Source organism: Lampris incognitus, chromosome 2 (assembly GCF_029633865.1).
Source record: "Lampris incognitus isolate fLamInc1 chromosome 2, fLamInc1.hap2, whole genome shotgun sequence".
In the NCBI taxonomy this organism is placed as follows: Eukaryota; Metazoa; Chordata; class Actinopteri; order Lampriformes; family Lampridae; genus Lampris; species Lampris incognitus.
The window spans coordinates 93912622-94055890 of NC_079212.1; the positions used below are offsets into that span (position 1 = coordinate 93912622).

General features: G+C 47.1%; 4 protein-coding genes and 1 long non-coding RNA gene across 6 annotated transcripts; 4 read left to right on the forward strand and 1 right to left on the reverse strand.

The window, feature by feature from the left end:
* The first annotated feature begins 13756 nt into the window (after window positions 1-13756).
* grm2b (glutamate receptor, metabotropic 2b) lies at window positions 13757-79762 on the forward strand. Its single transcript, XM_056275352.1, has 6 exons — window positions 13757-13788; window positions 29490-30116; window positions 67963-68800; window positions 70697-71760; window positions 78225-78417; window positions 79189-79762. The coding sequence occupies exons 2-6, from the start codon at window positions 29607-29609 to the stop codon at window positions 79260-79262; spliced, it is 2679 nt and encodes an 892-aa protein (XP_056131327.1). The 5' UTR covers window positions 13757-13788; window positions 29490-29606; the 3' UTR covers window positions 79263-79762.
* Window positions 79763-81041: 1279 nt separating this feature from the next.
* On the reverse strand, window positions 81042-100638 carry rrp9 (ribosomal RNA processing 9, U3 small nucleolar RNA binding protein). Of its 2 annotated transcripts, none has more exons than XM_056273593.1 (15): window positions 100461-100638; window positions 100132-100223; window positions 99904-100016; window positions 99712-99779; window positions 99339-99380; window positions 99110-99236; window positions 98832-98956; window positions 98562-98654; window positions 98338-98438; window positions 98113-98247; window positions 91642-91704; window positions 91380-91525; window positions 89568-89647; window positions 84341-84414; window positions 81042-81191 (listed from the first exon to the last, which is right to left on the reverse strand). In XM_056273593.1, exons 1-15 carry the CDS (start codon window positions 100542-100544, stop codon window positions 81089-81091), a joined length of 1446 nt encoding a protein of 481 aa, XP_056129568.1. In that variant the 5' UTR covers window positions 100545-100638; the 3' UTR covers window positions 81042-81088. The 2 variants fall into 2 exon arrangements, with proteins under 2 accessions (XP_056129568.1, XP_056129567.1); XM_056273592.1 differs by having other exon boundaries at window positions 91368-91525.
* On the forward strand, window positions 88824-98331 carry LOC130107153 (uncharacterized). Its single transcript, XR_008809800.1, has 3 exons — window positions 88824-89060; window positions 89533-89715; window positions 98059-98331. It is a non-coding gene; the product is annotated as an uncharacterized LOC130107153 (long non-coding RNA).
* A 278-nt stretch (window positions 100639-100916) lies between the features above and the next one.
* Window positions 100917-104349, forward strand: LOC130108065 (uncharacterized). The gene is made up of 6 exons (XM_056274905.1): window positions 100917-101183; window positions 101499-101684; window positions 101790-101946; window positions 102207-102373; window positions 103255-103483; window positions 103575-104349. Exons 2-6 carry the CDS (start codon window positions 101529-101531, stop codon window positions 103730-103732), a joined length of 867 nt encoding a protein of 288 aa, XP_056130880.1. The 5' UTR covers window positions 100917-101183; window positions 101499-101528; the 3' UTR covers window positions 103733-104349.
* Window positions 104350-107894: 3545 nt separating this feature from the next.
* Window positions 107895-109175, forward strand: si:ch211-213o11.11 (probable G-protein coupled receptor). Its single transcript, XM_056275294.1, has one exon. It carries the CDS (start codon window positions 107895-107897, stop codon window positions 109173-109175), a length of 1281 nt encoding a protein of 426 aa, XP_056131269.1.
* Window positions 109176-143269: the final 34094 nt, after the last annotated feature.

Genomic DNA, 143269 nt, shown 5'->3' on the forward strand with positions numbered 1-143269 from the left:
TTTCTTCTATAGCTTGGTCAACAGGGATTTGGCCAAAGGGATTGGCGGAGCCCAGTTGGACTGAGAAGCCTCCTTCCATGAATTCTGTGTACACATCTGGGTGTGTGATGGGCAGCTCAGACATCTGGGCGTAGTAGTAGGGGAGGTAGCGTGCATAATTCATCCTGTCATAAGCAAAGCACCATGGGATCATTGCTCGAATGCTAGCCAAGTGTAGTCTCCCTCTCTGGATGCTCGGATGAGCCCCAACAAGATTTCAACCATGTCCAAATAGGACATCCAGAAGTTCGAGAGGGTGCCGTTTCCACCTCTAAGGAACTCACGGTAGACTTCAAATAGATCCATGATGCGTGTACAAGAGCTGTTCTCGAGGACCTCCTTCAAAGCATGTTGTGAGACTTCTTTCCCAAGGCTGTCAATGGTCTTCAGTGTCTCATTCAGGTGAACCATGTCATTCCTGTGAGTTTCTTCCAACCAGGACAGGAAACCATTCAAGGTCAGTCGCATGAGAGCCTCATACAGGAGCTTGTGTAGTCGCACTGCCCTGTTGTACTTGCGGCCATCCATAACACCAGCAATTGAGCCTTCTGCAATCATGCCAGACTCAATGCAGAGGTCTTTGAGTCCAGCATCTTGGAAACGCTTTCCTATTATTGCCAGCAGTGTGCAGATGGTGTGGAATACCCCAAGCCTAACGATGATATCATGGAACTTGTCATGGTGTTTCCATGTGATCTCGACAGCCTTCGCATACAGGGCTTGGTCAAAGACACAGACAATCTTCCTCAGGCCTAAGCACTGCATGATGCTCAGTGACTGGTTAAGCACCTCGTTGACAGTAGACATTTGTGTCGCTGGAGCATTGATGGTAGGCAGATAGCCTATATTGTCGGGGATGACCGTCATCTCTCCTCGAGTCAGGATGTTGAAGCCTGTCCAGCTGCTGACTGACTGTTCTTCTTGTTGTGACATGCGTGCTAGGACCCAAAGAAGGTTTTTCTCTCTGGCAAGCTTAGTATTGGCTGCAGTATCGGCATCTGACTTTTTGCTTTGTGGTGGCCCTACCCGTTGTCCAGCATTGTAAGTTGGTAACATTGGTGGGGGTCCATCAATGCTTCTCTTCTTTGTTTTGGGAACAGTGGGCATGGGTTGGACAGGAAGCGGGTTGACTGGCTTTGCTTGCACAGCAATCCCATTGACTCTGTGAGATGTTCCCTCACCACTGTCAGTTTCTTCAAGACGGTCGATATTGTCCCAGGCTAAAGTTGTGAATATGCCAGGATGGATGTTAGCTGGAAGGGCAATGCCACTTCCAGATGATGAGAGTTTCTGGAGACACAGGGCAGTGTTGATCTCTTCCATCTGTGAATAGGACACACTGTGACCAAGTCGGTTGAGGATGTTTATCAACTCTACATTTCCTGTCAACGATTTGACACTGAATGGCAGAACAATGTGCTTGGAAGGCTTGGTATTTCCACATGTCACTGCATATACTATGTCATGGCCAAATGACTGCAGAAGGCACTGCACTCTCGGGGATGCATGATCAGGATCATTTGAGCCTGTGAGTAGAGAGTACAGGAAGATAATGAGCGACTCTGGAATGGTAGGACATTCTGCTTCTGGTTTGACTTCAGGCGGCCAGGTTTGAGGAACATCTTGACTTTTAATGTCTGCTCTCAATTTGATGGCTGCTTTGGCTATAACATCTTGTGCACTGACACTTTTCAGGGTCTGCAGCTCCCTTTTGAGAGACTGATTTTCTTTGGCAAGTTCCCTCATGGACAAGTTATCGGGATAGAGGAGGAATTTTCCTTTCTCATCAGGGAATATCTGCAAGGCTCCAGCAAACTCACTCTCCAGGTTTCGCCTTATGTGCTTCTTGGTTGATTCCTTGACTAGGGCAATGCCTTGGGAGTTCATTGAAGCTACCAGTCTAGAAGAGAGTCATTGTCATCTCTTGTGGATTGCCAAAAAGCTCCATCCTGATGAAGAGGAACAGCTCATTGTATGCCTTATTCACAGCAGCTTGATACTGGGCTGCAGCATCATCATCTTCATTGCTGGCAACCTCTCCTTTGGAAACCTCTTCTTTGGTGTAAAGTCTATAGCATGACCTGTGGTAGTGCCCTTCAGCTGCTACAAGGTCTCTACTCACAATGGCAAGGATTCTGCTGTCCCTTTTCTTTGTGGCTGCACTCCTGATCTTTGCATCAGCTCGCAGTTCTCGACACTGCACCAGTACTTCTCTCGTATTCTGTGTCTTGGAATATTTGCTGTTTTTCTGACAAAATATGCACTCTGCATCATAAGTCCTAGATGTACTTGGAGCATGTCGAGCTACTCTCTTAGATTGTTTCTCTTCAGCAGAGACACAACTTTTCTTTTCTTTTGCAAGGAGGCCATCAAGAATTTGCTTCATAGTGAAGATACTGCGACACTTTCTGTGGTAGTAGATTGCTGGAATCTGTCCCTCAGGAATGTCTTTTGCCAGTTTCAGAACTGGTGCATGATTTCGTATCTGAGCTGCCCTGAGCAGAGTTCTCCATGAGTCGACACTTTGTAGTGAAACCAGCTTATCTGTATCATCAGAACAGTGGATAATGCACTCCACCCGTGGGCGCTTTGGTATTGGGTAAAAACTTGCTTGTTCACCAGTGGCCATATTCAGTCAGTTTTCACCTGCCACATACAAACAAATACATGTAACTTAGGTGTATGAACACTACTAAAACAAAGTTTACTTTGCTTCACCAGCGTCATATTACCATTATTTATCTTACATAGCCACAAATAGATACATTACCTAGTTGCTATGCAGCAGCTGTATTTTGTCCACATGAGGCCACTAAAATCAACACAAGATGAAAGTTCCTCGTAGCCACTTTAACTAATCATATTAACATATACATTAAAAGAACATGCTAACATTATGGTAAATTAGCTTACAATCTTCTCCAGAGTGAGACAAGAAGATAGATACCAGTTTCCTCTATATGTGTTTAGTAGAAAGCTATCTGGCTGCACGTTAGCCTAGTTTAGCACAATGAATGGAAGTACACAGTACTGGTTATCCTTGGTTGTTGGCCAACTAAGAACTGTCCCAGAGTTTAAGCTAGGCTAATCAGTACCAGGGGTGTTGAAATGCTATATTTGTAAAAATCTGGGCAAATACACAATCGTGAGAGGCACAGAAACAGGTTTCCTGAAAGAAAAATGAAATAGCTGCTCATTTGGAAAGGTTATCATGTATTATTTTACTTCTGTTAGTGTACCAAATAACATGGCACCAGTGAAGTTGTGTCACCTTGGGTGATATCGATATCTGGTCTGACCCATGGACTAACTGGCTTTGGTCTAGTTAGTTTCTTAGTAATAATGCCCTTCTAATTTAAGGCTCACAATCACCTCACACAATGAAATAGTATGGGTATATTATACATTTCCTGAATCTTTACAGTCCTGTGAGTATTCCAGTTTTTTGTGTTTTGTGTCCCTGATATTCCTAGATGCCACAGGGCTAAAAGAAAGTATATAGTTTAGGCGAACATTGCAGAAAGATGTGGGTTATTGACGGGTTGAAGAGCTCAAGTGACCTCTATATTTGTGAGAAATATCCACAACAGGGCTTGAATGAAAGCTAAGAAGGTCCCCTTTAAAATGATACCAAAGACAATATTATAGAACATTGAAAAATGTCCTGACCATGAGGCTAAACCAGGATATGCACCAGCGTCTAAAATGCAATTTACTTTAGGGGGTGGTTAACTTCATGAGCTGATAACTGTGATACAGCTGCCACTCAGGAATGGTTATCATACCAAAATATCATCTACAGACATGGATCCTTTCAAAAATTATAAGTAAGTTTTGCCACCTTGAGTGTACCGAAATAGGAAATTTTGGGCTCTGGCCCATGGACTATATACTGTTATGTCTGCACACATCGACAGTGCTGCATTTGATTTGGTGCTGTTCTATTGTGCTGGGATCGATTGGTGATGCCTGCGGGCTCTGGGTTGTTTGATCGGGTCTGCCTTTGATGCTGTGTCAGTCTAAATAAAGAATGCCACGGAGAGGTTGTGTCGAGCGACAGCGCTGTGTCCTGAAGTGATTTAAAAATACAATATTGGCGACGAGGATGGCTGATATCTCTCTCCCACCACCTGCCCCCTTCCTGGCATTACCTGGCGAGCCTCCGGTACCATGGACTCGCTGGCTACATAGTTTTGAAAATTACATCATCGCCTCAGGGCTCGACGACGTGAGCCAGGCTAGGAAGACGGCTTTGTTGCTACACTGCTTGGGAGCAGAGGGTCATCGTGTGCTCGGGACTCTGGGGAACGTCACAAGCTTTGCCGAAGCTGTGGGACTTATGAGCACCCATTTCACTGCTCCACAGAGTGCCCTCCTTCGGCGATTTATATTCCGTCAGCGACACCAACTGCCTGGTGAGTCTGTGCGGCAGTACGTCGCTAATTTGCGAGGGCTAGCTAGCTCATGCAAGTTTGGCGCGCTTCAGGACGAGATGGTTCGCGACCAGCTAATCGAACACACCAACAACGCAAAGGTGCGTGAGACTCTCCTGCTGGAAAAAGACGATCTGCTGCTGTCCAGAGCAATTACCATCGCACTACAGGTTGAGGGAGCAGCTGAGTGTGCTGCTATGCTAAATACACAGTGGCCACCTCCAGTCAAGCTGCCAACGACTCCTCCCTCTACTCACGGCTGCCCCTCGGGACGCAACCCAACCAGAGCGAGGCGGGCGCCGACTCCACTGGGGACGTCTTGCAACTGCAACGACGGCGTTCTCGGCCCCGCCCTCAACAGTCCTGTGGTAACTGTGGGTCTCGGTCTCATGTTTCAAGGGCTCAGAACTGCCCTGCCCGTGGCCAGACATGCCGTAGCTGCGGTAAGCACAATCACTTTGCCAACGTCTGTCGATCTTCCCCGGCTGGGTCAGAGGGCCACACCCCCCAGTCTTCAACCTCCGTCATTCACAAGGTGAGCTCTGGGCCAGTGTCATTCAAATCATGCACAGTCAACATTAATGATGTGTGCATCCCCCTGCTGTTGGACACCGGTGCAAGTGTGTCTCTCCTGAATGTTGATACCTACAGTCAATTTTTCGGTTCACTGCCACTGTCCGCACCCTCAGCTGTCCTCTGTGGGTATGGTGACTCCAAAATCGATCTGGTTGGCTCTCTCCAAGTGACTGTCCGCTATGGAACCAAGCTGGTGCCAAATGCAGTTTTTCATGTGGCACGCCGTGGGGCCAACCTGATGGGCCTGGACCTGTTCTCCGCTCTGGGGTTCTCCCTCTTAGACACAAGGGGGGCAGCAATCCTGACTGTTGCCACACCTTGGCAGCAGAAGTGGCCATCGCTGTTTATGGGGCTGGGCTGCCTCTCCGCCTTCGCCCATCAACCTCTCCTCAACCCTGCTGTGAAATCTGTCATCCAACCACTGCGCCGCATCCCGTTGGCTCTCCGTGATGGGGTCTCCGCCGAGCTGCAACAACTGCTGGAAGCTGGCATCATTGAACCGGTGGACGCATCACCTTGGGTCTCAAACCTCGTGGTGGCTAAGAAAAAGTCGGGAGGCCTGCGTGTCTGCGTCGATCTACGTGCAGTAAATAAGGCAGTGGTCCCTGATAAGTATCCACTGCCCACCTCAGAAGAACTCACTGCTCAGTTCTATGGCTCTGAGGTGTTCTCCAAGCTCGACCTCAGACAGGGGTACTTACAGGTGCCCCTCCACCCCAGCAGCCGAAACCTCACAGCCTTTGTGACACATGCAGGAGTGTTTCGCTACACCAGGATGCCTTTCGGTCTCAGCTCCGCCCCTAGCTGCTTCCAGAAAATCATGGTCTCCGTGCTGGCTGGCATACTGGGCGTGGCCATTTATCTGGACGATATAGTGGTACACGGGCCCACCAGTGAAATCCACGACAAGCGCCTCAACATGGTCTTCGCAGCCCTGTCCAAGCACAAGCTAACTCTCAATGCTGAGAAATGTGTCCTCTCTGTGCCAGCCATTGACTTCGTGGGGTTCCGGCTGTCAGCGAGCGGTGTAACTCCACTACAATCCAACGTGGACGCCATTCAGGCCATCCCTGAGCCCAGCTCGGCCGCCCAGGTCGCCTCCTTCCTGGGTATGACAAGTTACTACCTGAGGTTTCTTCCCCAGTACTCTGCGACCACAGCCCCCCTGCACCAGCTGCTGCGTAAGGACGAGCCATGGGTGTGGTCAAAGGCATGCAGTGACGCTGTGCATGATCTCAAGACTCAACTGACTTCACCACCAGTGTTGGCTCACTTCGACATCTCCAGCTCCACCTTTGTGACCTGTGACGCATCAGCCACAGCGATACGGGCTGTGCTGTCTCAAACCCAGAACGGTGTGGAGAAGCCCATTGCCTTCGCCTCCCGTGCCCTCAACCTGCCCGAGCAGCGGTACTCCGTGGGTGAGCGTGAGGCGTTAGCCTGTATCTGGGCTTGTGAAAGGTGGCACCTCTACCTCTATGGCCGCTCCTTCACCCTCAGGACAGATCACCAGGCCCTGACAGCGCTGCTGTCCACATCTGGGACAGGCCACAAACCCCTGAGGCTGCACCGCTGGTCTGACCGCCTCCGCCAGTACAACTTCAGCCTGCGGTTCACCCCAGGTAGAGACAATGTTGTCGCCGACCTGCTCTCTTGCTCTGTCTCCATCCCAGCTCCACAGACGGACACTGACTGTGTGGAAAAGGACATTGTCCAAATGCTACACACACCCCTCCAGGCCACTGTCTCTCTGCAGGAGCTGAGGGCAGCCTCCGAACAGGACCCTGTCCTCTCCCAGCTCCACACCTACATCCAGAACGGCTGGCCTCACAAGGTCCCAGAGGAGCTGGCTGCGTTCGCCCGAGTCAGACAGGAGCTCTCCTGCTGGAACGACACCTGCGTGGCACGTGGGTTTTGCACAGTGGTCCCAGCTGCTCTCCGTGCACGTGTTTTGAATACGGCGCATGAAGGCCAACTGGGCATTGTGAAACTGAAACAGCGCTGCTGAGACCTGGTGTGGTGGCCGGGGATAGACAGAGATATTGAGGCTCTGGTAAAGGACTGTTCTGCCTGCCTTGTGAGTGGCAAGACTGGTCACCAGGCTCCCCCACCCCTGCAACCTCTCGCCTGGCCCTCTCAGCCCTGGGAACACCTGCAGTTGGACATTTGTGGTGAGATCCATGGAGTTCCCCACCACCAACGCTTCGTGGTGGTCGCCTACGATCTACACTCAAAATGGCCTGAACTCACCACTTCCGGCACTGTGACCTCACAGATCATCATCGACTTCCTGGACTCTCTTTTCTCTCGCTGGGGCCTCCCAAAGACCATCACCACTGACAACGGCCTTCAGCTGGTCTCTGCTGAGTTCACTGCTTATCTCGAAAGCAAGGGCATCCGTCATAAACACACTGCGTACTACCACCCCCAGGCCAATGGTGGCGTTGAACGTTTTCACCAGTCACTGAAGAACGGCCTCAGAGCACACATGGCCCAAGGGTGCTCTTTCACGCAGGCCATCCGTCACACTCTGCTGCACTATCGGGCCACACAGCACTCGACTCCCCAGCCTCTCTCATGCTAGGCCGGGAACTGTGCATGCCCCTTGACAGGCTCCGCCCCTCCACACCTCAGGCACCTCCCTCTGGGGTCAGAGCCTCAGTCACTCGTCAGCAGACGCGGATGAAGCAACGGTTTGACCAGTCAAAACGAACCAGGGTGCCAGACATCAATGTGTCAGACTGGGCCAGGGTCCGCAGGCCCCACAGGGACAATAAAATGGCTTCATACTGGTCCTCTCCTCTCCAAGTCACCCGTCAGCTGGGCCCAGCCACTTACCTCCTCAACGATGGCACTCGGTGGCACTCCAGTTGTCTACGGAAGGTAGAGGAAGGAGGATCACGCTACCCCCAGTTCCCCCTCCTCTCCTGAACAGGCGCCCCGACCGACCAGAGAAGGCGCTAGTGCAGCGACCAGGACACATACCCACATCCGGCTTCCCACCCGCAGATACGGCCAATTGTGTCTGCAGGGACGCCCAAGCCGGAGGTAATACTGGGATTCGAACCGGCGATCCCCCTGTTGGCAAGCAACGGAATAGACCGATACGCTACGCGGACACCCCAAACAAGCACATTTGTTTGCATGTGGATGTTCCGGATTGTAGCGGTGATGATACTGCTGTGGTCCTTTTGTGACCTCATTTGTCAACAGGAAGTACAGATGTGTGAATGGACACTAAAGTGATGTCGTTCACATCAAACACCCGATCAGTTGCTCGTGGGGAAAGTGGGCACGTAAAGTGCGTGATGACAGAAACACGCTAAGCTCGACTGTCTCTCGCGAGGGGTGTCTTCACTTTAGCAATCTACATCGTAGTTGACTTGGAGACCAACAAGTGGCTAAATGCCAGATTTTAATTTAACAGACATTGTGCAAATAAGGTGATCTATAGTGTGTGTTTACTTTTCTTTAATCTAAATGCTAATAATTGCACTGAAGAAATGGATTTTGCCCAGTTGGATGAGAACAAACGAGGTGAATCAACACGAGGTGTGCTGCAGAAGCCTCCAGAGGCTGGTTGCATATTTTCATTCCCTATCGCCACTTTAAGGGCAGCATGTAGGTGTCTGGCTACCCCCAGGCCTCACGAGCACACCCCTTTCCCCCTGCGCACGCACGCACGCACACACGCACGCACGCACGCACGCACGCACACACACACACACACACACACACACACAGTAGTACGACCAAGGCGGCCATTATGACCGTTTTGGATTTTCAAAGTTTAATAACTTTGTGGGGGGGGGGGATACAGCCCTGAATTCTCTTAAAATTGCATATATTTGCATTAAAACGCGTTTTACACCAATTGCACACAAAAAAGTTATGATAAGATCGACCTAAAACGACCATGAGCAGTCAAAATGACTGCTCATAATTTGCACGTGACCGTGCACGTCATGTCGCTGTTTATGACGTGGTTTGGTCGCGTCATTTCCTTCAGGAACTTCACTGCTCTGTCCTACAAACACACTGGCGTCCTCCAGTGCAGAGTAATGGTCTAAACTTGATTTGTGATTACTGTCAACATGTCTGGTTACACACGCCGTTTAGACGCACCATGACCACCACCGAGGCATTGCAGCATTTACATTGTTTACATTGTTTGTAAAATACTGTTAAAGTTGTTAAAATGTTAACTTTTTGTGCCAGTTAGTTTCTTAACAGACATATTAACATATGTCATGTATTAATATCTCAATTGAGTATTTATCTGGACAGAATATAGAGTTTAAAAACCGGCCGTCATTTTGACCGCCCATGGTCGTTATAGGCAGGAGTGAAATTCTGGTCGTTCTATTGGCTTGAGCATTTCATATTTAATTAGTTGCCTAATTACTTACAAGCACACATTCCTTTGTTCTACATTTGCTGTGTGCACGTGTGTGCACGTGTGTGCATGTATGTGCTCATATGTGTGCATATGTGTGCATGTGGGTGCAGTGTTGAAAACGATGGCCCCCATTAGTTCCGTTTCTAAAAGTGCAGAGTCAGCTGATCAGGAAAACGTGCTGGGTTGGTGGAAATCCAATGTCATTCTCCAGGATGCTCGTGCAGGGCAACCACGCCGGCTCTGCGGTGCACTGACCCCGAAACCCTCCACTCAGACCACCGCCTCTCGAACCGTTAACCACCCGCTGACCCTGAAACCCTCCACTCAGACCACCGCCTCTCGAACCGTTAACCACCCGCTGACCCCGAAACCCTCCACTCAGACCACCGCCTCTCGAACCGTTAACCACCCGCTGACCCCGAAACCTTCCACTCAGACCACCGCCTCTCGAACCGTTAACCACCCGCTGACCCCGAATCCCTCCACTCAGACCACCGCCTCTCGAACCGTTAACCACCCGGCTACATGCGCTCGCTCGCCTCAGGTGGGACGGGAGGTGCTGTGATGGATGGTTTGGACACCGACTGGGAAAAGCAAACACCTGTCTGCCACAGGCGGCGCGGCTGAGGCGGGAAGACACAGCTTGCCCTGAACTAGAAGCAGCTGCTGGACCAGTTTTTCAACAGAAACGTGAACCGGTAAGCAGAGCACGTGATCTCCTCCTGATCCAGTACAGAGAGACATTAGCTCCTAAAGTTGTGGTGCCTGTGTTAGATCATTCGTCTCCTAAACTGCTGTTCTCCAAACAGATAAATAAAATAAAATAGAAAAGACAAAGAAAACAGACTGTCAATATCAACAAACAAACAAACAAATAGATTTAAATAAATATTTTTTCGTTTCTTTTGTTTCCTTTCTCGTGTTTATATTTAACCCTCGGTAATGTGATTTCCTTCTGTCCTGGGAAGGGGTCTGTGGGACGGGGTACAGGAGTAGATAGAGGGGAGCAGGATGTGGGTTAATGGGATTTGGGGATGTTAAAATGTAAAAAAAAAAATTATGCTGATATGCTGAAGCGCGGGAAGGAGGGGGGGTAGTGTAACGTGCATGGATAAGTATACACGTTGGTCCTTGACTAACGGGTCGGACCCTTTAGTCGACTGGTTAACGTTGTCGCTTGCGGAGTGGGAGACACGGGTTCGCGCCCCGGCTGTGGCGATATCATAGAGTCTTTCAACTGTAATTGTTCGATTTGTGTTCCTTGATGAAAATAATAATAATACTCTGAGACTCTGACCTCCGGCCGGGGACGCGTTGCTTTGCTCTCCGCCATTGCAGGAGGCATTAATTGACACGTTCCTGCCCTCCGCTATTGCGGCGTTCACTACAACTCTATTTCAGGGCACAAAATTGGTCTCTTTGTGTTACTTGGAGAGAATTATGCAACAAGCAGGGACCTCCAGACAGCTTAATTGGTACTGCACATTTGGAGGGGGGGGGACCCTTTTCCTAACCCCCCCCCAGTCCCCCCCCCCACTGCAAACCAGCCTCTGTTTGTCCGGAGCTTACAACATTTGAAAGTAACGGCAGAGAGAAGAGAAAGTGTGGTGCCGTGTTCGTGTTCGTGCCCGGCTGCGGCGGGTTTGGTTCTGGATGTGAGGATGCGAGATGAAGGGTTGTTTTGTTCTGGTCGCGAGGACGGGGTGGATAACGTTTAGCTCACATTGACTGACATTTGTCTCACGTGTTGTGTGTGTGTGTGTGTGTGTGTGTGTGTGTGTGTGTGTGTGTGTGTGTGTGTGTGTGTGTGTGTGTGTGTGTGTGTGTGTGTGTGTGTGTGTGTGTGTGTCTCCCCCGCAGATTTGTTCTTAAATTGGTTCTGGTCGTTAAGGGTGTTCGAGCCGGAAACAGAAACACAAGTGCGACAGAGGCGGGACGCGGCATTTCTCTACACGCTGCGTGACTAATTACGCAACAGGACTGCCGGTGATGTAAGGCTGTTATCTGGACTTGGGAGTGGGAATGAGGTGGCGTGGAAAAACAACCTCGCTGCAGAGCTCCGAGTGGTGTTTGTTGGTAGAATACATTACCGCAAATCAGCGCACACACACACACACACACACACACACACACACACACACACACACACACACACACACACACAGCTTCAAATTCAGCTTTAATTGCCCCTGACACGAGATGCTGAAAACACGCTGCTGCCCTCCACCAGATGATGGGAGGAATCGGTGCAGTGACAGCTTCTGCGCAGGAGAATGCTCAATGCTGTTCCCTACTTTATCAGCAAGGGTATAATAAGGCTGAGCTCGGATGCTGGATTTGATTCATCTGAAGCGTTTCGGTCTAGTAGGAGAGTCGGCGCATCTTCGTTAGATGTACATTAAGGGAGCTGGACGTACTTGAACTGACGGTTCCGGGTGTCCAGAAGCATCTTGACACGAGATAAGAGGGGGTTTTTCCTTCCATTTGTCACCCACCTGATGGCCCGCGGAGCACTTGATCATGAATCAGTGGCGGCTGGCCAGTACGGGGCGCTGGGGCGCCGCCCCCTTGAAATGCCAACAGATGAAAATCTACTTAAGCATGTTAAATATAATTTAATTGTATAATTATGAAATAAAAGTGTGTTTCAGTCTGTGAGCTCCTGTCAGCAGCCATTAAATATTGGTTCCAAATGGTGTTTGGTTGGTTTCTGTCTGGATACAAATACTTCCTGGGTGAGGGGCGCCGGCCAAACCATACCTTATGTAAGCCCTCAAACTTTTGGGGGCGAGCAGGTGACCTGAGGCTGCTGTCTGATTGGTTTCTTCAGATTTTCCAGGGGGCACAGTTCTGTGCGCCCCAGACACTCCCACTTTTATTGGCAGCCAATATGTATTGTTTTAATGATTTCTGATCTAATGTGATTGGACAGTTCTCGTGGCTGTCAATCATGGTCACACCCACCACGACGCCTCGTCGCGACTGTCAATCATCCACCGTCTACGAACCCTGATAAAGTCTATAGGCCACATTGTCCTTCTTAATAACCGTGTGGACATTAAAGCAGCGCCAAGATAAATTGCGCCCCCCCAAACATTTTTAGCCGCAGCCGCCACTGTAAATGACCCACTACAAATTGCGAAAAAGGAAGATTAAGTCACACAAGGGGCCCAAAGTAGGCTGCTTTATAGAATATCAGCCATGACTGCCTATATCCCCGTTCATTTCCACAGCCAGAACTATTCTTACATGCCCAAAATATCGGTTCTGTTCAACTCAGTGCAATATTTGCTTTATCTGGAGCAGCTCAGGTACAAGTGTCCAGAAGCATGTTGACATGAAATAACAAGGGGGGGGGGCGCTTCTTGTGGAAAATCCTGGCGTTTAACCATCAGTACTGAAATATCACAGCCAAGCAGCCAACAAAACCACGTATATATTTATGCAACGATAATGGATTTTTGGTTAATGCAAATTCCCCTTTTGAGTATCGGGAGGACGCATCCTGGTCGTGCAGCCGTATAGAGACATGTTGGCTCTGCTCAAGTGCATCAGTTGTCTTGTTTTCGGGACTCTCATGACTGGCTCGCATGGGCAATAAGAGGAGTTGCGCGGCGGGTTGTGTGTCAGACCGGAGCGTCGGCTCATTGCACCAGCAGCAGAGCGGCTGCCAGAATCTCGGCACGTAAAACGGCATTTCTCGTCTCCCAGCTCGACCCGAAGAACTTCTGGGAGAGAGAGAGAGAGAGAGAGAGAGAGAGGAGATGTCTGGCAAGGGTTTGGAACTACAGCAGAGCTCCCACTAAGACGTCTCCTGCAGTTCAGCGGAGCTCGGACACTTCGGCAGCTCTGGAGCCGTCTCGATTCGGTGAAATCGACACGCACGTGCTGACCTCGAATCGGATCTATCGTCCAGATAGATATCTGGTGTAGTAGTAGTAGTAGTAGTAGTAGTAGTAGTAGTAGTAGTAGTGGTAGTAGTAGTAGTAGTAGTAGTAGTGGTAGTGGTAGTGGTAGTAGTAGTAGTAGTAGTAGTAGGGCAAAACTCGGAGGGGGGTTGAAGAAGAAGAAAGAGATCCCTGAGAGAGACAAGTTTCGCCAGACGTCTTGCAAATGTGAAGGAGACTTCAGAACCAAGGACAGATCCGGAACCCCTGCGCGGGGTAAACATGGTGAGAGTTGACGACAGGTGGACGTATCTCGTTACATGAGGCTGCTACCCCGCACGATCTGCCCCACGTAAACACGAGCTGCGCCCTCGCAAACATCTCAGTAAACACCCAGCTCTGCGCGCGGAGGGGGAGAAGCCCGGGGAGCCCACGAGACGCACTCTCACGCCAGGTAAGACGCACCGCCGGGAGCACGACGCCGTGCGCAGCTTGGACGGCGGTCGCTACTGCCGTTCAATCTCGCGAGCATGTTGCACGAGCTCCGCCGCACGCACGGGCTCGGCTTTCTGACCCGTGCGCTCTTTGGAACTACTGCCGCGGGTTCTACCGCGAGTCTACCGTCTTTCCCCCCCACAACTGCAACTTCCTCTTATAACCGCTGGTTCTGGACGGACGCGGGTCCGCGGTTCGGGGTGTCTGTAGTAGCAGCGAAGCGCCACACAGAAGTGGTTTTGTGGGTTTGAATGAGAGAGAAACAACACAACATCTCCCGTGTAGACCACGAGAACGCTCACTGGCGCCACAGCGTCCAGCGTTACTGCGCTTTTCGCTTCTGAAGGACTCGGGATGCAGTTCTGCCATACATAAACTATTATTCATACACGAACCATGATTCATACATGAACCAGTATTCATACATGAACCAGTATTCATACATAAACTATTATTCATACATGAACCAGTATTCATTCATAAACCATCATAGCGGCGCGCCTGTCCATCACACTTGATTTATTACCAGACATGTTATTGTCTAATAATAACAACACAGCTACCATGTTGTGTGCAATCACTGACTGAATTTGATTTAGATAGATAGATAGATAGATAGATAGATAGATAGATAGATAGATAGATAGATAGATAGATAGATAGATAGATAGATAGATAGATAGATAGATAGATAGATGGATGGATGGATGGATTGATGATGGATGGATGGATTAATGGCTGATAGATAGATTGATAGACAGATGGATGGATGGATGGATGGATGGATGGATGGATGGATGGAGGATGGATGGATTGATGATGGATGGATTAATGGCTGATAGATAGATAGATAGATAGATAGATAGATAGATAGATAGATAGATAGATAGATAGATAGATAGATAGATAGATAGATAGATAGATAGATAGATAGATAGATAGATAGATAGATAGATAGATAGATAGATAGATAGATAGATAGATGGATGGATGGATGGATGGATGGATGGATAGTTAGATGGATAGATAGATAGATGGATAGATAGATGGATGGATGGATAGATGGATGGATGGATAGACAGTGTTTATTACTTTCTTGAGGAAACGTGCTGCCGCAGTTTACCTCCATGCGTGCTAACATTCATACACATGGCTATGCAGGTCTAATCTGGATCCAGGCTCGGAACCTGTTGTCGCATCTCTGAGCTGGTTTGGTGCTCTGCTGCTCAGCGGACACTCCGCCTTTACACCCCGACTCCGGATGAAAGCAAGTTCAGCTCCACACCTCTCGGGCTGACGGCTTCTAGCAGAGGAACCCCGGCGAGAGCCGAACAGAACCCTTCTTCTTCTTCTTCTTCTTCTTCGTCTTCTTCTTCCTCTTCTTCTTCTTCCTCTTCAGCACGCGGGCTTTCCATCGTTCTGCCTGCATCGTTAATGCAAGGGGTCGAAATCACGTACCTTAATGCAACCGTCTATTGACTTCATACTTTAGCCCCCGTCCGCCATGTTTTTCCGTGCCCGTCTGCATCAGTTGCCATCACCTACGGAGCAACGCTAGATGGAGGTGGGCCGAAGCCACGCAGAACCGCCTGGTCACACCTGCACTACAGAAGTCATGCAGGGCGGTGATACCGATGTGAACGGTTGTGTTGGACCGGCAGTGATGTTCACACCTTCATCCCTTCATTAACTCAGTGGTTGCTTATTGTAGGTCTCTGCAATGAGTGACAGAACTGGTGGAGCCAAACCAGCGAGCTCACGCTAGTAGCTGCTCGTTGAGTCCCTGCTTACACAAAATACTGTCGTTGAATGGGTTGTGGCAGCTTGTGAAGGCTCTGGTGGGTTTTCCTGTTTGGTTAAACCGGTACAGTTAGGGGGGCTTCCGGGTGGCGTGGCGGTCCATTCCGTTGCCTGCCAACACAGGGATCGCCGGTTCGAATCCCCGTGTTGCCTCCGGCTTGCTCGGGCGCCCCTACAGACACAGTTGGCCGTGTCCGCGGGTGGGAAGCCGGATGTGGGTATGTGTCTGGTCGCTGCACTAGCGCCTCCTCTGGTCGGTCGGGGCGCCTGTTCAGTGGAAGAGGGGGAATAGCGTGATCCTCCCTCGCGCCACGTCCCCCTGGCGAACCTCTTCACTGTCAGGTGAAAAGAAGCGGCTGGGGCGCCCGGGTAGCGTAGCGGTCTATTCCGTTGCCTACCAACACGGGGATCGCCGGTTCGAATCCCCGTGTTACCTCCGGCTTGGTCGCGCGTCCCTACAGACACAACTGGCCGCGTGTGCGGGTGGGAAGCCGGATGTGGGTATGTGTCCTGGTCGCTGCACTAGCGCCTCCTCTGGTCGGGGGAGGGGGAACAGGGGGTGAGTATCGTGATCCTACCACGCGCTACGTCCCCCTGGCGAAACTCCTCACTGTCAGGTGAAAAGAAGCGGCTGGCGACTCCACGTGCATCGGAGGAGGCGTGTGGTGGTCTGCACCCCTCACCCCCCGCCATCGGATGGGCAGAGGGGGTAGAGCAGTGACTGGGACATCTCGGAAGAGTGGGGTAATATGGGCGGGTGCAATTGGAGGAGAAAAGTGTGTGGGGGGGGGGAGAAAAAAGCGGTACAGCGAAATGACACAGGGGAGACATTAAGCAGCTTGCAGTCTCGTCTCATCTTTGCTTTCGAGAATGTGCTCGAAGAAATGATGCCCCCCTCCCCCTTCCCCCATGCGATGGTGTGTCTAAACCCTCTGTTGACGGCGTCTGGCCTCCGCAGAGCAGTGCTAATTCCCACATCTGACGAGTCCAGGTGGCGGGATGAAGTGTATCCCGACCAGAAATGGAACCGCAGAATCCATAAACCCGGTCACATTTGTTCTGGCTTTTCTACTTCCGCTTGTATTTCATCTTGTTCACGGCTCCCCCGGCGGGGCTACTCCGAAACGAATCCACGCCACCCGGTGCAGGACCTTGACGCGGTTTAAGAGCAGACTCTGTTGAAGTGTGCAGTAATTGACGTATGTGCGTGGCCATGAGGAGTGGCGTTTTGACGGGACAGCACCCGCACCCTGACACCAAGTCCCCCGCAAAGGGGGGACAACCTACCCCGCCTATGGTAGTTTTGGCTGCTGCGGCATGACGCGCTGATACACGGGCAGCATGTGGGGTAACTTCCCACGTCACCGTCAACATTCCGGTCCCCTTAAGCCATCCCGCCGTGGCCAGACCCCCAGCATAGTGTCGCGATTTTTCTATAGCCCGGATAACTATGGATGGAGGCGGGGACTTTTAGGTGCGACAAACCGGGCTTCACCACCGTTAGCTAGATAGCTGCGCCAATGCTAGGGCTAGCCTGCTAGTTAGCTAGTTAGCCGTGTGCTAATGGGTTAGCAAGCTCACCTTGGGACCAGGGCTGGTGATGGAACAGGGCGGCTGAGCTCTAGGCGGGGCGGGAGATGGATGGCTGCTCTCCGGGGTGCGTGTCTCTCTCTCTCTCTGTACTTTGGCTCCGGTGTGACCGGGTGAATGTCTCTCTCAGTCTCTCTGGGGAAGCTCTCGGGGGTAGTCAGCTAGCTACAGGTACCGAGGCAGTCTGCTGCTAACACTACCACTGCTAGCCACCGTATCTACTGTCTAGCCCAGGATACGCTAGGTTTCCCTGCTCTATCCCACGCTAAGGTGACAGTCTACGATATGGTTACTAAACAGTTCTGGCGCTTTGTCTCTCCCGCGGTGTCTAATATAGTTGCGTCTGTGACAGCGCGAGCTAACCTGTGATTGGTCCTCTAGCTGCACGAGCCCAGTGCAACATTCCAAGTACATCCCCAGGCATTTCCCACTACACTGCCCCCCTCCAGCACTGTTGAGTCCCTTCAACATAAATGAACAACAGACTACAAAGATCAGTCTGATTAATCTAACACGATAAACGGGACAGAACACCCGCGAAATGAACTAGGCCCGGAACAAAGGGCGTCAAACAAATGTGGGTGGTCGCTATCCATACTGGACTCTTGTGACTAGCCTATTAACCCCCAAGTCAACTAGTCACGTCCGTCAAAGTTAGTCTAGGAGCCAGGCGGGCCTCCGGACTGGCCGGCCCCGTCTGGTGGTGTACGGGAGATGGGACTCAGCGGCGTCGGCTTCGTCTCCTTCTGGGTCAGGGGCGTTGGACTGCCAGGCTGCTGTCCCACGACGTTGGGTGATTGTCGACTCGCCTGAAGAGTAGCTGGCAGCAGTGTGTTGGAGCGGCTGGAACCGAGCCGGGGAGCCTGGTGTGCTGGGTCCTCCATCGTCGTTTGCGTGGAACAGGTCCTCCAGCCGGAGATCAAGGTCTTCATCGATCTCCTCCTGCTCTGTCACTCCTTCGTACTCCTCTGTTCTCTGCGCCCCCGGCTCCTCCATGTCAGCAGCGGGAGGACCTCCTTCAGGTGTTTCCTGCGGCCCTATGGCTGGTGCTGGAACAGACAACAGAGCATGGCGCCTCCGCTGATCCTCATCCAACCCTTCACTGGCGGACTCGTACAGGGACGACAGATGGTCGGGCAGACCCATAGTTGGTGACGACTCCATCCGTCGGACTGTGGCTGGTTCATTTTTTCGGCTCATGTCGTCCTCTTGTGGGGCCTGAAGCTCCTCTTCCGCCTCCACTAGCACGCCGAGGCAGGCTCCTTTCTTCAGCCTAACTTCTTTCGGCATCAGGTTACACAGTCGCACAGGGACGTGTGGGGCAACGTTGACCAACACACTGCCAGATGAAACTCCCTCGGTGAGGCCAGCAGGCTCCAGGACGGCGGAGATACCTGCCTTGGGGCTTTCCACCACACCCCAGACGTCCTGCTCGCTCTCCGCTGATAGTGTCAAAGAGTCCTGCAGCAGTACGCGAGAGACGGCGTACTCCCCCACGGACGTACCCACGATAACTGTGGCCACTGGCTCCCCTTCGACGTAGACCTGGCCTCCCCCGGATACAGTGACATGAGCGGCCAACATGAGATCTAGGCCCAGGAGGAAGGGGTCGCGGATGGGCGCGACGAACACATCCCATTCGATGGTCTTGGGGCCCAAGCGGATGGTCACCCTATACTTCGGGGTTTCAGCCATGTCTTTACCCTCTTCAGCGTTACGCAGAATGGCGATTCCGACGCTCGGCTGGTCGGCCAGATTTAATCGTTGGAATGTGTCTCGGGACATCACCGTGGCTTCGGCCCCTGTGTCAACGATGCACTTCAGCTGCAGGCTGTTCACGGTGATGGGAATGACGAGACTGGGTCCATTCCCCGAGCCTCGGCCGAGATTGACTGATGGCTGCTCGCTGACCTTCCTCGGAGCCCTCGGGCTTGGTGACCGTGAGTTACACTCTCGCTTGAAATGGCCCTCCTCTCCACACTGGTAACAGGTCCCTTTGCTGCGGGAACTTGGGCTCGGGGACCGCTGCGCGCGTTGCCCCGTGTGCGCGTAGGTAGCCCGCTCAAGCGTCCTTCCCCGTTCCACTCCTACTTGTTCTTTGGCCATGTACCGCTCGATGTTTAAGAGCACCTTGTTAATGTTGTCGATGCCACTGGCCAGGGTCTTGAGCTCGAGGGTGCTCATGCTGTCTCCTACCGGCGGAGGACTTGGAGAGCTATCGCGACGCCGCTCGTCTTCCCATGCTACTCGCCGGATTCTCCCTTTTCCTTCAACCTCTCGCCCCAGCGTCGCTTTAAAGTCATACTCGCGTGCCTCAACCTTCCTGATTGCTTCAGCTAGTGTTTTGGGTTCTGCCCCCAGGACTTCATACGCGATGTTTTGGTTCTTCAGCCCGCGCAGAAAGGCTTCTGCAGCGTAGGCCTCCTGCAGTGTAACACCAACCTGCGGGTATGCCAGTGTGACAAGTCTCCTCACTTCCTCGCCAAACTCATAGAGGGTCATCTCTCTGGCCTGCTTAACCTCGCTGAGTTTACGGCGCGCAGTTCCCTCAGGCAGCTCTTTACCGTAGCGGCGGCGTAACTGGGTGATGAGCGCGTGGTAGTCATCTTTTATCGGAGCCGGCTGCGCGATGACAAAAGACATGGCGTTGTCCCTCAGTCGGAGATACAAGGCGTCCAAACAGGTCTCGTCGGTCCAGCCCCTCTTTCTCGCCATCCGTTCGAATGGTCCAACGAAACTATCCCAGTCGCCCTTACCATCAAAAGTGGCGAGGAGCTTGATGTCATTTTCGTGTCCTCGGTCGGGACCTTGTGAGCTTCGGTTGCCGCTCCGACTTTGAAGGTCTCCTGTCTGGCTCTGTTGACCTCTAGAGGAACCTGCCTGCCCTCCAACGCTGTCATCCAGCAGGTTTCGGCCGCCGTTGCTGTCCAGGGACATTTGGCCAACCTGCATCCCGTCGGGGGGTGGTACTGCAGTCGCTCCATTTTTTCCACCATGACCGATCGGAGTGCTGGTAAGTGGTGCGGGCTCACTGGGTCCATTTCCTGTATAGCGCAGGGCTGCTGGGGCCGCTTTGCTGCTCGGCCTGGCTGGCGTCTCCTCGTTGCGCCGGTCGCTCAAGTTAGCCACTGCGGCCATAGCTGCTGGCAACAGGTGATCAGCGCCGTCTCGCTGTCTGGCCCCTGGGTTCTCCCGGGCCGGGGTGAACTGCGAGAGTAGGCTCATGTCTTGCACCGTTCTGCTAGTTCGTTCTCCGAGCACAGCCCCTGCCGACCCTACACCACTATCGCTTTGAGGGCTACTAGGAGAAACCCCTTGCTTCACTACTTGAGCGATGGGCGACAAACCGGGAGGCTCACCTTGGATATCTGAACGATGACGGGCCCAATCGGTGCGCTGAATGGGAGGTGTGGGGGGACGAGATCGCTTAGCCACCGCTTCCGCTAGTCCATCGATACGCGCTGTGAGGGCCTCCATCTGCATCTCTATCTGGCGTTGCATCTTAACCTGGGTCTGGCGTTCCATGTTTTCCATCTGGCGTTGCATCTGAACCTGGGTCTGGTTCATGGTTTCCATCTGCGCCAGGAGGAGCTTCATCCAGGCGTGCTCTCCGGGGTCTTCTGTCCCCACACCAGCACCATCCAGACTCAACTCAGACTGTTCTTTTACATTTTCTTTGTCCTGTGACATTTTTATTTTTCCACTGATTTACGTGACTACTGAAGAAATTACAGTGCTTCACAAAATGGCTGACTCACTCAGTTGCTAGCTAGCTATAGCGATGCCGCCAAAAAGCTGCTAAATGCTGCTTTGAAATGCTGCAGAATGTCAATGCTAATTAGCTAGCGCCACTGGACGTCCTTTTGTGCACTTTCAGGGTGAAACTCGGTGAAAAACAATATCCTCACAGTGTGAATGGCGTTGAGAAACTAATGAGTCTTTTTATTCACTTTTTCGTTTGGGTTCCACTTCATAAAGAAGTTTCTTATTCACTTTTTTCGTTGGGGTTCTACTTCACGAAGAAGTACAAAATGGCTTCTTGCTAGCTGGGTTAGCTCACAGTGTGCAGGCTGAATTATGCCGCCATGTGACCGGGGCAGGATCCTCCGGTGTTGAGATTATGGCGAATCCCAACCTTTTATCCCACTTCTGACACCACTTGTCGCGATTTTTCTATAGCCCGGATAACTATGGATGGAGGCGGGGACTTTTAGGTGCGACAAACCGGGCTTCACCGCCGTTAGCTAGATAGCTGCGCCAATGCTAGGGCTAGCCTGCTAGTTAGCTAGTTAGCCGTGTGCTAATGGGTTAGCAAGCTCACCTTGGGACCAGGGCTGGTGATGGAACAGGGCGGCTGAGCTCTAGGCGGGGCGGGAGATGGATGGCTGCTCTCCGGGGTGCGTGTCTCTCTCTCTCTCTGTACTCTGGCTCCGGTGTGACCGGATGAATGTCTCTCTCAGTCTCTCTGGGGAAGCTCTCGGGGGTAGTCAGCTAGCTACAGGTACCGAGGCAGTCTGCTGCTAACACTACCACTGCTAGCCACCGTATCTACTGTCTAGCCCAGGATACGCTAGGTTTCCCTGCTCTATCCCACGCTAAGGTGACAGTCTACGATATGGTTACTAAACAGTTCTGGCGCTTTGTCTCTCCCGCGGTGTCTAATATAGTTGCGTCTGTGACAGCGCGAGCTAACCTGTGATTGGTCCTCTAGCTGCACGAGCCCAGTGCAACATTCCAAGTACATCCCCAGGCATTTCCCACTACAATAGTAATAAAGGTCCACATTTGGGACCGAGACTACTGAATACGGCATTTCGATGAGCCTCGTTCAGTGGATGTGCTGGCTTGTACAAAAGGCTGTGGTGGACTCATTTGTCCCTGACACGAGCACGTGCAGTATTATTAGTATTGTGTGGCCAACAGGATTACACAATTATTTGGCCAACAGGGGTCGCGAGGATGCTGGAGCCTATCCTAGCAGTCATTGGGCGGCAGGCGGGGAGACACCCTGGACCGCCCCCCCACCGCCACCACACACCACACACACATTCATTCCTAGGGACAATTTAGTACGGCCGAGTCACCTGACCTACAGGTCTTTGGACTGTGGGAGGAAACCGGAGCCCCCGGAGGAAACCCACGCAGACACGGGGAGAACATGCAAACTCCACACAGAGGACGACCCGGGACGACCGACCAAGGTTGGACTACCTCGGGGCTCGAAACCCAGGACCTTCTTGCTGTGGGGCGAGCGCGCTAACCGCTGCGCCACCGTGCGGCCCCCACATAAATAATAAAGGTGATAATTAAGGTGATTAAAATATCAAGTCCCACGCTAGAGCTCATCAACCCCACTAACAGGTTGCCTTAAAGGACTTTGTCACGCACACACACACACGCGCGCGCGCGCACACACACACACACACACACACACACACACACACACACACACACACACACACACTATATATATATACTAGCCCATCAGCTGAGCTCCTCTTCTGAAGGAGAGCAGAGTGGCGTCACGTGGTACTTCCTGCACGCAGTAACAACATCCTTTGTTACTTGTCAATCATCTCCACCACTGAAAGCGAGCCTGCATTGAGTCATGCGTTACGCATTGGCCGTGACACGACGAGGAACGCTGTCTTCAAGGCCCATTTATGCTGCCAGTGTTGGAGAAGTCCTCTTCATCCGGCTAGACCAGAGCAGCCGCGGAGGAGCACCGCGGAGGAGGAGGAGCAGGGCGGAGGAGGAGCAGGGTGGAGGAGCAGTCTGTCTGAACGAATGCTGTGCTGTGACCGCTGGAGAGCGTGCGAGTCTCCCGGTGACAGCAGTTTCTACCACGAGATAAGCTTACCGACGTGATGAAGGCCCCATCTCCGGAGCGAGGAGGGTGCATATCAATGGGCGGTGCAGCACTCCTCCCCCTCGCTGCTGTTTCAGAGGGGGGCTACTCACTACAGGGCCCCTGGTAGAAAACATGGCCCTAATGATGTGATATCAACTCCAAGCTCTGCAGCTTTTTTTGCACTATTATTGTCAATATTATTATTATTATTATTGTCATCATTATTATTATTATTATTATTATCGCTGTTGTTGGTGTTAAAGTATTAGATAAAAACAGTATACTAAAACATAATATGATTTGGAAAAAACAAAATATGAAATACATAGGGGACCATTTGATCACTAAAAATCAATAGACCAATATCAAAATCAATAAAAAAAAATAAAAAAATAAAAAAATCAATAGACCAATGGGCACAACACTTTAAAGGACCATAAAACTGATTGAAAGATGATGCAAACACAACTGAGCTCCTTGGGCAGGTTGTTCCAAAGCATTGAGGCCAGTTGACTTTTGACCTTCAACCTTGGCATTGTGTATGTAGGCTTACCTAACTGGCTGTCCCTCATTGCATCATCATTAACTCACACTGTCAGTCAGCCTTTGAGACCAGTGACACTGAGGCTCCATAGCACATCTGGTCCATGAGACAGCTACTACTACTACTACTACTACTACTACTACTACTACTACTACTTTCAGCTGCTCCCGTTAGGGGTCGCCACAGCGGATCATCCGTTTCCATCTCTTCCTGTCCTCTGCATCTTCCTCTGTCACACCAGCCACCTGCATGTCCTCCCTCACCACATCCATAAACCTCCTCTTTGGCCTTCCTCTTCTCCTCTTCCCTGGCAGCTCGATATTCAGCATCCTTCTCCCAATATACCCAGCATCTCTCCCCCACACATGTCCAAGCCATTTCAATCTTGCCTCTCTTGCTTTGTCTCCAAACTGTCTGGTTTGAGCGGTCCCTCTAATGTACTCGTTCCTAATCCTGTCCTTCTTCATCGCTCCCAATGAAAATCTTAGCATCTTCAACTCTGCCACCTCCAGCTCCTCCTCCTGTCTTTTCATCAGTGCCACTGTTTCCAAACCATATAACATAGCTGGTCTCACTACCATCTTGCAAACCTTCCCTTTAACTCTTGCTGGTACTCTTCTGTCGCACATCACTCCTGACACTCTTCTCCACCCACTCCACCCTGCCTGCACTCTCTTCTTCACCTCTCTCCTGCACTCCCCGTTACTTTGGACAGTTGATCCCAAGTATTTAAACTCATACGCCTTCATCACCTCCACTCCTTGTATCCTCGCCATTCCACTGTCCTCTCTCTCATTCATGCATAGGTATTCCGTCTTGCTCCTATTCCTCTTCTCTCCAGTGCATACCTCCACCTCTCCAGGCTCTCCTCAACCTGCTCCCTACTCTCGCTACAGATCACAATGTCATCCGCAAACATCATCGTCCACGGAGACTCCTGCCTGATCTCGTCCCACAACCTGTCCATCACCACTGCAAACAAGAAAGAGCTCAGAGCTGATCCTTGATGTAATCCCACCTCCACCTTGAACCCATCTGTCAGTCCAACCGCACACCTCACCACTGTCACACTTCCCTCATACATATCCTGCACCACTCCTACATACTTCTCTGCAACTCCCGACTTCCTCATACAATACCACACCTCCTCTCTCGGCACCCTGTCATAAGCTTTCTCTAAATCCACAAAGACACAGTGTACTGGGCGACAACGTTAACCAGTCGACTTAAGGGTCCGACCCTTTAGTCGACTGGTTAATGTTGTTGCCCGCGGTGCAGGAGATATGGGTTCGCGTCCCGGCTGTGGCGGTACCTGCGGCTGCCCCCCGACTTCGCTACATTGGTGTCAGAAGTGGGATGGTGCGACCGTGAGGCCATCGGAAGTGCTTGCACCCAGACGCGTGAGGGCACAGGGAGCTGGTCCATGAGACAGCATGGACGAATAACTGGATTCTTCATCGTAAACTCTTCGAGATGATTCCCTGTGGCCACCATATTGCAGACTAAAAGACTTCAGGAACATGTCCTGTGTGGAGACAGGGATGGTGTTGATGATGCAACCCAGATAGCAAAATTGCTGTGGCCCGGACCCGTCCCACACCCGACACTTTCATCCGGCCCACATACCGCGTGGAATGATGGCACTTGGGCGGTCAGCCCCTGTTTGCCAGATCAGAGCCAGAACCAAGCCACATCAATGCCGCATGTGCCACATATTTGCCAAATGTGGACCATATTTGTTTTGTGATATTTGGGCCATATTCACCATTTACCACACGGGCCACTTCAGGGTCACATCCAGATCACATGTTGCCGAGAGCACCGTGTCTTTGCCAAGAAAGGCCCACATGTGATTTGGCATATTTGGGCCATGTTTGCTATTATACATGTGGGCCACTTCAGGCTCACATCCACTTTGTGAGGGCCAGAAGAAGGCCACCAGTGCCACATCATTGCCTGAAGTGGCCCACATCCGGATGCTATCTTGGAAAGGAGAGCAATGACTGACACCTGAACGGACACAAATAAAGCATATATACCCACCTCTGTTATTTATCAGTCTACAGAGTTGTTTGAAAAAGATTTGTTGCTACTTTTTTGACACTTACGAGGAAAACAACAGTTGGGGAAACTCATGCATTCTTGCATTCTTTGACTTTGTGTCTTGTCGTCTTCTTGGAGAGCGGTGAGTTCTGCAGAGCGCCATATGGTCTCCCACCTACAGCTCCATGGGACACGGGTCTGTCGGGAATTCAGTAAACACTACACTTTCTCCCCCTCATCTTCTTTGTTCTTTGTTGCACGCCTTTTTGCAAGGATGTCAAAGAATACGTCTCAAACCCCCGTACTAAAGGAAGCCAGAAAAAATACAAAAAAATGAAAATACATAGACAAGCAGACTCCCCGTGAGCTAACCATGATGCAGCTGTAAGCATTGCTATTTCCAGTGAAGGGTTTTCTGCCCGTGCATACGTAGGAGAGATGTTGCAGGAAGACTGAGTAAGGCCACAGATAAGAGATGCGGTGGTATTGAGACAGGTTAAAATACGATCAGGCCTACTGGCCGAGGTTTGGACGTAAAAGCGTTGCATGGCACAACAGGAAAGCAAGGCTGAATTTGGCGGTTTGCAGCGGTACCGGCTGTCGGATAAAAGTGAGAGATGGCACAGTGACTAGCACAGCTACAACTATGGCCTACACCAATGTGGGTGGACCACAATTAATCTTCTGTGACCCCAGCTCGGCTAAAAGATCAATGACAAACAGAAATTTGCAGAATTTTATAGTATTGGCTTCCAGATAATGGGGCTGATGCAACAGTACAACACTGCTGCTCACATGCCGGGTGGCGTATTAGCTATGAGGCTAATTTATACGGCCCGGCGTGCAGCCCCAAGTAGACAGGCTGCTACGAGTTATTAACAGGCCATAAAGAACGCTTAATGGTTTTGTTTGTTGAACTTTTATCATCACAGCCCCAGAATAACGTGGTGTCCTTCTCCCGGAATAGAAGGCTATATGTTTAAGTGACCCACCTCTCCCCCTCCAGCATCATTAATCATAATGAGCTCAAGCTCAGCGTACTTGTTTCACTGCCCACTTCCTCACAGCACAAACCCCGGTTTCTCTACCGGCCACGTTTCCATGGCAACTCCAGTCGTTGAGGAGACCCTCCGTCTATGTGATATCTCCTTGTTAGCTTGATGCTATATCTCGTCGTGAGCCCCTCTCCTCAGCATTTCATATCCACCCAACATGTTTTTGTTAGGTGGCGGGCACAATGGTCACCCCCCCCCCCTCGTGCCTTCCCCGCCATATTAATGTTTGCACAGCATAGTGTGTTAGGGATGCTATTCAGTATTGATCCAGTGTGTGGGGACACGGCATGTCAAAGTTAGAAGGACCCCCACCCCCACCCCCGTGAAACAGAATATAAATGCTGCAGGTCAACAAAAGCACTTCTTCCTTTTGCATTTGTGATATTCATCTTTTCAGGGTTCAGCCTCCATACATAAAGTGGATGTCACACACGGGACACCTAATCCTGCCTGCTTTCTGTTTCCAGCTTCGATGCTACCGAGACGAAACTCTCACTTAGATATTTTTACTAAATCAAATTATTCCCTTTATACCACTACCCTGATATCAAGTCAACCTAGTCAACATGTGTACCCATGTCCTACTATATGTATGTTTGTGCATGGTATGTGGTAGCCTGGTAGCCCCTGTACTGTGGATATATATATATATATATATATATATATATATATATACAACAGTCTCATAAAGCTTTACTTTAATTACTGGATTATATCCTGCTCTCCAACTCACTACACCCTTGGCCCGCTTGACTACCATGGGGTCTAGAGCCTTCAGTCGTTCTGCCCCCCGCCTATGGATCTCTCTCCCACAAGACATTCACAACACTGACTCTCTTTTACTCTTCAAATCCCATCTCAAAACGTACCTTTTCAAACTGGCATATTCAGTCTGATCCACGCTTCACTGAGTTTTGTGCAGATGATGATTTTATACTTACCTGTTGTGTTAACTTTTTATTGTCTACCCCGCTTTGTTGTGATTTTATGCTGTCTGATACAGTGCTGCTTGTTTTTTATTGTGTTCTGTAAGGTGTCCTTGACGGCTCTGAAAGGCACCTACAAATAAAATGTATTATATATATATATATATATATATATATATATATATATATATATATATATATATACACTACCGTTCAAAAGTTTGGGATCACCCAAACAATTTTGTGTTTTCCATGAAAAGTCACACTTATTCACCACCATATGTTGTGAAATGAATAGAAAATAGAGTCAAGACATTGACAAGGTTAGAAATAATGATTTGTATTTGAAATAAGATTTTTTTTTACATCAAACTTTGCTTTCATCAAAGAATCCTCCATTTGCAGCAATTACAGCATTGCAGACCTTTGGCATTCTAGCTGTTAATTTGTTGAGGTAATCTGGAGAAATTGCACCCCACGCTTCCAGAAGCAGCTCCCACAAGTTGGATTGGTTGGATGGGCACTTCTTTGAGCAGATTGAGTTTCTGGAGCATCACATTTGTGGGGTCAATTAAACGCTCAAAATGGCCAGAAAAAGAGAACTTTCATCTGAAACTCGACAGTCTATTCTTGTTCTTAGAAATGAAGGCTATTCCATGCGAGAAATTGCTAAGAAATTGAAGATTTCCTACACCGGTGTGTACTACTCCCTTCGGAGGACAGCACAAACAGGCTCTAACCAGAGTAGAAAAAGAAGTGGGAGGCCGCGTTGCACAACTGAGCAAGAAGATAAGTACATTAGAGTCTCTAGTTTGAGAAACAGACGCCTCACAGGTCCCCAACTGGCATCTTCATTAAATAGTACCTGTTAGAGCCTGTTTGTGCTGTCCTCTGAAGGGAGTAGTACACACCGGTGTAGGAAATCTTCAATTTCTTAGCAATTTCTCGCATGGAATAGCCTTCATTTCTAAGAACAAGAATAGACTGTCGAGTTTCAGATGAAAGTTCTCTTTTTCTGGCCATTTTGAGCGTTTAATTGACCCCACAAATGTGATGCTCCAGAAACTCAATCTGCTCAAAGAAGTGCCCATCCAACCAATCCAACTTGTGGGAGCTGCTTCTGGAAGCGTGGGGTGCAATTTCTCCAGATTACCTCAACAAATTAACAGCTAGAATGCCAAAGGTCTGCAATGCTGTAATTGCTGCAAATGGAGGATTCTTTGACGAAAGCAAAGTTTGATGTAAAAAAAATCTTATTTCAAATACAAATCATTATTTCTAACCTTGTCAATGTCTTGACTCTATTTTCTATTCATTTCACAACATATGGTGGTGAATAAGTGTGACTTTTCATGGAAAACACAAAATTGTTTGGGTGATCCCAAACTTTTGAACGGTAGTGTATATATGATGTATTAATGTAAGTAAGGATGTAAGGATGAAGGCGAGAGTGTTTTCTGCTGCGGTGAACTTGTGCTCGGGTGTTAACTTAGAGGTTAACTTGTATTTGAATTTACAGGCTGAGGCTGCAAATATCCTTAATAAACAGGAGGGGGAAGAATCTCTCTGTAAACAATATGTCTTGAGCTGGATTTCAGTAGCTGAGGTACACAGAACACGGTGTTATGGGGAGGTAAAGAAACTGAAAATGGAAAGAAAACAGAGAGACGAGAAAAAAAGTGCAAGTATAGGAGCAGTCATCCACTATTCTGGCACGGAAAGGTAAAGACGCGGCTATATTAATAAACAGAAATACAGTCAGCCGAGTCAGTAATTAAGTAATTTACAATTGATTGATTGGCTGATTGATTGATTGATTGACTGACTGATTCCTTTCTCTCCCATCTTCAGGTAGCACCCAACATGCTCTAGCTGTTGCGTGCAGACTCAAGAGAGATCTCCCTCAGACCGTGTAAACCTCTTCCCCTCAGTACTCCAGCCGTCTGTCCCCTGTTGCGTGACCTGGCCATGCTGAATGCAGGGCTCCGGTCCCGGTTGACGGCCAGAGCTGCCAACTGGTGGCCTCTGTGCATGTTGCTGTTGGAGCTGCTGATCTCTGGAGTCCTGCCCAGCATTCCCCGGCTCCCTCCCGCAGCCAAGAGAGAAATCATCATCGATGGAGACTTGGTTATCGGGGGGCTGTTCCCGGTGCACGAAAAAGGCAACGGGACGCAGGACTGCGGCAAGATCAACCAAGAGAGAGGGATCCAGCGACTGGAGGCCATGCTGCTGGCGCTGGACGAGATAAACTCGAGTGATCGAATCCTCCCCGGGCTCAAACTGGGGGCCCACATTTTGGATACCTGCTCCAAGGACACCTATGCGCTGGAGCAGTCCCTGGAGTTTGTCAGGGCCTCCCTCACCAAGGTGCACGAGCCGGGCTTCATCTGCCCCGATGGCTCCAACCCCATCCAAAACGACGTTCCTCAGGCCATCTCCGGGGTCATCGGGGGATCCTACAGCGACGTCTCCATTCAGGTACACACATATCTTCACGTGTCTCTGTCACTCACACATAATTGATTTGATGAGGGAAGTTCTCTTTTTTTTTTCTAATGATGGAGTCAGCCTTTACTGTAAAGAGGAACCCACTCGCAGCACTTCCACACTACCACACTCAGAAGGACACACACACACACACACACACACACACACACACACACACACACACACACACACACACACACACACACACACACACACACACACACACACACACAGAGTTTAGCTTTGGCTGGAATAATTACCCATATGGGACAGGGCTGTTTGAAGCATGGGCATTCACAAGGATATCCGTCACTTTGTCAGCACCTTCATTTCCACCCCGCGGAAAATCTCTGACCTTTAGCACACCTACATGGAGTTGCCAAAGGCAACATATCTGAGCATACTTAATTAACGTGGAGTCTCTTAGCGCAGCATAATTACCGTGATGGGTGTTAGGAGGGCGAGGCATGTGTGCATATCCTAGCAGCACTTCACATTAACCGTGGCTCGCAGCACACTCGTAGCACCGGATTAAGTCGGGCTACAAGGCCCGCTCTCAAATATCAATGCAAATTGCTTTTGCTCGTGTGAGTTTCTCCTCATTTCTGCGAGTGAGACGGGGAGCAAGCCCTAATGTCGTGTAATGTTGTTTGAATCTCAGGATTGCTGCATCTCCCATGACCGGCCTTACGAAATATCGATGCCGCTGAGCTCATTACCTGCCTAACAGCATCAAGGCCGTAACGTCCGCTGCCGAGGCTCCACAGGCAAGGCTTAGGCGCGAGGATAAACTAGCCGATAGCTGCCAAATGTTCACGTTATTACAAAAACTGAGTCAGTACTGCATGAGCACACATGCTGAATCCTGCGAGTAGCACCGGGGTTATGGTTAACCCAAGTCATATGAGCCGTGTTACTCCCTTATATGATGTTTATACGGTTTTCAGCGAACCACGTTTGCTTTTTCATGAGCCATACTGACTTATTCACCACAAGTAAGATTTATTTCCTCATCTGAATATAACATCATAAGCTTTCACAGAACTGTCAGTCTTCCACAACTGAAATGAGCTTCAGACGGGATCACATGACTATGACGTGCAACATAGTGATGTATGGTAACCCGTGTGGCGAAGCATTTTCTTTTTTTTAATTTTCTAAACAATATTAAAAAAAAAAGATAAAAGAAAGGGTGGCACGGTGGCCCAGTGGTTAGCACTGTTGCCTCACAGCAAGGAGGTCCTGAGTTCGAACCCCAGGCCGTCCCAGGTCCTTTCTGTGTGGAGTTTGCATGTTCTCCCCGTGTCTGCATGGGGCTGCTCCGGTTTCCCCCCACCATCAAAAAGACATGCGTGTTAGGGTTAATCCTCCTGCCTGTGCCCCTGAGCAAGGCAGTGGAAAGAAGAACTGGAGTTGGTCCCCGGGTGCTGCAGCTGCCCACCGCTCCTATACAATACATGCAGAGGATGAATTCATTGTAAGACTACAAGGACAAAATAAAATGGCTTTCTTTCTTCTTCGTGTTTTTTTAACACTACATAACTAAAACACCAAATACAGAAGAAATAAAAGAATAACCGAGGAAAGACGTGTTAAAAAAAGCATGAAGAATTTAAAATTTTAAAAGGGTATATGATATGTTATGAAAAGGCCCCACGCTAAATGAAAGGTATTCAGAATGCAGCAACGGCTCAGTGAATTGCTGCGGATGATACACAATATGTAAATACACGAACACCTACAGCGGGTATCAAACCCGGCCTCTGACCTGCCAGTGGAACCAATATTTACGAGCATGATGCCACGTGCCATGTATGAGGCAGGGAGGAGTTTGGCCGTAACACCAGTCGGCTGTTCCAGGAAGGTTGACGCTAGATCGAACGGGGTGTGGGCACGGAAGTAGACGCGATTGGTTGTTGGTTAGGGTTTAAACTCTTGTTGGATTTCCATTTCCATTGTTTGTTAACGTGAGCTATCGTTTATAGTCCATGGGCGACACTGTCAGTGCATTCGCTGGTCGAGGGAAGCTGAATGCCCTGAAGATAGTGAGAAAGCACACTTCCTGCCAAGAGACTTTTAGTCAACTGGGACAGACATGGAATGTGAGTGATGAGCTGTTCCAGAAAATTGAGCAGTTCACCTGTCGGATGTATGTTGCTAATAGCAGCACTGCTGAGGTGAACAAACTGCGTTACCAGCTCTTCTGCACCAAAAGGGGAGAGGTTGAGTCCAGCCAGCTGCCACCATGTAGAGACTGTCTCTTTATGCATGTTCAACGAGCCAACTATCAGGCAGCAATATGGAAGTGCTGTCTGCAGGCTAACCCTGTGGTGCCAAGCCCTACTGAGTATGGATGGACAGACGATGAAGGCAAGCTGGCCATTTACTGGATGCGCTCCCCACCTGCACCAGATGTGGTCTTGGAAATGCTAACATGCAAGTGTGTGCATTCATGCAAAATGCCAAGCTGCATGTGCCTGTCAAATGGACTTCCATGCACAGACATGTGCAGGTTACAGACCTGCAGTAACCAAAAACAGCAGGATGGTCCAGAACTGGACTTTGAACTTGGGGAGTCAGATGATGAGAGAAACGAGCAGTTTGATGAATGACAGTGTGACGATTCTGATGGTATTACTGTGGTAGTAGCCTATTGATGCACAGGATGTTGATTCTGGACTCGGTTACCCAGAGCTTGATAACAATAATGTAACCATATTCACATATACCCATTACCCTACCCATTACCATTACATATACCCACTAATGATATGGGATTACATGTATCATTGACTAAGTATATGTAAATGTCAATGTTGTTTAAAATATTAAACTAGTTCATTACCTCACTATGGTATTCCTTTTTATCATGTATTTTGATTGTGTACTTAAACAAATGTATAGAGACCAGTTTGTGACCTAACTGGCTTTGGTCTAGTTCTCATTTAAGGCTCACAATCACCTCACACAATGAAATAGTATGGGTATATTATACATTTCCTGAATCTTTACAGTCCTGTGAGTATTCCAGTTTTTGTGTTTTGTGTCCCTGATATTCCTAGATGCCACAGGGCTAAAAGAAAGTATATAGTTTAGGCGAACATTGCAGAAAGATGTGTGTTATTGACAGGTTGAAGAGCTCAAGTGACCTCTATATTTGTGAGAAATATCCACAACAGGGCTTGAATGAAAGCTAAGAAGGTCCCCTTTAAAATGATACCAAAGACAATATCATAGAACATTGAAAAATGTCCTGACCATGAGGCTAAACCAGGATATGCACCAGCGTCTAAAATGCAATTTACTTTAGGGGGTGGTTAACTTCATGAGCTGATAACTGTGATACAGCTGCCACTCAGGAATGGTTATCATACCAAAATATCATCTACAGACATGGATCCTTTCAAAAATTATAAGTAAGTTTTGCCACCTTGAGTGTACCGAAATAGGAAATTTTGGGCTCTGGCCCATGGACTATTTAAGGTCCGTTGTAAGCTAGCTAGCTAAATGTTCCAGTGCGCTTCGAGGTTCTGCGCTGTCTATTGGCCGACGCAGCTGCCAATCACGGCTACTTCCGTGCCTACACCCCGTTGGATCTGGCGTCAACCTCTCAGGAAATTAACGAGAGAAGACAACAGTGTGCGTGTGCGTGTGCGTGTGCGTGTGTGTGTGTGTGTTGGTCTCCAGGCGTGGGAGATATTTACAGTACTTACGGAAACGAGGCTCGACGAGCAAAAAGAAGGAAAAACACGGCAAGCATGAACAGCTGAGCCAGAGCTGTAGGACAAAACTACCTCGCCGGTGTGAAGTCTTCTTAACTACCCCTGCAAATGCATGGGGCATCCCAAACATGCCAAGTCCTGTTCCCCACAATGGGAAAACCACAAGAGGACTAAACAACCTTCTAGATAACTAGTCTCATATAGGACACCAGGCTGAGCCTCGCGTGCAGGTAGCATCAGTGAATAGATAGAGGACGCAGAAGACAGGCACCCAGCAGTACCATGGCTGATGTGTGGACCAAACCGGCGAGACGTGGACAAGCAATAAAGTGACTGGAAAGAACGAAGGGAGCGACGGTGTAAGAAACGAGGCAGAATGACAGCAGACGTACTTTTGTGGAATCTAGCTGACGAGACATTATTCAGTGGCACAAGGCCGGACGGGCAGGCGTTAGGTGGAGGCGGAGTCAGAAGGGTTGGTGGTAAAGATGCATGAACGGTGTTGAAGTGATTCTCCGAATACGTCAGGATTTGTTGAAGCCTTTATCCGTTTGGTGTTATTAATACTTGTGCCTCTGATAATGTCGTCTGAATGTCTGGTCAACATTTGGTACGATTCTGCCTGACCTGTGTCGACTGCTTCATGTGTGCAATATGATTTCAAAGCTGAATGTGATGCATGTGACAGACAGACCAGGCCCGTAGCCAGAAACATGTTTTTTTTTGGGGGGGGGGGTCGGGCAACACTGCCGAAAGCTACCGGTAAATAAAATCCACACTGTATACTATAGCCTAATACCCAACCGTACGGTAAATGTCAACGTATTAATGGCCCATAGATAATCATCAATGCATTAATAAATAAAAGTGGGTCTTACCTTATAAAAGCAGGTCCAATCGTCTTTTTTGTCTGCAAAAGATGTCCAGTACCTCTTCCGGCGTCACCACAATGTCTCTGTGCATCTGGAGATCACATTTCTGTGTTTGCTGAAGCGTTCCTTCATCTGTGATGAATAAAAGTCAAGCATGACTATGAAAAGCTTTTGCCGGTAGTGATTTTCACAGGCCTTCAATGGATCCTCATTGCAGTCCATGCCTCTTTGTGGTCGAAATTCAACCCCATACTTGGCTGCTTGGGAAGAGGTCTTTTGGAAAATCTGCCTGAACTCCATCTCAGAGTTAGCCCTCATCTCATCTACCTGCTTAATAACAGCATCAGCAGCTGAAACGCAACTCACCAAGTCACAATGTTCCTTCTGAAGGAAAGTGGATAGGTGGTAGGTTTTTGCAAGCATCTTCTCACTCACATTCATGGACAGCATGAATTCTGCATTGTCAATTGAATTAAAGAGCTGAGTGGCTTTGACGGATGTGTCTCTTGTGAAGGTTGTAATGATCTGTGCCCTCTGGCTATGTTAACTTATAACATTAATGAAGCAAGGACGACTTCTCTCGTGCTGGGTGTTTATTCACCGACCGGATTCCGACTGACGTTGTTACGTACATCACGTGACTTTGTTGTGGCGCTACGGAAAGCCGTAAGGGACATTAGCAAATCAAATATTACTAGCAAATATTACATCTCCCTTTTTCTGAAAAGTGCTGCTTTCTCTGCAGAGATACAGACCACGTTGAGCACGTTTATAAGCGAATACAATCTTAATAAGAAAGAATATGAAAGTGGAACTCTTATATAACTGGACTGCAACAAAGTAGTGTAAAACATTTCCCTCACTGTCTAAATGTGACACCGTAATAACATTTCATCTTTTTTTTTTTTTCATTTCATTACTGGTAACTGCAAACAGCAGGTAGGTACACAAGGTAAGTGAACGCTGTAAATATTTCTTTTCAAAACATAGCAGGTATAGTACAGGTTGGTGTAAAATTCTCTTTTTTTTAACATTCATAAGTCAAGGATTTGTCTTGGTTTGATCGTGCGACCTGACCTCGTGGTGTAACCAGGCTGTGTGTCTGGTTGTCGCTGATTGTTCGTGTCTGGAGGTTCAGCATGCTCTTGCTGATGGGCTTGTGTGTTGTTGTTAGCGCTGGTAACAGTCTGCTGTGAAGTGTGTGTGTGTGTAGTGTGAGTGTTCACTCTGCTTTGTCGCAGGTGTTGACGGTTGCGTCGGTAGATCTGACCTTCTTTGGTTTGGATGTGGTAGCTCCTGTCTGTGTTCGCTGGTCTTTCCACAGTTGCAGGTCTCCAGGATCCATCCTCCTGCCGGAAGCGGATTGGTGTGCCTGCGGGCAGGTGGGGCAGAGGTTTGGCTGTTCGGTTGTAGTATGCCTGCTGGCGCTGTTGACATACCTCTCTCCTTTTGTGAACATCCTCCTGACTGGCGATCTGTGGCTGCAGGTGTTTTGCTGTTGATGGGAGAATGGACCGCAGCCTCCGACTCATCAGTAGCTGTGCCGGTGATTTCAGGTTGTCCACCGGTGTGTTGCGATACTCCAGCAAGCTCATGTAGGGGTCTTTGTTCTCAGCTTTGGCTTTGTCCAGGATGCGTTTGGCCGTCTGGACAGTCTTCTCGGAGAGGCCGTTGCTCTGTGGGTAGTGGGGGCTTGTGGTGGTGTGTGAGAAACCCCATGTCTGTGAGAAGTTGCGGAACTCACCAGAGCTGTAGCACGGACCGTTGTCGCTGATGATAGTCTCGGGGATTCCGTGTCGAGCCATTGCTGCTTTCAGCTTCATGATGACGGCAGATGAGGTGCAGTTGTAAAGTCTCTCTAGCTCGAAGAATCTGGAGTAGTAGTCCACAGTGACTATGAAGTCCTGTGAGTTCCATGTGAATAGGTCTGTGCCTATCACTTGCCACGGCCGCTCGGGTATGGCGTGTGACATCATTGGTTCCTTTGCATTTGCGCTGCGCCGTTCTTGGCATATGCTGCAGTCTGCTACCGCATCCTCGATCTGTTTCCCCATGCCAGGCCAGAACAGTAAGTCTCTTGCTCGGCATTTGCTTTTTTCCACGCCAAGGTGGCTGGCATGGATGCGCTGTATCATGTCCTTGCGAAGCTTTTGGGGGACAATGATTCTCTCACCTTTGAACAGGATACCGTCCATTTCTGAGATTTCTGCTCTGTGGTTCCAGTATTCCTGGATGCTGGGCGGGCACTTTTTCTTTGTGTCTGGCCAGCCAGTGAGTGTGGCTCGTCTGAGTGCGGTGAGCTGTGGATCTTGCGCTGTTTCCTGCTTGATTTCTGTGAGTCTTGTGTCGCTCACAGGGATGTTGCTGAGGACTGTGTGCACTTGGGCCTCCATCCCTTCCTGTAGGTCACTGTCGTGGTGTTCTATTGACTTGCGTGACAGTGTGTCGGCCACCGGTATGTCCTTACCGGGGCGGTGGATGATTTGGATGTCGAATTTTTGGAGCGCCAGGATCATCCGTTGCAGCCGGGGTGGTGCTGCTGCCAGTGGCTTTTTTAATATTGCCTCCAGAGGCTTGTGGTCTGACTCCACAATCACTTTTCGTCCATACATGTACTCGTGGAACCTCTTGCAGCCGAAGACCACAGCGTAGAGCTCCTTCTCTATCTGTGCGTAGTTTTCTTCAGTGCTGTTGAGTGACTTGGACGCATAGGCAATTGGTTTGCCATCTTGGAGCATGACAGCCCCAAGGCCACTTTTGGATGCATCCACTTGGAGTCGCAGCTCTTTCTGCGGGTCGAAATATGAGAGTACTGGACCTGGGTGCTGTGTAATGAGATTCTTCATCTCTTGGAACGCCTTGTCGTGGACTGCATCCCACACAAACTCACTGTCCTGTTTCAGAAGCTGTCTGAGGGGTGAGTTTATCTGTGAGAGGTGTGGAGCAAATCTGGCGAGGTAGTTGATCATGCCGAGGACTGTCTCCAGCTCTGCTTTGTTCTGTGGGGGTTGCATGTCCTTGACCGCCTTCACCTTGTGTGGGTCTGGTTTGATGCCTTCGTGTGAGAGCGTGTGGCCGAAGTAGCTTACCTCGGACACGCATATGTGACACTTGTCGGGGTTGAGCCGCACCCCTCGCTCCCTTGTGCGCTTCAGCATCGCTCTGAGACGCTGGTCATGTTCCTCTTTAGTCTTGCCGAACACTAGTATATCGTCCACTATGGCCGTCACACCGTCCAATCCTTCATATGTTTCATCCACGCGTCTCTGGAACTCGTCTTGAGCGGACACGATTCCGAATGGCAGTCTGAGGAAACGATACCTGCCAAACACTGTGTTAAATGTCGTCAACATTGAGGATTCAGTGCTCAGTTTGATGGCCCAATAGCCTGACCGCGCGTCTAACACGCTAAAGTACTCAGCTCCAGCAAGCTTTGTGGTGGCGTCCTCCAGCGTGGGGAGGGGATATTGAGGTCGTTGTATCACTTTGTTAAGAGCTCTGGGGTCTAAACACACTCTAAGTTTGCCTGTCTTTGGCTTCTCAACAATGACGAGTGCGTTCACCCATTCTGTGGGTTCTGTTACCTTACAGATTATGCCGCCTTTCTCCATGCTGTCAAGCTCGTCCCTCAGTTTGCTGCGTAGGGCGATGGGGATTCTGCGTGGCGGGCAGACGACCGGCGTTGCATCTGGTGTGACGCGGAAGGTGCACTCGCCTGGGAACTCTCCTATTCCTTGGAAAACATCTGCATACTCATCCATTATGCTCTGTGATGTGACATTGTTTTCCTCGCTCACAGCCATCACTATTTTTACCAAGTTTAGGTCACGGCATGTTTTCATTGCCATGACTGGTGGGGCGTTTGTGTCAATGACGTAAAAGTCCAGCATCATTGCATTGTCTCTGTACTTACATTTGAGTTTGCATGTGCCTTTCACGCTCAGCGCGCCTCCTCCATATTCAGTGAGTCTGTGTATTGCTGGTTTCAGTGTCACATTTTTGAACAGCGCCTGGAACAGGTTGGTGGGAATAGTATTGGCCTGTGCCCCAGTGTCTAGTTTAAACTTTACCTTCTGTGGAGGTGTGCCAATTCCAACCTCTACGTAAGCCTGCTCGTTGCTTTTTCCGTTGTTCTCTATTGAGATGCAGTCTATGTACAGCTCTGTCTGTTCTCCCACAGCGGTGCTCTCCACTGTAATGTTGTCGAAGTACAGTTCTTCCTGTTCTCTGTCAGTGGTGCACTCTTCTGGGTTCTCTCCGACGGCATGTACTGTGCCGCGGTAGTACTTTGTCTGTCCCTGGGAGCTAGACTTGCATACTTTAGCAAAATGATTGAGCTTCTTGCATTTAATGCATTGTTTACCCTTAGCTGGGCAAGTGGCTTTAGCGCCGTGTAGCCCTCCACAATAGCTACACGCCCTGGCGGCGGTGCTAACGTTACCCTCCCTTTGTCTGAAGTTAGCGTTAGCTGCTTTGGGTGCGTTCGGTTTGTAAGTCTTTCTGCCTATTGCGTGCACCGTTTCATGTGTGCTGCCCTGGCCCATAGACTTTAGCTGTTGCTTTGCTAGCTCGTGTGAGCGGGCTACATCTATGGCCTTTTCTAGCGTTAGCTCAGCTCCCTGGCTAAGTAGCTTTTCTCTCACTCTGGGTGAGTTGGTGGCAAACACGATGCGGTCCCTGACCATCTCGTCGGCATTTGGGTAGCCACAGTCTTTGACTAGGAGCTTTAGCTCAGTTACAAATCGTTCGAAGGATTCACTCTCTCCCTGCATCTTTTCATGAAATTTATATCTGGCATAAATCGGGTTTGCTTTGGGGGTGATGTACTCAGTGTACTTATCGTAGTACGTTTCTAGCTTCTTGGCTTGTTCTCCGCTGAGTGTCCAAGTGTTGTGCACATCGCGCCCTTTTTCCCCTATCCAGAGCAGGAGGTAGCTGCATTTCTCCTCTTCATTCTTCCCGCGCAGGGGGCCCGTGAACATTAGCTCCGTTGTTTGTCGAAATCGTCTCCATGCTTCAGGTAAGTTCGCCGATTCCCAGTCCATCCGTGGAGCTGGAACGCCGTACGAATCCATATTGGGTATTTAAACTCCGCTACTCTGACACCATGTAATGATCTGTGCCCTCTGGCTATGTTAACTTATAACATTAATGAAGCAAGGACGACTTCTCTCGTGCTGGGTGTTTATTCACCGACCGGATTCCGACTGACGTTGTTACGTACATCACGTGACTTTGTTGTGGCGCTACGGAAAGCCGTAAGGGACATTAGCAAATCAAATGTTACTAGCAAATATTACAAAGGTTTCACTGATTTTCTGCAGGCTGGATCGCACAGGGTCTAAACGCTCGTTGAATGTAAATATTGCGTCGTGGCGTTCGACCCATCTCGTTTCACACAACTTCGTCAGTCGCGTTTTCTTGCAGTCGGGTAAAAGACGCTCCGTCTCGTGTCGCAGACTGGCAGACCGCAAAGCCGAATCATGGAAAAAAGTGCAGATTTCCGAGACAATTCCAAAGCAATTTCGCACCATTTGTACAGTGCAGCACTTGTTTAGGACCAAATTCAAACTGTGGCTGGCACAGTGCACATAAACTGCTTGCTTGTGCTTCTCTTTGATTTTAGCTTGGGCACCATGTAAACGGACACTCATGGCAGATGCGCCGTCGTATCCCTGGCCACGTAAAAACTGTAAATCAACGCCTGCATTTGTCAACTGACTTTCGATTGAATTGGCGATTGCCTCCCCGGTTAACTTCTCGATATCAACAAAGGACAAAAACTCCTCTCTGATGCTATATTGGCTGTCATGCTGGTTCACGTATCTGACACAGACAGAAAGCTGCTCCCGCCCTGAAACATCTTTCATTTCATCTGCCAACACAGCGAAACACTGCGCGGAGTTTACTTTCTGCACCAGTTTGTTTGTTATCACATCTCCAATTATGCTGATTATTTCATTTTGTACATCAGGACTGCAGTAGCTAGCGTTTGCTGCACATTTACTCAAGTGTTGTAACAGTACTGTGTCGCCAGATGTAGCCCCAAACCTGAGTAAAGCCCTGAAATTTCCGTCATTGTGAGTTGGCTCATTCAATGTCACTGGTCCTGAATCAATATCAGCTCTCAGGGCGAGTTCTTGGCGACCGCAAAAAATCAACGTTGCAATGATGCTTTTGAGTTTTTCTCTGTTTTCTTGGACTCGCTTTTTTCTCTCAGAATCTAGCCTCAGTGAAATTGCATCCATTTTATTGTTGAGAACAATTTGGAAATTGTCCGCTTTCAAACATGCATCCATGTGATATGCCTTTTGTGCATGGTCTTTGAACGTCTCTAAAGCTTGTTTCCAGTCTGAGAAGTGGACATTAATTAGCTTGCCAGCTTTTCTGTGCCCTCCCTTGCCCACATGCTCGACTGCAAACGCAACACAGTGCTTACAAAAACAACCGTCGGACCTTGTTGAGTATACTAGCCAGCTAAACTGGTCAATCCCATGACGTTGGAAACGTAGTTTACCTCCTAGTTTTGTAGGGAATGTTTGTCCGATATTGGCCGTCCAGTCCAGTGAGTATATTTCTCTTCCCTGTTCGTCTGATATTTTCCCACCAATATAATCCACAAAGTCGTGTGAAAACGTTTCCGAGGTAGAGGACGGCGGGTCTGCTAACTCTGGCTCCGTTTCCGAGGAGGAGGGCAGTGGGTCTGCTAACACTTGCTGTGGAAAATCGGTAACGTTAGTGACCAGATCATCTGTAATGTTCTTGTTTTTCTTTTTTGAGTCGGGACACGTTGAAACAAAAAAATCACTGATTTTACGAATATTAACTTTACTGCTCTTGCCTGATTTACAGGCAGCTTTCGGCGGCTCCATTGCTTTTGAAAAGCAAACTATAGATCGACCATTTAGCTAGCATAACCAGGGGCAGGTTGCTTAGCTGACTCGTCAGACCCCTGAGCCAATCAAAAGCCTGTGATTTTATTTGTTTTACGAAACAGACCAATAAGATACATCATGTTTGGAAACAAATTAACTGACAGGTTTAACGCCTGTCAGTCACGATAGATGCAGTGTATGAGTAGGCTAGAGGGGTGGTGACAAATAATCAAAACGATAACTAAATAATTATTGGTGCCATTTCAGACGGGCCGTGGGGTTTCGGGGGGGGGTTCAGACACGAAAACCACCTACCTGGCTACGTGCCTGAGACAGACAGACAGACAGACAGACAGACAGACAGACAGACGGACGGACAGATAGACAGACAGACAGACAGACACAAACAGAGAGACAGATGGACAGACAGTTGACAGACAGACAGATAGACAGACAGACTGACACAAACAGAGAGACAGATGGACAGACAGATTGACAGACAGACAGACAAACAGAGAGACAGACGGACACAAACACAGATGGACAGGCGAACAGATAGACAGACTGACAGACAAACAAACAGACAGACAGACTGACACAAACAGAGAGACAGATGGACAGACAGACAGACTGATGGACAGACAGGCAGACAGATTGACAGACAGATAGACAAACAGAAAGACAGACAAACAGAGAGACAGACTGACACAAACAGACAGATGGACAGGCGAACAGATAGATAGCCTGACAGACAAACAAACAGACAGACAGACTGACACAAACAGAGAGACAGATGGACAGACAGACAGACTGACATGAACTGACAGATGGACAGACAGACAGACAGACTGACACAAACTGACACACGAACAGCCAGACAGACAGACAGCCAGACAGACGAACAGACGAACAGACAGACAGACGGACAGACAGACGGACAGAAAGACAGACAAACAGACAGACAGACAGACAGACAGACAGACAGACAGACAGACAGACAGACAGACAGACACAAACTGGCAGACGTACAGACAGACAGACAGACAGGCAGACAGACAGAAAGAAAGCCAGACAGACAGAAAGAAAGACAGACAGAAAGACAGATAGACGGGGCTTTCGGTGTCCACCTCAGCCAACACAGCCTGTTGAGACGGGACTATTGAAGCGTCAGTAAACAAGAGGCTTCCCGGCTGGGAAGAGCAGAATAATACAGATCAACTTCCCCTTCTAACGTCAGCGGAGGTTCTGACCGGGCGGCCGCATGCGGCAGGATGTCTGACAGGGACTGTTTGCCTCCTTGTCAGCGAGTCTTTACTGTCCACAAAAGCTTAGAAAACACACTCAAATGCTTTTCAGCGTTTTGTAAGGCCCAGAATACATACTTATATACTGTCATTCAGGATGAAGGTCCCTTTGTTTGTGGCCCTCGGTTTTCCTGGACACCACACCGAGTCTCTCTCTCCTCGTGAGCGCCGAAATGCCCATGGCGAGATTTGTTTGCAGGGTTTCTTAGCAAACACACAGTCTCTGTTTATCCAAATTTATGGAGATGAGGGGTGTTATAAAAAAACAGTGAAGGACACCGGTGTCACCGGGGGACCTGGGGAGCTTAAGAAGAGCGGCTGTTCCCATCTGTGGGGTGCAATGAGGCAGCGCTCGACCGCTTGGCAGGGAGCGAGCGGTCCACCTGGCCGGGGAGAGAGGCCGGCCTTGTCCGTCACGATGCCGTGGGGGCGGGGGTGGGGGGGAGGTCACGGAGGGAGGGGGGGTGCTCTAAACTGTCTGCTGCCCAGAACTCACACGGTCCCAAAGCCTCGAAAATGAACCCTCGAAGTCCTGGAACCGTCAGGGGACCCGCTTCCCATGGTAACTTGCGTTGCGTCCGTCCTGGTATGTGAACCCTCGAAGTCCTGGAAACGTCAGGGGACCCGCTTCCCATGGTGCCTTGCGTTGCGTCCGTCCTGGTATGTGAACCCTCGAAGTCCTGGAAACGTCAGGGGACCCGCTTCCCATGGTGCCTTGCGTTGCGCCCGTCCTGGTATGTGAACCCTCGAAGTCCTGGAAACGTCAGGGGACCCGCTTCCCATGGTGCCTTGCGTTGCGCCCGTCCTGGTCTATGCCGCCATGCATGAGATTTGTTGCTCGCAGTGCGATTTGAAAACACTTTCTATTATTTTGGGCTGAGTTTACTGTCGTTAAAGGTGCGGTGTGTGACTTTATCTACTTAACAAGACGGTTGAATGGAAATAACATCCGTGGGAATTGTGGAACTATGCTACTCAAGGTGTTGTTTCGTTATTTAATTACATTACCTGTTTAATGTTTAACGCTCTGTGGTCTGAAGTCAAGCACGAGAGCGTTTCCCACGTGGGCATGGACGCCTCAAAGGCCATTTCAATTTCTTCGTTTGGACGGATCCAAATTTAATTGGCTGCCGAGGCGCACACTCCCACGTGGGAGCTGCTCTCTGTAATATTTGCTAGTAATATTTGATTTGCTAATGTCCCTTACGGCTTTCCGTAGCGCCACAACAAAGTCACGTGATGTACGTAACAACGTCAGTCGGAATCCGGTCGGTGAATAAACACCCAGCACGAGAGAAGTCGTCCTTGCTTTATTAATGTTATAAGTTAACATAGCCAGAGGGCACAGATCATTACATGGTGTCAGAGTAGCGGAGTTTAAATACCCAATATGGATTCGTACGGCGTTCCAGCTCCACGGATGGACTGGGAATCGGCGAACTTACCTGAAGCATGGAGACGATTTCGACAAACAACGGAGCTAATGTTCACGGGCCCCCTGCGCGGGAAGAATGAAGAGGAGAAATGCAGCTACCTCCTGCTCTGGATAGGGGAAAAAGGGCGCGATGTGCACAACACTTGGACACTCAGCGGAGAACAAGCCAAGAAGCTAGAAACGTACTACGATAAGTACACTGAGTACATCACCCCCAAAGCAAACCCGATTTATGCCAGATATAAATTTCATGAAAAGATGCAGGGAGAGAGTGAATCCTTCGAACAATTTATAACAGAGCTAAAGCTCCTAGTCAAAGACTGTGGCTACCCAAATGCCGACGAGATGGTCAGGGACCGCATCGTGTTTGCCACCAACTCACCCAGAGTGAGAGAAAAGCTACTTAGCCAGGGAGCTGAGCTAACGCTAGAAAAGGCCATAGATGTAGCCCGCTCACACGAGCTAGCAAAGCAACAGCTAAAGTCTATGGGCCAGGGCAGCACACATGAAACGGTGCACGCAATAGGCAGAAAGACTTACAAACCGAACGCACCCAAAGCAGCTAACGCTAACTTCAGACAAAGGGACGTTAGCACCGCCGCCAGGGCGTGTAGCTATTGTGGAGGGCTACACGGCGCTAAAGCCACTTGCCCAGCTAAGGGTAAACAATGCATTAAATGCAAGAAGCTCAATCATTTTGCTAAAGTATGCAAGTCTAGCTCCCAGGGACAGACAAAGTACTACCGCGGCACAGTACATGCCGTCGGAGAGAACCCAGAAGAGTGCACCACTGACAGAGAACAGGAAGAACTGTACTTCGACAACATTACAGTGGAGAGCACCGCTGTGGGAGAACAGACAGAGCTGTACATAGACTGCATCTCAATAGAGAACAACGGAAAAAGCAACGAGCAGGCTTACGTAGAGGTTGGAATTGGCACACCTCCACAGAAGGTAAAGTTTAAACTAGACACTGGGGCACAGGCCAATACTATTCCCACCAACCTGTTCCAGGCGCTGTTCAAAAATGTGACACTGAAACCAGCAATACACAGACTCACTGAATATGGAGGAGGCGCGCTGAGCGTGAAAGGCACATGCAAACTCAAATGTAAGTACAGAGACAATGCAATGATGCTGGACTTTTACGTCATTGACACAAACGCCCCACCAGTCATGGCAATGAAAACATGCCGTGACCTAAACTTGGTAAAAATAGTGATGGCTGTGAGCGAGGAAAACAATGTCACATCACAGAGCATAATGGATGAGTATGCAGATGTTTTCCAAGGAATAGGAGAGTTCCCAGGCGAGTGCACCTTCCGCGTCACACCAGATGCAACGCCGGTCGTCTGCCCGCCACGCAGAATCCCCATCGCCCTACGCAGCAAACTGAGGGACGAGCTTGACAGCATGGAGAAAGGCGGCATAATCTGTAAGGTAACAGAACCCACAGAATGGGTGAACGCACTCGTCATTGTTGAGAAGCCAAAGACAGGCAAACTTAGAGTGTGTTTAGACCCCAGAGCTCTTAACAAAGTGATACAACGACCTCACTACCCCCTCCCCACGCTGGAGGACGCCACCACAAAGCTTGCTGGAGCTGAGTACTTTAGCGTGTTAGACGCGCGGTCAGGCTATTGGGCCATCAAACTGAGCACTGAATCCTCAATGTTGACGACATTTAACACAGTGTTTGGCAGGTATCGTTTCCTCAGACTGCCATTCGGAATCGTGTCCGCTCAAGACGAGTTCCAGAGACGCGTGGATGAAACATATGAAGGATTGGACGGTGTGACGGCCATAGTGGACGATATACTAGTGTTCGGCAAGACTAAAGAGGAACATGACCAGCGTCTCAGAGCGATGCTGAAGCGCACAAGGGAGCGAGGGGTGAGGCTCAACCCCGACAAGTGTCACATATGCGTGTCCGAGGTAAGCTACTTCGGCCACACGCTCTCACACGAAGGCATCAAACCAGACCCACACAAGGTGAAGGCGGTCAAGGACATGCAACCCCCACAGAACAAAGCAGAGCTGGAGACAGTCCTCGGCATGATCAACTACCTCGCCAGATTTGCTCCACACCTCTCACAGATAAACTCACCCCTCAGACAGCTTCTGAAACAGGACAGTGAGTTTGTGTGGGATGCAGTCCACGACAAGGCGTTCCAAGAGATGAAGAATCTCATTACACAGCACCCAGGTCCAGTACTCTCATATTTCGACCCGCAGAAAGAGCTGCGACTCCAAGTGGATGCATCCAAAAGTGGCCTTGGGGCTGTCATGCTCCAAGATGGCAAACCAATTGCCTATGCGTCCAAGTCACTCAACAGCACTGAAGAAAACTACGCACAGATAGAGAAGGAGCTCTACGCTGTGGTCTTCGGCTGCAAGAGGTTCCACGAGTACATGTATGGACGAAAAGTGATTGTGGAGTCAGACCACAAGCCTCTGGAGGCAATACTAAAAAAGCCACTGGCAGCAGCACCACCCCGGCTGCAACGGATGATCCTGGCGCTCCAAAAATACGACATCCAAATCATCCACCGCCCCGGTAAGGACATACCGGTGGCCGACACACTGTCACGCAAGTCAATAGAACACCACGACAGTGACCTACAGGAAGGGATGGAGGCCCAAGTGCACACAGTCCTCAGCAACATCCCTGTGAGCGACACAAGACTCACAGAAATCAAGCAGGAAACAGCGCAAGATCCACAGCTCACCGCACTCAGACGAGCCACACTCACTGGCTGGCCAGACACAAAGAAAAAGTGCCCGCCCAGCATCCAGGAATACTGGAACCACAGAGCAGAAATCTCAGAAATGGACGGTATCCTGTTCAAAGGTGAGAGAATCATTGTCCCCCAAAAGCTTCGCAAGGACATGATACAGCGCATCCATGCCAGCCACCTTGGCGTGGAAAAAAGCAAATGCCGAGCAAGAGACTTACTGTTCTGGCCTGGCATGGGGAAACAGATCGAGGATGCGGTAGCAGACTGCAGCATATGCCAAGAACGGCGCAGCGCAAATGCAAAGGAACCAATGATGTCACACGCCATACCCGAGCGGCCGTGGCAAGTGATAGGCACAGACCTATTCACATGGAACTCACAGGACTTCATAGTCACTGTGGACTACTACTCCAGATTCTTCGAGCTAGAAAGACTTTACAGCTGCACCTCATCTGCCGTCATCATGAAGCTGAAAGCAGCAATGGCTCGACACGGAATCCCCGAGACTACCATCAGCGACAACGGTCCGTGCTACAGCTCTGGTGAGTTCCGCAACTTCTCACAGACATGGGGTTTCTCACACACCACCACAAGCCCCCACTACCCACAGAGCAACGGCCTCTCCGAGAAGACTGTCCAGACGGCCAAACGCATCCTGGACAAAGCCAAAGCTGAGAACAAAGACCCCTACATGAGCTTACTGGAGTATCGCAACACACCGGTGGACAACCTGAAATCACCGGCACAGCTACTGATGAGTCGGAGGCTGCGGTCCATTCTCCCATCAACAGCAAAACACCTGCAGCCACAGATCGCCAGTCAGGAGGATGTTCACAAAAGGAGAGAGGTATGTCAACAGCGCCAGCAGGCATACTACAACCGAACAGCCAAACCTCTGCCCCACCTGCCCGCAGGCACACCAATCCGCTTCCGGCAGGAGGATGGATCCTGGAGACCTGCAACTGTGGAAAGACCAGCGAACACAGAGAGGAGCTACCACATCCAAACCAAAGAAGGTCAGATCTACCAACGCAACCGTCAACACCTGCGACAAAGCAGAGTGAACACTCACACTACACACACACACACTTCACAGCAGACTGTTACCAGCGCTAACAACAACACACAAGCCCATCAGCAAGAGCATGCTGAACCTCCAGACACGAACAATCAGCGACAACCAGACACACAGCCTGGTTACACCACGAGGTCAGGTCGCACGATCAAACCAAGACAAATCCTTGACTTATGAATGTTAAAAAAAGAGAATTTTACACCAACCTGTACTATACCTGCTATGTTTTGAAAAGAAATATTTACAGCGTTCACTTACCTTGTGTACCTACCTGCTGTTTGCAGTTACCAGTAATGAAATGAAAAAAAAGATGAAATGTTATTACGGTGTCACATTTAGACAGTGAAGGAAATGTTTTACACTACTTTGTTGCAGTCCAGTTATATAAGAGTTCCACTTTCATATTCTTTCTTATTAAGATTGTATTCGCTTATAAACGTGCTCAACGTGGTCTGTATCTCTGCAGAGAAAGCAGCACTTTTCAGAAAAAGGGAGATGTAATATTTGCTAGTAATATTTGATTTGCTAATGTCCCTTACGGCTTTCCGTAGCGCCACAACAAAGTCACGTGATGTACGTAACAACGTCAGTCGGAATCCGGTCGGTGAATAAACACCCAGCACGAGAGAAGTCGTCCTTGCTTTATTAATGTTATAAGTTAACATAGCCAGAGGGCACAGAACATTACACTCTCGTGCTTGAATTCGGACCTCCAACTTTTTTTCTGGTCCAGCACGAGACGAGAGTGAATGGGTAATATGGTATTTCCCTGGAAAAGCAGCGCTTTGATTAGCATATCGACATGACGCCCGTGGATGCGTTTGATTTTATTTAATTGTACAAGTAGATGAACTTATATTGTACCTTTAATACCATAGTTACATAGGAAGGAAGGAAGGGAAGAAGAAAGGAAGGAAGGGAGGAGGAGGGAGGGAAGGAAGAAAGGAAGGAAGGAAGGAAGGAAGGAAGGAAGGAAGGAAGGGAGGGAGGAAGGAAGGAAGAGAGGGAGAAAGGAAGGAAGGGAAGAAACAAAGGAAAGAAGGAAGGGAAGAAACAAAAGAGGGAAGGAAGGAAGGAAGGAAGGGAAGAAACGAAGGGAGGGGAGGGAGGAAGGAATGAAGGAAGGGAAGAAACAAAGGAAGGAAGGGGGAGGGAGGGAAGAAGGAAGGAAGGAAGGAAGGGAAGAAACAAAAGAAGGAAGGAAGGAAGGGAAGAAACAAAGGAAGGGATGAAGAAAGGAAGGAAGGGAAGAAACAAAGGGAGGAGGGAGGAAGGGAAGAAACAAGGGAAGGGAGGAAGGGAGGGAGGAAGGAAGGGAAGAAACAAAGGAAGGAAGGGAGGAAGGAAGGGACGAAACAAAGGGAGGGAGGGAGGAAGGAAGGGAAGAAACAAAGGGAGTGAGGGAGGAAGGAAGGAAGGGAAGAAACAAAGGGAGGGAGGAAGGGATGAAGAAAGGAAGGAAGGGAAGAAACAAAGGAAGGAAGGGAGGAAGGAAGGGAGGAGGATCAAAACATGACCTCCCTGATGACAGTCATGCCGGCTGGTGGTGAACGGTAATAAAGCGTGCATATGTGACGGTTTTAATTGGAGTAAAAAGGGAAATGTTGAATGCTGGACCTGCTCCCGAACTATACATGCAGTGGAAAGAACCCTCGTGAGCAAGACAGAAGCTGCGGTTTTCCCAAGTCTTTACATTTTCACAGCCTCAAATTCAAACAAACAAACAAACAAACAAACAAACAAACAAATAAACTGAAAGCTGTCAATCAATCAAACAATCAACCACTCATTCAATCTTTTCTTTTTTTGCAGCAGTCACAGAAAATCTGGAGTCCCGGTAGCCTCTGTCATTATTATCTTTAGTGCTCTTCATGCTATATGAATCATTTCCACCCTACATGACTTATATGAGCTATATACTATGCTGACCGACAAGTCAGTCTCTCTCTCTCTCTCTCTCTCTCTCTCTCTCTCTCTCTCTCTCTCTCTCTCTCTCTCTCTCTCTCTCTCTATATATATATACGTATATATACTATGTATGTAATATCTATCTATCTGTCTATCTATCTATCTATCTATCTATCTATCTATCTATCTGTCTGTCTGTTCATCAGTCTATCGTTCTATCTATCTGTGCTGACGGGTCAGTATTCATATCTGTTACTTTACTCTCCTATAAAAATGCAACTTGATTGATTGATTGATGTGATAGCTGTCATTACTTCCTGCTGTCCTCTCCTCCCATCCTTAGCTGATATTGCAAACACTTTGCACTACTGATTTGGCCAGGTAAACAGAAGGGTTTTCAGTTTGTTTGTTTGTTTGTTTAGCAAGTGCGGTCAGCCCACATGCTTGTTCCTCTGCCCCGAAGGTCATTATGTGGCAGGAAGTCCTGGATCATGGGGGGGTTGGTGGTGGACGGCATAAGATGGGCATGGTGTAGTAACGCAGCAGAGGTGTGTATTTGTTTCGTGGCGGTCTGCTGGTGTAGCATACGGTGTTCCCTTCTCGCAGAGTGCGTGAGGTGTAAACCCCCCCCCCTCCTCTGGTGTAAACTTGAAAAAAGGTCTTGTTTATCATGTGAAACCGCGGTTGAACCCCCTCCCCCCTCTCACCTCCTCCACCCCGGCCTGTTATTGCGGAGCAGGGATTCCAGCGCGCTCGCTCGCGCTCAGCTCATTAATTAGCACAGCGGAGCGTCATTTTAAGGCGGGGGGAAGCTGTAAGGTCGGAACAGAGTCAAGACCGCCATTTATAACCCGTGTCCTCGCCAGTTCGTGTCCTCCACCACGGAAGAGCTTGTTACCTTCTCCTCCCTCACAGCCGGTGCACAGCGCTGCGTGTCAGAGCGCCTGTCTGCAGACGGAGGATGCCATTCAGAATTCACCCTCCAAATATATCGTCCGTGTCCTTCATATTGTAGCGAATTCGTGTGTGTGTGTGTGTGTGTGGGGGGGGGGGGGGCAACCACAGGAACTACCGCGGCCGGGACGCGAACCCGTATCGCCCGTACCGCGGGAGACATCGCTGACCGCTCGACTAAAGGTTCGGATTCGTCAGCCAGCGGCCGACGTGTCTACTTATCCATGCACGTTATTATATTGTATCCTTAATTTTCAATGATTGTGATTTTTTTCCCCACAAACGCAAGAGACTCAGGGGAGGTATTCAAAAATCCTAAGGGATCGGTGATAAAGAACATTTTTCAAACATTTATCTTTGCACTTCAGAGAAGGTTGAAAGGTCGCCATAGCGGTGAGCGTTGCTGTGGTGGTGGGAGGAAACGGCGATGACTTCAAGCTTACTGAGGAGGACTGCCTCTCTGAAAGAGAACATGAGAGCACTTTTGTGCCCTACATCTCTATTTCTACAGTTGCCAACGCTTTATAACTACACAAATGAAGTACTAGTTACGTATTAGTAACTACTGAATTCATCATCTGTAAAGCATTTGTAAAGCACATGTAAAGCACTTGTAAAACATTTGTAAAGCATTTGTAAAGCATTTGTAAAGCATATATAAAGCATCTGTGAAGCACATGTAAAGCATTTGTAAAACATTTGTAAAGCATATATAAAGCATCTGTAAAGCACATGTAAAACATTTGTAAAGCATTTGTAAAACATTTGTAAAGTATTTGTAAAACATTTGTAAAGCATTTGTAAAACATTTATAAGGCATTTGTAAAGCATTTGTAAAGCATTTGTAAAACATTTGTAAAGTATTTGTAAAGCATTTGTAAAGCATTTGTAAAGCAAGACATGACCAATGGTTAGGGTGTTAATAGATGTTTTATAAATACTTATTAATCCTGCAATTCATGGTTAATTCATGCACAGATGCACATCTAAATAGTCTGTTAATCACGTATTTACACTTTCTAAGGGATCTTATTATCCTTTAAACTTTTGTGAGTCTCAAGGTACTGCTGGCCTTTCAGTCTCATTTGGAAAGTCTTTGTAAGGCATAGATAGTCCTCACTGCAGATGAGGTCATACAAAATACTTAACTAACAACTAGTAACTGCCTGGATTAATCATGAATTGCAATATTAACAAGTATTTATAAAACATCTAAAAACACACTCACTAACCACTGGTGCATGTCTTGCTTTACACATGATGAATTCAGTAGTTACTAATACTTAACTAATGGTTCATTTGTGTAGTTATCATAGTGTTACCATCTTAATTGTAGATCACCCCCCCCACACACACACACACACTTTATCCGAATAATATTTGCTCTCTTGTATGCAAAATAATCACCAACATTCATTCCATTCTGCAATGAACGTATTTCCCCATTAGAGAATATTTGGACCAAATAACCCTGTTGCAATGCGGGAGCAGGACTCCAATTTCTGTATTAAATGGAAAACAAAACGCAAAACCGAAGTTAGGCACGTAACAGTGGTCATTTGGTTTTAAAAACAAGTCACCATCCTGCATGGTCCCCCTGCTTGCATCCCTGATCTGGATGCAGTATCATATTCCAGCCCGGCTGATGGGTGTGTCTGGAAGCTATACTTAGAGAGGCAGCATGCCTAAATAAGCAGCAAGCATTGCAGCAGCATCCAGTTTACTCCTCACATGTGTTTCGATCATGTGACATGGAGAGACATACGTCTGCAGGTGTTCCTTCCAACCCAAAGTGTAAAACAGCTGACTTGCCATCAGATGGAGTGGGACCAGCGCGCGAAATCAGCTGGTGCAGTGCCCGTCTGCAGGGGTCCAGAGATCCCACTGCAAAAAGCAGCAAAGGTGGCTGAGAGTCTGCAGCTGCATTTGGCACAGACTCCTTTCTGTGCTGAACACACTACGATACGATGGCATGTAATCTGTAGACCTCCGATTTACCCCCTACCCCCACCCTGTCTGATAACTCATATGTTTACGTACATTATAAAATAATAAGTCATTCGGGGCTCCCGCTGGACATTTAATGTTTCACTGAATAACGGCTTGACATTAACTATAAAAGCAATTATTTGTAGTATTGTCATTCGAAAACAGTGTGCAATCTACTATATCCAGCGACTATACGCATGAAGCACATCGTGTATAAAATGCGCGTTAGGCCCCTTGGTACCGGGATGGATTGACAGAGGTATGTATGCATGCATCCTAAAGTTTCCCTCTTCATGCAAGTTAATGGCCCCGCTGCAGGGTGCAGCCGTGCATGGACCCCGCGGGACACGCAGATAGATGGGCTTTCCATGTTGAAAGACTCATGACAGCCACGTGAGTATAGAAGAGGCTGCTCGTGTTGCTGCCATCTCATATCCGCCCTCAGAGCCGCGGCTCTTCTGGGGAAACACCCGCCTGGCGTCCAACAATACTACCCCTTCGTCATATGCGTCATATACGTCATATTGACTGCTGATTCAGAGGGTCTTCTGTAGAGGATTTGCTTGTACGCCATTGTGTCAGAGAGCTAAGGCCATTCTGGCAGACCCTCGGCGTCCTCTTTATGCAGAGGTTTGACTCCTGACATCAGGGAGGAGGTACGCTTTACCTAGGAGGGCCGAATCAGATATCCGAGAGCAGTTGTTCCCCCGGCTGCTGGGTTTTTAAACAAGCGGTAGGTCTGAGTTCCCACTGCACACAGACCTTAACAAGGACTGATGCCTCCTCCGATACACGTGGAGTCACCAGCCGCCTCTTTTCACCTGACAGTGAGGAGTTTCACCAGGGGGACGTAGCGCGTGGGAGGATCACGCTACTCCCCCCAGCCCCCCCCCTGAGGGATGTAGTGCGTGGGAGGATCACGCTACTCCCCCCAGTTCCCCCTCCCCCCTGAGGGATGTAGTGCGTGGGAGGATCACCCTACTCCCCCCATTTCCCCCCCTACAGGTGCCCCGACCGACCAGAGGAGGCGCTAGTGCAGCGACCAGGACACATACCCACATTCGGCTTCCCACCCGCAGACACGGCCAATTGTGTCTGTAGGGGCGCTCGACCAGGCTGCAGGTAACACGGGGATTCGAACCGGTGATCCCGTGTTGATATAGGCAACGGACTGGATCGCTACGCTACCCGGACGCTCTTTTTGTAACATTTTAAGTACTGCATGTTAGAGGTGTGCTGGGGTGTTCGATTCTTTTGTTGAATCAATCGATTTGAATCAGGACATCTCAGTGAACGGAATATTTGAGCCTTTCAGCTGTTTCAGCTTTCTGGGAAAACGCGTTCAGTTGTTCAGCTTACGAGGCAACCGCATGTTCCACGTTACTGTTTCCTGTATTTCAGGTGTCTGGTCCGGCATGTTAGTCATTATACGGGACGTTCAGACACGACCTCTTAACTGATGTTTAATGTATTCAGTGTTTTGTAGTGACACTGGATGCTGCAGTAAAACGAGGCTGACGCCGTTTAGTATGAATCCACCAGCAGGTACCCTCTGATCCATCAGAGCTTGTGGGTTTAGCAATATCACCGCATACTACAGTAAAACACGTCCAGTCGGTGTATTCAGTACATAAGACTGGACATGTACTATTTGAGACCTGTGTCAAATTTGAAAATAATTTGTTCAAACATGATTTCTTTGTTAATTAGCACATAGCATACTACTTCTACTACTACTACTACTACTACTACTACTACTACTGCTACTACTACTGCTGCTGCTACTACTAACTACTACTACCACTACTACTACTACTCCGACTACTGCTGCTACTACTACTACTACTACTACTGCTACTACTGCTACTAATAACTACTACTGCTACTACTGCTGCTACTACTACTACTGGTACTACTGCTGCTGCTACTACTAACTACTACTACTACTACTACTACTGCTACTACTGCTACTAATACTGCTGCTGCTACTACTACTACTACCGCTACTACTACTGCTGCTATTACGACTGCTACTACCACCACTACTACTACTACTACTACTACTACTACTATTACTACTACCACTACTACTGTAGCTCCGAATTCAAACAAACATTAGGAGCTCGGGTGGGTGCGGGAGATACCTTGGGTTATGACGCGCTGCTGTTGTCCAGATTATTGTTCCAAGTTGAAAGATGATGGGTTTGTTGTAGCGATGCAGGAATCCAGGTAATTGTTGAACAAAAAACTAAGCCATGACTGTAACCAAAAAGTGTGAAGAAGTGCTGTGTCCCAGCTTAGCGGTAAAAACCGTGTCAGCTCCCCGTCACCCAACCACCAGGTAACAAACACACCTATGCTTTTGTAGTGAGGAGTGCAATCACCCCATGAAGCCACACCCACACAATACTACCACCTAGTGGTGAACTAAGATACCACATACAGAACCACCAGAATGGCTCTTACACACCGGCCCCATAATTGTAAAACAATTACATAGATAGGGAAAAGAGCCATTCAAGTCACCCAAATCCACCTACATTCCCACACACACAATCTAAGTGCATACTAACAAACATACAAGCATGCACCCCAACAGGCACACAAGAGTCTTTGTCTTCTTTCTTGACAATCTTGACTCATCCTTCTTGAACCAAGCCCTTATACTGCCTCTTGCAGCAGAAAGAGCTTGGAGATGGGCCTCTCCAGCAGCCCGGTCTTTGTCCTCAGCTGTACAGCACGTACGTATCCATCCTTATCGGGATAAGTCTTCATTACCTTCCCAAGGATCCAGGATCCACGCGGAGCGCTTTGGTCCATGACGACGACAATGTCTCCTACAGTAAAACTTCTCTGAGACTGCGTCCATTTTTGTCGCTCGTGCAGTAACGGCAAGTACTCTCTCGTCCACCTCTTCCAGAACAGATCCGATAGATACTGTACTTGTCTCCACCGTTTCCTGATGTACAGGTCACTCTCCTGAAACATTCCGGGAGCGAGAAGGGGTTTTCCTTTGAGCAAAAGAATGTGATTTGGCGTGAGGGCCTCCAGGTCACTGACTTCATCGGACACTTTGGTTATGGGGCGGTTGAGAGCCTCCACCTCACACATGACAGTATGAAGGCCTTCATCATCAAGGGACTGTTGGCGAAGGACTGAGAACAATACCTTTCTGACCATTCTGATGAGTCGCTCCCACACCCCGCCGTGATGGGATGCGGCGGGGGTGTTGAACGTCCATTCAATTCCTTTTGGGAGGAGAGCGCCCTGAATCTGTGTGTGGTCTATGGCAGCTAACGCCTCTCTTAACTCTCTCTCTGCACCAACAAAATTTGTCCCGTTGTCGGATCTCAGATGACAAACTTGGCCTCTGCGACACAAGAACCTCCTTATGGCATTAATGCAGGAGTCGGTGATGAGGGAGTAAGCAATCTCCAGATGTACGGCCCTGCTGGCCATACAGGTAAAAATGACTCCGTACCTCTTGACCATGGCACGTCCTCTCCTGACCTCAATAGGTCCGAAGTAGTCCACTCCTGCGTTTGTGAAAGCAGGCAAGTCTGGACTAATCCTCTCTTTTGGCAAGTCTGCCATCTTCTGTTCACTTGCCTGTCCTTGATACCGTCGGCAGCTTACACAGTCGGATATCATCTTCCGACAGGCAGAGTTGGCATTTGTGATCCAATACTTTCGGCGCAAGGATGAAAGCATATGGTTCCTTCCTGCGTGTCCAAGTTGACAGTGAATGTATCTCAAAATGAGACTGGATATATGCTGAGACTTGGAGAGTAATACCGGATGTTTCAGCTCTTCAGGTAAGGCAGCTCGACCGAGCCTTCCTCCCACTCTCAACAATCCGTCGTCCTCATCCAACACAGGATCCAGCTTGTAGATCGGACTGGTTTTCTTTACTCCTGAAGCACCATCTTGCAGCATTGAGAGCTCTTCACCAAATGATGCTTGCTGACTGAAGCTGATGATGTCATGTTCTGCTCTTTTCAGGTCAGTTACAGTGAGCGGCTGACCATGGATAGAGCTCCTGACCTTCTTCATCTCCTCTTCTCCCTTTTCTGGCGCAGGTGAGCCAGTAGCAGCCAGGTAAGCACCCACTTCTTTCCTCTTCCTCCGTAGCTCCTGCAACACCCCTTTGAACCTGAGAAACCAAGCGACTGAGATCTTGAGCTTGGTCCACTCAGAAAAGTAATTCATGAGCTTGGATGTTGGATCCTCAGACTGCGTGATGACTGCATTCACCATCAGCTCTCTTTTGACTTCTGGATCATCAGAGGCTATGGGCTGCAGATCAAAAGGCTTTGGCCATTCCTCCGCTGGCCATTGGAGAAAGCCTGGGCCTTCAATCCATCGCCTACAAGCCAAGAAGTTGTCCACATCCATTCCTCTTGAGGCTTCATCAGCAGGATTGTCCTTTGAGGTTACGTACCTCCACTGACCAACCTTTGTTCCTTCCCTGATCGAAGCCACTCGGTTTGCCACAAACGTGTGGAATCGTTTTGTCTCATTTATGATGTACTTGAGGACTGTCTGACTGTCACTCCAGAAACATGAGTCCTCCAGCTGAAGTGAGAGTTCCTTTCTCAGCATCTTGTCCACCTTTACAGCCAGCACAGCGGCAGTAAGTTCCAGGCGAGGAATAGTAGTTTGTTTTAAGGGTGCAACTCTGGCTTTTCCCAGCATGAAGGCAAGATGCACTTGGTTGTCCTGGTTCCTCATCCTTAGGTAGGAGACTGTGCCATAGCCATGGTCACTTGCATCCGCAAAATGATGTAGCTGCGCGTGTACCGGTCCTCTGAAGTCTTTCGGTCTAATACAGCGGTCCACCTTCAGCTCCACCACCTTATCCAAGTCCAGCAGCCACGCCTTCCATTGCTGCAAGAATGTCTGGGATATAGGGTCATCCCAGGACATGTTCCTTCGACACATTTCTTGCAGCAGCAGCTTTGGCAGCAAGGTGAATGGTGACAAGAATCCCAGTGGGTCATAGATGGAACTGACCACTGAAAGTATGCCACGTCTTGTATGTGGTCGCCTTTCCACTGCAGGTTTAAACATGAAAGTGTCACTCTCTGCGCACCAATTCAGTCCAAGTGCCTTGACTCCGGAATGGTCGAGAGTACAGCCCGGCTGTTGCTTGTCCACTTGACTAGCTGGAGTCCTCCTCTCGAGCACATGTCAGTGAGGTCCACTACCAACTGCATGGCTTCCTCTTCTGTGGGTACAGATCTGAGACAATCGTCCACGTAAAAATTGTTGTAGATGGTGTCAGCCACTTCCGATTTAAAATCATCCTGGCTGTCCATGGCAGTCCTCCTAAGAGCATAGTTTGCGCAGCTGGGAGAGGAAACTGCCCCAAAAATGTGCACCGTCATTCTGTGCTCCACAAGACCCTGTGACGTGTCACCCTGGGGCCACCACAAAAACCTGAGGAAATCGACATGTTCCTCAGACACCTTCACTTGGTGAAACATAGACTTGGCATCAGTCATCAAAGCCACCTTCTCCTGCCTGAATCTTGTCAAGACGCCGAAAAGAGAATTGGTCAGATCAGGACCCTGCAATAGCCGGTCATTCAGTGAGGTCCCTTGAAACCTCGCTCCACAATCAAAGACGACTCTCAGGGTTTTCTTTCTTGGGTGATACACTCCATGATGTGGAAGGTACCACACTCTGCCATCCCGGCAGTCCAACTGGTGCTGAGGCACCACCTCTGCATAACCATTGTCAATCATTTCACTGATAAATGATGTATACTCCTCCTGGTAGGTCTTGTTCCTTTCAAACTTTCTTTTCAGACTTTGGATACGTTGCTCGACTATGCACCGGTTGTTAGGCAGGGTGATGTCATCCATTTTAAAGGGTAGGTCCATGCAGTAATGACCTTCCTGCTTGCATGTTGATCTCTTCATTATCTCCATGAACCTGAGGTCCTCCCTTGACATCTCCGGCTTCTCTTCCAATGTTTTTTCACTGAACTCTTGGTTGTACTGAGAGACCAATAACTCCTCCAGTTTGGTGACGGATATCCTGTTGGCGTAAATGGTTGAGCAGCCTCTCTGACTCCCATTGCCTCTCAAAGGACCATTGACGACCCACCCTAGCAGGGTCCTCACGGCATAAGGGCCATCACCTTCGCTATTGATCACTTCCCAGGGTTCCATGAGCTTCGGTGCATTAGTCCCGATAAGAATCTCCACGTCTGCATCCAATCCTGGGATTTTGACTTCCTTCAGATACTCCCATTTCTTGAGGTCTCTTTCAATGGGGATGTTACGTCTTGAGACAGGGATTTTCTCCTGTGTGAAAGTTACTGGAAGCTCCAAGAAATGATTTCCATCCAAATTTGACACTTCCAGACCTGTAAGCATGTCACTTTCCATCACTGTTTCATGTCCCAAGGTTTGCAATGTGATGTTGGTCCTAGTACCTTGAAGATTCAACTTCCTCATCACGTGACGTGTACAGAAGGTCGCCGTACTTCCAGGGTCTAAGAAGGCATACGTCCGTAGCACCTTATCTCCTTTCCTAGATTTCAACTGCACTGGTACAATGGACAGAGTGCAGTCTTCGTCTCCGGCCCCAGTAGAAACACACGCCTTAATAATCGGATTATTGGCTGTTTCCTCTGACTCCTGCCGCTTCTCCTTGTTGGGGTCATGTAGTAGAGTGGGGTGTTTCAAGCTGCATTCTTAACAAGTCAAGCGACCCTTGCACTCCCTAGACATGTGACCAGGCTTCAAACATCCAAAACAAACGACTTTCCCTTTCAGGAATTCAATCTTCTCCTCTTGAGGGAGTTTGATAAGGTTTGGAAACTGGAATAATGCGTGTTCTTCTTCACAGTACAGGCAGGACAAAGATAAGGAGGAAGAGTCTATAGTACAGTCGGTAGCTGTAATTGCAGTTGCAAAACTGCTTCCTTGATTGCTCCTGGTTGGTGGCTTACTCCTGTTTAGTGTTGTTACTGGAGCAGCAGGTCGAGCCTCGGAAATATTTCCAAAAAACGGATCAGAGAGAATCCTAACTTGGTTCTCCAGGAAATTCACGAGGTCTGGGAATGTGGCCCTATAGCCTCGCTGTTGTTGGATATCACAGGCTGTGGACCTCCAGCGCTCCCGCAGTTTGTATGGACACTTCAAGATAATGTTCCTCATGTTTGATGGGATATTCATCTCCTCCATGTACTGTATCTCCATCATGGCGTTACAGCACCCTCTCAGAAACCTTGAAAAATCTTGCAGTGCCTGAACATCCTCAACTTTGATAACAGGCCAGCCAAAGGCCTTTTCCATGTAGGCCGCGGCAATTTTGTATTCATTCCCAAAGTGTTCCTTTAACAGGCTCTTTGCCATTTCATATCCTTCCTGTGGTGCCATATGCATACAACTTCTGACCATTTCCCTGGGTTGGCCCCGTGTATATTGCTCCAAAAAATATAAACAGTCCTGATAGCTGCCAGTTCTCTCCTCCACGCAGTGCTCAAAACTTCTGAGGAAAGGCATACACTTTAGCGGATCACCATCAAAGAGAACCATCTCTCTTTTTGGTAAAGTCGACTGTATTTGCTGTTGGACCAGCATTGTGGTGATTTCATTCTGCTTTTGCATGATGTCACAAATGGCATTAGGGTTACTTGCATTTTGCACCACGGAGGTGCTCCAGACAGATTGAAGCCCATTTTCCTGTGTAGGCATTGGCCTTTTGGGTGCAACCGTTGAAGCTGTGAAAACATTGTGAGGCTGATGCATAACAGTTGTGTGTGGTGGTCCAGTATCCTTTTGTGGATGTGGCCTGCGGATGGAATTCATCGGTGCCAACTGTGATTTTGGCCGCACATCCTTTGAAGAGAAGACAGGGGGCGCCATTGGGGCATGTTTCATAGTCAGAGCCTCTCCTTTAGGCTGAAATGCCTTCACCGTCGGATTGAGTCCTGACCTCTGTCCTTTTTTCAGGTAAGAATTCATCCCATCAGAGGCAGACTTTCCTCCAACAGAACTGCCTTCCAACACAGACAATCTAGCAGCGGCAACGGCAAGCTCAGTGTCAAGCTCCAATTGTTCCTTTTGTTTTCTTAGTTTCTCCTCTTGTGCCTCTAGGTCATGCCTCCTAGCCAGAGCAGCTGCCCTTTCCTGTAACGCTGCTTTCTCTGCCTTAGCCAGACGCAGAGCAGACTTGCTAGATCCTGAGGAGCTTGTCGAGTGAGATACTTTGCTGGACAAATTGGATGCACTATCTGCTGGTTGAATATTATCATGAATATCCTGTTTATTAACATGACCCCCTGCATCATCATTCACAAGTTCATCATCATCCACATTTTCATTTTCTGTCAACCACGTGTTCACTTGTTCAATAAAACCTTTATTGCGGTCTATTATTTTACAAAAGTATGCCTCCTGTTTACCCTTATCTTCCTCAGGTAAACAAAACTCATTGATCAATGTGTTATGGTGTTCAGTGCCAGTTTCACACAGGGATTTAACCTTTTCAATTTTCTTTGACACAGCACACACATTTTCTTTGGATACCAGACACCCCAAGAGCTCTTTGATTTCAATTTGCAATTTGGTCACCCTTTTGAAACATTTGTTTCTGTCCTTTTGCAACCTCTCAACAATCAAAGCCAACCCCTTTTCAGTAGGCTTTCTTAGCCTTTTGTTAGTAGCCTCTGGCTCATTTGAAAGCACTCTCCCAATATTATGTACATCAACATTTTCAACACTTGTTTCAGGAATATTGTCAGACACTTCACTGGCAGGCTTTTGCATAGCACTCACAGGTTTATCCTTGGATTTGTCACCCATTTTCAAAAATGTGTACTGTCACTTTGAGACGCTTCAATGCGCACTGAGTTTGACAGTCGGTGGATTTTTTTTCACTCAAAAAACAATCGCTCAATTGATCAACAATCAGAGGGTAAGTATCCACATTTCATTTCAACATTCCTTGACATCATGAATTAGAAGGCAAGAATCCATCTTCAATGAGCACATTGCAATCGGCTTTAGCCTACTTTTGGAAAAATTGTATCCACAAAACAACCATTGAAGAAGGCTACCGTAGCGGGCTGCACATCATCTTATTTCAGCTCCATTCAACAGACAAAAACATAAATACGCGGGTGCACTAACCAGACCTCCTTTTGGCTTGTGTTAGTCGGTTCCCGGTAAATTTCCTTTCCTTCTGAAATGCTGATGGACTCGTGAAATATCCTGATGCAGCCTCGGTAGCACTAGGACTCAGAAAGTATAGGTGTCAACAAAAAATATTCACTCCATACATGAGATCAATCGGCCTACTTTCAATTTCCAAACTTCTCATGAAACAGGGCAACTTCACAATCACAGTCATGCACGATGCAAAGAGCAAATCGACTGGTTTCCATGAGCCTAAGGTTTTTACTTGTGTAGCTCCGAATTCAAACAAACATTAGGAGCTCGGGTGGGTGCGGGAGATACCTTGGGTTATGACGCGCTGCTGTTGTCCAGATTATTGTTCCAAGTTGAAAGATGATGGGTTTGTTGTAGCGATGCAGGAATCCAGGTAATTGTTGAACAAAAAACTAAGCCATGACTGTAACCAAAAAGTGTGAAGAAGCGCTGTGTCCCAGCTTAGCGGTAAAAACCGTGTCAGCTCCCCGTCACCCAACCACCAGGTAACAAACACACCTATGCTTTTGTAGTGAGGAGTGCAATCACCCCATGAAGCCACACCCACACAATACTACCACCTAGTGGTGAACTAAGATACCACATACAGAACCACCAGAATGGCTCTTACAACTACTACTACTACTACTACCACCACTACTACTACTACTACTACTTTTGACTGCTCCCGGTAGGAGTTGGCACAGTGGATCATCCGTTTCCATCGCTTCCTGTCCTCATTATCTTCCTCTGCATCTGTCACTTTAACTACCCGCATGTCCTCCCTCACCACATCCATAAACCTCCTCCTTGGCCTTCCTCTTTTCCTCTTCCCTGGCAGCTCCATATTCAGCATCCTTCTCCCAATATACCCAGCATCTCTCCTCCACACATGTCCAAACCATGTCAATCTTGCCTCTCTTGCTTTGTCTCCAAACCGTCCACCCTGATTTGTCCCTCTAATATACTCGTCCCTAATCCTGTCCTTCTTCGTCACTCCCAATGAAAATCTTAGTATCTTCAACTCTGCCACCTCCAGCTCCACCTCCTGTCTTTTCATCAGTGCCACTGTCTCCAAACCATATAACATAGCTGGTCTCACAACCATCTTGTAAACCTTCCCTTTAACTCTTGCTAGTACCCTTCTGTCGCAAATCACCCCTGACACTCTTCTCCACCCACTCCACCCTGCCTGCACTCTCTTTTGCACCTCTCTACTGCACTCCCCGTTACTTTGAACAGTTGACCCTAAGTATTAAAACTCATCTGCCTTCATCACCTCCATCTCTCCAGGCTCTCCTCAACCTGCTCCCTACTCTCGCTACAGATCACAATGTCATCCGCAAACATCATCGTCCATGGAGACTCCTGCCTGATCTCGTCCGTCAACCTGTCCATCACCACTGCAAACAAGAAAGGGCTCAGAGCTGATACTTGATGTAATCCCACCTCCACCTTGAACCCATCTGTCTTTCCAACTGCACATCTCACCACTGTCACGCTTCCCTCATACATATCCAGCACCACTCCTACATACTTCTCTGCAACTCCTGACTTCCTCATACAATACCACACCTCCTCTCTCGGCACCCTGTCATATGCTTTCTCTAAATCTACAAAGACACAGTGTACCTCCTTCTGGCCTTCTCTATACTTCTCCATCAACATTCCCAAAGCAAACATCACATCTGTGGTGCTCTTTCCTGGCATGAAACCATACTGCTGCTCGCTGATTGTCACCTCTCCTCTTAACCTAGCTTCTATTACTCTTTCCCATATCTTCATGCTGTGGCTGATCAACCTTATACCTCTGTAGTTGCTACAGCTCTACACATCACCCTTATTCTTGAAAATCGGTACCAGTATGCTTCTTCTCCACTCCTTAGGCATCCTCTCACTTTCCAAGAGTGTGTTAAACAATCTCGCTAAAACCCCACTGCCATCTCTCCTAAACACCTCCATGCCTCCACAGGTGTGTCATAAGGACCAACTGCCTTTCTACTCTTCATCCTCTTCATAGCTGCCCTCACTTCCTCCTGTTTGCACATAGCATACAGTCAGTAATAATACAGGGCTTATATGTACCTGAGTGTTGGTAAATGCATATGATGTTGCATATTTCTGCACAACAAGTATTCATGTGTCCTTTGCATCGTGTACAGCACAGCAGGGAGCCGTTCCCCCGCATTACACGGATCATGTTCAAACTGAACCCTTTCAGGGTTAACTGAGAGTTCACTGATGGAGCTGCTAATCTATTCAGAGTAAGGAAACGAGTACAAAAAGGCGAGCTTTCGCAATAAAATAGCGCTCCAAACGAATAGTAAAGGCGTAATTTATACTGATCTGATAAACACCGATCAGGGCTTGGAAACTCAGAACTAAGGAAAACAAGCAAATGTACACGTAACTGTTGCTGCTGAGGCAGGGCTGTCACCGGAGCCTTGATGGGAGGAAGAGGAAAATGATGCGGAAAAAACAGACTGTCGCTGTCACACCATCCTGAAAGGTAAGCTGTCAAGCTCCGCTCAGCTTTTATTGATGGCAGCCGACTGACAGTTTGCAGTCTGTCTAAGAGACGAGCTGGGAGTGGCAGCTATGGCCATGCTTGTGCTTGTGACTGACTCATACAGTAGTTGCTTGGTCGGGCGTCCCTACAGACACAATTGGCCGTGTCTGCGGGATATGCGTCTTGATCGCTGCACTAGCGCCTGCTCTGGTCGGGGCACCTGTTCTAGAGGGGAGGGGGAGCTGTGGGGGGAGGGGGGTAGCGTGATTCTGCCACGCGCTACGTCCTCCTGGCGAAACCCCTCACTGTCAGGTGAAAAGAAGCGGCTGGCGACTCCACATGTATCGGAGGAGGCACGTGTAGTCTGCAGCCCTCCTCGGATCGGCAGCGACCGGGATGGCTCAATCTGACTCAAATAAAAGCTCAATTTGGGGCGTCCGGGTAACGTAGCGGTCTATTCCGTTACCTACCAACACGGGGATCACCGGTTCGAAACCCCCTTGTTACCTTGCGGCTTGGTCAGGCGTCCCTACAGACACAATCGGCCGTGTCTGCGGGTGGGAAGCCGGATGTGGATATGTGTCCTGATCGCTGCGCTAGCGCCTCCTCTGGTCGGTCTGGGCGCCAGTTTGGGGGGGGGACTGGGGGGGGGGGTAGCATGATTCTCTCACGCGCTACGTTCCCCTGGCGAAACTCCTCACTGTCAGGTGAAAGGAAGCGGCTGGCGACTCCACATGTATCGGAGGAGGCATGTGGTAGTCTGCAGCCCTCCCTGGATCGGCAGAGGGGGTGGAGCAGAGACCGGGACGGCTCGGAAGAGTGGGAGAATTGGGGAGAAAAAGAGGTTAAAAAAAGTATATAGTAGCTGATGGTTAGCCTGCTGCAATCAGACTGACTGGATGCCAGGCAACAGGGATGAGTCTGGGGATGCAAGTTACTGCCCATGCTCTGTTGCTCATTACCATCAAGGAGGCCATGACGTCTCCCTCGTGAATATGCATTAGATGAGTCCTCTATTTTATATTCACCCAGAAACATTGGATTAATGCTAGATGTGTTGCGCTTGTCCTAATACATCACATCCACTGCCATTTTCGTTTGTACTGTGCCTGTGTTTCCCGTAGGCTCGTGTCTTTGGGGTGTTTTAAATGGACCTGTCAGGGCGGCTTAAGCACATGGCCGTTCTGAGATCAGGGTTAGTGTCAGTAATCTCTAAGGCTAAAACAGTATTTTCTGCAATGCACTTACCATGCTAACCAGTTCTCCGCCCCCTTCTCCTGTCTCTCGTTCTTGGGCGATGGCTGCGTCAATGCTTTGGTTTTTACGAGTGCAAATCAAAAAAATCCATTTTAACAAAATCAAAGATGGCTGACAAACTGACTTCACATCAGTCATGTACTACATGCACAGCAACAGTTCAATGGAATTATCATCATCATCATCGTCATCATCATTATCGGACGATAATAATCAGATATCGGATCGATAATAATCGGTCCTGTGATGGCCTGGCGGCCTGTCCAGGGTGCCGCCCTATGGCTGCTGGGATAGGCTCCAGCATCCCCGCCCCCCTGAGAGCAGGATACGCGGTTCGGATGATGGGTGGATGGACACACTCGAGTGTGAATGCCATTTCAGCAACCAGCTGAATTTATTTTTCCACCCTCCGTTATCAAACCTACCGTCTCCCTGTGTGACGTCATGTGTTATACCTCTGGCGGAGCCGGGACTCTTTTTATATGCTGGGCCAACAACGCGTCCTGCTGCGCACGTGGAGCTACTGAAAATCCCATTAGAATGATATCCCAAACTGGGATGATAGCGCTGTCGAAAGTGTGGGTTGGGATGAGTGGGATGGGAAAATAAATTGGAATTTTAATGGGATTTAGTACAACAACGGGAGGCTCCAATTAGATCCACAGGGATGTCATTGTTTTAGATACCTCGAGCATCCGAGGACGCCCGAGGGAGGAGGTGTTCATACTCGCGCTCCTGAGAATACGCCGGATCTCCCGAGAAATCCCGAGACGTGACTCATTTCCGGCAGCCTTCTCTGGCTGCTGGCTTCACAACGCCGAGCGGGAAAATAATGACCATGACAGCATACCCAAACTTCAATGTGATCGTGTCAATGAGACTTGCATCAAATGCCCGTAGGTCCGTTTCCCAACGTCGTTGTTGCTGCACGGTGGCAGATCATCACGCCCGCCGTGTAAGTTGTAAGGACATGCATGGGAAATCAATACGTTTGCCTGGTGTAGGTGAGCATGGTAACTTCCTGTTTGGAAATGATAAATCAGGCCATTTTGAGCCCGTTCCAGTTTGTGCGGAGGCTTGAGGAGCTGGACTGAATAGCTTGACTCACTGGCCTATTTGAGGAGGTAGCGAAAAGACGCCACCGCAGTTGCTATCTGTGTATTATTGCTGCTGGTGTTAGCTGGGGTTTTCTGGAGAGGGGTTTGGTTAGCTGGGGTTTTCCGGAGAGGGGTTTGGGGCACTTGCTGTTCGTGATGTGGATGCCAGACAGGATAAACAGGTCGAGATGCCATCACACGTGAAAGGTGCAGGCAGGCGCCCCTGTCTCCAATGTCAATCTTGACCGAAGACCCGAGGCGCCGGCCTATAGTTGATCCACCTCAGGTGCTGGACAAATGGATATTGATCAAATCAAGTTGAGGTTAAGCTTAATTGTAAAAAAAACAAACAAAACAAAACAGAAAAACTTGAACTACATTGTATTTGGAATATTTGGAAGTGTTTTTTGGGTAGGATAAGTCTCTCTCGCTTTTGTAATAGCTCAAACTGGCGCAGTGGTTAGCGCGGCCACCTCACAGCAGGTCCTGGGTTATAGCCCCGGGGTAGTCCAACCTTGGTGGGTCGTCTCCTGTGTGTGGAGTTTGCATGTTCTCCCCGTGTCTGCGTTGGTTTCCTCCGGGGGCTCCAGTTTCCTCCCACGTGTAGGTCAGGTGAATTGGCCGTATTAAATTGTCCCTAGGTATGAGTGTGTGTGTGTGTGATGGCCTGGTGGCCTGTCCAGGGTGTCACCCCGCCTGCCGCCCAATGACTGCTGGGATAGGTCCAGCATCCACACGACCCTGAGAGCAGGATAAGCGGTGTGGATAATGGATGGATGGATGGATGGATGGATGCATTACTCAACAACAAAGCACTTACATCAACACAGTTACTTCCATGTTACAGGAATCAGTAACATTTGATCCAGACATGAGGACATGAAGCTGTTCTGTGATCACTGTGACCTACTGAGCAGTCTTCCATCTCTGCCCTACAGGTCGCCAACCTGCTCCGCCTGTTCCAGATCCCTCAGATCAGCTATGCCTCCACCAGTGCTAAGCTCAGCGATAAGACCCGTTATGACTACTTCGCCCGCACCGTGCCCCCCGACTTCTACCAGGCCAAGGCCATGGCCGAGATCCTGCGCTACTTCAACTGGACCTATGTATCAACCGTGGCATCAGAGGGTGACTACGGCGAGACGGGTATTGACGCCTTTCAGCAGGAGGCCCGCTCTCGCCAAATCTGCATCGCCACCTCTGCCAAGGTGAGCCGCTCCATGAGCCGGCAGGGCTATGAGAACGTGATCCGCTCCCTGCAACAGAAGTCCAATGCAAAGGTGGTCCTCCTGTTCACCCGCAGCGAGGACGCCCGTGAGCTCCTGGTTGCCGCCGCCCGAATGAACGTCACCTTCACCTGGGTGGCCAGTGACGGCTGGGGGGCACAGGAGGGCGTGGTGAGGGGGAGCGAGACGGCGGCCAATGGCGCGTTCACCCTCGAGCTGGCCTCCTATCCCATCAGGGAGTTTGAGGACTACTTCACCAAGCTGAACCCTTACACCAACACGAGGAACCCGTGGTTCAAGGAGTTCTGGGAGCGGCGGTTTCGCTGCAGCCTCCAGGAGCCTGGCTGTAGCGACCGCAGCCTGCGGGATGGGACCTTTGAACAGGAGTCCAAGATTATGTTTGTGGTGAACGCAGTGTACGCGATGGCCTATGCCCTCCACAACATGAGGCAAGCCGTATGTCCAAACGCTTCCAAAGTCTGTGAGGCCATGAAGCCGGGCAATGGCAAACGCTTCTACAGGGAGTTCATCCTCAAGACCAAGTTTGAAGGTAAGCCACCCCGTAACAACAAAGGCCGACAGGTTGTTAGTCACTGTGGCATGGTTCAGAAAAATACATCAGATAATGTGGTGTAGAAAACTTTGCAACCTAACCTAACCATTGCCTATACCAACACAGGGCCCACCTGTTCAAATCCCCGTGTTACCTCTGGCATGGTCGGGCGGCCCTACAGACATAATTGGCTGTGTCTGTGGGTGGGAGGCTGGATGTGGGTATGTGTCCTGGTCACTGCACTAGCACCTCCCCTGGTTGGTCGGGCCGCCTGTTCGGTGAGGAGGGGGAACTGGGGGGAATAGCGTGATCCTCCCTACATCCCCCTGGTGAAACCCCTCACTGTCAGGTGAAAAGAAGCGGCTGGCGACTCCACATGTATCGGAGGAGACATGTGGTAGTCTGCAGCCCTCCCGGAATCAGCAGAGGGGGTGGAGCAGAGACCGGGATGGCTCGGAAGAGTGGGGTGGTTGGACGGGTACAATTGGGGAGAAAAGGGGGGTGGGGGGATATTAGCTTACAAGTTTGGCGCAGTGGTTAACGCGGACGCCTCACAGCAAGAAGGTCCTCGGTTCGAGCCCTGGGGTAGTCCAACCTTGGGGGTCGTCCCGGGTCGTCCTCTGTGTGGAGTTTGCATGTTCTCCCCGTGTCTGCGTGGGTTTCCTCTGGGGGCTCCGGTTTCCTCCCACAGTCCAAAGACATGTAGGTCAGGTGAATCGGCCATATTGTCCCTAGGTATGAATGTGTGTGGGTGTGGGAGTGTGTGTGTGTGTTGGTCCTGTGTGATGGCCTGGCGGCCTGTCTAGGGTGTCTGCCCGCCTGCCGCCCAGTGACTGCTGGGATAGGCTCCAGCATCCCCCGCCACCGTGAGAGCAGGATAAGCGGTTGGGATAATGGATGGATGGATGGATGGATGGATGGATGGATGGATGTTTGTAATCAGGCCATTGGAAAGCAAACTTGGTTCTAAATTCAAGGCAAATTTTGGTTATTGACTTTAAACTATCTAGTTTATACAGTTGAAAAAAAACTTTGCAATTACTGAATTAGGGAAAAAAGAAATGCATAATTTAGCACAGCAATATGAACGAACTCAATTAGAGGACTGAACATGATCCGGTCTGCTCGATCCTGAGACCATGTTTAATGAATGAACACCGCGAAACAAATGATTCGGAGCCGAAACAATGTCCTAGTTAACATTTCATCTTTTTAGTATATGGTGTATCTATTTTAACATCCCCCAGTTAGGCTAAGCTGGAAATTGTTGCTCTGACTCATTGTGCTTACGGAGCGTGTTGGCTCCAGACTGCGGCCCTGGCTTTCAAGACAGAAAGTCTGCCTGTCTCAAAGCCTCCAAAATGAAATTGCACTCAGTGGTCCAACAGAAGCTTCGAGCAAGAACACTTAAACACGTTAGGGGAGTGTGGTGTGAGTGTGTAGCGTGCATGTGCATGTGTGCAGTTGAGAAAATGTGTGTAATTCCTAACTCTTGGACTCACTAGGGACTGTTCGTTGTGGCCCCTATACTTCCTCTGATCCCTTCCCCAAGACACCTGGCACGGGTGGGCAGATCTACAAACCAAGCTGAGGCGAAAGGGAAGTTTTCATTATAAAAGACAAATTTTGCTTACTGTGGGTGTTAATTGGCTCCTGTGCTTACTAAAAATGACGTCTTGCTTTGTCCTCAGACAAGAATAAAATTCTCTCTTGGAATTCTCACAACTTAGCTGTAGAGTCTTATATTATCTCTTGTTTTCACACATCATAGTGTGAAAGTTACATCACCAACTGCAGTTTCCGACATGAAGCACATTCTCCCATGCTTCTGGACAAGTTTTTCAGTCGCTGACGGTAGATCATAATTACTGTATTTCTGTTTCCCTCCACCAGCGCCATTCCGGCCTGTAGAAACCGAGAACATGGTGCGCTTCGACTCCTTCGGGGACAGTATCGGCCGCTACAACATCTTCCATTACCACAAGGAAGACAGGAAGTTTGTCTATAAGAAGGTGGGCTACTGGGCTCAGAACCTGACCTTGAACACCAGCCTGGTTCTCTGGCGCGGCCTGGTACCGCCCACCTCCCAGTGCAGCGACCCCTGCAGGAAGAACGAGGTGAAGAGTATGCAGCCTGGCGATGTGTGTTGCTGGATCTGTATCCCCTGTCAGCCCTACCAGTATCTGCAGGATGAATTCACCTGTGCGGACTGCAGCTTTGGCCAGTGGCCCCTGGCCAACCTGACAGGTTGCTATGACCTGCCAGAGGAGTACATCCGCTGGGAAGATGCATGGGCTATTGGACCTGTGACCATCTCCTGCCTGGGTATACTGTGTACTCTGTCAGTGGTGGGCCTATTTTTCAAGAACAACCAGACCCCTGTGGTGAAGGCCAGCGGACGTGAGCTCTCCTACATCCTCCTGTTGGGGGTGCTGATGTGCTATAGCATGACCTTCATCTACATTGCCAAGCCCTCCACAGCTGTGTGTACGTTCCGGCGACTAGGCCTCGGCACCTCTTTCGCCATGTGCTACTCAGCCCTGCTGACCAAGACCAACCGCATCGCTCGCATCTTCAGCGGCGTGAAGGACGGAGCCCAGAGGCCTCGATTCATCAGCCCCGCCTCCCAGGTGGCCATCTGTGGCGTGCTGATCTCCTGTCAGCTGCTTGTGGCTGTAGTCTGGCTGCTGGTGGAGATACCTGGAGTCAGGAAGGAGGTGGGCCCAGAAAGAAGAGATGTGGTGATCCTCAAGTGCAACAGCAGGGACTCCAGCATGCTCCTGTCCCTCACTTACAACTGCATCCTCATCATCCTCTGCACCGTCTATGCCTTCAAGACCCGCAAGTGCCCAGAGAACTTCAATGAGGCCAAGTTCATCGGGTTCACCATGTACACCACCTGCATCATCTGGCTAGCCTTCCAGCCCATCTTCTACGTCACTGCCAGTGATTATAGGGTAAGAATGAAAATGTCTTTTTTTCCCCCTTTTTTCTCCCCAATTGTACCTGGCCAATCACCCCCACTCTTCCGAGCTGTCCCGGTCACTGCTCCACCCCCTCTGCTGATCCAGGGAGGGCTGCAGACTACCACATGCCTCCTCCGATACATGTGGAGTCGCCAGCCTCTTCTTTTCACCTGACAGTGAGGAGTTTCGCCGGGGGGACATAGCACGTGGGAGGATCACGCTATTCCCCCCTGTTCCCACTCCCCCTGAACAGGCACCTCGACCGACCAGAGGAGGCGCTAGTGCAGTGACCAGGACACATACCCACATCCGGCTTCCCCACCCGCAGACACGGCCAATTGTGTCTGCAGGGACGCCCGACCAAGCCGGAGGTAACATGGGGATTCGAACCGCCGATCCCCGCCACGGAATAGACTGCCACGCCACCCGGACGCCCTGAAAATGTCTTTCTAACAAGCCGGTGGAATACGTGGTACCTATATGGCTGGAAATGTCTCAGAAATACACACGAGCAATATCAAATCATTGCGTAATAATGTAAACGTGCTCTATAAATAGGTATCATAACTACTGCAGTATTCAAATGTTACCGGCTGTGTCGTGTTCAAGCCTTTGAAAACAGGATTATCTTGCGCTTTTGACAGCATAGCGGTGATTTGAATATCACTGCGGGAAGCAAATCTTCTCCCATTTACAGTACAGCCATTCTAACGTGTCACCTGACCACCAAGTTAATTAGCTGCTGGTAATGACCTGTATAGGTAAACATGTTTTTAATTCAGTTATTATTATGGATAGAAGTGCTCATTTAACGTTTCGTTTTTTTTAATTAGTGGCTCATCAGCATTTCAACAAAAGAAACCCAAAACAAAACCAAAAGCAGTTTTAAAAGCGTCAGTAGAAGACACAGTGTTTGGCCCACCCCTCGAATCCCATGGTGTGTTTACCAGACCGGAAGAAGCAGGCCCGAGCGTCTCCTGTATATATAGTCCATTTGATCACGCTCAACCCGTCTCATTAGGGAGCCGGATCTCTTTTCCTGCGGCTTGAGGAACCTTTCCACGGCAAGAACAAAGACCCGGGAGACGCCGAGAAGGTGCCACACAATAACAACAACTACTGGCAGCCAGGCGGACCGAGCCATGGCTCCGCTCCGAATTAGTGCTCCGGAATTCAAATATGGATTTTGTGTGTGTGCAAAAGACAAACCTAGGAGGGCGTCTCCAGAATATAAAATATAGCATTCCACCAAAAAAATGAAAAAAGGCCTGCAAGCCACGGTTACCTCTGGAGCAGTCAGAAATACCGCGTTAAATAAAAATTAATTGCTGAAACAGTCGCACTGAGGGATGAGAGAGGGCCCGCGGCCACCTTTCAGACTCTGCCTCAGTGAAAGTCAACGCTTTCACTCCAGCTCCAGCTGTATGCATCCGCAGCCTTTAGCCATCACACACACAGACACAAAAACTGACCGTGAAGAGAATGAGTAAATGAATGCGGAAAAATTATGCATGACTACAACCTGGGATGTCTGTGAATCCCACAGTGGCCTGGAATATATGGATATACTAGTGACGTGGTTTAATAATGGACTTCTTAGCCAACCTCTCAGAGTTCACAAGCAAGCTTCTAATGACCGCGAGTCAAGCAAGTCATAACAGACACAAGTTTGTATTGGTCTCAGCTTCACCCTTCTCTTGGTCACAGAAGCAACCTTATCTATTTGCCTACTCTTTACCCTCATGGTGGGAAACAGCATGTTGTCTAATACAACTTCTCGCATAACGTCCCCATTACCTTCCACCACATCCCCGCTATCTGTAACAGACATGCCCGTTTTTAACATGTTCAGTGTAACCGGTTATTTTCTTGCCCGGTGCGGGATTCGATACGGGGTGTACTGCACCACAAGGCGACATCACTAACCGCTCGGCTAAAGGGTCAGATCCGTTAGCTAGGGACTAACGTGTCCTTATTAGTAGTTTACAGTCGTCACCCTCCCCGGAAGCGCGCCCTCGCGCTTGTTCTTCCCGCGCTCCGAAGAGACTTCTGAGGATCTGCACACTTCCGGATCCCACCGCTGCCACCAATGTAACCGGTTATTTTCTTGCCCGGTGCGGGATTCGATACGGGGTGTAACTGCACCACAAGGCGACATCACTAACCGCTCGGCTAAAGGGTCAGACCCGTTAGCTAGGGTGAGGAGCTCGGACATCCGGAGGGAGCTCGGAGTAGAGCCGCTGCTCCTTCGCGTCGAAAGGAGCCAGTTGAGGTGGTTCGGACATCTGATTAGGATGCCACCTGGGCGCCTTCCTTTGGAGGTTTACCGGGCACGGCCAACTGGGAGGAGACCCCGGGGTAGACCCAGAACTCGCTGGAGGGACTACATGTCCAATCTGGCCTGGGAACGCCTTGGGATCCCCCAGGAGGAGCTGGAGGGCGTTGCTGGGGAGAGGGATGTCTGGAGTGCCCTACTTAGTTTGCTGCCACCGCGACCCGACCCCGGAGAAACGGCTGAAGATGAGATGAGAATACAGACTACCTGCTGGTATGGAGAGTTATTTCCTCTCACGCAGGCGTACGTTGAGAGGAAATGGTCGCTGGCTGTACGTCTTTGCGGCGTGTTCAAGTGCTACCTTTTTCGCCCAGACGCAGGCGACGCGAGGCGACGCAACAGCCAGCCTTCGTCGCCGCTAGTTCTCTGACGTCGGTGTGGTCTGGCTTGGTCGGGCGTGCCATTGGCCGTGTCTGCGGGCGGGAAGCCGGATGTGGGTATGTGTCCTGGTCGCTGCAGTAGCACCTACTCTGGTCGGTCGGAGCGTCTGTTCAGGGTGGAGGGGGAACTGGGGGAATAGCGTGTGTAGTTATACCCTACGATCCGTATACCCCGGAAGTCGGAAGTTGTTACGAAGCAATTCTATTGGTCAGTCCATTAAGGGTCCTTCCAGCCTACTTTGAACGGTTGTTGCCTGTGTGGTTAAACAGTCACGTTGGCGGCAAAGAAGTAGCAGTAGTAGTTTTTTTTTACTCTTGTTAAAAAATAAAACTATGAACAAGAAGAAGATTTCTTTATTAAAGACTTCAAACATATAGTAACCGGTTATTCTCTTGCTCGATGCGGGATTCGATACGGGGTGTACTGCACCACAAGGCGACGTCACTAACCGCTCGGCTAAAGGGTCAGACTTGTTTGCTAGGGACTAACGTGTCTTATTAGTAGTTTACAGTCGTCACCCACCCCGGAAGCGCGTCCTCGCGCTTTGTTATTTCCGCGCTCCGAAGAGACTTCTAAGGATCTGCACACTTCCGGATCCCACCGCTGCCACCAACGTAACCGGTTATTTTTTTGCCCGGTGCGGGATTCGATACGGGTGTACTGCACCACAAGGCGACATCACTAACCGCTCGGCTAAAGGGTCAGACGCGTTAACTAGGGACTAACGTGTCTTATTAGTAGTTTACATCAGTATCCCACAACATAACCAAAACAGCGACGCCTCAGTTGCATTGTGGGTAACATGCGAATGAACCCGGAGCAGAAACACTCTCAGTAGAATTCGCCACCATACGTTTGATTTTTATCAGCGTGGAAAATCCACTGCTTGACTTACAGCATTCCCGGCGTGGTGGCTGCTGGATGAGGCAGCACAGTGGGCGGAAACACCGCTGACACGCTCTATAGGCTGTTCCTCCCCGCGCCTCGGGCGACCCCCACGGCCCGCGTGCACGGCGAGGCCTGCGACGTGCGAGCGGACGAGGGGAGGTCCAGTCCCACACCAGACCTTGGACCCCCACCAGGTACCCCGGGCCTTTTTTTTTTAATGTCGACGCCGATCGGTCGTCCCGGCTCTAAATCATTAAAACCAGACACCTCTGATACCCAGGAGGAATGAAACGACACGCGGGCTCGGCTGAGGAGGGCCGGTGTATTTACCGGAGCAGCAGCGGTGGACGGGATGAACTCAGAACCCCGGGAGGTTCGGCTGAGGAGGGCCGGTGTATTTACTGGAGCAGCAGCAGCGGTGGACGGGATGAACTCAGAACCCTAGGAGGTTCGGCTGAGGAGGGCCGGTGTATTTACTGGAGCAGCAGCAGCGGTGGACGGGATGAACTCAGAACCCCGGGAGGTTCGGGTGAGGAGGGCCGGTGTATTTACCGGAGCATCAGCAGCGGTGAACGGGACGAACTCAGAACCCTAGGAGGTTCGGCTGAGGAGGGCCGGTGTATTTACTGGAGCAGCAGCAGCGGTGGATGGGATGAACTCAGAACCCTGGGAGGTTCGGCTGGCAGCAGGGACCTCTGTGTGACACCAACAACAGTAGTAGTCGTGAGCGCAGTTTCCACGTCTCAGACCGGTTCTGGATGTTTTTCTGCACGAGAGACGACCCTCGCTGCTCAGTCGCTCGTGATGAACTCGGGGTCTCGCGGGACTGCGTGTATATTCACCAACATGGCCGACTTCCCGTTTTCTGTCAGCAGCTCTCCCCTTTTTTTAAGTCCTCGGTTCTGGTTTTGTTCTTCTTTTATAAAATCAAAACCCAGGACCGGTAATAGCACAGCAACGCTTTCAGCAGGATGCTTCCTGTAGTGTATTGGCTAGGTTGTCCCCCATACCTCTACATCTTGTAAAGAAATGAATTAGGAGCCACTATTCATCCACATAAAGTAACACACACACACACACAAACCGCGTCGCTGCAAACACACGACACCAGTGAGAAACACGACACACAGGGCAGCAACAGCGACTTCTCCAGCGGAACCTAAACGTGCGAACGGTAAGATGATTAAAATGTGTTAATATTAGAAAGAGGCACATGGAGCAAATGAGGATGACGAGGAAGTCAGAACAACTCTTCCTCAGGTGTCAAAAAAGCAAAACGTGAGGCGTTGGTGTCGCTGCTGTCATCTCTCTGACAAGCGGTTCAATGGAGGAAGACCTGGGGCGGGGGGGGGGTGGTAGTTCAGCGCTACTGAAATAACTGCATGACAAAAACCTCAGCGTACCGGCGGCACGGACGAGGGTGCCATCACTTTTTTTTCTTGTTTTCCACTGGTGTTTTTTTTTTTTTGCAACCCAGTGTTTCTATGCATGGCGACTTCCCTCGCAGGGTAATCACGTGGCGTGTGTTTCGGGGGGGGGGGGGGGGGGTTCACGTCATGCCGTGGTTCTGTAAGCCGAAGCTCCCGGACTGCAGGGGTAACCGGTGGGTGAAGGAGAGGAAGTACTGAGGAAGACGACCACAGCAGTCAGTTCACATTAGCTGCTGGAACAGTATGACTAACAAAGCCCCGACTTGCCAAGACAGCCAGCAGTGCTTTCCTCCCTCCCTCATATGCATGCTCATGAAAATACTATGCATAACCATACGCACACACCAACGTAAGGGCACACGTGAATATGGATGCTGCTAAAATAAAGTTGTATGAGCCATGAAGGGGTAACAGGAGTATTGCCTTTCCATGTTATTCTCAAGTTCAGCCTGGTATTTAAGAATAAAGAGGTGAACACACTGAATCCAGCCACTCAGCTATTTTATAATTCAGACTACAATAAAACCACACAAACATGCATCTATTTTAATGTAAAGGTTAGACTGAAGGTAAGACTGAGTTTGTAAAATAAAATAAAAACACGTTTTTTATTTTTTTATTTTTATAAAATTTTTATAAAAAAATTATAAAATGTTGGTAACACTATAACAACTACACAAATGAAGCATTAGTTAAGTATTAGTAACTACTGAATTCACCATTTTTAAATCATTTGTAAAGCAAGACATGTACCAGTGGTTAGTGTGTTCATAGATGTTTTATAAATACTTAATACTGCAATTCATGATTAATTCAGTTGGTTACTAGTTGTTAAGTATTTTGCATGAGCTCATCTAAATTGAGGACTATATATATGAGACTGAAAGGCCAGCAGTACCTTGAGACTCACAAAAGTTTAAAGGGTCATAAGATCCTTTAGAAAGTGTAAGTACGTGATTGACAGACTATTTAGATATGCATCTGTGCATGAATTAACCATGCATCGCAGTATTAATAAGTATTTATAAAACATCCATTAACACACTAACCATTGGTGCATGTCCTGCTTTACAAATGATGAATTCAGTAGTTACTAATACTTAACTAATACTTAATTTGTGTAGTTATAAAGTGTTACATTTTTTATTTTTATACACATTTTTATTTTAGATTACCATGCATTTTTGAATTGTGCATGTCTTCAAATGGGTAGTTCTCCCACAGGCTCTACCTGAGAAAGGACAGTTGCTCAAAGCTCAGTTTATATAACTAAAATCCTCCCAATAGCATTTTAACAGGTGTCTCGGCACGAGCAGTTATCTGCCTGGAGACAGACAGAGGCAGACTGACGCACAGTGTTCATGGAGTAACGTTCAGACCATCGTTCAGTCTTTTCTCCCTCTCAAATCTGCATTCCTCAGGTGCAGACCACCACCATGTGTATCTCTGTCAGTCTGAGTGGCTCCGTGGTGCTGGGCTGCCTCTTTGCCCCTAAGGTCCACATCATCCTGTTCCAGCCCCAGAAGAACGTGAGCACGCTCCGGGTCACAGCCAACCGCTTCAGCGCCACGGTGTCTGCCTCCGCCTCCGCCCCCAGCTCCAGCTACTCGAAAGGTACGCGTCTTTATTGTAAACCATAACACCGAAGATGACTGACTTATCACACCAGCATGAAGACTGTATTTAGTGGTTGTAGATCTGATCTGTACTGTGTGGGGCGCGTTGCTTGGTCCACGATTCTGAATGTTAACCCTGATTCAGAGTGAACATCTTGAACCCTTAACTTTAGAGTGGCTGTTGTAGACACAAGCCAATATAGATCTACTACTACTACTATGCTAAGATACTAAGATGCTGTTGAAATATTCCCATAATTGCTTAATTGGGTTGACATCTGGTTATTGAGTGGTTGCCATAGGAACATTTACATATGATATTCAGTTCACTGGCTGAGCACATTGACTTAAGGGTGGGTGGGTGGGGTGGAGGTGGGGGCTCATTTGACCCGACTAACATTGCAGCTTATGTATAATGATGATGTTTATATTGCATATTATTAAGCACTTTTCTGTCCTGCTATGTGGGGTTTCTGTGCAAGAACTGAAAGTATATGACAGATGAGTTTTCCTCGGATAAAAATTAGAATCTGAACAAAACAACAACAAAACAACACTGCTTGCGCTCTCTCCAACAGACTGCCAATTTAACATTGCACGTTTTACATCATATTGCTCCGCATCCCAGGTTAAGACATGTATTGTAATGCTGCCGGGAAGCTTTCCCCTGATTGTTGTGATTGTTTTGAAAAGTGCTATATAAATAAATTGTTATTATTACTACTGTTATTATTTTTATTGTTAATTATCATTGTTGTTGTTCCGGCAGGCTCCGCCTCCAACTACGTGCCAGCGGTGTGCAACGGACGCGAAGTGGTGGACTCTACGACGTCATCTTTGTGAGACGGCTCCCCTTTTTAAACGCGAGACAACTATTCGAAATCCTCATTTGGCCCCTCCCACAAACAACGCTGCCCCCCCCCCCGCCATCAAAACAAGCTGCGGGGGATCGATGGTTCCGGGCTGGACTGGGATGGCGGGAACGTGTGTTCGTAACTGTGAAGCGTAGTGGCGTTCCTCTGGGAAGCGGTGTGTATGGACCGTGAAGCGGTTTTGTATAGATTCAACATGCTGTGTTTTCCTCGGTTTACAGGTAGATGTGGTTCGAATGCATTTTGCGCCTCGTCGTGAGAAGGTCTTGTTTTCTGGCTGGTCGTGAAACAGTCGTAGCGGTCCTTATCTTGTCCTTGCCGTGCTGTGAGTACTAGCGAAACACTTCTGTAGAAAATGACTAAAAACGTTATATGCGGTTAACCATAGTGGACGTGATGAAAATAAAACAACAAAAAACTAGGCAACTACACCATGTAAAGGATGTTTTCATGTAGACTATGGTGAATCAGTTTGTGCTTTCTTGTAATTTATGTAAATAAAATGTTTTTTTTTTATATTAAAAGATAAAACGCCACCGTTATGACTCGCAGTTCTTCAAGGGCGGCTGTTTAAGAATAAACGCCCACGTCGTGCTGTGGGTCTATCCAGACACTGCGACACCTCTGCCCCGCACCTCTCCTATCACCACGGCTCTCCTCCATTTCATGTCTTTTCTCCTCCATACTAGTAACACCATGAAGGTCAGCGGAGAGAGAGAGAGAGAGAAAGAGAGAAAACCTGATCCAAGGTTGATTTAATCACTCAGACCCGTTCACTGCGGCCAGCGATGGGAAGGGGCTCAGAGCAGCGCGAGGAAGTCACAGCTGGGTCATCTTTAATTAACTGAAACGCAAAAAGGATGGGAAGAGGGGTTGCTGACAAGTCATCACTAGGATGAGGTGTTCACAGGTTGCATTATGAATCCTCACATTCCTACATATTTGCTTTAAGTTGCGAACTCGAATGAATTATGCATCTCCGCAGTTGCAGTGGGGGGGGGGGCAGGTTTCAGAGACCGGCAAGTTATTTTTTACGAGTATGCACAAATAAACCCGTCTTGTGTGACCTGATGATATTGTCCACACAGCTAAACATCATATACAAGTGTCTATACATTACGCCCACACCCATCCTTCTTGTACCAGAAAGTAAAGGTTATTTTTCCTCCGCATAAGGTACCATTAAATTATTTCCCATTATCTCACTGCACCACTTATAGTTGACACGTTAACTGAAGGCTTATGTGTTTGGAGTATCTGCACAAACACACAATCCTAGTCAAGCATTTCCAGTGTGAAAAGGATACTCGCACAATTCTCGAGACCGCAGCTACCATATGTGCTTTGAAATGCCACAAAACATGATCGCAAATCGTAATTAGCATTCGCGCCTTGTGACAAGTTCACCGATGGTTCATCTTTCAGCCGTGGCTTCGTGTGGGCTCAGTAACAAAGGCACCGCCACATGCAGCCACGCTGGCACAGATCCACGGCTCGGTACGAGACGGACCTGGTCAAGGTCGGTGTGCGAACCTCGCGTCATTCATTCAGGAGGCCAGTTTTCACTTGACAGCTGCATTGCTGGAACACAATGCTGCGACTAAACACCCATTAGCCGGCGGCTTACAAGCTGTGGGACGAAATCACCTCACACAGATATTCATTCAAACAGAGAAAAAATCTATAAACTGCGTTTCCCTGCCTTGTGAAGGTGGCCGGTGGGATGGAAAGAATGGAAACGCCACCGTTTCAAGGAATTTTATTTACAAAAGAAAATACGTAAACATCGTACATACACTACTCTGCTATGTTTGGCTCTTCTTGCTGCGGACTTTGTCTTTTCAGGGGAATGATATAAAGCCCGTTCTTCGCCTCTTTTAGCCTCCACCATCGGCCCAGCCTTGCAGAGAGAAAGAAAAGAGACAGCGTCAAAAATGTACACACACACACACACACACACCACTTTAAATATTGATACTTCTATAATCCAAGGCTGAGCTAAAATGAGGGTAGTGCTTCATTATTTTGATTGTCAAAAGGAGGGCTCTAAAAGAATTTCAGATGGGGAAAATTGAAGAAACAAAAATAGAAACGCCGACTTCACCGGGGAAACACTTAAACACAGGCTCTTGGTAACAACAACAGCACAACACCTGCAGCACTAATGTCTAAACAATGGTGCGAGGAATTCATTATTGCAGATTTATTCAACGCCGGTACGATTGTGAATCGCTGACTGCATCCCAGTGGGCGTTCTCCCCCACACCAGGCTGAGCCACGGCGTGCCGTTTTGAAATATCTGCTCGCTGTGATGATTCCCTGTACATTCACAACCCAGGGTAAGTAATGAGCACGGAAACTGCTCCATCCGGTCCGCCTTAATGCCCGCTTCCCTGCTGTACTTGTTACATATTCACTGGTTTAAACACAAACCCTCGTCCTCCGACATGCGTTTGATGCAACGATTAACAGCGTGTTACAGTTAAACTTAACCAAAGCACCCCCCAGCTCCTGGGACCTGTGGTAAAAGTAGGCACCAGGAATTGGGAATACTGCCCGTTTGGGTAATGTATAAAAACTGCACTTTTAAGAGGCTGTTGTTTAGAGTCATAAGCTTTCAGCTAACGATATCTACAGCTCATCTCTTTAAATTCATTTTTATTAATTACTGGTCCAATGACGGCTTAACCAATTTAACTCTTTCCATCCATGTTTGGTAATTTCACCGATACAAGAATGACTACTCGATGTGGATCGCAAGTACACAAAAAAAAAAAAAAGCTACATATCTATCTATCTGTATATATATATATATATATATATATATATATATATATATATATATATATATATATATATATATATATATATTAAGTGTACATATGTTTTTGGAACAAGTGAAATAAAAAAAATCTGCCATAAGGAGGAGCTAATTTCACCTTTATGGCAAATGCAAATCAACATACTTTGGAAACCCTCTTGCCGCTGTTTGATTTGAGAAAACGCCCTGAACACGTTAAATCAAATTTAAAAATGAAATCCTCTAATAACATCCAGAAGCCGTTTGTTTACATTTGAAATCTTTGAAACTCTTATTTATTTATTTTTCCGACCACCCCCCCCCCCCTTCTCCCAAATTGTATCCAGCTTATTACCCCACTCTTCCGAGCCGTCCCGGTCGCTGCTCCACCCCCTCTGCCGATCCGGGGAGGGCTGCAGACTACCACATGCCTCCTCCCATGCATGTGAAGTCACCAGCTGCTTCTTTTCACCTGACAGTGAGGAGTTTCACCAGGGAGATGTAGCGCATGGGAGGATCACGCTATTCCCCCCAGTTCCCCCTCCCCCTAAACAGATGCCCCGACTGACCAGAGGAGGCGCTAGCGCAGCGACCAGGACACATACTACCTACATCCGGCTTCCCACCCGCAGACACAGCCAACTGTGTCTGTAGGGACACCCGACCAAGCCGGCGGTAACGTGGGGATTCGAACCGGTGAGCCCCGTGTTGGTAGGCAACGGAATTGACCGATACGCTACCCGGACGCCCCAAATTGAGTTTTTATTTTGAGTCACAGTGAGATCTGATGGCTGAGATACTCACAAATCCCCGATTATAGGTAATTAGGTTAATGATAATGCATTCATTAGGGTCAGTAAAGTTTGTTTTTTTAAATTTATTTCTGATTTCTCCCAATTTAGCGGCCAATCGCTCCCTATTTAAGTTCAAACCCCCACCCTTGTACTACATGCATTCACCAACTGCATCTCTCCAGCCGGCAGTCTCAAAGGAGATGCCTCGCCAGTCCCGCGACAAGGTGAATCCAGGCCTCACCACTGCTTTTTCCCCACACACACAGAGACGCATTCATGTGACGAACACAAGATGACTCCACCCCCCTCCCGAAGACAGCGTTGCCAATTATTGCTGCTTCGTTGAGTCCGGCCATAGTCGGATCTGACGAGACAGGGGCGCGAACCCCGGTCCCCAGTGGGCAACTGCATCGACACAAAGCCGACGCTTAGACCGCTACACCAGGGTCAGTAACGTTGCATTTAATTGTTATGCAGTTGCTTACTGTTGGATAAATTTCTGTTTCTTAGGATGCTAAGTGAATTGGGATAGACTGCATCAGAAGCTGGATCCAGGAATATAGCGCACTAATTAGCAATAGTAATTAGTGCATTTACAGAGCGCTTTTCAAGGTACACAAAGACGCTTTACATAAGCTAAAATAAACATAACAGCAACACACCAAAAACATAACACACATTAATCACTCATTAAGCAAGACGAGGGAGAAGACTATTTCAAGGGCAGAAATGGTATTACATCAAATTCAACTGGGATCAGGGTCATTAATGGCCTGAATTAATGACTTAAATGACCCGAGCGGCTCATTGTCTTACATCGTGTTTTGAGATTTGTTTTAACCAGTGTTTTAAAAATTCTTTAATAAGATTATCAAAAAAGCTGTCAATTGCTTCCGTTTATACTTTGTCAATGAGTTAAAAAACTGTATTTCAATTCAGTTTTGACCGTGGGAGTAAAAGTAAACTGCGATGCATTTTGAGACCTTTATGAAAGCAGTGCACGATAAAGCAAGTAGGAAAAGAATATCTCAGGATGAAACGCTTTCTGTACATTCAAAGACTTGATCTAAAAAAATAATATATATATATATATATATATATATATATATATATTACTGACAGATTCTGATGTTAATTACTGGCAACAAAAAAAAAAAAAAAAAAAAGAAAGAAAAAAAACTGCCTAGCCCATTTTGTAATTTTTTTCCATGTAGAAGAAACTAAATTTAGAAAAAAAAATTGTAATAATATAAATGCAATACGGAGCAAGCACATTACACATATAACTTGGGCTGTGCCATCTCTAGTATGACTGTATATGAAAATGGATTAACACTGCCATCTACTGGGCCCACGCAATCATTGGACTCTGGTGTACTTCAGTGTACAATGTCAATCATGAGCTAACCTCAAAATACAAAACACATTCACACCCACGAACACAACTCCAGTTACCTGTGCTCTTGTCCCACTCCTGCCACCAGGAAGTTGCCAGAGTTTGAAAACTTCAGGCTGTTGATGAATCCCGTCTGGAAGAGAGGCGGAAGGAGAGAGGAAAAAAAAAAAGTCAAACAAACAGAAGGCTTCAGGCATCTAACAGGTAAACCCCATTCTGGTCGACAAGTACATCAGACAGTCCTGAACTCAAACATAGCACAGGTTACTAATAATACATTTTATGTATACATCGCTTTTCAAAATACTCAAAGACGCTTTACATATGTAAAAATTAAAACATAAAAACAGCCACCAAAAGCATAAAACACAAAATCTATCACCCATTAAAAGCAATTCCGAAGAGGTAAGTTTTGATTAATGATTTGAATATGGACAGATCGGTGCAGTCTCTGATGTGTTTGAGGAGGGAGTTCCAGAGTATGGGGCAGCTATGCAGAAGGCTCTATCACCCCAGGTCCGGTGCTTGGTCCTGTGTGGTGGAGACAGGAGGTTGACATCGGAGGAGCTAAGGCTGCGGGAAGGAGTATGGTAGTGGTCAGTGAGGTCGGAGGGGGCCTGGTTATGAAGGGCTTTGTGAGTGAGGAGAAGGACTTTGAACTGGATCTGTTGTGGGACAGGGAGCCAGTGGAGATTCTGGAGGATAGGGGTGACGTGGTCAAGGGAGTGGGAGTGGGTGAGCAGATGTGCAGTGGAGTTCTGGATGTACTGTAGTTTGTTTAGGACTTTGGATGATGAGCTATAGTAGCCAATTCTGGATGTGAAGAAGGTTTGGATCAAGGTTTCAGCAACAGAGAAAGAGTGATGGGTGGAGACGGGCTGTTTTTTTTAGGTGGAAATGAGTAGTTCTGGTGACTTGATTGATGCGGTGTCAAGAAAGAGGTTGTTGTTGAAGATTATGACAAAGTTGCGGATGTGTGGAGGGTGACAGAGTGGAGTTATTGGTGATAAGGCAGAAGTGGGTGGTTTTGGTAAGGGATTTGGGACCAATGATGATCATGTCAGATTGATCACAATTTAGTTTGAAGAAATTGGCTTGCATCCATGATTTGATTTCAGTGAGGTAGTTGGTCAGATTCCAGTAAGTTGTAGCAGTGATGGATTTAATGGAGATTTAGAGCTGGACGTCATCGGCATAACAGTGGATGTGGAGACCATGATGACGTATGATGTTACCAAGGGGGAGCATGTAGAGGATGAACAGGGGAGGACCAAGCACTGAACCCTTGGAGAAGCCTTGGGACAGAGGAATGGTGAAGGAGGTACAGTTGTTGATGCTGATGAACTGTTGTCTGTTTGTGAGCTGTGACTTTAGCCAGGAGAGAGCAGTACTGGTGATGTTAAGGGAGGATTCATGGTGGGAGAAAAGAATGGTGTGGTTGATGGTGTCAAAAGCTGCAGTGAGGTCAAGGAGGAGGAGAACGCTGAGGTGGGCAGAGTCAGCGGAGAGGAGGAGGTTGTTAGTGACTTTAAGGAGAGCTGTTTCTGTGCTGTGCTGAGCGGAAACCAGGTTTAAATGGTTCAAACAGGTCGCTGGAGATGAGGTGAGCGTTGAGTTGGGAAGCAACAACACATTCCAGTATTTTTGACAGAAAGGGGAGATTGGAGATAGGCTGGAAATTGTTTATGATATCAGGGTTGAGTCCAGTTTTTTTGAGGGTGGGGGTGACAGCAGCCAGTTTAATTGTATGAGGATTAAACTAGAGCTGAAGGAGGAGTTAATGATTTCTGTGATCAGTGAGGAGATAGTCCTTAAAAAGATTCGTTGGGATTGAATCCAGAACACAAATGGAGCTTGTCATTCCTACTATTAGGTTGGACAGCTCCTTTGGGGACACATGGGAGAACTTTGACAGGGGCTGAGTGGCTGAACGGCGGGGAAGACAGGTGGGGAGGTTGAGAGGGCGGTGGAGGTAGTCAGGTTGCTGTATCAATTATAGTTTGGAAAAATGAAAGGAAAGAGTTGCAATTGTTAACTGTGAAGGAACTGGAGGAATTGTCAGTGGATTTGAGAAGTTTGTTTATCGTGGAAAAGAGCCTTGGGGTTGGTGGAGCCAGAGTATATGAGGTGTTGAGGGGTAGGTGGACTGGGCTGTGATGAGAATGTCTTCGTATTGTTGAAGGTTGTCTGTGTAGGCTTGGAAATGCACTGTTAAACCACTTTTCTTGCAGAGTCTTTTAAGCTGGCGCTTACAGGATTGAGTTTGATGGAGTTCAGGAGTATACCAGGTAGCCGATTGTGTACCATTTTGGTTTTAATGGGGGCCAGCTGATCAAGACAGGAGGAAAGTGAGTCATTATAATAATTGACAAGATCGGAGGCATTATCAGACAGTGGGGGAGGGGAAGCAGATATTTTAATGGCAAGAGAGGCAGAAAGAGCTGAGGGGGAAAGAGATTTGAGATTTCTGAAGGATATTATGCTCTTAACTTTTGGGATGGGGATAGGGATGTCAGTGTCCATGGTGACTGCCAAGTGGTTAGAAATACTGAGGTTAAGACTAGAGTTTAAGTATTGTGAGACCAGTAGAGCACTCCAAATCCAGGATGCGGCCACGGCTGTGAGTTGGGGAAGTTGATGTCTTGTGTGAAGTTGAAGCATTGTAGCAGTTCCAAAAATTGTATGGCAAATTTAAAATCCGTGTCATCAATGTGGATATGGTAATCACCCAGGAGGAGAACGGAAGATGAGATGGCACATAGCTGCGCCAGAAAATCAGAGGAAAAAAGAGAAAGGAGGGGTTTGGCTGGGGGGGGGGATAATGGCAGTGACCAAGGGAATGAGACCAGAGAGTTTGAAGGCAAGGTGTTCGAAAGAATGAAAGAAGAAGAAGAAGGGAGGGAAAAAAAGCCACTTTATTATGTCATTGTACAGGTTAAAATGAAATTTGTTCTCTGCATTTAACCCATCCTATTGCATAGGAGCAGTGGGCAGCTGCAGCACCCGGGGACCAGCTCCAGTTCTTCTTTCTGTTGCCTTGGTCCGGGGCACAGACAGGAGTATGTACCCTAATATGCATGTCTTTTTGATGGTGGGAGGAAACTCGAGCACCCGGAGGAAACCCATGCAGACACAGGGAGAACATGCAAACTCCACAGAGAAAGGACCTGGGATGGCCTGGGGTTCAAACCAGGGGCCTTCTTTCTGTGAGGCAACAGTGCTAACCACTGGGCCACTGTGCCATGAATGACAGGAATGGAAATGGTGGTTGTTTTAATGCCCTTCCTGTAAACAGCAGCAACACCACCTTCCCACCCCTCAAAACAAGGTTTATCAGTGTTATGCGAATCCTGTGGGTGTGATCTGCTTTAGTGAGGGATAGTCCAGGGGCTTATGCCAGGTTTCAGTGAGGCAGAAGAAATTGAGGTTTTTGTTATTGAGTAAACTTGTGTTGAGCAAAACCAGTTTCAAATGACATTGCTTTATGATGGGTTGTGAAGACTGAGGAAGGAGACAGAGATTGGACTGATTCACGTGTCATTTGTTGTGGTAACGGTGAGGGTATTGATGTCCGTTGGGAATGCAGTCAGAAATGGGAAGAGGTAGAACAGCAGTGTGATCATACCACAAGGGGGAGCTGGCGTGAACAAAGGATATGACAATCATTGTTGTGGGCAAAGGGGAAGAAGAGGATTCAGGAAGGCATGTGTGTGACGTAAATAATCACGTGTGGAGGACAGAACAGCGTGCTGCAAATTAGCAGCAAGCATGCGACTACCTAGCGTGTTCAAGTGAAGACTGTCTCTTCTATATGGAGAGGAGCGCTCCCAGAATAGGTTAAAGTTTTTAATAAAACTAATGTTGTGAGCTATACTCACAGACTGGAGCTAGGTACTACAGCTGAGAATCCTGCCAAAACGCCCTACACCGCAACCCAGTGTGAAAACTGAGCCAGAAATAAAAGTGTTTTTTCCACGACTGTTGAGGAGCTCGAACTGCTGACGGGCAGTGTCATTGGAGCCGACGTGGACCATTACTTTCATTATTGTGGGAAATGAATCAGGAATTCCTGAGAGTTTCTCCTAGATATCAGGGACAGTGGCTCCAGGAAAACAGCGCGTGACCGCATTTACGAAACGAATGTTTTGGACTATGGAGTCACCAACGATTAAGGGAATGGGGGAAAGAGAGGAATGGGAGACTGATTGACAGTGCTGCCAGGGACAGTCTTGGGAGGGGATGAATGTTGTTGGCCTGAAGAAGCGGCATTGGGACTGGAAGTAACAAACCTGTCCTAACACTGGGGAGGACGGTGCAGGGGTCCCATGCAAGAGGACCCACAGTGGCAGTTGCAGGTGGGTCGGCCACAGCAGCAGCAGGAGTAGTCCCAGCTGGAGCAGGGATCGGTTCGACGTGGGAAGGGGTAACACCGGCCATGGGAACAGCATTGGCCACGGAGTCATCAACAGGGTGAGCCAAGGCATCAGCCAGTAGTATGGTAAAATGACATGAGAAGTTTATGGGTGGAGGCGAGGCAGCTTAGGGTTGTTCCATCTTGCCACGTCTGACTACCACCTCTGACCCAGTAGCCTGTGTGCTGGGAGTGGAGCAGGAGGAGGGCCGACAACAAGACGATGGATCCCAGAGGATGGTGTCGGAGAAGGCTGAGTTCATAACTGAAATTGTATTGGATTGTGAGGCTGCAGTGTCAATAAAATCAGATAAAAGAGAGCCATTTTTTTGCAGCTCATCCAAGAGCCATCGGATATCAGCTTTAAGGTAAGTAATGTAATTTGTCGTTTTTAGGCAGTCATCGCAAGTTGTTATTTTTAGGCAGTCATCACAAGGCCTAGTAATATTTAACCGGTTGATAGATGATCACAGAAAAGAAAGTAGAAGTTAGCCGTTAGCTCCGTCAGCTGAAGGTTGAGTCCCCATGGTTATCACCAGGAGTGCAGTAAGTCAGTGCAGTAATCAATGATCGGGTAAAAATCCATAAAATAGGCAAACCATAAAATCAAATTCAAAGGTCTCACAGTCATTAAAAGTTTGTTAGAGGTTGTTAAAAGCTAAGAAGTAGGTTGAGCCACAAACGAAAAAAACGCAGAGGGTCTAATAAAATCCCCCTCTGGATCACATAGACTCCCCAGATCTTCAGCGAGACAATATTGTGTTAAATATTCAAGCAGTCTGTATTTAGTTCAAGAAACCTGGCTCAATCTGTTAAGACTTCTTTCTTTCCATAAACAAGCAAACAAAAGAGGAAAGAAGCAAATCTGAGCTTACCACTGGCACAGTGAAAAGCCGTTCCAGTCCACGGAAACCACGGCCACACTTCCACAGCTGTACAGTAGAGTTACCAGAACCTGCGAAGATGACACCAGCGTCAGAGACAGGATGACCAGATGCAAAAAGTTCAAACGCAGGACAAACGGTAAGTCAATGTGGGACAGATTTATGATGTTCACTCATGGGTTACCAAAGCAAAAGTGTAAAACTCTGAAATAATTCATGTTGGACTTAAAACCACCATGAAGACTTTTTCACTGGTTATTTATCAACATCAGTTGAATTTTGATGCCTTTATATGACCGACATAAGCAACCGAGACCATCAGCAAGACGTGTCGCTATTTAAATGATTCCAAATGCTGGTCTCCACGTCAGATCCCCCACGAAATCTGAAGCCATTTACGGCACACAGACTGGATACACAGCGACAGTCAGAGACACATTACCATATCGTTGTCTAGTTTGCAAACAGCAGTTTCCCCAAAACACCACGACATTCTCAGAACAAATGCACCACCAGAGGGGTGGGGGGGATGTAGACAATGAGGTTGTGCTGTCGTGAAGCACTACTGCTTTTATCCAGTGTCGCACTAAGTCAACAAAAATTTAAAACTCACCATAGCAGCTGTAATAAAACACACATACACTGATGAGTCAAAACATGACCACTCACAGGTGAACCGAATAACGATCATCTCCAAACAAGGGCACATGTCAAGTTCTGGGTAGATTAGATGGTAAGTAAACAATCAGTTCTCGTAGTCAACGTGTTGGATGCAGGAGAAGTGGGCAGGAGTAAAAGACCTGAGCGACTGACAAGGACCAAATTGTTATGGACAGACGACTAGGTCACAACATCTCTAAAACAACAAGGCTTGTGGGTTGCTCCTGTTCAGCAGTGTTGAGCACCTATCGACAGTGGTCCGAGGAGGTACAAACCACAAACTGGTGACAGGATGTTGGGTGCTCAAGATTCATCGATGTGCGAGGGCAACAAAGGCTATCCCATCTGGTCCGAACCGACAGAAGTTCTACTGTGGCTCAAGTCACAGAGAATTCCAATGATGGTTGGAGAAGGAATGTGTCACAAAACACAGTGCACCGCACCCTGCTGTGTAAGGGGTTGCATAGCCGCAGACCGGTCAGAGTGCCCATGATGACCCTTGTCTACTGTCGAAAGCACCTACAATGGGCACGTGAGCACTGAAACTGCAGCAGAGGAAGAGGTTGCCTGGTCCGATGAATCCTGTTTTCTTTTCGGTCACATAAATGGCCGTGCATGTGTGTGCTGTTTACCTGGTGAAGTGATGGCCCCAGGATGCACTGTGGGGAGATGACATGCCTACGGAGGGGGAGTGTGATGCTCTGGGCAATGTTCTGCTGGGAAACCCTGGGTCCGGCCACTCACGTGGACATCAATTTGACATGTGCCACCTACCTAAACATCATTGCAAACCAGGTACACCCCTTCATGAAAATAGTATTCCCTTGATAGCAGCAGCCTCTTTCAGCAGGATAATGCACCCTGTCACACGGCACACATTGTTCAGGAATGGTTTGCCCTGGCCTCAAAATTCTCCATATCAATCCGATTGAGCCATCTGTGGGATGAGCTGGGCTGACAAATCTAATCCATGGTGACTCTAACTCGCAATTTGAAAAAATTGCGAGAAAAAATGCTGTGCGGGGCAACGTAATGCGAGACGTGTGGTCACCCTGGTTGGTGCTGTCTGTGTAAATACATTAGTGTTAATGTGAATGCCTGCTTTGAGTAGCTGGTGAAGAGGACTCTCACAGCCAGAGGCACCTGAGGCGATGGTGTCGGAGTTCTGAAGCCCTGCGACCGAGGTGATCCAGTGAGGCTGCTCCATCCCAGCATTGCCATGACAACCATGGGCCATTTTCACCGTGGTCAAGGGCTTCTTCTTGTTTACACTCCAGACAGACACAGAGCTGCAAGCAGGCAGGAAAATGGGCACAAAAGAGGACCGTGAATGAAACGATACAGGGGTTGCTCCCTGTAAAACTGGCAGTTGACAAAATAATACACTCCCAAACAGATGTCTTACCCATCGTCGGCTCCTGTTACCATATGCTCCTCGTTGATCAGCTGGATGCAGTCAATTGAACCCCTGGTTGAGGAAAATATAAGCAGTTACAAGAGAGGACAGACCAGTTGTCGGATAAAGATGGCTGTACTAGTCAACCTGTATTCTCTTGATAAGGTGTGAATGATAAAGCGTGGACATGCACACAGCATGACAATAGAGGCCACAGAGGAAAATGATGAGGTTAAATTTTCAGATTATATTCATACTGAGAACCGGAGCCAATAACCAAGGGGCTCATTCCAGTTTATGCGCCTTTCACACATGCAGTCTTTCCCTGAAATGTTCAGGGACGCTTCCTGTATGGGGTTCTGTGTGAGTGGGAGCAGGGATCGAAATTGAGGGAAATCTCTACCGCTAAATTCTCACCTCAAGATCATGTAACATTTCAGGGAAAATGCCGGTAAGGCTGTGTTGTGAAAGAAAGCAGTGACATTGTAGGGAAGCCCATGTAAAGGGTTACACCCATCTGACAAAAGATGCTTTCATATGGAGTAAGCGACTCCGCTGATGATGTATTTTAATTTGAATCTGCAACGGTTGCGTTGCCTCGCTGATGATAGGATAGTTGCAATATAGTGATGGGCAAAGCAGTTTTTTTCAGTGTACTGCATCATTAGAATCAGTTCATTAAAGATTCATTCAAAGATTTGTTCGCCTATTCGTTCAGTGCTTGACCGGCACGCCAACAGCATAGTCCCACTCACTGAACTGAAACATGGCCGAACGTTCGGTTCAGCTCGCTAGCTAGTGAACTGTGAATGGTCGTTTGCGAAGGATAAGCCAGTGAGCTGAGAATTTAGTTGGATAAAGATAATGTTTGCAAACTGAAAGCTACTATAATAAAGTCATACCCTATTATGTACAGCACATATATTTTTGCGACACATATTACATATTTGGTACTCCTTCCTACTGCATGTGTGTGTGTGTGTGTGTGTGTACGCACACGAGCAGCACTGCATGCAATCACGTTAACATTCACCTATGCATATAATATAAATCTAGATAATGTCATATATCTGGAGTGCAGTCCAACCAAGACCAATATTGTTGAATCATTGCAAAGGATCATCAAAAGGTCGGACCCTTTAGTCGACTGGGGCGGATTCCCGACTGCCCCCCGCATTCACTACATTGGTAGCGAATACAATTCGGGTACATTGCCCAAATGTTAGCAACTCGAATCAGCGGTGTATTTGCTGTGTAGAACACACCCCGTTCCTCCTGCGAACGACTGACTTGAATCACTCACCGAGTGTATCCCTGCACGTTCGCTCACAACTGACAGAGCTCGACTGAACTGACTGAGAATGAACGGATCATTTCAAGAAGTGATTCAGTTCAGTTTGTTCACCCACAAGATTCATTCTTTTGAACGAATTGTTCACGAACAACACAACACTACAAGTTCTTTTTTTCCCCACAACTGGCTGGAAACTGGACAGATTCATAAGTAAAGGAGCTTCTCTCAGTCCGCACAGAGGATGAAATTGATAATTGAAAACTGCCTTATCTATTCCGGCACTACCATGGCATGTGTGAAAAGGCACAAGACAGAAATGTTCCTGAATGTGTGAATAGTGAGAATCACTACTGGTGCCTGAAAGGTTATCCCAGTAATTTACTGGGAACTATGTTTGAAAGACGCTTTAGACAGTGGGTATCTTGGGGTATTCACACAGAGACTAGTGTTTGCTTCTACAAAGCAAAGCAGACATTGTAAAACAACCTCGGTAAGCACAGTTGTTCATCTTTAAGGATTTATTGTTACTAAATAATTGTGTTACAGCACTAAGGTAATAACACCTTTACCAGGAAAACACCATTACATTTAGTTTTGTGGCAATTCTGGACGTCAGAACAGTCCACGTCTGCTGGTTTTGAAGTCGATACCACATGAGATTATTAAGTATTCCTGGCAACATGTAGCTTTCTTCTCAAACTTAACTAGGGCTGAGAGTGCTGCATTCAGTATCATTAAGAGCTACATATTCAGAAAATATTTGTTGGTTGACTTTGTGACAAAGTGGGTGAGAAAACACCATTTGTCCCATCAACCTTAATCATTTCCAGGTGTTTGCTTTCCCTGTTCAGTGGTGCAGCCTAAACTCAGGTGCTGCTGATCAGCTCCACGGGAGGATTTAAGCAGTAGCTTTGGAGCTGTTAGTGGGCTGTAGCTGTGCGCATGTGCTGTTAATTTAAGTTCTATTACGATGAGTCAACTGTTAATTTGTTTCCTTTGCACATATTTTTTGTTGCTTCACATGTAGCTACATCCTGTAAATAAATCACGCTGGTTGAATGGAAACAGTTCTGAGTCTGCCTCTGACATTTTAGCCACTCCGGCTAGGCTTCCCCACATTTGGTGGCAGTGGTGGCCGGTAAGAGGCAGTGAAGGAAGTGCCAACCGGAGAGAGGAGACTTCAGGCAGCTGATGTGCCTAGGGTTCACGGTGTCCTTGACCAGCAAGGGGCAACAGTCAACAGCCAGATCGACCAGGCTGCGCTGAACTGCCCAGTCTTTGGTGACACCTGGTGCGGAAGCAGTCTGACAGGGGTGCCAGGATGGAACAGGAAGGCAAGCAGCAGGAGCAGAGGCCGAATAGAGTCCAGCAGCAGTGTACCCAGCTTCAGCAGGGGGTACAGCAGGACCATCAGGAGCATCCACAGCTGTTGGAAGGTGCAGCAACCATCTCTAACTCCTCCGCTGAGCTCAAGGCAGTAGACTGACAACCAGGCTATTTGGGAGAGGCCTGATGCCCAACCGTTGGGGGCGTCCAGCGGGGAACATTTCAGTCGGGTGAGGTTCCCTGACTGGAGAGGTCCAAGGATTCAGGACGTTACTGACTTCTTGTCCTGTGACTCTGAGAAGTAACGGTCTTAAGAGGCGGGGTGGGTGAGAACACACCATTTGTTCCATCAATCTTAATCATTTCTAGGTGTTGGCTTTCCCTGTCACAGTGGTGCAGCCTAAACTCTGGTGCTGTTGATCAACTCCAAGGGAGTATTTCAGCGGTAGCTTTGGATCTGTTAGTGGGCTGTAGGATGTCAGGGTGTAGATGTGTGCATGTGCTGTTTAAGTTCTATTATTAGTTGAGTTTTGTTCAGTTAAGTCGAGTTAACTGTTAATTCGTTTCCTTTGCACATATTTTTTGTTGTTTCACATGTAGCAACACCCCGTAAATAAATCCTGCTGGTTGAATGGAAACAGTTCTGAGTCTGCCTCTGACATTTTAGCCACTCAGGCTCAGCTTCCCCACAGACTTTTATAATAAGCTAAATTTGAAATGGATACCAATGCCCAAACTTTTGACAGATCTCTTTACTGAGATGAGAATTTTACTACCCAGCACCCCCTCATTATGGGTAACTTTTATCCTATTGTTTTTACCCCAATAATAACTCACTCAAATGTGAAAAATATGCTCAAAATCATGGCCATAAGTGTTGGAAGAAGCATATTTAGAATATCAAAACGTGTTCGTCAAGTGGGGTTACGCCATGTGGTCAGTACATAGTTTTCCATATTAGCGAGGGTTGCTCTAAAGAGTATGTAAACATGGTCAGGACAGTAGTGCTGCAGTGGCCTCTTCGGGTTGAAACTGTCAACCAGGCTGTACCGCTTGCCACATCCCAATCGTAACAGAGTGGAGAAGTGGGTAGTTATATCAGGGGGCCTTAATGGTTCCCGGAATAAAAGAATCCCATTTATCTTTCCTATAGACATGTCCAGTGAGCTGTGTTGAGTATTTCTAACAGTTGGGTGGTCATCGAACTCTCTGTTGAATCAGTATCTGGCTGGGGAAAAAACAAAAGAGAAAAAAACAACCCTGGATTCTTTGGAAAAATAACATCAAATGGTACAAGACTGTATATAAGTAAACTACAAATCCCAGTGTGCATTGCATTTAACAAATATCCAATCGGTTTAAAATTCTGTTGTCCGTGCTGGTGAAGCTTCATAAAATAACTCAGCTGTAATTTTAATAAATTCAACAAGAACTAAGGTGCATTGTTTTGTTCCTGATTGCCACCACTGGTCTGAAATACATCAATGTGCGTTCTAGCCCTTTCATCTTATTCTGTGAAGGAGCAGTGGATTCCCCACTAACAGCTATCAAGGCTCATGGGTACTGTAGATTTTTTTTGTGGATCCCCCCCACCCCTTTTTTTTTTTCTCTCCCAATTTTACTCTTCCGAGCCGTCCCGGTCGCTGTTCCACCCCCTCTGCCGACCCCGGGAGGGCTACAGACTACCACGTGCTTCCTCTGGTACATGTGGAGCTGCCAGCCGTTTCCTTTCACCCGACAGTAAGGAGTTTCGCCAGGGGGACGTAGCACGTGGGAGGATCACGCTATCCCCCCCCCCCCCCCCAAACAGGCGCCCCCCAACGACCAGAGGACGCGGTAGTGCAGCGACCAGGACACATACCCACATCCGGCTTCCCACCTGCAGACACGGCCAATTGTGTCTGTAGGGACACCTGACCAAGGTGGAGGTAACACAGGGATTTGAACCAGAGACTCCCGTGTTGGTAGACAACAGAATAGACTGCCACGCCACCCGGATTCCCATGGGCACTGTAGTTTTTGACATACCAAACAGACTAAAAAACATATTTGGCAAACCTGTGCCACAGCCGGGACTCCCTGGCAGAGAGAGAGAGAGAGACAGCCATATAGATGGCTGATGAGGGCACAATAGCCCATTTATAAAAAAACTTTTAAGACTTAATAGACTAAAAACAAATGTTCATTTAAAGTATTTTCTGTGGGAAGAGGGCTATGTGGTTCAGCGTCCTCACAGTCTCGTGCTCTCTCCCATGCTCTGGTGTGTTCTCATTTGGGGTGTGGAACCAATTTCTCTGTCCTGAGTTAATAAGTCTAACTGAGGATAGGTGGTCCACACCCCACTCTGCCACAATGAGATTTCTCGGGGGGAAAAAAAGGAACCTTTATAACCGATGGCCATTAAATAACCCTATAGTACCGCTTAATCATCCAGGAGACTTCTGTATTTCTGTGCTGAGTATTACTGTGGTAACTACTAAAAGTAAAATTTCTTGTGCACGGAAAGAGAAACACTCTTCTGGGAACCAGTGAATCCACTCAGTTCTCCACTCCTATTTGCAAGGATTTTCCCATCGACACCTGTGAAAAATCCATACCATGACATCAGTATTGGGGTGTGGCAAGTAGTGCAACCTAGTTGAAAATTTCAACCTTATGAGGCCAGGGCAACACTACTTGTCTGTCTGATGTAAGTTTGTGTTTCATTTTTCTTTAATCATGAACAGTCACTGATGGAAAAGATTGTAAAAATTCCATTAGTCTATTTTTACTCATCTTATTTGTTTTCATGTTTAATGATAATATACTCTGTGTTACGTTTATGTATAAGTGGATTACTATGCTTTATGTCAATGCCACAATGGCCTTACTAGAGCTGTGCTTCACCAAAAAAAATAAATAAAAAAAATAATATATATATATATATATATATAAATATAAAGATTTATAGAAATGGCAATTTTTTCATACTGGAACCTCTGATGCACACACTGGGCATACTGAATATTATATTTAAATGTTATCCTACTTTACACAGACAGTAAAACCACTGTCTACCACATAGGCATGTTCTGATAAAGTTTTAACATAAGAGTGATTTTTTTTTTAAACTTTTGCTGTGCAATATTTGCTCCGCTCCAGTGTATCTGCACCCTACTGACAGTAACCCCTTGTCCTAAAGCACAATGAGCGGGCATCAAACACAAAAACATATGGCTCTCATTATAATGAATGAGACGGTCCTAGCCAGTTGCTAGCATCAAAATGCGAGGCGAGCATCTCTTTCCCCATGCACGTTAACAGTGTTTCCCAACCCAGTCCTCAAGGACCCCCTATCCTGCAGATTTTCTTTGCAACCCTGAATAGGTACCTGTTTGCAGTTATTCAACCAATCAGGAATGAATTAGGTCAGATGTTGCACACCTTGCATAATTAAGTGCTATGAGATGATGGGTTGAGTAAGTACAAGCAGGGCTACCTATGCAGGGTTACAATGATAATCTGCAGGATAGGGGGTCCTTGAGGACTGGGTTGGGAAACACCGCATTAACAGGTGCTCCATTTCTATTTTGTAATGCTTGCCTGTTGCTGTGGGGAAAAAAGGCAGTGATCTTGAGCAGATTGGGTAGGGCAACCTCATTGGTCTGCATTTACATTTTGACTTTTGCAGAGATGCTGGTTGCACTGTGACTTAACATTTTGATGCATGAATACAGTTAGGATAAGGTGTAATAGTCATTTTTCTCAAGCCAACAAAGCTGATTCCTTATGCTGATTCTGTTAAAATGAAGTTTCTTATGATTTAGAAAAGACCAAGACAATGAAGCCTATCAACATAACTGACAGAAAGACGAACTCACTCGTGGCCGTGGAACACCAGCTGAGATTCTTCGGCTATCTTCCAAACCCTCACAGTCCCATCCCTGCCTCCTGCAGTCACACAGCACTGACGGCTCAGACTATCCAGTCCAGTGATCACATCCTGATGACCAAACCTAGAGGGATTTACAGGAGAGATGGTGTCACAAGCAACTGCATATACAATATGCAATTACTGCCCTTTGTACTTCTACTCTGTGACTTACAGTGTCTCCACATAGGCATTCTCATCCACATTCCATACTTTGATGGACCGATCATGAGAAGCGCTATAAAGATCATGAGTTCCCTTCCTGAAGGAAAGACCCTGAAACATAAAGGTATTTGATACAATTTACTGAAGGAACTCTGGAATAAATCTAAAAAGCTGCAACTCTTGTTGTATATGGGTATACTTTTTAAATGTGTGAAAGAGCAAGACAGAGCTTACCGACACAGGGCCTTTATGTCCTGTGAATCTATACAGATGTTTACATATTTCTGCCTCCCAGATCATGATCAGTTTATTCATGTCACCGGTAGCCTTAAAAGATAAGAAACAAGTAAACCCATAGGTAACATGTAACAATTTGATACATCAATTCTGTAGGTCTAATTGAACCGTAAACATTGGCCAGCCAGCAAGAGATCATTCTTAAAAATGTATGCATTCAGGTCTTCATAAATTGCAGTTCTCTGGTGCTGTACAAAAACTACTCACCAGGTACTTGCCATCTGATGATATGGCCATGCAAAGAACATGAGCTGTGTGTCCCACATGGCGAGCCTCAGTACCTCTTCTTCCTCCAGCTATTGTGTGCAGTTTCTTACCATTCACAACATCCCCTGAGAAGATAAGAGGTGTAAAATGCATAATTGGACTTGAAATGTCAAAAATCCAACCACTATTTGTGTCAACAGCTTTCTAGTTCCTCAAACTTAAGATAACTGTCAACCATGTTTTGATAATGGACTTACAAAATTTCTGTAAATACTAACATTTAATAACAGAGCAGTCTTTGCCAGCAGAAAAAATATTCTTGTCATCAGGGGAGATGACCACACAGGTAACTGGCAGTTTATGCCCCCTCAATAAGCGTATCTCAGAAGTCTCTGGTGGCAGGAGCTAGAATGCAGAAAAAAAGAGAAATGTTAGTCTTGCCTTTTTAAATTAGAATGGATTAGATGGAAACATAACACATGAATATAAAGGCGGACAGGCACTTACATCTTTGGCAATAAGTCGCTGTAGCTTTCCCTTCTGCTCAAGCTGAAAAAAAAAACAAGTATACAAGATGAACAACATGACAATTATTTATCTTAAACAGACACTCCAAAAAGGACTACATTCATCATATGGACTTGTGACTCTTAACAGACTTTGTACAAATGACTATTTGCGTAATTTCATAATTTCACTTGCAATTACACCAGGATCTCAGTACTACACACTACTGCAGCAGTACTACTACTTCCTCTAAAACGCAGTGTTTCCTATTACTGCGTCTCTTTTGTTCTCAACAGGCATCGTCACACAGCTTTCCGTAAAACGAAGCCAAAAAGCAGACTTGTGACTTGAACAAAAAATAAATTATTCTTACAACTTCATCCTGAAGTCTTCCAGCAACCAGGTCATCCTCAAACGTCTCTTCCTCTGCTTTCTTTTCCTCTGACATAAAGACAATACAAGGGATGTATTTAAAACAATCCAAAACACTCGCTGTTAAATGCAGCTCATCATGGTCTTGCTATGACCAACTATTAAGATGGTGGCCCAAGCCGCAGAGATTTACCTTCCTCTCGCAGTTGTTCAAGGTAAAGTTTAGCTAATCTGAGCTTCTTCTCCTGTGGCGTTTCTTCATACACTTCCTCCTCATCCTCCTGCCTTTTCTTGTGTGATGTAGGGCTGTAAAAGACAAACATCACTTACATTAACTGTTATAATGACTTTAGCCTTCCTTATTTGAGGGAATAGGTTGGCCATTGGCACATGGGAAAAACTAAACACGCCAGGCCTTCACCCCTCTGTCTCGGAGTCACTGGATATCTCCTCGTTGTATCTTGAGTTTAGTTTCTTAACTCGTTTCTTCGTAGTCCCCGAGTCTCCATCGTTCTGAACAAGCATAGAAGAAAGATTGAGAGAAGGATACAAGAAAAGTATATTGACAACAGACACAGTAGAATACAGTTTTGTCAGTGGCCTGAAATTTGTACTATAGACAGGGATTATTAATCATGACAAGTAAATTAGTAAAGCCATTAAATCCATCACCAGTACAACTTAATGACAAGAAAGTCCCATTTAGCTATAGCATTAAGCTAGCTTTCAAGACAAATATGAACCCTATACCTTTCGTTTTGACACTGTTGGTTTGCTTCCCTTTTTGGAAAACTTCGGGTTTTCTTTTTTCTTTATGAAGAAGGAAGAAGACATGGCTGTAGGTTCTTGTCTAAACTATAAAATATAGCGTTGCTCTCTCACTTATCCAGCGTTGAGCAAATCAACATTGGTCCCCACATGTGTACAAGTCAACCAGGCTTGAAATTAATAGGCGGGTCTCTATCGTCACTGCCGATTCTGATTGGATGAATGCCACCCAATGCTGTGCCCCTTCTCATGGATACCGCCGCTTAGCCAAACGCAATTCCCTCAATGGACAAAAGCGTTTAATGCGAATAAGAGCTCAATTCTGATTGGATAGAGAAATTGGGTTCAGTTGAACAGGAAACTAGTGCACAGCCGAAATACTTCCGTCGAATTCAAAGTTTATACAGCCACGTTCCGCACATAATTGGGAAAAAAGAAGAAAATTACACCGCATCTAAAGTCCACGCGTTTGTCAAACGTAATTTAGACGACCAACGGACATGCCGCATTTAACAGACCTCGTGGGAGTGACTATTTCGCGCGTTTTCCCAATTTCCCTGGCAATTAGACCGGGCTCTATGTACTACACACTACTGCAGTAGTACTACTACTTCCTCTACTACGCAGTATTTCCTATTACTGCGCGTCTTTTGTTCCCAGCGCGTATCGCCGCGCAGCTTTCCGCGAAGCGAAGCCCGAGAGCAGGTGAGGAGCGCACGAAGTAGGGGGGGGATGCCGTATCGCCTTTGCTCGATTGCCGTAGAAGCGGGTTATCTGGCGTGCAAGCGGTGCCAGTTTAAAACAAGCCGGTGGCTAGAAGGAGGGACTGATTGGGGAAAGGGGGGGGTGGGTGGTGGTGGTGGTGGAGGAAGGCAATATTTAGTAACTTTTTTTCCACTCAAGCGTGTATTAAAATGTTGTCTGAGGAGGAGGAGGATGAGGAGGAGGAGGAGGGGGGGGGAGTTGACAAGTTTTACCACATGCCATGCAAAAAGTAACATCGTTGGTGTGTTTATACAGCGGAACAACCACCCACCCCCCCACACACACATGCCACCCAAGAGAGCGGCTGAAGGAGCGACAACACAGCAGCCATTTAAAATGATCAAAATCGGAGCGGAGACGCAAGACGTCGGCTGTGACCCCTCGGAGGAAAAGTACCGCTTAGCCGAAGGTCCCAGTTATTCGCCTCTAGCCAACCACGAGGTGAAAGATTTGCCCGCCCGGCTGGCGTTTCGGTTTCTTTGTTTCTTTTCCTGAATGTCTCCGCCGACTGTGAATGATAACCTTTCGACCTGCTAACTTGGACAGGGTGAACACATTGGCTTTGAAGAGGAAAACGACCCGAGTCCCGGGATCAGAACGGACACGATAAGTCTCCTCATGAAAATAGAGCAACTGCAAGCCGAGCTCAAGTATGAACGCAGGTGTAGAGTGCTGGCCGAGAGGGAATTGAGGGAACTCAAAGGTAGGGTAAACGACCGACTTGGGTGTATTGCATGTTTTAAATGGCAACGCACACTAGCGAGATTGTAGGGCTGCCTGAAAATGACAAATCGCATGGCTTGTGCTGACCTTAGCCCTGCCCATTTGGACGAATGTGCTGAAATACTTGCAAACGTGAAAGTTACAGAACTGGAATGTGGAGCATTTATTCAGCTTTCTCAACCATGTCTTTTTTTTTTAAAGTTGTCTGTTTTACCCATGTGTATGTTTTTTCTGTTGCAGAGATGAACAGCCTCATGCTGCAGATGAGACACACGGCACATGAGCTCCGAGTTACTCTGGATCACGTCCAGCATGGGAATGATGGATCGCAGGGCAGTGGGGAAGGAACTGTATCTTTCATTCCAAACCATGAGGCAGAAATGAGAATACCTCATCAAATCTCAGAGGTCAGGCCGCAATGTTTCGAACAGATGCACTGATTTCAGGTCATTGATCGGGTCCCATCAAACTTTTAAAAAAAAAGAAAGTCTGGTAACACTTTCTACGAAGCTTGCATCTGCAACGCCCTATTGGCATCTATAACTCCCTATAAGTGTAGCTATAAGTCATTGTAAGATTCATTCTCACCATGTATACGCCCTCACAACACCTCATAACCACCTTTATGATACACTATGCCAACTAAATGGATTTATGCATTATAAATATGTCATGAGTAGCCTGTTTATCTGTCAAATGTCGTAATGCATCATAGCCAACTTGTTTTGCTGACGTTTTGTAGAGATGCATAATGAGACTTCAGTGCTATTTCACAGTCTTCAGCCATAGCTGTTAGTCGTCGTAATACACAATATAGGAAAGTATGGGCGTTATAGATACAATAGATGCTTATAGGGCGTTATATATGCTTATAGGGCCTTATAGAACATTATGCTTATAGGGCGTTGTAGATGCAAGCTTCATAGAAAGTGTTACCGAAAGTCTTTATTAATCCCAGTGGGGATATTCATTCTTTGCGTTTGACCAGTCCTACTACGATGAGGTGCACTGGGCAGCCACAGGAACATCCAGAATCAACTCCCAGCTTAATTTAAGATGCAGGGTGTTTTCAAATCAGCATTCCTGTTCTAATATTATATAGACAATGCATATTATCCTATGTTCCACCTTGTACTTCCTGATTACCGCCTTATACACCTGAAAGAGAATTTCAGATTTAGCCTGTGGTATGGATCATTTACCATTCATAAGGCTAATGGGTGGCTTTTTTTTTCTTTTTTCATGTCGGTTTTCCTCTATATAATGAACATTTCTATTTTTTTTCCAGGAGGACAGCAACTATCTATATCTGTCAGAGGGTCTGCGTGTCCCCAGGAACCTCTACGAGCGCATCGCAGAGATCACAGACTTCAAAAAATACACTTCAGCACTGTTAATGATGCTTTTTGACAGAGAAACCCTTGCCACACACTCTTTGCAAGGTCGCCGGACCAGCGCCACTGGAGATGATTGCCAAAAGCCACAACTCCCACCGGAAATCTTGAGCAATATTATTGGTATATAGAATAAGCAAAACATCTTTGTGTCTGCAAGCTGTTTGGAGTACACAAATCAGTGATTCAATTTTTGATATTTTTTTTCTTCCAGATCACGTGGGACAGAAGTTTGGAGTGGATAGCAGCCAAATAAAAACTGCGATCCGAACAAAACTGAATAATGAAGACAAACTATTGAAAAAAAGGATGGGAGTGGGATTGGTTAAAGCTGAAAACAATACTGCAGGTTTTGATCAAAGCTCTGGGTAAACATTTACAATTTTTAGATTTAAAACCATCTGATAGAAAACAATGACTATCCTTGATAGTTGTGATGTAAATAAAACTTTTTGTGTTCTGTTAGTCAGTAGCATTCATTCACTGCACAAAGGTATGCCTTGTAGGTTGCCCGTTTTGGTATCAGTATATTTAGTATGTTTGGTAGATAATGACATGTAGCAGGTTTAGTTACCTTGGTACCCAAGTGAGTAGTGAAACATGCAATTTAAATTTTCGAAAATCCTTAAATGACCAAGTAAGTAACTGTTTATCAATCACAGTTTCATTTATTGGGAAAACTGAATATCCATCCTTTGTCAGAAGTTTCCGGTCAGCCAGTCTGTAATTATTGAATCAAGGGGATTCGTTTAACACTGTGTCTGTGCATTTTGTTCACACTTTCACTTTGTTTAATGCAACTGCAAAATATTTTTGGATTATCTGGCCCTCTGTTGCCACGAATACCTGTCACAGCACCTTTTTTTTTTGTTTGATGTAAAATTCATCCCCGAGGGGGAAATTTCCCCGGTTTCCCCTCGGGGGATGGATGAATAAAGTCTTCTGATTCTGATTCTGATGTGTTTTAGTGCCCTAAGGCCCAATAAACTTACAGGTGACATGTTTGTGTCATGTCCACCCTTCTGTCCATCCCCCCCAGAACATCCTTCAATTTTCCCCAGCGACCAGCAGATGTCAGTGCAGAGTCCTATTTGCTCATATCGCTGTTTCAACTTCTGGTGCACTACAAAAAAAAAAAAAGCTGCAGCTGTTGAATTTCATATGCCTCTAATTTATGTGGGAGTCAAAGACAAATTAGCAGCTCCCGGTGAAGCAGATGCCACGATTTTAATTATCTCTCAAAACGGCAAATTTCAACCGGTGAGGACAAGAAAATACTAATTTAAGACTCGTTTTATATACACTGAGCACACCCAGCCTTGTGTTCAAATGTTTCCTTATGTTCTCAGGGGCCATAGGAGGCCTTGACAGATAGGAGAATAGAGGAGCGCGTGTCTCGGCGAGGGGAATAGTGTACAATGTGTGACAGTCACCGCCACATACTGATAGACGAGAGCGGGTGCGTGGGGGGGGGCGGGGCCTCGCGTGCGGGGGAGGGGGCGGTTTCATGGAGTCATCCTCTTGGAAGATGATGTGAGCTTTATCCAATGACCAATATCTGACTCCTCCCCTTCTCTCAAGTCAGATGTGCTGTCTCAGGGGGTCTCGCAAGACATCACTTATCTATCTCTGCTGACGTCATTCATCCCTGACGTCCCTCCCAAGTTTCATCCATCTGCCCGTTGGAGGAAGTGCTCTTCATACGAAGCTGGGAGGTGGAGTAGTGTCACTGGATTGCACTGGGCCTCACCTGTCAGCTGCTGTACACAAAGTACAAGAAAAAGAAAAAAAAAGAAGTGAAGAATGGAAAGAGATGCTCATAAGGGCTACACCTGAATTTTGACGCTTTGAAGGATTTCAGCTGAAACCGGACAAGTTCAGAGTCAGCATCGGAAGCGTTCACAGACTTGGAGGTGGACTTGGACTTCTTGGTGGAGCTAAAGTGAATTTTGAAAAAACAACTACACAAGTTGCGTGGTAAGCTCTTGCATTGTTTCATCAACATTAAGTGCTTATGGCGTTGTATGACAAAACAAACTTTTTTCCAGCTATTTCCAGATTTGACTCTGAGTCATCGTGGGGGGGGGGGTGCAGTAAAAATGTTGGCACTGGTAATTCATTAGCTCTAAACTCCAGTGATACTTTCCTCTGCCCATCACAAAGTGCATGTGTCAGACGCAGACGTGGTGTAGTTAGTCTGAGAAGACCAGTCTCTTCAGCACGCAGTTACACATTTGCCCAGAGCTCTCATTTGAAGATGAAAACAGTCAGCACAATGTCAAGTTTACCCAAATTGAGTGTATTCAAGCAAAGCACAGAGCAGATGTTTGTGACATTGTTCTGAGGGCATATAAAAGGCACATCTGTGCAGTCGTGTGCTTCAATCTGGCCTGCATTTTTGACCACGTCAAAACAAAAAATCGTGATCGTTGCAGGAACATTTCAGCAAAAAGCTAGGTCAAAACACTTATGAGATTTAAGAACACGGGGGGGGGGGCAGAACTTCACAGATTTACCATTAATAACTTGATTTAAAAAAAAAAGAGGCTATGATGGACCTAAGCAATAAGCACGCATACTGAATGGCCCAGATTTCTCGTTTCCGGCTGTAAATTCTCATTAGATTAAGGTAATCCTTAAAATGTAGTGTGTCATGGTAAACAATGAGTTCAGAAAGTAAAGTGTTGTCATATGGCCAGATGACCTGTAACACAACACACACACACATACACACTTACAAGCAGATGCTTTGAAAGGATAACTTCTGATGGCCCAGGACTTTACAGCCTCCCCAGTTCGCGAGCATGTCTGCAGAAGTGGATGCCAAGGAAGTGCCAAGAAGTTGTCTTTTTAGTTGGTGTTTTGTAAACCAGAGACCATTATCTTATATGAGCTCATATTCCCGTACAAGATTTGTTTTTTTTCTCCTAGGCTCTTTTCCAGTCCAAAAGCGATGAGAAATAAGATAAAAGACCTTCACATCCTTACTCACTTGTTCTCATCAGCGAGCCTCTGTCATGTCAAAGAGCCAACGTGACCAGTCAAAAGCGGTCACATCTTTAGCTAAGATGCGTATTCTGGATCAAACCGGCCAAGTTGTTACTGAGCTTGGTGTCTTCTCATGTGGATGCTAGGATGAAGTGTAACATTTTAACTTTTAGATGTCTTGATGCATGCTCAATAATCCAGGTAAGAAAATCAAAGACGGTTGAATCATTGTATCCAGTTCATCTGGACACAATGTTTCAGTGAACATTGTATCCTGATGAACTGATTCCACCTTCTTTGATTAACTTTTAGAGGGGCTAAAATGCTAATTCTCTTCCCTTTATTGTTATTTGAAAGAAAAAAAAACAACTCTGACAGTTATTATTAATGTATGCAATTAGAAAGGATTTGAATGATGGAAAAGAAGAGAGAGCGGCCTGGCTGAAAATAGCTACCCACTTTAGCGGTGAAGCGTGAAACCTGAAGGATGCTGCATGTGCTGTGCCGCAACTGGAACATGGGGAAAATTAGGACACCCTTACATAATGTGCATGAGAATGTACATGTACCAGCCCTTCCTGGGGATAAATCCCATTATGAACATGGCATGCCAAGAGCTGTCCAGTGGAGGAGATTACAGAGGGGTGAAAGCATCAGGACATCACTGGCAGTGAGCAAGGCACATGTATTTAGGGCACAGCATCCTCCACCGTGCTGTGCCGGGAACATTGGCATGACATCGGTGGAAGTTCAGGTGGACTCGTGTGGATGGGAGGCACATCACTTTGCACAACAGCCGCTTGCAAAGAGAGAAAAGACAAAACAGCATTCGCGCGGTGGAGAATATGTTCTTTTTAAGTTTTATAGCACCATGGCCCCACACTTGACTTAACGTTACTTTTTATATACACAATAAATGCATCATTTCTTGCAACTAGAGGGAGAACAGAAAAATGGGACAAATTCAGGGACTTGTTGTTGCCCATTTTTTAATAAAGGTTGGGAAAATGACTAGGGGGTTGTGGATCAGACCTATACTGGCAAGAGGTTGCTTCTTTGATGGGGTTAGGCGGGGTGACACCCAGCACATACTAATCAATGCAGCCACCTCCCCGCAGCTGGGTGGAAACAAGCACACACATTATCTTTCATTTCAAAAGGATGGGGACGGATAGAGGAGAGACGGGGTGTCCTCAATGAATTATTCTTATTGATCATGGCCCTCCATCAGCACGAGCAGGCGAGAGAGCAGACCCTCTTACATTTACCCACAAATGAGCGATGGCAACAGTTGCTGATTCATTTTCCTATACCTTTAAGGCCGCTTAATGTACATAATTTTACATCTGATTGCCAGTCACTGGAAATCAAGTGTCTTTATCTCACAAACTTGCCCTGAATGCAAAAATGATCTGATGTAACGGGAATTTCTTTCTCCCCAATAGGAGTGAAGAGTAGACGTCATTTGACCAGTTAAGTCGGCCATTATTGAAAGATGGCGGCGTCTGGATTACAGATGTTTACCCTCAAACCGTCGCTGTGATTAATGGAGGGAGCTCATTCACTTCGGACCGCTGAGCTGAATGACAGCTCCAGCCTGTGGGCTGCCATGCCCTCGGGCCCCAGCAGGCAGCTGGGCACTCTCCCCAATTCCCAGACGCGCTTCAAGGACCTGTCGGGGATCTTCTTCATGGTGACCCTGAATGTTTTGGCTCTTCTGGCCAACACCGCCGTGCTGGTGGTGGTCATCAAAGCCCCTCACCTCAGGAAGTTTGCCTTCGTGTGCCACCTATGTGCGGTGGACCTGCTGTGTGCCATATTGCTCATGCCTCTGGGGATTGTGTCCAACTCCCCGTACTTTGCTGGCATAGTATTCACCGTGCTGGAGTGCCAGATCTACGTGTTTCTCAACGTGTTCCTCATTGCCGCCTCCATCTTCACCATCACAGCCATCAGTGTGGAGCGGTACTACTACATCGTCCATCCCATGCGCTACGAAGTCAAGATGACCCTGAAGTTGACGGCGGCTGTGATGGTACTGGTGTGGGTGGCCTCCGCCGTACTGGGGTTGTCGACCGTGTTTGGTTGGCCGTCGTACGGCAGCCTGAGCTCCATCAGCGCCTCGCACTGCTCGCTGCACTGGAGCCACAGCGACCACAGGCGGGCCTTCTCGGTGCTCTTTTGTGTGGCCTGCTTCTGTCTACCCGCTGTTGTTATTTTTGCTGTCTATTGCAACGTGTATAAGGTGGCCCGAGTGGCTGCCCGCCAGCACAGACCCCTGCCTTCATGGACAGCCAGCCAAATGAAACACCGCTCAGACTCAATCAACAGCCAGACTACCATCATCACCACCCGTAATGCCCCCCGCAGGACGGCCTGTGACCGGCCTTTTGGAGGCAGTAAGGCTGCTCTCACCCTAGTGGTTATTGTTGGCCAGTTTCTGGTCTGCTGGCTTCCTTACTTTGCCTTCCATCTCCATCTGACCCTCGATGCCTCGCCCAAGATCCCCGACGATTTGGAGGAGGCCGTCACCTGGCTCGCATATTCCTCCTTTGCCATCAATCCGTTTTTTTATGGGCTTCTTAATCGGCAGATCAGGGAGGAGCTTTGTAAACTGCGGCGCTGTTACTCGGCCCGGCCCGTGGAGCTCGCTGTCTCCAGCCACGAAGGCTCCGGCCATGAGAACTTCCTGCAGTTCCTCCACAGGACAAGCTGTACGGCGGAAACCCGGGCTAGCTTTGCCACTTCCAGCCCGAGGAGCACTCTGGACCAGACTGGACAGGCTGCTTTTAGGATACCGGGGCAAATTCCAGAGGAATTCAATTAGGCATCCCTTATTGCTGTGCCGTGGGATTATATTTCCGCAGCACAACCACGGCAGAAAGATTACAAGGGATCTACAGCTGCCAGTCAAGGGGTCGCCGGCGCAGCCGGACATGAGATGCGGCTCGCAGAGATAGAAAGCCCATCTTCTTTTGAGCTCGGGAACTCGTCGTGCTTCTATTTTCAGTTTCGTCAAACAAAGAGTATGTTACAGTGTGTTACAATGCGTGTTACAAGTGTGTTACATTGCTTTCACTTTTGGTAAAACAGTACCACTGAAACGGTTACTAATCATATCGGGACCACTTTTACCTCTACTAGCTCCTACCAGAGCACTGTTACTGCTTGGCTGCTGTTCTCTCAGCACACAATCAGCGCTACACTTTCATCACAAAGCTCGTGAACACAAATATGGCACTAGACTTGAGTAGTGAGTTTTACTTGATCACAGGCCTAGGGAGCGATGCCAACTAGAATCTGAGATGGGAGCATTTCAATTTACCCAAGATGACAGTGAATGGTAATCCTCATTAAATTAACCCCCCAACCACCCCCCCCCGGTCCAGCCCCCCCCACCCCCCGCCCAGCGCTGGAGGCTTTGTGCTCCCTTTGAGTTATGCGTATCATATCATTAGCAGCAATAGTCTTTGTTAAAGTAATCATTGCTCAATTCAAACTTGTGTTGTTGTTTTTTTAGGGAGCTATGAGTAAGTTCTGTATCATTTACTCCTAACAGGAGAGACCCCAGGTTTCTTTTATTTTCTTTTTTTGTTGTTGTTGCATTAACTGTGTGAATAAGGTCTTGGCTAAAAAGATTTTTGTTTCTTCCTTTTTACTATGTAAATAAAAAAGATATGAGATTTATAATGTCAACAAGTCACGTGTATTCAACATTTGATTTTTTTTTTTTACCACATTGTGTGTAATATCTGTGTTGTACAGATTTGTTGTGTCTTCTGAGTGTAAAAAAAAATACATATATCTCAACCGAAGTAGGTTTTGATGATTATGTTCTCTTTTAAAAACGTGCTCATAAAAACCATCAGAAATCAAACTGTCCATCAGTCAGCAGCTGGAGGGAGCCGATCTGCACCGTCATGGTGTCTCTCCTGCGCGGCTCTCTGCAGGATTCGAGCTCGTCCTCTGCAGACGAGAGGGGATTCTGTGTACCCTCCCACCCCCCCCCCAAAAAAGGAAAGAAAAGCCTGCGACTTAAACTTTGCCCAGTCAACACACGATTATATAAGGAGAAAATTCAATGTCATAACGGCTCAAAGTGGTCGTTTCTAATACCCTCGTAATATGGCAGATTAAAAAGCAAAGTATTTATATTTCCATACATTCATTTATGGATTTAACCACAAGGGAGGTGGAAAAAAACTATTATCTATGCAGCTGTATTTTATTAGACTAGCTTACACACCCAGGTTTGCCTTCTGCACACATCCGTGTGAGCGAGGACAGTGGTGTGGTAAAGCCTGTCCACGAGGCGTCTCCTGGCTGGCTAGTTTGGGGGAATGTGGAGCAGCTCCCACACACACACACACACACAGATTAGACTTGGCAGATAACATCAGACGTGTTGACAAACGGAAAGAACACGCTGGGCCGGATTCACAAATCTGCAAACGCAGCGTAAAGATTTCAGAAAGGTTAAACCGGCAAACAAATACATAGATTGAAAAGATAGGTCTTGGTGAAAAGGCTGCTGCCCCCCCTCCCCCTCACCTCCCCCACCCCCCTTACGCCATCTGCTTTTGCTGTGTTGACGGGAATGCCATGTAACAGGAAGACTTGAAAAGGGAATGACAAAGGGAGGAGGGAGGAATTCAGAGGAGCGACAGAAAGAGGAACGACATCCTACACGCGCGCGCACGGAATACACACGAAGCAAGGCCGAGTGATTTATTGGGGGCCAGATATGCTGTAAACTCTTAAAAGCGAGATAACAAAGTGCCGTTTTATAGCCTGCAGCCGCCTGACGCGTGAGCAGTAACCGCTGCCCACGGCGGAGGGCTGCAGAGGAACCCACCTCTGAAAAGCCTCCTCTTGCTGGAGCGGGCGGTTCCCACACCAGCTGAAATTACGTTTTATCACAGGAGAGGAATCAATGAGAGCGGCCTTACAGCCACGCACGCACGCACACACACACACACACACACACACACACACACACACACACACACACACACACACACACACACACACGCACCTACACATACATACATGTAGACAGAGGGATTAATGCTAAATTAATGTTAGGGTTACATTTCCTGATAACATATGACTTTTGTTTAAGCCATGATTGGAGTTGTGTTTGTACACAGACACTAACGTTTACATGCACATTTGTACTTTAAAACAAACTCACTAATGTCTACTTTTGTTCTCTGTGTTTCTCGCCTGCATCTCTCCCCCTGATAAGCAACTGATCTTTCAACCTCAGATCAACCGCAAATGACAAAAATGTGATTTGACATTTCAGTGACGGAGCCTGGCCTGAGGTTGTAAAGTTGCTCCAATTACAAATGATTAACATACCCAAGATCCCCCGTCAGGTCATAAAATATCTGAGATCCTCCGTCAAGTCATAAAAGACTCGAGATTCCCCATCAGGCCATAAAAGACCTGAGATCCCCCGTCAAGTCATAAAATATCTGAGATTCCCCATCTGGCCATAAAAGACCTGAGATCCCCCGTCAAGTCATAAAATACCTGACATCCCCGGTCAGGCCATAAAATACCTGAGATCCCCCGTCAGGCCGAAAAATACCTGTGATCCCCCGTCAGGTCGTAAAATACCTGATATCCCCCGTCAGGTCATAAAATACCTGAGATCCCCCGTCAGGTCATAAAATACCTGATATCCCCCGTCAGGTCATAAAATACCTGAGATCCCCCATCAGGCCGTAAAATACCTGTGATCCCCCGTCAGGTCATAAAAGACCTGAGATCCCCCTTCAGGCCATAAAATACCTGAGATACCCCATCAGGTCATAAAAGACCTGAGATCCACGTCAGGTCAGAAAATACCTGTGATCCCCCGTCAGGTCATAAAATACCTGATATCCCCCGTCAGGTCATAAAATACCTGAGATCCCCCGTCAGGTCATAAAATACCTGTTATCCCCCGTCAGGTCATAAAATACCTGAGATCCCCCATCAGGCCGTAAAATACCTGTGATCCCCCGTCAGGTCATAAAAGACCTGAGATCCCCCTTCAGGCCATAAAATACCCGAGATCCCCCATCAGGTCATAAAAGACCTGAGATCCCCGTCAGGTCATAAAATACCTGTGATCCCCCGTCAGGTCATAAAATACCTGATATCCCCCGTCAGGTCATAAAATACCTGAGATCTCCCATCAGGCCGTAAAATACCTGAGATCCCCCATCAGGTCATAAAATACCTGAGATCCCCCTTCAGGCCATAAAATACCTGAGATCCCCCATCAGGTCATAAAAGACCTGAGATCCCCCGTCAGGTCATAAAATACCTGAGATCCCCCTTCAGGCCATAAAAGACCTGAGATCCCCCATCAGGTCATAATCCCTCGTCAGGTCATAAAAGACCTGAGATCCCCCTTCAGGCCATAAAATACCTGAGATCCCCCATCAGGTCATAAAAGACCTGAGATCCCCGTCAGGTCATAATCCCCCGTCAGGTCATAAAATACCTGAGATCCCCCTTCAGGCCATAAAAGACCTGAGATCCCCCATCAGGTCATAAAAGACCTGAGATCCCCTGTCAGGCCATAAAATACCTGAGATCCCCCATCAGGTCACAAAATACCTGAGATCCCCCATCAGGTCATAATCCCTCGTCAGGTCATAAAAGACCTGAGATCCCCTGTCAAGTCATAATATACCTGAGATCCCCCATCAGGTCATAAAATACCTGAGATCCCCTGTCAAGTCATAATATACCTGAGATCCCCCATCAGGTCATAAAATACCTGAGATCTCCCGTCAGGTCATAAAATACCTGAGATCCCCCGTCAGGTCATAAAAGACCCGAGATCCCCCGTCAGGTCATAAAGGTGACCAATAAAACCTAGAAATTATTTTATCTTGAAAATTTCCTCACTCACTCATACATTTGCAAAAATGGTTTTCTTCACACTGTGGCAACTCACTCAAGCAATACAAAGACATGAAGAGAGAAAGAAAAAACCCCTCTGATGTCTACCACTGGAGGGGTATATCAATATTGGAGATTTCATATTGAGAAAATAATACCTGTTTTTACTTTCACTTGCTGGCCTCATTGTCTTAGACAAGAGCTCAATATTGCTTTCCACTGAGATCTAGGAGTGAATATGAAATGAGTTCAAAAAAATCTCAGTAGAGCAATTCCCTGACATTCATATATAATTTTTTTCACGATTCTATGATAAAAGGTGCCTTAAGTGGAGTATGCACTACATCAAAATGTAGTAGTGCCTTCAGAAAGGCTTCAAACCCCATCCTGTGAACTTTTTCCAAATTTTGCCTGTTATACCTCCACATTTGAATGCATTGGAATATTTTTTTCTTTCATCATGAATCCAACACATTTGTGGAGCAGATTTTTTAATCAAGTAGTAGTACTAGTAGTAGTAATAATAATAATAATAATAATAATGATAATGATAATGATAATGATAATAATAATAATCATCATCATTGGCGCTCTAGGACTCATAAAGAAGGGAATGGAAAAGTTCACCAACCATATCCCAGGCAACATCAACATCCATGCAGTCCAGAAGATCGCCCTATTCGGAACAGCTCACATATTATGATGAATACTGTCAATCAAGTGACATCTGCCCTATAGTGCCTCAGATCCATCATTTGGCTCTACAGGATGTAAAACACAAGAAAAAACAAACAAAACAACTTTTCTTTATAAAGCACTTTTCTAAATCAATGTTACAAAGTGCTTTATAAAGAAATAAAACCGGACAAGGCAAAAATACGAATAAGACCAAATAAGTGAGAGTAAAAATAAAAAAGCGTAAGTAAATAAAATCAATTATCAAACATTTGAAAAGGCTTCCACAAAGAGAAAAGTTTTAAGAAGAGATTGAAGCTAGAGACTTGGTTTGTCGTAGTTCAACAGGAAGATAGTTCCATAGTGTGAGGCCCTAACAGCAAAGGCCTGATCACCCTTTGTGACAAACCAAGACCTGGAAATAGCCAGCAGGGCTCCATCAGCAGATCTTAATGGTTGAGAGGGCTTATACCAGTGTCTCCCACCTGCCGCCCAATGACTGCTGGAATAGGCGCCAGCATCCCACGACCTGAATTCAGATAATGTATGTATGTATGTATGTATGTATGTATGTATGTATGTATGTATGTATGTATGTATGTATGTATGTATGTATGTATGTATGTATGTATGTATGTATGTATGTATGTATGTATGTAGGAGAAAGACTGTTTAAGGCCTCAAAAGTGAGCAAGGAAATGTCTAAATCAATTCCAAATCTAACAGAGTGCCAGTGTAGGAAGCCAAGCACAGGAGTGATATGGTCATGCCTCTTTGTCCTGCTAATGAGTCAAGCAGCAGTGTTTTGGACCAACTGCAGGCAGTGGATGGAGCCCTTGCTGATACTCGAGTAAAGTGCATTGCAGTAATCAAGTCAAGAATAGATAAAAGTGTTTAACTTTTGTAGATCAGCAATTGATAAAAATGACATAATTTTGAGATTATCATGAGCTGGAGAAAATGTGAGTGAACAACATTTTTGATTTGTTATCAAAACTGAGGTTAGCATCAAATATTACCACAAGATGTCCAGCACCCTGCTTAAGACCATTTGACAGACCACTAAGATCAGTACCAAGAAGGGCTAGTGGAATTTGGGGGGCCAAACTGAATAACCTCAGACATATTATCATTACATTTAAGAAATTTTTGAGACATCCAGGATCTAATGTCAGAGAGGCAAGTTGTGAGATTTGCCAGACTGCTAGGATCTGTGGGTTTTAGTGGCATGTGTAACTGAGTATCATCAGCTAAAAAATGGTAAAACACATCATGATTTTGAATAACCTGGCCAAGAGGCAGCATATATATAGAAAACAGAAGGGGACAAGAACTGAGCCTTGAGGGACACCACAACTCAACTGCGACAACGAGGAAGTAGAGTTACTCAGAACAACAGAAAAAGTTCTGTTGGAGAGGTATGAGCATAATAGACTAAGAGCCGAGCCCTTGATGCCTACCCAAGTCTCCAAGCGATGTTAAGAGGATACTGTGATCAATTGTGTCAAAGGCAGCACTTCCGTCTAAAAGAACTAAATTTGAGCGGTCATCTCTGTCTGCAGTCAGCAGTAGGTCATTAGTAACCTTAACTAAAGCTGTCTCAGTAGTATGAAGTGCTCTAAAACCAGACAGGAAACTGTTAAAATCAATATTAGTGTTCATAAAAGATATCAGTTGAGACGAAATTACTTTCTCAAGAACCTAGATATAAAGGACAATTTGGAGATTGGTCTGTAGTTACTTAAGAACAGGGGATCCGAATTAGGCTTCTTTAGCAATGGGTGAACAATGAAATACTTAAAACTGTCTGGAAAAGAACCAGAGGCTTGATAATTATTGAGAATTTGCAGAATAATGGGGCAAACAGTGGAAAATACCCCCTTCAGCAGCATAGACAATGATGTCTAAGATGCAGGAGGAGGAGTTCATATTGGAGACTGCACTCTGTAGCACTGAAATTGTAATGGGTTGAAACTGAGTAAAACAGGCAGAATTAACATAGGGAACAATAAGAATGCAAGGTTGGATTTGGGATCTGATATCTTTGACCTTATTTACAAAATGAGTGAGACATTGTTTTGGACAGCTCAACATCAGGCTCAAAAAAAGAAGTGGAGAGACCATTAATAACAAAACCAATTACCCTAAAGAGAACTTTATGATTGTGGCTATTTCTAGATATCAATTCAGAGACATAAGCTGACCTCGCATCAAAGAAAGTTAAATCAGTTCATCTGGATACAACGTTTATTGACAGATACGTTTCATCATCACTCATCTAAGTGACATTTTCAGTCAGAGTGAAGATGTCACTTATAGTTGAGGATGAAATGTATCTGTCAATAAACATTGCATCCAGATGAACTCGTTCAAACTTCTTTGATTTTCTTACCTGGATTATTGAGCATGCATCAAGACACTGATCTCGCATCCTTAACTGCTTTCTGGTAAATTAACATTTGGGTTTTAAGGGTGTTATGTGCTATTTTGTACTTGTTGACCTTCCATTAGTCTAGTCAGTTAAGGCAAAATGGCTGCAAAAAGTCATTCACATTTGAGCCTATGTTTTTCTGTTAATTTAGAGTCCAATAAAGAAAAAAATGCAAGGAGCCCAAAATTTTAGGTGGGGGAAGTCTCTGAAATGGCCACGCCCACTTTTTAGGCCTGGAAATCAGTATCTCGGCTCCTGAATGTCGCAGAGAGCTGATCATGGGCTCAAAAGAAGCAGAAGCACCACATTTATATAAGCATTATGAACAAACATATACCCCAAAACCTTTACTTTTTCAGATATTTTAAGAAAACTAATTTTTACTGGTCACGTTTCACGTATCAGCTCCTGAAGGTTGTAAAAAGCTATATTTGACATGAATCTCATTCGCTGCCTATGTTATAAAGCATGAAGCACAATACACACACGAATCATGAGTTTAGAAAATATCTTAGTTGTCTTCAGCTCCATGTCATGAGAATAGCAGTATCATACACAAGATATCTTAACCCAGGCCAGGTTGCAGTGGGTGGATCCGATCAGCCCCTTTATGCCATCAAGAAGATGATACAGTGGGCCATGGGGGAAGAGTTTTCTCATTCATACTTCGCGTTCATGGGTGGGCTGCACCTTGAGAAGGTTTCTCTTGTCTGTGTTGGGCAGTTGATAAAAGGAACTGGCCTTGATACCATCTTAACCTCAGCTAATCTGAATATCACAGGTCTGACAACTGCTGTCTGCGATGTGAATTCCATAAAGAAGGCTAGATACTGTATTCAACTCCTGGCTGTGGTGCTGGCCAAGAAGAGAGATGAAGCATTTCAGGCAAAACGTCTAGAGGACAACAGTTTGACTTGGAGTAACTGGGTGGCCAATGAAAACAGCCCCATGTTTCACTACTGGAACAATGTTGTTGACACAATCAAGAAGGTTCTTATCTTCATAAGATCCTTTCGAGAGGCAAACTTCATCATGATGATCAGTGCACTTGAGCAGCTCATTCCTCTTTTCTTTGCACTTGATCATACACACTATGCCAGATGGGCATCAGTGTTTCTTCAGGATCTCAAAGAGCTCAAATGGAGACACCCATACTTGTTCAAGGAATTTCTTTCAGGCTCTTTCACAGTAAACACCAGAGACAACCCATTCTCAAAGATTGCATGTGATCAAAAGCAGGAACATAACATAAAGGTCATCAAGTCTGACACTGGATATGTCGATATCATCAATCGGGAAGATCAAGAGTTCTTCAGGAAACTCGAACTTGCGCTACCCGAAATCCAGCGCTACCTAGATGAGGTCGAAGGTCAAGATCCATCACACGGGCACAAAGAAATGCTGGATTCCTTCAAGGAAACATTTTCAAGCCACACACTCAAGGTGTACCAGGGTATCCTTACCAACCCGTTCGATGAAGCTCAGTTCATGAGGTTGAACTCATCCATTCCCTTCCCAGATGTCATAAGTAAAGACTCCAGTTTTGTCTTTACAGTCGGCAAAACTCAGCATGACCAGTTTGTGCAGGAGCGAATTGTATTAAGTAAGAAGGATGTCAATGCAACCATCTCACGAAATGCCCTGAAACTCCCAAGTTCATGTGCAAAAGTCCAACTCGCTAGCCCTGCAATCAAGCCACCCAAAGGAACCTTTGCAAAGCTGAAGGAGGCCTGCAGATCAAGAGAAGAAGAGACAAGGAAGTTATTTGGTGGTGAATTCACAGGTGAAACTAATTGATATAAAGTCAGTTATTCAAATATTTTAGATGTTACTTAAGTCTTACCAGATTTTTAATACAGTGATATTCATTGATTCAATTTCACATTCAAGTTAATTGATTTGACAGTAAGCACAAGAGTTACACTTAGCTTAACTATTCATTTCAATTTCAGGTTTACCCGACGCCTTGTCAACAAAGGATGGAGATATTTATCATAGCCAAAAGTCTCAAATTCTTAAGGACATCGGTGTACAAGTTCAATCTACATCCTCAGAAGGACTTGTGATAGATTTGTCTGTGCAAGTACGAATCATGGCAAAGTCTCTCACCAAAGGCATGACATTCCAAGACTTTGTAATCAAAGTGTTGAACAGCATTGCCAGGATCGGTCATGAGAAGAAAGCCAATCGTATTGACATTGTGGCTGACCTCTACCAGAATATGAGTATCAAGACTGCGACTAGGAAGAACCGGGGATCAGCAGGTAGTTCACAGATGGCTTTCAGTGAGAATGACACCATGCCAGAATCTAAGCAATTCTTTGAAGCTTTTCTGTCTAATGTAGACAACAAAGTAGCCCTGAATCTAATGTTCGCCAGGATTGCTAAGGCACAAGCGTGGAACTGGGACAAGGAGTTCAGCATCACCTACGGCAGAAAGGTGCTTGCAAACTTCGGCGAAAGCTTCGAGATCCAGCTTTATGACAGCATAGATATGCTTGAGGAGGCTGACAACCGCATCGTTTGCCATGTGATGCACATGCTAAACAAGGGGATCAAGTCAGTTACAGTTAGAACAGTCGACTCCGATGTGGTAGTCATCCTACTAGGGTTCACTACACAGTTCCTATCAGTATGTAATGACTTGCAACTTATAGTTGACTTTGCAGTTCCTGGCAAACGCCAATTCTACTCAATCACAGAAGCACACAAGAAGCTTGGTGGAGATGTGGCCGATGCCATGCCTGTGTTCCATTCTTTTAGTGGCTGTGATTCTGTGAGCGCCTTCTTTGGCCACTCAAAGACTGCTCAATACAAAGCCTGGATAAACCACAGTAAGTCCACAGAACTCACTGCTGCTTTGAGAGGACTAAGTTGCTGCCCTAGTATCGAGACAGTTAAGGAAAGCATGGAAGTTATTGAGCCCTGGGTAATGAGCTGGTACAACAAGACTGGACTGTACAACTGTGTCAGTATAGATGAGCTCAGATTCCAGCTGTTCAAGCACTCAGTTAATGATGAGCTGAGAGACCTACCCCCAAGTCAGGATGCGCTTCTACAGCATCTGTTGAGAGCTACATTCCAGGCAGGATGGCTGTGGGGAAACAGCCTGCTACAACTCCCTTGTCCCCCTGTCATTGAATGGGGTTGGACTACCGAAGGAGAGGAACTCTTCGTCAAGTGGAGCACAGTTTCCACAAGAGATACATTGTCTCAAGTAACAGGGGTGTGTAGTTGCAGATCTAATAAGTGTACCTCATGTTCTTGTGCTGGCAGAGGGATGAAATGTCTCATTTATTGCAAGTGCCTCAGCAAGTGTTTGAATCCAGTCTGATGGGATGTGTGAGGTTAAAATAAAGATTTTTTTGGACCTCACATGGTTTGCTTTGTTTCTTTGGTGGTTACTGGGTTCCTCCTCTTATAACAAAGAGTCAACTTGAATACTAGCACTCCATGAGTAGATGTAACACTTTTACTCAAACAAACTGTATAGCCTTCTTGCACAGATTTGGCTAAAGTTGATTGCATGCTGCTGATCAATTCAATGGAAAAAAGAACATGTTCATGAATAGCTCAAAACGTGAAGGTTTTAGGGCATACAGTATATTTGTTCAGAGCACTAATATAAATAGTTATTTCCACATCTTTTGAGCCCAATATCAACTCGGGGCAACCTCCGAGAGCTGAGCCTGAGATATAGTCCCAGGGCTAAAAAGTGGGCGTGGCCATGTATGTGACCAGTGAAAATTAGTTTTTTGTAAATACCTGAAAAAGTAAAGGTTTTGGGGTATATGTTTGTTCATAATGCTTATATAAATGTGGTGCTTCTGCTTCTTTTGAGCCCATGATCAGCTCTCTGCGACATTCAGGAGCCGAGATACTGATTTCCAGGCCTAAAACGTGGGCGTGGCCATTTCAGAGACTTCCCCCACCTAAAATTTTGGGCTCCTTGCATTTTTTTCTTTATTGGACCCTAAATTAACAGAAAAACATTGGCTCAAATGTGAATGACTTTTTGCAGCCTTGACCCCATATTTGCCCTTAACTAACCAGACTACATTGCCGTTCAGATTTTCTACAGAGTGTTTTAAGGGCTTGAGTGTGATCATTCACTCAGGCGAGGTTATTTGATTTTTGTTTCCTAGATTTAAACGGTGTTATTTGGTCAAGGATGGATTGGCACTGATCCTTGAATGAATTTAACAGTGCACCTAGAAGGGATGATGTTACCTGGATGTGTTTGGTTTCCATCAAACATAACGCTTTGCTTTCAGACCAAAAGCTTCAATTGTAGATAGACCATAAACATTTCTTCAGTTTTTGTCACATGTTTTCTCTTTGTCTCCATGTGTTTGAATTAATGTTGGCCAAAAGAGGCTCAGTCTGTAAAGCAAGGAAGAGTTTCGACCATTTCACTCTATGAGCTCTGCAGCATTTTAAGCATTGAAGCTCATCTCTCACTCACATCTGTGAGAAACGCCTTTTTTTATCTTGTTACTCAGTTTGATAGCATGGTCTGGTTTCAGCAGTGTCTGGGTTCTGTCACATTTTTTCAGGTCTGTTGTGATGGATGTTGTGGTGCTCTTACAAAGGCTCAAAGCTTTGCCTGATTGTTTTGATAAGCTCCTCTGGTTCGTTGCCTGCTAACAATTTCATCTCGATGTTATGCAGACTGTTTGTTGGTCTTCATAACAACAGGACTGAACTGTGACCTCATAAAATCAACAATATATATTGTTCCTCATACAGCTGATCACAGATTGATTTGAAAGTAACATAGGTAGACCTTGCTAATAATATAAGTGACATGACCTCTGAAGAAAACCCAATACATCTGGCCCAATGGAAGTTGCTAATACAAAGGAAATGAATTATCAATGAAATCATTTTTAGGTTTTTATTTTTGATTTAATTGTGAGGACATCTAAACACTTCATGTCATTGCAACATGACAGAAAATTACCTTTATATGATTGAAAAACGATCCCGTTTAGAAATATTCTAATTTGGCTTTGCAGCACAGCTAAACAAGAAGTAATCCGTGAGAGATGAATACTTCCCACAGTACACTGTAAATGCTTATCGAATCACATTTACATGAGATGGAAGCAATTCTTAATACATCCATTCATGTCCATTTATATTAAATAAAGATTTCTTGTTTGTCAATTCTTGGTTAGTTTATTTGTTAGGGGTTGTTGAACTTATCCTGCATGTTTTTTGTTTTAACAAAATGAAGCAGAAGCATCGACACAAAGAGACATTTTAACCATCGATCGAACATGCATTTATGTTATTTTCTTGAAAAAGTGGAGCAACGAGGTTAATTGAAATGCAGCTTAACCAGGCTGATTGGCTGCTGAACCACCTCCGTCTTCTCAGTTTGCATGGTTCAGCTTCATGAATATTTGAGCTGAAGCTGCCCTCATACTTTGCTAATCAAGGTGAAGTGCCACCCATCTCAATGGCAGCTTTATTAAAGCAGTCACATCAGTTCCTTTCTCAGATTTCATTCATTGCACCTCAAACACCGTGCAGGGAAATGAGGGTTGATGTCTTCAAGCTGTACTTAACATGATGGTAAATCTACTGAACAGGGTCAACATCTTCATGTGTCCAGCAGCTAGCTCACTGCAGCCGCCTGTTTACCTTAAGCAGGTTGACATGTCTCTGTTGTTGACTGTTTAAGCAGGTTGACATGTCTCTGTTGTTGCCTGTTTAAGCACACTGACGTGTCTCTGTTGTTGCCTGTTGAAGCAGGTTGGCGTGTCTCTGTTATTGTCTGTTTAAGCAGGTTGACAGGTCTCTGTTGTTGCCTGTTGAAGCTGGTTGACATGTCTCTGTTGTTGCCTGTTGAAGCAGGTTAACATGTCTCTGTTGTCTCCTGTTGAAGCCGATTGACATGTCTCTGTTGTTGCCTATTGAAGCAGGTTGACATGTCTCTGTTGTTGCCTGTTGAAGCAGGGTTGACGTGTCTCTGTTGTTGTCTGTTGAAGCAGGTTGACAGGTCTCTGTTGTTGCCTGTTGAAGCAGGTTGACATGTCTATGTTGTTGCCTGTTGAAGCAGGTTGATGTGTCTCTGTTGTTGCCTGTTGAAGCAGGTTGACATGTCTCTGTTGTTGTCTGTTTAAGCAGGTTGACATGTCTCTGTTGTCTCCTGTTGAAGCCGATTGACATGTCTCTGTTGTTGCCTATTGAAGCAGGTTGACATGTCTCTGTTGTTGCCTGTTGAAGCAGGGTTGACATGTCTCTGTTGTTGTCTGTTGAAGCAGGTTGACGTGTCTCTGTTGTTGCCTGTTGAAGCAGGTTGACATGTCTATGTTGTTGCCTGTTGAAGCAGGTTGATGTGTCTCTGTTGTTGCCTGTTGAAGCAGGTTGACATGTCTGTGTTGTTGCCTGTTGAAGCAGGTTGACATGTCTCTGTTGTTGCCTGTTTAAGCAGGTTGACATGTCTCTGTTGTTGCCTGTTTAAGAAGGTTGACAGGTCTCTGTTATTGCCTCTTGAAGGAGGTTGACATGTCTCTGTTGTTGCCTGTTGAAGCAGGTTGACATGTCTCTGTTGTTGCCTGTTAAAGCAGGTTGACATGTCTCTGTTGTTGTCTGTTTAAGCAGGTTGACAGGTCTCTGTTGTTGCCTGTTGAAGCAGGCTGACATGTCTCTGTTGTTGCCTGTTGAAGCATGTTGACATGTCTCTGTTGTCTCCTGTTGAAGCAGATTGACATGTCTCTGTTGTTGCCTGTTGAAGCAGGCTGACATGTCTCTGTTGTTGCCTGTTTAAGCAGGTTGACATGTCTCTGTTGTTGCCTGTTTAAGAAGGTTGACAGGTCTCTGTTATTGCCTCTTGAAGGAGGTTGACATGTCTCTGTTGTTGCCTGTTGAAGCAGGTTGACATGTCTCTGTTGTTGCCTGTTAAAGCAGGTTGACATGTCTCTGCTGTTGTCTGTTGAAGCAGGTTGATAGGTCTCTGTTGTTGCCTGTTGAAGCAGGCTGACATGTCTCTGTTGTTGCCTGTTGAAGCATGATGACATGTCTCTGTTGTTGCCTGTTGTTGACATGTCTCTGTTGTTGCCTGTTGAAGCAGGTTGACATGTCTCTGTTGTTGCCTGTTTAAGCAGGTTGACGTGTCTCTGTTGTTGCCTGTTGTTGACATGTCTCTGTTGTTGCCTGTTGAAGCAGGTTGACATGCCTCTGTTGTTGTCTGTTGAAGCAGGTTGACAGGTCTCTGTTGTTGCCTGTTTAAGCAGGTTGACGTGTCTCTGTTGTTGCCTGTTGTTGACATGTCTCTGTTGTTGCCTGTTAAAGCAGGTTGACATGTCTCTGCTGTTGTCTGTTGAAGCAGGTTGACAGGTCTCTGTTGTTGCCTGTTTAAGCAGGTTGACGTGTCTCTGTTGTTGCCTGTTGTTGACATGTCTCTGTTGTTGCCTGTTGAAGCAGGTTGACATGTCTCTGTTGTTGCCTGTTTAAGCAGGTTGACGTGTCTCTGTTGTTGCCTGTTGAAGCAGGTTGACATGTCTCTGTTGTTGCCTGTTGAAGCAGGTTGACATGTCTCTGTTGTTGACTGTTGAAGAAGGTTGACATGTCTCTGTTGTTGCCTGTTTAAGCAGGTTGACGTGTCTCTGTTGTTGCCTGTTTAAGCAGGTTGACGTGTCTCTGTTGTTGCCTGTTGAAGCAGGTTGACATGTCTCTGTTGTCTCCTGCTGAAGCAGGTTGACATGTCTCTGTTGTTGCCTGTTGAAGCAGGTTCACAAGTCTCTGTTGTCTCCTGTTGAAGCAGGTTGACATGTCTCTGTTGTTGCCTGTTTTTGAAGGTTGACATGTCTCTGTTTTTGCCTGTTTAAGCAGGTTGACAGGTCTCTGTTGTTGTCTGTTGAAGCAGGTTGACATGTCTCTGTTGCTGCCTGTTGAAGCAGGTTGACATGTCTCTGTTGTTGCCTGTTGAAGCAGGTTGACATGTCTCTGTTGTTGCCTGTTGAAGCAGGTTGACGTGTCTCTGTTGTTGCCTGTTTAAGCAGGTTGACGTGTCTCTGTTGTTGCCTGTTTAATCAGGTTGACATGGCTCTGTTGTTGCCTGTTGAAGCAGGTTGACAGGTCCCTGTTGTTGCCTGTTGAAGCAGGTTGACATGTCTCTGTTGTTGCCTGTTGTTGACATGTCTCTGTTGTCTCCTGTTGAAGCAGATTGACATGTCTCTGTTGTTGCCTGTTGAAGCAGGCTGACATGTCTCTGTTGTTGCCTGTTGAAGCAGGTTGACGTGTCTCTGTTGTTGCCTGTTGAAGCTGGTTGACATGTCTCTGTTGTTGCCTGTTGAAGCAGGTTGACATGTCTCTGTTGTCTCCTGTTGAAGCCGATTGACATGTCTCTGTTGTTGCCTATTGAAGCAGGTTGACATGTCTCTGTTGTTGCCTGTTGAAGCAGGGTTGACGTGTCTCTGTTGTTGTCTGTTGAAGCAGGTTGACAGGTCTCTGTTGTTGCCTGTTGAAGCAGGTTGACATGTCTATGTTGTTACCTGTTGAAGCAGGTTGATGTGTCTCTGTTGTTGCCTGTTGAAGCAGGTTGACATGTCTCTGTTGTTGTCTGTTTAAGCAGGTTGACATGTCTCTGTTGTCTCCTGTTGAAGCCGATTGACATGTCTCTGTTGTTGCCTATTGAAGCAGGTTGACATGTCTCTGTTGTTGCCTGTTGAAGCAGGGTTGACGTGTCTCTGTTGTTGTCTGTTGAAGCAGGTTGACGTGTCTCTGTTGTTGCCTGTTGAAGCAGGTTGACATGTCTATGTTGTTGCCTGTTGAAGCAGGTTGATGTGTCTCTGTTGTTGCCTGTTGAAGCAGGTTGACATGTCTGTGTTGTTGCCTGTTGAAGCAGGTTGACATGTCTCTGTTGTTGCCTGTTTAAGCAGGTTGACATGTCTCTGTTGTTGCCTGTTTAAAAAGGTTGACAGGTCTCTGTTATTGCCTCTTGAAGGAGGTTGACATGTCTCTGTTGTTGCCTGTTGAAGCAGGTTGACATGTCTCTGTTGTTGCCTGTTAAAGCAGGTTGACATGTCTCTGTTGTTGTCTGTTGAAGCAGGTTGACAGGTCTCTGTTGTTGCCTGTTGAAGCAGGCTGACATGTCTCTGTTGTTGCCTGTTGAAGCATGTTGACATGTCTCTGTTGTCTCCTGTTGAAGCAGATTGACATGTCTCTGTTGTTGCCTGTTGAAGCAGGCTGACATGTCTCTGTTGTTGCCTGTTGAAGCAGGTTGACGTGTCTCTGTTGTTGCCTGTTGAAGCAGGTTGACATGTCTCTGTTGTCTCCTGTTGAAGCAGGTTGACATGTCTGTGTTGTTGCCTGTTGAAGCAGGTTGACATGTCTCTGTTGTTGCCTGTTTAAGCAGGTTGACATGTCTCTGTTGTTGCCTGTTTAAGAAGGTTGACAGGTCTCTGTTATTGCCTCTTGAAGGAGGTTGACATGTCTCTGTTGTTGCCTGTTGAAGCAGGTTGACATGTCTCTGTTGTTGCCTGTTAAAGCAGGTTGACATGTCTCTGCTGTTGTCTGTTGAAGCAGGTTGATAGGTCTCTGTTGTTGCCTGTTGAAGCAGGCTGACATGTCTCTGTTGTTGCCTGTTGAAGCATGATGACATGTCTCTGTTGTTGCCTGTTGTTGACATGTCTCTGTTGTTGCCTGTTGAAGCAGGTTGACATGTCTCTGTTGTTGCCTGTTGAAGCAGGTTGACATGCCTCTGTTGTTGTCTGTTGAAGCAGGTTGACAGGTCTCTGTTGTTGCCTGTTTAAGCAGGTTGACGTGTCTCTGTTGTTGCCTGTTGTTGACATGTCTCTGTTGTTGCCTGTTAAAGCAGGTTGACATGTCTCTGCTGTTGTCTGTTGAAGCAGGTTGACAGGTCTCTGTTGTTGCCTGTTTAAGCAGGTTGACGTGTCTCTGTTGTTGCCTGTTGTTGACATGTCTCTGTTGTTGCCTGTTGAAGCAGGTTGACATGCCTCTGTTGTTGCCTGTTTAAGCAGGTTGACGTGTCTCTGTTGTTGCCTGTTGAAGCAGGTTGACATGTCTCTGTTGTTGCCTGTTGAAGCAGGTTGACATGTCTCTGTTGTTGACTGTTGAAGCAGGTTGACATGTCTCTGTTGTTGCCTGTTTAAGCAGGTTGACGTGTCTCTGTTGTTGCCTGTTTAAGCAGGTTGACGTGTCCCTGTTGTTGCCTGTTGAAGCAGGTTGACATGTCTCTGTTGTTGACTGTTGAAGCAGGTTGACATGTCTCTGTTGTTGCCTGTTGAAGCAGGTTCACAAGTCTCTGTTGTCTCCTGTTGAAGCAGGTTGACATGTCTCTGTTGTTGCCTGTTTTTGAAGGTTGACATGTCTCTGTTGTTGCCTGTTTAAGCAGGTTGACAGGTCTCTGTTGTTGTCTGTTGAAGCAGGTTGACATGTCTCTGTTGCTGCCTGTTGAAGCAGGTTGACATGTCTCTGTTGTTGCCTGTTGAAGCAGGTTGACATGTCTCTGTTGTTGCCTGGTGAAGCAGGTTGACGTGTCTCTGTTGTTGCCTGTTTAAGCAGGTTGACGTGTCTCTGTTGTTGCCTGTTTAATCAGGTTGACATGGCTCTGTTGTTGCCTGTTGAAGCAGGTTGACAGGTCTCTGTTGTTGCCTGTTGAAGCAGGTTGACATGTCTCTGTTGTTGCCTGTTGTTGACATGTCTCTGTTGTCTCCTGTTGAAGCAGATTGACATGTCTCTGTTGTTGCCTGTTGAAGCAGGCTGACATGTCTCTGTTGTTGCCTGTTGAAGCAGGTTGACGTGTCTCTGTTGTTGCCTGTTTAAGCAGGTTGACGTGTCTCTGTTGTTGCCTGTTTAAGCAGGTTGACATGTCTCTGTTGTTGCCTGTTGAAGCAGGTTGACATGTCTCTGTTGTCTCCTGTTGAAGCAGGTTGACATGTCTCTGTTGTTGCCTGTTGAAGCAGGTTGCCATGTCTCTGTTGTTGCCTGTTTAAGCAGGTTGACATGTCTCTGTTGTCTCCTGTTGAAGCAGGTTGACATGTCTCTGTTGTTGCCTGTTGAAGCAGGTTGCCATGTCTCTGTTGTTGCCTGTTTAAGCAGGTTGACATGTCTCTGTTGTTGCCTGTTTAAGCAGGTTGACAGGTCTCTGTTATTGCCTCTTGAAGGAGGTTGACATGTCTCTGTTGTTGCCTGTTGAAGCAGGGTTGACATGTCTCTGTTGTTGTCTGTTGAAGCAGGTTGACGTGTCTCTGTTGTTGCCTGTTGAAGCAGGTTGACATGTCTATGTTGTTGCCTGTTGAAGCAGGTTGATGTGTCTCTGTTGTTGCCTGTTGAAGCAGGTTGACATGTCTGTGTTGTTGCCTGTTGAAGCAGGTTGACATGTCTCTGTTGTTGCCTGTTTAAGCAGGTTGACATGTCTCTGTTGTTGCCTGTTTAAGAAGGTTGACAGGTCTCTGTTATTGCCTCTTGAAGGAGGTTGACATGTCTCTTTTGTTGCCTGTTGAAGCAGGTTGACATGTCTCTGTTGTTGCCTGTTAAAGCAGGTTGACATGTCTCTGTTGTTGTCTGTTGAAGCAGGTTGACAGGTCTCTGTTGTTGCCTGTTGAAGCAGGCTGACATGTCTCTGTTGTTGCCTGTTGAAGCATGTTGACATGTCTCTGTTGTCTCCTGTTGAAGCAGATTGACATGTCTCTGTTGTTGCCTGTTGAAGCAGGCTGACATGTCTCTGTTGTTGCCTGTTGAAGCAGGTTGACGTGTCTCTGTTGTTGCCTGTTGAAGCAGGTTGACATGTCTCTGTTGTCTCCTGTTGAAGCAGGTTGACATGTCTGTGTTGTTGCCTGTTGAAGCAGGTTGACATGTCTCTGTTGTTGCCTGTTTAAGCAGGTTGACATGTCTCTGTTGTTGCCTGTTTAAGAAGGTTGACAGGTCTCTGTTATTGCCTCTTGAAGGAGGTTGACATGTCTCTGTTGTTGCCTGTTGAAGCATGTTGACATGTCTCTGTTGTTGCCTGTTAAAGCAGGTTGACATGTCTCTGCTGTTGTCTGTTGAAGCAGGTTGATAGGTCTCTGTTGTTGCCTGTTGAAGCAGGCTGACATGTCTCTGTTGTTGCCTGTTGAAGCATGATGACATGTCTCTGTTGTTGCCTGTTGTTGACATGTCTCTGTTGTTGCCTGTTGAAGCAGGTTGACATGTCTCTGTTGTTGCCTGTTTAAGCAGGTTGACATGTCTCTGTTGTTGCCTGTTGTTGACATGTCTCTGTTGTTGCCTGTTGAAGCAGGTTGACATGCCTCTGTTGTTGTCTGTTGAAGCAGGTTGACAGGTCTATGTTGTTGCCTGTTTAAGCAGGTTGACGTGTCTCTGTTGTTGCCGGTTGTTGACATGTCTCTGTTGTTGCCTGTTAAAGCAGGTTGACATGTCTCTGCTGTTGTCTGTTGAAGCAGGTTGACAGGTCTCTGTTGTTGCCTGTTTAAGCAGGTTGACGTGTCTCTGTTGTTGCCTGTTGTTGACATGTCTCTGTTGTTGCCTGTTGAAGCAGGTTGACATGCCTCTGTTGTTGCCTGTTTAAGCAGGTTGACGTGTCTCTGTTGTTGCCTGTTGAAGCAGGTTGACATGTCTCTGTTGTTGCCTGTTGAAGCAGGTTGACATGTCTCTGTTGTTGACTGTTGAAGAAGGTTGACATGTCTCTGTTGTTGCCTGTTTAAGCAGGTTGACGTGTCTCTGTTGTTGCCTGTTTAAGCAGGTTGACGTGTCTCTGTTGTTGCCTGTTGAAGCAGGTTGACATGTCTCTGTTGTCTCCTGCTGAAGCAGGTTGACATGTCTCTGTTGTTGCCTGTTGAAGCAGGTTCACAAGTCTCTGTTGTCTCCTGTTGAAGCAGGTTGACATGTCTCTGTTGTTGCCTGTTTTTGAAGGTTGACATGTCTCTGTTGTTGCCTGTTTAAGCAGGTTGACAGGTCTCTGTTGTTGTCTGTTGAAGCAGGTTGACATGTCTCTGTTGCTGCCTGTTGAAGCAGGTTGACATGTCTCTGTTGTTGCCTGTTGAAGCAGGTTGACATGTCTCTGTTGTTGCCTGTTGAAGCAGGTTGACGTGTCTCTGTTGTTGCCTGTTTAAGCAGGTTGACGTGTCTCTGTTGTTGCCTGTTTAATCAGGTTGACATGGCTCTGTTGTTGCCTGTTGAAGCAGGTTGACAGGTCCCTGTTGTTGCCTGTTGAAGCAGGTTGACATGTCTCTGTTGTTGCCTGTTGTTGACATGTCTCTGTTGTCTCCTGTTGAAGCAGATTGACATGTCTCTGTTGTTGCCTGTTGAAGCAGGCTGACATGTCTCTGTTGTTGCCTGTTGAAGCAGGTTGACGTGTCTCTGTTGTTGCCTGTTGAAGCTGGTTGACATGTCTCTGTTGTTGCCTGTTGAAGCAGGTTGACATGTCTCTGTTGTCTCCTGTTGAAGCCGATTGACATGTCTCTGTTGTTGCCTATTGAAGCAGGTTGACATGTCTCTGTTGTTGCCTGTTGAAGCAGGGTTGACGTGTCTCTGTTGTTGTCTGTTGAAGCAGGTTGACAGGTCTCTGTTGTTGCCTGTTGAAGCAGGTTGACATGTCTATGTTGTTGCCTGTTGAAGCAGGTTGATGTGTCTCTGTTGTTGCCTGTTGAAGCAGGTTGACATTTCTCTGTTGTTGTCTGTTTAAGCAGGTTGACATGTCTCTGTTGTCTCCTGTTGAAGCCGATTGACATGTCTCTGTTGTTGCCTATTGAAGCAGGTTGACATGTCTCTGTTGTTGCCTGTTGAAGCAGGGTTGACGTGTCTCTGTTGTTGTCTGTTGAAGCAGGTTGACGTGTCTCTGTTGTTGCCTGTTGAAGCAGGTTGACATGTCTATGATGTTGCCTGTTGAAGCAGGTTGATGTGTCTCTGTTGTTGCCTGTTGAAGCAGGTTGACATGTCTGTGTTGTTAACTGTTGAAGCAGGTTGACATGTCTCTGTTGTTGCCTGTTTAAGCAGGTTGACATGTCTCTGTTGTTGCCTGTTTAAAAAGGTTGACAGGTCTCTGTTATTGCCTCTTGAAGGAGGTTGACATGTCTCTGTTGTTGCCTGTTGAAGCAGGTTGACATGTCTCTGTTGTTGCCTGTTAAAGCAGGTTGACATGTCTCTGTTGTTGTCTGTTGAAGCAGGTTGACAGGTCTCTGTTGTTGCCTGTTGAAGCAGGCTGACATGTCTCTGTTGTTGCCTGTTGAAGCATGTTGACATGTCTCTGTTGTCTCCTGTTGAAGCAGATTGACATGTCTCTGTTGTTGCCTGTTGAAGCAGGCTGACATGTCTCTGTTGTTGCCTGTTGAAGCAGGTTGACGTGTCTCTGTTGTTGCCTGTTGAAGCAGGTTGACATGTCTCTGTTGTCTCCTGTTGAAGCAGGTTGACATGTCTGTGTTGTTGCCTGTTGAAGCAGGTTGACATATCTCTGTTGTTGCCTGTTTAAGCAGGTTGACATGTCTCTGTTGTTGCCTGTTTAAGAAGGTTGACAGGTCTCTGTTATTGCCTCTTGAAGGAGGTTGACATGTCTCTGTTGTTGCCTGTTGAAGCAGGTTGACATGTCTCTGTTGTTGCCTGTTAAAGCAGGTTGACATGTCTCTGCTGTTGTCTGTTGAAGCAGGTTGATAGGTCTCTGTTGTTGCCTGTTGAAGCAGGCTGACATGTCTCTGTTGTTGCCTGTTGAAGCATGATGACATGTCTCTGTTGTTGCCTGTTGTTGACATGTCTCTGTTGTTGCCTGTTGAAGCAGGTTGACATGTCTCTGTTGTTGCCTGTTTAAGCAGGTTGACGTGTCTCTGTTGTTGCCTGTTGTTGACATGTCTCTGTTGTTGCCTGTTGAAGCAGGTTGACATGCCTCTGTTGTTGTCTGTTGAAGCAGGTTGACAGGTCTCTGTTGTTGCCTGTTTAAGCAGGTTGACGTGTCTCTGTTGTTGCCTGTTGTTGACATGTCTCTGTTGTTGCCTGTTAAAGCAGGTTGACATGTCTCTGCTGTTGTCTGTTGAAGCAGGTTGACAGGTCTCTGTTGTTGCCTGTTTAAGCAGGTTGACGTGTCTCTGTTGTTGCCTGTTGTTGACATGTCTCTGTTGTTGCCTGTTGAAGCAGGTTGACATGCCTCTGTTGTTGCCTGTTTAAGCAGGTTGACGTGTCTCTGTTGTTGCCTGTTGAAGCAGGTTGACATGTCTCTGTTGTTGCCTGTTGAAGCAGGTTGACATGTCTCTGTTGTTGACTGTTGAAGCAGGTTGACATGTCTCTGTTGTTGCCTGTTTAAGCAGGTTGACGTGTCTCTGTTGTTGCCTGTTTAAGCAGGTTGACGTGTCTCTGTTGTTGCCTGTTGAAGCAGGTTGACATGTCTCTGTTGTTGACTGTTGAAGCAGGTTGACATGTCTCTGTTGTTGCCTGTTGAAGCAGGTTCACAAGTCTCTGTTGTCTCCTGTTGAAGCAGGTTGACATGTCTCTGTTGTTGCCTGTTTAAGCAGGTTGACAGGTCTCTGTTGTTGTCTGTTGAAGCAGGTTGACATGTCTCTGTTGCTGCCTGTTGAAGCAGGTTGACATGTCTCTGTTGTTGCCTGTTGAAGCAGGTTGACATGTCTCTGTTGTTGCCTGTTGAAGCAGGTTGACGTGTCTCTGTTGTTGCCTGTTTAAGCAGGTTGACGTGTCTCTGTTGTTGCCTGTTTAATCAGGTTGACATGGCTCTGTTGTTGCCTGTTGAAGCAGGTTGACAGGTCTCTGTTGTTGCCTGTTGAAGCAGGTTGACATGTCTCTGTTGTTGCTTGTTGTTGACATGTCTCTGTTGTCTCCTGTTGAAGCAGATTGACATGTCTCTGTTGTTGCCTGTTGAAGCAGGCTGACATGTCTCTGTTGTTGCCTGTTGAAGCAGGTTGACGTGTCTCTGTTGTTGCCTGTTTAAGCAGGTTGACGTGTCTCTGTTGTTGCCTGTTTAAGCAGGTTGACATGTCTCTGTTGTTGCCTGTTGAAGCAGGTTGATATGTCTCTGTTGTTGCCTGTTGAAGCAGGTTGACATGTCTCTGTTGTCTCCTGTTGAAGCAGGTTGACATGTCTCTGTTGTTGCCTGTTGAAGCAGGTTGACATGTCTCTGTTGTTGCCTGTTTAAGCAGGTTGACATGTCTCTGTTGTTGCCTGTTTAAGCAGGTTGACAGGTCTCTGTTATTGCCTCTTGAAGGAGGTTGACATGTCTCTGTTGTTGCCTGTTTAAGCAGGTTGACATGTCTCTGTTGTTGCCAGTTAAAGCAGGTTGACATGTCTCTTGTGTTGTCTGTTGAAGCAGGTTGACAGGTCTCTGTTGTTGCCTGTTGAAGCAGGCTGACATGTCTCTGTTGTTGCCTGTTGAAGCATGTTGACATGTCTCTGTTGTTGCCTGTTGTTGACATGTCTCTGTTGTTGCCTGTTGAAGCAGGTTGACATGTCTCTGTTGTTGCCTGTTTAAGCAGGTTGACGTGTCTCTGTTGTTGCCTGTTGAAGCAGGTTGACAGGTGTCTGTTGTTGCCTGTTGAAGCAGGTTGACATGTCTCTGTTGTTGCCTGTTGTTGACATGTGTCTGCTGTTGCCTGTTGAAGCAGGTTGACATGTCTCTGTTGTTGCCTGTTGAAGCAGGTTGACATGTCTCTGTTGTTGCCTGTTGAAGCAGGGTGACATGTCTCTGTTGTTGCCTGTTAAAGCAGGTTGACATGTCTCTGTTGTTGCCTGATGAAGCAGGTTGACATGTCTCTGTTGTCGCCTGTTTAAGCAGGTTGACGTGTCTCTGTTGTTGCCTGTTGAAGCAGGTTGACATGTCTCTGTTGTTGCCTGTTGAAGCAGTTTGACATGTCTCTGTTGTTGACTGTGTAAGCAGGTTGACATGTCTCTGTTGTTGCCTGTTGAAGCAGGTTGACATGTCTCTGTTTTTTGCCTGTTGAAGCAGGGTGACATGTCTCTGTTGTTGCCTGTTGAAGCAGGTTGACATGTCTCTGTTGTTGCCTGTTGAAGCAGGTTGACAGGTCTCTGTTGTTGCCTGTTGAAGCAGGTTGACATGTCTCTGTTGTTGCCTGTTGAAGCAGGCTGACATGTCTCTGTTGTCTCCTGTTGAAGCAGGTTGACATGTCTCTGTTGTTGCCTGTTGAAGCAGGTTGACATGTCTCTGTTGTTGCCTGTTGAAGCAGGTTGGCGTGTCTCTGTTGTTGTCTGTTGAAGCAGGTTGACATGTCTCTGTTGTTGCCTGTTGTTGATAGGTCTCTGTTGTTGACTGTTGAAGCAGGTTGACATGTCTCTGTTGTTGCCGGTTGAAGCGGGTTGACATTTCTCTGTTGTTTCCCGTTGAAGCAGGTTGACATGGCTCTGTTGTTGCCTGTTGAAACAGGTTGACATGTCTCTGTTGTTGGCTGTTGAAGCAGGTTGACATGTCTCTGTTGTTGCCTGTTTTAGCAATTTGACGTGTCTCTGTTGTTGCCTTTTGAAGCAGGTTGACATGTCTCTGTTGTTGACTGTGTAAGCATGTTGACATGTCTCTGTTGTTGCCTGTTGAAGCAGGTTGACATGTCTCTGTTGTTGCCTGTTGAAGCAGGGTGACATGTCTCTGTTGTTGGCTGTTGAGTCAGGTTGACATGTCTCTGTTTAAGCAGGTTGACATGTCTCTGTTGTTGACTGTTGAAGCAGGCTGACATGTCTCTATTGTCTCCTGTTGAAGCAGGTTGATATGTCTCTGTTGTTGCCTGTTGAAGCAGGTTGACATGTCTCTGTTGTTGCCTGTTGAAGCAGGTTGACATGTCTCTGTTGTTGGCTGTTGAAGCAGGTTGACAGGTCTCTGTTGTTGCCTGTTGAAACAGGTTGACATGACTCTGTTGTTGGCTGTTTAAGCAGGTTGACATGTCTCTGTTGTTGCCTGTTTTAGCAATTTGACGTGTCTCTGTTGTTGCCTTTTGAAGCAGGTTGACATGTCTCTGTTGTTGACTGTGTAAGCATGTTGACATGTCTCTGTTGTTGCCTGTTGAAGCAGGTTGACATGTCTCTGTTGTTGCCTGTTGAAGCAGGGTGACATGTCTCTGTTGTTGGCTGTTGAGGCAGGTTGACATGTCTTTGTTTAAGCAGGTTGACATGTCTCTGTTGTTGACTGTTGAAGCAGGCTGACATGTCTCTATTGTCTCCTGTTGAAGCAGGTTGATATGTCTCTGTTGTTGCCTGTTGAAGCAGGTTGACATGTCTCTGTTGTTGCCTGTTGAAGCAGTTTGGCGTGTCTCTGTTGTTGTCTGTTGAAGCAGGTTGACATGTCTCTGTTGTTGCCTGTTGTTGACAGGTCTCTGTTGTTGACTGTTGAAGCAGGTTGACATGTCTTTGTTGTCTCCTGTTGAAGCAGGTTGACATGTCACTGTTGTTGCCTCTTGAAGCAGGTTGACATGTCTCTGTTGTTGCCTGTTTAAGCAGGTTGACGTGTCTCTGTTGTTGCCTGTTGAAGCAGGTTGACATGTCTTTGTTGTCTCCTGCTGAAGCAGGTTGACATGTCTCTGTTGTTGCCTGTTGAAGCAGGTTGACGTGTCTCTGTTGTTGCCTGTTGAAGCAGGTTGACATGTCTCTGTTGTCTCCTGCTGAAGCAGGTTGACATGTCTCTGTTGTTGCCTGTTGAAGCAGGTTGACATGTCTCTGTTGTTGCCTGTTTAAGCAGGTTGACATGTCTCTGTTGTTGGCTGTTGAAGCAGGTTGACATGTCTCTGTTGTTGCCTCTTGAAGCAGGTTGACGTGTCTCTGTTGTTGCCTGTTGAAGCAGGTTGACATGTCTCTGTTGTTGGCTGTTGAAGCAGGTTGACATGTCTCTGTTGTTGCCTGTTGAAGCAGTTTGACATGTCTCTGTTGTTGGCTGTTGAAGCAGGTTGACATGTCTCTGTTGTTGCCTGTTGAAGCAGGTTGACAGGTCTCTGTTGTCTCCTGTTGAAGCAGGTTGACATGTCTCTGTTGTTGCCTGTTTTAGCAATTTGACGTGTCTCTGTTGTTGCCTTTTGAAGCAGGTTGACATGTCCCTGTTGTTGACTGTGTAAGCAGGTTGACATGTCTCTGTTGTTGCCTGTTGAAGCAGGTTGACATGTCTCTGTTTTTGCCTGTTGAAGCAGGGTGACATGTCTCTGTTGTTGCCTGTTGAAGCAGGTTGACGTCTCTCTGTTGTTGCCTGTTGAAGCAGGTTGACATGTCTCTGTTGTCTCCTGCTGAAGCAGGTTGTCACGTCTCTGTTGTTGCCTGTTGAAGCAGGTTGACATGTCTCTGTTGTTGCCTGTTGAAGCAGGTTGGCGTGTCTCTGTTGTTGTCTGTTGAAGCAGGTTGACATGTCTCTGTTGTTGCCTGTTGTTGACAGGTCTCTGTTGTTTACTGTTGAAGCAGGTTGACATGTCTCTGTTGTCTCCTGATGAAGCAGGTTGACATGTCTCTGTTGTTGCCTGTTTAAGCAGGTTGACGTGTCTCTGTTGTTGCCTGTTGAAGCAGGTTGACATGTCTTTGTTGTCTCCTGCTGAAGCAGGTTGACATGTCTCTGTTGTTGCCTGTTGTTGACAGGTCTCTGTTGTTGCCTGTTGAAGCAGGCTGACATGTCTCTGTTGTTGCCTGTTGAAGCAGGTTTAAATGTCTCTGTTGTTGCCTGTTGAAGCAGGTTGACATGTTTCTGTTGTTGGCTGTTGAAGCAGGTTGATGTGTCTCTGTTGTTGCCTGTTGAAGCAGGTTGACATGTCTCTGTTGTCTCCTGCTGAAGCAGGTTGACATGTCTCTGTTGTTGCCTGTTGAAGCAGGTTGACATGTCTCTGTTGTTGCCTGTTTAAGCAGGTTGACATGTCTCTATTGTTGGCTGTTGAAGCAGGTTGACATGTCTCTGTTGTTGCCTCTTGAAGCAGGTTGACGTGTCTCTGTTGTTGCCTGTTGAAGCAGGTTGACATGTCTCTGTTGTTGCCTGTTGAAGCAGGTTGGCGTGTCTCTGTTGTTGTCTGTTGAAGCAGGTTGACATGTCTCTGTTGTTGCCTGTATTTGACAGGTCTCTGTTGTTGACTGTTGAAGCAGGTTGACATGTCTCTGTCTCCTGTCGAAGCAGGTTGACATGTCTCTGTTGTTGCCTGTTGAAGCAGGTTGACATGTCTCTGTTGTTGCCTGTTGAAGCAGGTTGGCGTGTCTCTGTTGTTGTCTGTTGAAGCAGGTTGACATGTCTCTGTTGTTGCCTGTTGTTGATAGGTCTCTGTTGTTGACTGTTGAAGCAGGTTGACATGGCTCTGTTGTTGCTTGTTGAAGCGGGTTGACATTTCTCTGTTGTTTCCCGTTGAAGCAGGTTGACATGTCTCTGTTGTCTCCTGTTGATGCAGATTGACATGTCTCTGTCGTTGCCCGTTGAAGCAGGCTGACATGTCTCTGTTGTTGCCCGTTGAAGCTGGCTGACATGTCTCTGTTGTTGCCTGTTAAAGCAGGTTGACATGTCTCTGTTGTTGTCTGTTGAAGCAGGTTGACAGGTCTCTGTTGTTGCCTGTTGAAGCAGGTTGACATGTCTCTGTTGTTGCCTGTTGAAGCAGGCTGACATGTCTCTGTTGTCTCCTGTTGAAGCAGGTTGACATGTCTCTGTTGTTGCCTGTTGAAGCAGGTTGACATGTCTCTGTTGTTGCCTGTTGAAGCAGGTTGGCGTGTCTCTGTTGTTGTCTGTTGAAGCATTTTGACATGTCTCTGTTGTTGCCTGTTGTTGATAGGTCTCTGTTGTTGACTGTTGAAGCAGGTTGACATGTCTCTGTTGTTGCCTGTTGAAGCGGGTTGACATTTCTCTGTTGTTTCCCGTTGAAGCAGGTTGACATGGCTCTGTTGTTGCCTGTAGAAACAGGTTGACATGTCTCTGTTGTTGGCTGTTGAAGCAGGTTGACATTTCTCTGTTGTTGCCTGTTTTAGCAATTTGACGTGTCTCTGTTGTTGCCTTTTGAAGCAGGTTGACATGTCTCTGTTGTTGACTGTGTAAGCATGTTGACATGTCTCTGTTGTTGCCTGTTGAAGCAGGTTGACATGTCTCTGTTGTTGCCTGTTGAAGCAGGGTGACATGTCTCTGTTGTTGGCTGTTGAGGCAGGTTGACATGTCTCTGTTTAAGCAGGTTGACATGTCTCTGTTGTTGACTGTTGAAGCAGGCTGACATGTCTCTGTTGTCTCCTGTTGAAGCAGGTTGATATGTCTCTGTTGTTGCCTGTTGAAGCAGGTTGACATGTCTCTGTTGTTGCCTGTTGAAGCAGGTTGGCGTGTCTCTGTTGTTGGCTGTTGAAGCAGGTTGACAGGTCTCTGTTGTTGCCTGTTGAAACAGGTTGACATGACTCTGTTGTTGGCTGTTTAAGCAGGTTGACATGTCTCTGTTGTTGCCTGTTTTAGCAATTTGACGTGTCTCTGTTGTTGCCTTTTGAAGCAGGTTGACATGTCTCTGTTGTTGACTGTGTAAGCATGTTGACATGTCTCTGTTGTTGCCTGTTGAAGCAGGTTGACATGTCTCTGTTGTTGCCTGTTGAAGCAGGGTGACATTTCTCTGTTGTTGGCTGTTGAGGCAGGTTGACATGTCTTTGTTTAAGCAGGTTGACATGTCTCTGTTGTTGACTGTTGAAGCAGGCTGACATGTCTCTATTGTCTCCTGTTGAAGCAGGTTGATATGTCTCTGTTGTTGCCTGTTGAAGCAGGTTGACATGTCTCTGTTGTTGCCTGTTGAAGCAGTTTGGCGTGTCTCTGTTGTTGTCTGTTGAAGCAGGTTGACATGTCTCTGTTGTTGCCTGTTGTTGACAGGTCTCTGTTGTTGACTGTTGAAGCAGGTTGACATGTCTCTGTTGTCTCCTGTTGAAGCAGGTTGACATGTCACTGTTGTTGCCTCTTGAAGCAGGTTGACATGTCTCTGTTGTTGCCTGTTTAAGCAGGTTGACGTTGCTCTGTTGTTGCCTGTTGAAGCAGGTTGACATGTCTTTGTTGTCTCCTGCTGAAGCAGGTTGACATGTCTCTGTTGTTGGCTGTTGAAGCAGGTTGACGTGTCTCTGTTGTTGCCTGTTGAAGCAGGTTGACATGTCTCTGTTGTCTCCTGCTGAAGCAGGTTGACATGTCTCTGTTGTTGCCTGTTGAAGCAGGTTGACATGTCTCTGTTGTTGCCTGTTTAAGCAGGTTGACATGTCTCTGTTGTTGGCTGTTGAAGCAGGTTGACATGTCTCTGTTGTTGCCTCTTGAAGCAGGTTGACGTGTCTCTGTTGTTGCCTGTTGAAGCAGGTTGACATGTCTCTGTTGTTGGCTGTTGAAGCAGGTTGACATGTCTCTGTTGTTGCCTGTTGAAGCAGTTTGACATGTCTCTGTTGTTGGCTGTTGAAGCAGGTTGACATGTCTCTGTTGTTGCCTGTTGTAGCAGGTTGACAGGTCTCTGTTGTCTCCTGTTGAAGCAGGTTGACATGTCTCTGTTGTTGCCTGTTTAAGCAATTTGACGTGTCTCTGTTGTTGCCTTTTGAAGCAGGTTGACATGTCCCTGTTGTTGACTGTGTAAGCAGGTTGACATGTCTCTGTTGTTGCCTGTTGAAGCAGGTTGACATGTCTCTGTTTTTGCCTGTTGAAGCAGGGTGACATGTCTCTGTTGTTGCCTGTTGAAGCAGGTTGACGTCTCTCTGTTGTTGCCTGTTGAAGCAGGTTGACATGTCTCTGTTGTCTCCTGCTGAAGCAGGTTGTCACGTCTCTGTTGTTGCCTGTTGAAGCAGGTTGACATGTCTCTGTTGTTGCCTGTTGAAGCAGGTTGGCGTGTCTCTGTTGTTGTCTGTTGAAGCAGGTTGACATGTCTCTGTTGTTGCCTGTTGTTGACAGGTCTCTGTTGTTTACTGTTGAAGCAGGTTGACATGTCTCTGTTGTCTCCTGATGAAGCAGGTTGACATGTCTCTGTTGTTAGCTGTTTAAGCAGGTTGACGTGTCTCTGTTGTTGCCTGTTGAAGCAGGTTGACATGTCTTTGTTGTCTCCTGCTGAAGCAGGTTGACATGTCTCTGTTGTTGCCTGTTGTTGACAGGTCTCTGTTGTTGCCTGTTGAAGCAGGCTGACATGTCTCTGTTGTTGCCTGTTGAAGCAGGTTGACATGTCTCTGTTGTTGCCTGTTTAAGCAGGTTGACATGTCTTTGTTGTTGGCTGTTGAAGCAGGTTGACATGTCTCTGATGTTGCCTCTCGAAGCAGGTTGACGTGTCTCTGTTATTGCATGTTGAAGCAGGTTGACATATCTCTGTTGTTGGCTGTTGAAGCAGGTTGACATGTCTCTGTTGTCTCCTGCTGAAGCAGGTTGACATGTCTCTGTTGTTGCCTGTTGAAGCAGGTTGACATGTCTCTGTTGTTGCCTGTTTAAGCAGGTTGACATGTCTCTGTTGTTGGCTGTTGAAGCAGGTTGACATGTCTCTGTTGTTGCCTCTTGAAGCAGGTTGACGTGTCTCTGTTGTTGCCTGTTGAAGCAGGTTGACGTGTCTCTGTTGTTGCCTGTTGAAGCAGGTTGGCGTGTCTCTGTTGTTGTCTGTTGAAGCAGGTTGACATGTCTCTGTTGTTGCCTGTATTTGACAGGTCTCTGTTGTTGACTGTTGAAGCAGGTTGACATGTCTCTGTCTCCTGTCGAAGCAGGTTGACATGTCTCTGTTGTTGCCTGTTGAAGCAGGTTGACATGTCTCTGTTGTTGCCTGTTGAAGCAGGTTGGCGTGTCTCTGTTGTTGTCTGTTGAAGCAGGTTGACATGTCTCTGTTGTTGCCTGTTGTTGATAGGTCTCTGTTGTTGACTGTTGAAGCAGGTTGACATGGCTCTGTTGTTGCCTGTTGAAGCGGGTTGACATTTCTCTGTTGTTTCCCGTTGAAGCAGGTTGACATGTCTCTGTTGTCTCCTGTTGATGCAGATTGACATGTCTCTGTTGTTGCCCGTTAAAGCAGGCTGACATGTCTCTGTTGTTGCCCGTTGAAGCAGGCTGACATGTCTCTGTTGTTGCCTGTTAAAGCAGGTTGACATGTCTCTGTTGTTGTCTGTTGAAGCAGGTTGACAGGTCTCTGTTGTTGCCTGTTGAAGCAGGTTGACATGTCTCTGTTGTTGCCTGTTGAAGCAGGCTGACATGTCTCTGTTGTCTCCTGTTGAAGCAGGTTGACATGTCTCTGTTGTTGCCTGTTGAAGCAGGTTGACATGTCTCTGTTGTTGCCTGTTGAAGCAGGTTGGCGTGTCTCTGTTGTTGTCTGTTGAAGCAGGTTGACATGTCTCTGTTGTTGCCTGTTGTTGATAGGTCTCTGTTGTTGACTGTTGAAGCAGGTTGACATGTCTCTGTTGTTGCCTGTTGAAGCGGGTTGACATTTCTCTGTTGTTTCCCGTTGAAGCAGGTTGACATGGCTCTGTTGTTGCCTGTTGAAACAGGTTGACATGTCTCTGTTGTTGGCTGTTGAAGCAGGTTGACATGTCTCTGTTGTTGCCTGTTTTAGCAATTTGACGTGTCTCTGTTGTTGCCTTTTGAAGCAGGTTGACATGTCTCTGTTGTTGACTGTGTAAGCATGTTGACATGTCTCTGTTGTTGCCTGTTGAAGCAGGTTGACATGTCTCTGTTGTTGCCTGTTGAAGCAGGGTGACATGTCTCTGTTGTTGGCTGTTGAGGCAGGTTGACATGTCTCTGTTTAAGCAGGTTGACATGTCTCTGTTGTTGACTGTTGAAGCAGGCTGACATGTCTCTATTGTCTCCTGTTGAAGCAGGTTGATATGTCTCTGTTGTTGCCTGTTGAAGCAGGTTGACATGTCTCTGTTGTTGCCTGTTGAAGCAGGTTGGCGTGTCTCTGTTGTTGGCTGTTGAAGCAGGTTGACAGGTCTCTGTTGTTGCCTGTTGAAACAGGTTGACATGACTCTGTTGTTGGCTGTTTAAGCAGGTTGACATGTCTCTGTTGTTGCCTGTTTTAGCAATTTGACGTGTCTCTGTTGTTGCCTTTTGAAGCAGGTTGACATGTCTCTGTTGTTGACTGTGTAAGCATGTTGACATGTCTCTGTTGTTGCCTGTTGAAGCAGGTTGACATGTCTCTGTTGTTGCCTGTTGAAGCAGGGTGACATGTCTCTGTTGTTGGCTGTTGAGGCAGGTTGACATGTCTTTGTTTAAGCAGGTTGACATGTCTCTGTTGTTGACTGTTGAAGCAGGCTGACATGTCTCTATTGTCTCCTGTTGAAGCAGGTTGATATGTCTCTGTTGTTGTCTGTTGAAGCAGGTTGACATGTCTCTGTTGTTGCCTGTTGTTGACAGGTCTCTGTTGTTGACTGTTGAAGCAGGTTGACAAGTCTCTGTTGTCTCCTGTTGAAGCAGGTTGACATGTCACTGTTGTTGCCTCTTGAAGCAGGTTGACATGTCTCTGTTGTTGCCTGTTTAAGCAGGTTGACGTGTCTCTGTTGTTGCCTGTTGAAGCAGGTTGACATGTCTTTGTTGTCTCCTGCTGAAGCAGGTTGACATGTCTCTGTTGTTGGCTGTTGAAGCAGGTTGACGTGTCTCTGTTGTTGCCTGTTGAAGCAGGTTGCCATGTCTCTGTTGTCTCCTGCTGAAGCAGGTTGACATGTCTCTGTTGTTGCCTGTTGAAGCAGGTTGACATGTCTCTGTTGTTGCCTGTTTAAGCAGGTTGACATGTCTCTGTTGTTGGCTGTTGAAGCAGGTTGACATGTCTCTGTTGTTGCCTCTTGAAGCAGGTTGACATGTCTCTGTTGTTGCCTGTTGAAGCAGGTTGACATGTCTCTGTTGTTGGCTGTTGAAGCAGGTTGACATGGCTCTGTTGTTGCCTGTTGAAGCAGTTTGACATGTCTCTGTTGTTGGCTGTTGAAGCAGGTTGACATGTCTCTGTTGTTGCCTGTTGAAGCAGGTTGACAGGTCTCTGTTGTCTCCTGTTGAAGCAGGTTGACATGTCTCTGTTGTTGCCTGTTTTAGCAATTTGACGTGTCTCTGTTGTTGCCTTTTGAAGCAGGTTGACATGTCCCTGTTGTTGACTGTGTAAGCAGGTTGACATGTCTCTGTTGTTGCCTGTTGAAGCAGGTTGACATGTCTGTGTTTTTGCCTGTTGAAGCAGGGTGACATGTCTCTGTTGTTGCCTGTTGAAGCAGGTTGACGTCTCTCTGTTGTTGCCTGTTGAAGCAGGTTGACATGTCTCTGTTGTCTCCTGCTGAAGCAGGTTGTCACGTCTCTGTTGTTGCCTGTTGAAGCAGGTTGACATGTCTCTGTTGTTGCCTGTTGAAGCAGGTTGGCGTGTCTCTGTTGTTGTCTGTTGAAGCAGGTTGACATGTCTCTGTTGTTGCCTGTTGTTGACAGGTCTCTGTTGTTGCCTGTTGAAGCAGGCTGACATGTCTCTGTTGTTGCCTGTTGAAGCAGGTTGACATGTCTCTGTTGTTGCCTGTTGAAGCAGGTTGACATGTTTCTGTTGTTGGCTGTTGAAGCAGGTTGATGTGTCTCTGTTGTTGCCTGTTGAAGCAGGTTGACATGTCTCTGTTGTCTCCTGCTGAAGCAGGTTGACATGTCTCTGTTGTTGCCTGTTGAAGCAGGTTGACATGTCTCTGTTGTTGCCTGTTTAAGCAGGTTGACATGTCTCTGTTGTTGGCTGTTGAAGCAGGTTGACATGTCTCTGTTGTTGCCTCTTGAAGCAGGTTGACGTGTCTCTGTTGTTGCCTGTTGAAGCAGGTTGACATGTCTCTGTTGTTGCCTGTTGAAGCAGGTTGGCGTGTCTCTGTTGTTGTCTGTTGAAGCAGGTTGACATGTCTCTGTTGTTGCCTGTATTTGACAGGTCTCTGTTGTTGACTGTTGAAGCAGGTTGACATGTCTCTGTCTCCTGTCGAAGCAGGTTGACATGTCTCTGTTGTTGCCTGTTGAAGCAGGTTGACATGTCTCTGTTGTTGCCTGTTTAAGGAGGTTGACGTGTCTCTGTTGTTGCCTGTTGAAGCAGGTTGACATGTCTTTGTTG

Excerpts from the sequence above, each read along its gene's own strand:
- si:ch211-213o11.11 (XM_056275294.1), top strand. The coding sequence starts at position 107,895 with ATGGAGGGAGCTCATTCACTTCGGACCGCTGAGCTGAATGACAGCTCC.
- LOC130108065 (XM_056274905.1), top strand. The coding sequence starts at position 101,529 with ATGCCACCCAAGAGAGCGGCTGAAGGAGCGACAACACAGCAGCCATTT. Across the intron at positions 101,947-102,206 it reads GGAATTGAGGGAACTCAAAG|AGATGAACAGCCTCATGCTG; the intron begins GTAGGGTAAACG and ends TTTCTGTTGCAG. Across the intron at positions 103,484-103,574 it reads AATCTTGAGCAATATTATTG|ATCACGTGGGACAGAAGTTT; the intron begins GTATATAGAATA and ends TTTTTCTTCCAG.
- rrp9 (XM_056273592.1), bottom strand. The coding sequence starts at position 100,544 with ATGTCTTCTTCCTTCTTCATAAAGAAAAAAGAAAACCCGAAGTTTTCC. Across the intron at positions 91,705-98,112 it reads CTGGTGTTCCACGGCCACGA|GGGTTCAATTGACTGCATCC; the intron begins GTGAGTTCGTCT and ends TTCCTCAACCAG. Across the intron at positions 81,192-84,340 it reads GGAGTGGGACAAGAGCACAG|GCTGGGCCGATGGTGGAGGC; the intron begins GTAACTGGAGTT and ends TCTCTCTGCAAG.
- grm2b (XM_056275352.1), top strand. The coding sequence starts at position 29,607 with ATGCTGAATGCAGGGCTCCGGTCCCGGTTGACGGCCAGAGCTGCCAAC. Across the intron at positions 71,761-78,224 it reads TCACTGCCAGTGATTATAGG|GTGCAGACCACCACCATGTG; the intron begins GTAAGAATGAAA and ends TGCATTCCTCAG. Across the intron at positions 78,418-79,188 it reads CAGCTCCAGCTACTCGAAAG|GCTCCGCCTCCAACTACGTG; the intron begins GTACGCGTCTTT and ends TTGTTCCGGCAG.